Source organism: Ruditapes philippinarum, unplaced genomic scaffold (assembly GCF_026571515.1).
Source record: "Ruditapes philippinarum isolate M1 unplaced genomic scaffold, ASM2657151v2 ctg4618_1_1_1_1, whole genome shotgun sequence".
NCBI classification, from domain to species: domain Eukaryota; kingdom Metazoa; phylum Mollusca; class Bivalvia; order Venerida; family Veneridae; genus Ruditapes; species Ruditapes philippinarum.
The window spans coordinates 1-102,908 of NW_026854290.1; the positions used below are offsets into that span (position 1 = coordinate 1).

The 102,908-nt window shown below is 32.7% G+C and overlaps 1 protein-coding gene across 7 annotated transcripts; it reads left to right on the forward strand.

Annotated features, from left to right (window-relative positions):
- The first annotated feature begins 5,466 nt into the window (after positions 1 to 5,466).
- LOC132739694 (mitogen-activated protein kinase kinase kinase kinase 4-like) lies at positions 5,467 to 102,427 on the forward strand. 7 transcript variants are annotated; one of them, XM_060727455.1, is made up of 34 exons: positions 5,467 to 5,780; positions 7,934 to 7,999; positions 14,382 to 14,483; positions 16,720 to 16,800; positions 17,223 to 17,271; positions 18,193 to 18,254; positions 19,649 to 19,739; positions 20,563 to 20,635; positions 21,316 to 21,373; positions 22,016 to 22,070; positions 22,457 to 22,535; positions 23,189 to 23,358; positions 24,993 to 25,074; positions 25,634 to 25,892; positions 26,222 to 26,285; positions 29,074 to 29,133; positions 31,779 to 31,861; positions 32,766 to 32,935; positions 34,090 to 34,151; positions 34,769 to 34,893; positions 80,062 to 80,206; positions 80,628 to 80,758; positions 84,738 to 84,767; positions 86,953 to 86,979; positions 89,585 to 89,831; positions 91,164 to 91,229; positions 91,757 to 91,902; positions 92,725 to 92,788; positions 93,751 to 93,851; positions 94,525 to 94,674; positions 97,636 to 97,714; positions 98,287 to 98,367; positions 98,918 to 99,057; positions 99,631 to 102,427. In XM_060727455.1, the coding sequence occupies exons 1-34, from the start codon at positions 5,724 to 5,726 to the stop codon at positions 99,712 to 99,714; spliced, it is 3,339 nt and encodes a 1,112-aa protein (XP_060583438.1). In that variant the 5' UTR covers positions 5,467 to 5,723; the 3' UTR covers positions 99,715 to 102,427. The 7 variants fall into 7 exon arrangements, with proteins under 7 accessions (XP_060583438.1, XP_060583439.1, XP_060583440.1 ...); XM_060727456.1 differs by having other exon boundaries at positions 31,788 to 31,861; XM_060727457.1 differs by lacking the exon at positions 86,953 to 86,979.
- The last annotated feature ends 481 nt before the right edge of the window (positions 102,428 to 102,908 follow it).

Genomic DNA, 102,908 nt, shown 5'->3' on the forward strand with positions numbered 1-102,908 from the left:
TTCCATATTAATGTGTTACACAATTAATATTGGACTTACACGTTAATATTGGACACCTACCTGTACTGTATTAAAAATACAGTACGGTCAGAACAAAGGAAATGACGTCATAGAAGTAATTTAAAGTTATATTATTATATAACTATAATTATTGATAGTTAAATAACGATATCAACATACAATTAAGCAAGACGCACACAGCAGAAAGCATAATGTGCATGTAAGAAAGCAAGATGTAAAAGTCAGAATGCAAGATGTACAAGTCAGAATCTGGGACATACGATAAGTAATAGTATGTCCCAGGCAGAATGCAAGATGTACAAGTTAGAAAGCACGATGTAACGTAAGAAAGCAAGATGTAATTTTTGCGTTAATACCCTTCCATACATTCAAATTTTATGTATGTATGAGAAGTTCCTTTAAAACATGTGTGCGTGTGATCCACCCTTTTATAGGAACTGAGAGTGCAGATCCGGACATATCACCATTCATGTGTTATTATATGCCAAAAGGTGATCTATATCAATTCACTTTAATAAAACTAAATAATTATGTACATATAAAAAGGTGTTGCTGCTACAATAAATTATCACACTTTTCGAACTGGCTTGATAACTGATAAGCCGACATGCAAAAGCATTCATTTCAGTTTTTCACAGACGAATTTTGTATGATAGTTTAGCCAAATAATGGTGGTTCCCTTTTTCAAAATGCCAACCTGTTGACAAAGAGTCGGATTTGTTTAAAATTGTACATCAGTGGGCATATTTAAATTAAAAATGGTTGTAAGACATATTTTCAATCATACGTGTACCGATACAGACTTTATTGTCCTTTGAATGTCAAATATATACATTCGTTTTACATTATCTAAGATTACACTCTCTGTTCCTGTTTACATCTGAATTCACGTGGAAGAAACTACTTTCAAGCCATATTATCTCCGAAGTTATTATAGAAAATAGCCGAGGACGTTCCGATTTAGTAGTGTACTATTAGAGAGGTATCATGCCACAGCAACAACTGAGGTGTTTTGACAGCTAGGAGTTATTGGTTTTAAAGCATGTAACGTGCTTATCACCCCGAGTTTAAAATTGTTTGCCCTAAAAGTAACAAAATATAAGTATTACCTTGACTTTCATACAAAACACTTAATGATCGTTAATTTCTATTAATTGTCAAAAAAGCAACATAAGTCAAAGATGACTCAGCCAATTGGCTAATCAGTAACTTTTTGGAAACTGTATCACAGCAGCCCAACGTACACCTTTTGCACATTTGTGTGCGATTTTCGGTTCTGTAATTGTGATCGCATAATTATTTAAATGTGCGATTTCCGGTTCTGTAATAGTGTTCGCAAATTTAAATGAGCGATTTCCGGTTCTGTAATTATGATCGCAAATTCAAATGTGCGATATCTGGTTCTGTAATTGTGATCGCATAATTGGGGGAAATCAAAGTGGGTGGTTCTGTTTTATGGTGATTTCTAAAATTTCTGTAGATCTTTTTTTTCCAAAACCAAATCCGTATTTCCGCATGGCATCTATGTTAGCGTACGTGTATATTTTCTTAGTTCAACATAATGTATCTCGAGATAGTTAAATGCATAACTACAATTTGATAAAAAAATGTTTCATTTTACATATAAAAAACATTATACATATCAAATTAGGTAAGATTAGATTGATTATAATTGATAACTGCTTCAGTCTAACAAGAGCACCGCTAGGCGGAGCATTATATGCCCGAAAGTGATTTTTTTAGTAAAGATGAAGCATTGTAAGACATTGGAATTAAATAAAGTATTACCTCCTTCAAATAACAATCCCCCTATGAAGTTTGAATATTGTGGTCCAAATGGAACTTAAGTAATGCCCCGGAAACTGTTTTCAGTTTTAAGGTAATAGTGACCTTAACTTTTGACCTTGTGATCCCAAAATCAATAGGGGTATTTTACCTAATATGGACAATCATCCTTTGAAGTTTGAACACTGTGGGCCGAATGGAACTTAAGTTATGCTCCGGAAACTGTTTTCAGTTTTAAAAGAAAAGTGACCTTGACCTTTGACCTTGTGACCTCAAAATCACTAGGGGTCTTCTACCCAATATAGACAATCATCCTATGATGATTAAACACTGTGGGCCAAATGGAACTTAAGTTATGATCCAGAAACTGTTTTCAGTTTTAAGGTAATAGTGACATTGACCTTTGACCTTGTGACCCCAAAATCAATAGGGGTCTTTTACCCAATATGGACAATAATCCTATGAAGTTTGAACACTGTGGGCCAAATGGGACTTAAGTTATGCTCCGGAAACTGTTTTCAGTTTTAAGGTCATAGTGACTTTGACCTTCTGATCCTAAAATCAATAGGGGTCTTCTACCCAATATGGACAATCATCCTATGAAGTTTGAACACTGTGGGCCAAATGGGATTAAGTTATGTTTCGGAAACTGTTTTCAGTTTTAAGGTCATAGTGACCTTGACCTTTGACCTTGTGACCCCAAAATCAATAGGGGTCTTCTACCCAATATGGACAATCATCCTATGAACTTTGAATATTTTGGGCCAAATGGAACTTAAGTTATGCTCCGGAAACCAAATTGCTAACTGACGGACAGACGGACGGACGGACGTACTCACAAAATGGTACTTATGTGACTTTTTCTTGGATCTTTTGGCCATTTTTAGTCACACAAGGCTTAAAAAAAGACACACAAGTAAAAACGGAATGAATAGGATCAACGAGAATTTACTGTTACCCATTGTTCTCCAGGTCACACAAGAACTCTGGGTTCGTACGGACAGACGGACGGAAGCCAGGGGGTAAAACATGATATGCCCGAAAATGTTTCGGGCATATAAAAAGTAAATATCCATTATATTTGGCTGATGCTACAGGTGTGAGAATGGTGCATCAGGTGTATGGAGGCTATTCGTTGCCAAAAATCTAGCCTTGTTGATCTGAGTTGAACAGTTTGTTAATAATTATTGTATTTCTTTGTATGTAAACTCCAATGTTGCATTCTTGGATTGAGTTTGCCGATTTAACATTGTAAACATATATTTCAACAAAATACATTTTGTTAAACGACAAAACATTAACTGTTTGTTCATCATATCATGCGGAATACTCATTGTTCGTATATACGCCGACAAAACAGAAGTTATACTTTCTCAGCTTTACATTGTCAAACCATCATGATTCGGATCAGCATAATCCTGCTTTACACGTTTTTCAATAGGAGATAAAATAAGCTCCGCCCATTTTCCCACCCACTACATCATCGTAAAAAAACGTATTTTTCGGTATTTACCGTCAGCGACAAGAAGGAAACAAGAACACGCACCGGCGTAGTTTCCGTTTGCTCATCTCTTATGTGTTTAGTTATTCAACAAACATAATTCACTTGCAAAATTGCCATTATATGCCTTTATTCAATCAACATCAGCGGACTTTAAATGATTATAGGCATATAAGTTTTGAAACGTTGTAGATATCACATTTTCTAGAAAAAATAGAGAAAAATACTCCTTATGTTAATTCACCAACTTTAGTTTTTGAATAATATTATATACATGTATGCTCATTATCAGTATAGTATATATATTAACCAATTTTGCATTACATTAATAACTGTGCTAGAATACGTTTTAACAAAATCAGAGGATATTCAAAGTCAACTGTAATGCAGTTGATGCATGTGAAATTTATAACATTTTTCTATAATTTGTAATGTTTGTGTTACCTCTCTTTATATTCTGCTTTCGTGAAAATTGGCTCCACCTATTAATTTTCGTCTATTTCCGTGATAATTCCATATATGGAAGTTGCAAAATCGTTTACAAATGTTAGCCAAGTTAGAATGTAAAGTGTGGTCTTGTCAGCCTGAGAGTGTTAACTTGTGCAGTTACACTCTTGAAACGTCATGATGCACAGCATTAAACGTGTTTGTTAACATTTCTACATGTCGCAAATTTCTAAATACAGTTTGCAATTTAGCTAAGACAAAGTTGCATATGTAAACAGCTTCCATTTTATCAAATCGAGATAATCAAATGTTTAATACCAGTGCAGTATGTAACTCTCGGATCGAATTAGATATTTACTAATCTGTTTAGTAGAATCGAAGTATGCATTTTACTGTGATTTTTCATTTCTTTAACTTTTAACTTCAAATATATGTTCCTTATCATCACTCACATAATATGGGACTCAAGTAATTTTTCTCACTTAATAGGAAAGGGGCCTTAGATTTAGGTGAAAATTATTGCTAAAATTTCCACTTTGGGTAGAAAATCAGCTGGTGTACATAAGGAAAACTGCATTGTTTCAAGAAAAATTCAATTGGACTCTAGCATCAATATTTCTAGAATTATCTCCCCTAAAGCTTAGAATACATTTTTTTTACTCTAAACATAACTTCTTTCTTCAGGGATATACTTCAAACAGCAAATATAATTATAATCTATGTCCCTTAGCCTTGATGCTACAGAAATGAGTGTTGATTAATGAAAAAATAAATATTTAAGCGGAACCTGATTCAACCTTTGTTGCTTTAATTTAATAAATAAAACTGCTGCATTATCTTACAACTTGGACCAAATTAGGGATAGTGGTTCACAGAATGTGTGTTCCGCCCATTTTTGAAAAAAAAAACATTAACATTTTCTGATAACTTTTAAGTTATCAAGGTAAGCTGTTTCAAACTTTTTTCCTTGACATGTCAAAGTCAAACATTCAGTGCCAGGCATAATTTCAGTTTCAAAGTCAAACATCAAAACATGCACGTAACAATTTGCTGATCACTTATTTATATAACAATCTGGCACATAGTAAATATTTACAAGTTCTCCAAGAAAATCGCCTGGCCTGTTTGTTATGTTTATCGAAATAATATGACGTGAATATCGATGATGTCATTTGCAAAATAAATTCTGACGTCACTTCATTAAATTGGTGCTTAAAACTTAACTATTCGCTACCTGATCTGTTCATAATTAAAAACGAAATAAAAATAATATATAGACTTGTCAGGATATACGATAAAATTGTTGAATTCAAAGGCTAATATAAGCTATTGAAAATGGGGGGAGCTTATTTTTGATATCAGGTTACTAACCTACTATCAAAAATAATTATCAGTCAAGTGTTATCAGACAGTTATCATCGCAGTTGCGAAGGACTTTTGTGGATCAATGTCTTTTGTTGTTTTTTGTTTTGTTTTGTTTTTTTTTAATTTATTTTTTTATAATATCACATATGGATCGCAGTAGCACATATGAAGCTCACGTGGGATTATTCAGTTTGGAGCTAGTGTTCAAGACACAATGAAAATAAAATGCGTGATGAACTATTCAAAATGTTTTTATTTTATTAAAATTAAAATATCTGCTGTACTGTGGGACATTGTGTTTTATGGACACTCCTCTGCGGTTGCTGAGTCAGATAATTTGATTGAGTTACTTCCCTTGAAGGCCCATAATGCACAGGAGTCGCTGTTAATGCATGAGAAATAGGCGAAAGTATCACACATTTCGATGCAATTTTAACGTGTTTTTCAGCATATTTGCACTTATTTAATGAATTATGTTTATAAAGATGTGTCTTCCGCGTAATTCGGACCAAGAATTTTAAATCACCAACGCCGATCTACGGAAGATATCGGAGCTTTCGATACAGGAAGAGTGCAAACTTTCGATGTTTTGATTTGACACAAAATGGCGACCCAGAGTGTGAATGTTAGTTTGGACGATATTGACCTGTCAAGACTGAGAGTAAGTTACGTAAAATGATAATAATATGTTGAATTTCAAGTGGTAAAAAATAAATGGCATTGTCGGTGCGATTTAAAGGTACGATCCTTATGAAGTCTGTGATCTCAAATGGGTCAATTTTTTGAAAGAAATCAGCTGGTAGAAATGCACAACAAAGAAATCAACATGGGATTTAAGTGGGTGGGGTAAAATGTCAGTAGTGAAATATGTTTTGACTATGATAACTAAATGTTTGTGAGTTTTATGCTATTTTTTTTTACTAAAACAAAAGTATCTTGGTCTCTGCCAAATATGTCACTGATTTATTTAGACTGCTAAACAAGCTCAGTCTTAACCCTGAACATGCAGAATATTTTAATTTTTTTATGGACTTGTCCCACTTCCATTTTTGGGACTGTCCATAATCAATTTTAGGGCCTTCAATTTGAATTTTTAACGTTTGTCAGCCAACAGCCATGTAGGCTAGACCAATCCAGCTTCTGTGGCAGTGCCCAGGTTCGAATGATGCACTTGCTGCAAGCTCGAAATGCCCTCCAATTGGTGGTACTAGATTCGGATATCAGAAAGTGATACACTAAATTATTGTTTTTGCGAAAAATCCACTCAAGGACTTACACTGTTATGTCGCACATAATTAGTCTATTATCCAATTCGTGACTTTATAATAGTGGCCTTTGCGCGCCATATATTTCCAGTGCTGGATTTCTGTTTTTCTTCTCAATTTTCAAGACAGGGCAACCAGGGCTTTCTGAAGGGGTAAATAGCACAACTCCAGCGTGTTTAGAAATCGAGGGAAAAAGCTAGGGAAAATTCAAATTTACAAAATCAATTGAGGTAATGAAATTTATAAAATTTTCAACTGAATTCTTTTGTTCAAATTTTACATCATAAGTAGACTTATTAATTTAGTGGATCATTTTTTTCTGTCTTCTAACTGACTACATAGTATTGTCAATTGCTTCTCTATGTGAAAAAATAGATAGCACAGGCAGTTCAGGGAATTTAGGGAAAAAGTTTAGCATTTTTAGTGGGAAAATCCTACTTTTTGGCGTGCCAGGTTGGAGGAACAAGCCTTTAATTCGGCTGTTAAAATTACAAGGGGAAAATAACCATGGCTGGCATTATTAATTAGACAATTATAACACATAATAGACACTTTATGATTTATCTGATTATCCCTTCTGCTTGTTTCTACATTTATCCCAATTGAGCTTGTTTTGAAATCATGATTTTTTTGCTTTTAAAGCAAATTTGGGTCATTTACTGTCTCCTGCTGGACAGGTCTTTGACATCATGCTGTTTTTCACAAAAAATAATTTTACATGAAGTGCCCTCCCTATACCAATTTTCTAGGTTTATGTTTAAAGTTTTCATTGTAAGATTCATTTAACTTCAGAATGCATTTAGTTACTAAACAATAAGTTAAACATTCACATTGTAATTTGTCACAGGAGGGAAACAAAAAACAAAGGCTTGTCTAGTCTGACCTTTCAAGGTCCAATTTATGTCCTATAAAAATATATTGCGGATGAAGACATCTCGCTCATGAATTTGTTTGTTTCTAAAAGTGTGAAATATCCTGTCTGACTAAAGTTCATATCTTCTTATGTTTATGTGTAGATCTGATTGCCAGTTACTCATTTTCTCCTAGCCAACTAGGATTTAAGGTTACTTTTAGCGAACTTTCCACAGAATAATTTTAGGACATCTGTGAGGTCATGAGCATGCAGACAAGTCAACAATTTTGCTTTAAAAAACACACACACTAAGTAGATATTTGGAATATATTCTACGAAACATAAGGTTTTACCATTTTTGGTATCTAAGTTTTGATTCTAGGTAATTTATGTAAAAAGTGTGGGCGTTGCCAGCTTCAACTGTAATATCTGATAATCTTGAAAATTGTTTCTGGTTTCCCAACAGTTAAAGCTGAAAGTGATCCATTTCTATGAAGCGGCCACTGATTGGCAGCGGCCACTGATTGGCTGATTGAAAGTGTCAAATCTACATGTAAACATAGAAGATCTAAGCCTTTACACAGATTGTTTAATATTCATCTAAATCATCTTCAATAATTAAGGACAAAATTACTACCCAACACCTGTTTACTAAATTGCCAAATAAAAAAAAACTTTACATTTTTATTTTTTCAGGATCCTGCAGGCATTTTTGATTTGATAGAAGTGGTAGGAAATGGAACCTATGGACAAGTATACAAGGTTAGATCATTTCCCTGACATAAAATGACATTCAATCTCATTGATATTAAATTGGTATTAAAAAAGTGCTTTCGAACATACATTGTAAGATGATGTAACCCCATTACTTTTAACAAAACGGGCAATCTTGATTATTATATGTATGATTCTTTATTGTTTTAACCCTTTACCTCATATAGACGTGTTTTGACGGCTTTTCACACCCGCCCCCCTTTTTATGCCTCAAACAGTGAAAAAATGCCCTATTTAGGCCCCAAACACTGTTTTTCGGATAAAAGGTGATCCCTATTTCGGTGCCCCCCCCCTTTCAAAAAGGTACATCAGGGGCTTGCCAGAAGGAGGATGTGCCCCATTCTCTTCCGGGGGTTTGAAGGGGGGCGGAAATTTTTAGCTCAGGGTGAGCTTTTAGGATTGTTTAATGTCTGTCGTTCATCCACATTTGTTCGTTAACACTCTAGTGGTCACATTTTTGCCTCAATCATCATTAAACTTTGCCAGGATGCTGGTCTTGGTAATTGCTCGGATGAGTTTGAACATGGGTCATCTCGGATGAAAAACTAGGTCACGGGAGTTAAAAAATAGAAAAATCTTGTTAACACTCTAGTGGCTACTGTTTTGATCCACATATTCTGGAAATTGGTCTGAAAGTTTGTTTTGATGATTTCTAGGTCAAATTTGAATATGGGTCACCTGGGGTCAAAAACTAGGTCACACAGCCCAAATATGGAAAAACCTTGTTAACACTTTATTGGTCACATTTTTGACTCAATTGTCATCAATCTTTGTCAGGATGCTTGTCTCGGTAATTGCTCGGATGAGTTTCCAAATTATTTGCTAATAATCACAAAAACTCCAGGACATTTGAAAAATTGAACATAAAGTTTTATGCCGGGGCTTTATGTTTGCAACTTTGCATTATAATTAGGTAATTATGTATGGCAAGGTTGAAAATCACAAATGAACAGGTCAATATGTGCGAATTAGCAAATAATTGGGAAATTTTACTCAAAACTAACAGATTTTAAACAAGAGGCGCTGAAAAATCGACTATAAATTAGTATTTGACAAATAATACAAGATGTAAGGCAAGCTAAATTTAGCACCTAAAACTCATTTTTAAAGATGAAAATGACATATGACGAGTGTTACTGTAGTATAAACAAAACTTTTCCGAGGAACTCCTTGACAGTTATCACAAGAACTCCTGACAAGTTATCATAAGAACTCCATCCCTCGTGTAACAGTTCATCCCCCGTGTTACTAAAATTGCTCAGATAATTCTTAATGTAGTTTGCTGAACAAGATTGCAGCCAGAACCCTTAAAATTTTAGTGTCATCTCCTCTTCAACCATGCTTCAGATTATATAATGAATATCTACATGAATGATCTTTAGGTGGTTCTTAAAATGGAATCAAGCTGAAATGATGTCTGCTCTACCCCTTTGATGATTTTGATAAAACTGAATTGATAGTAATGCCCATGTAATTAAATCTTGTCCATGTAGGCTATATCCTTTGGTGAGCGATTAAGGTTGTAAAATTGATTTCTAGCGCAACTTTGAAAATGGGTCATCTGGGGTCAAAAATTAGGCTACACAGCCCAAATATGTAAAAACCTTGTTAACACTATAAACATGATATTTTCAGCCCAAATATCTTGGAAATTTGTTAGGAAGGTTGTTTACATGATTTATAGGTCAAGTTCGAAAATAGGTCATCTGGGGTAAAAAACTAGGTGACAGCCCAGATATGGAAAAAGCATGTTTACATTTGCACTTCAGGTGGAGATATGTTAAAATAATATCAGTTTAAGATTACTACATTTTATCTGCTTTTCATTCATTGCTAATGATATTAATTGAATAAGAGCCTAAATAATCAGGTGAGCGATATACGGGCCATCATGGCCCTCTTGTTTATCATTTAGGAAAAGAATATCTCAGCAGTGTATAATATACTTGTTTAACTGCATATATATGATATTATATCTTGAAAAAGTTCATGAACGTCTACTGATCCTCATTTTGTTGTGTTCAGTGGTACAAGGTGATGATTGAAACAGTAGTCAGACAGGGAAAATTTAATGTAAATCTATCGCACTATCAGTAATGGTTTTTGGCAGAAAGTTCTTATAGAAATAATACCTACATAGTTTCTCCAGATGTGAACAGATTTTATAATATCTATGTCAAATATGACACAGATATGCTATCTCTTTGCTGTTGAAGAAAAAAAAAGATTTTTTTTATATCAAATCTGCAAGTCATGCTGTGTGTAGGATTTATAGGTAAATTGTACTTTTTATGATTATGCCAAAAAAGATAACTGTTTAATTTTAAAGGAACTCCTTTGAGGTATAAAAAGCTTAAAAAACAAAATTTTAAGAAAGAAAATTGAAAGAATGACCCTGGGTACAGTCAAACTTTTTCCCCTGTCCTCTTTCTCACCTGGCAATAAATTTACATCCAAATGGTATATGTTAGGGTATAACTTTAATATAATATAGTATAATACCCCAGTGTGTACTGTTAACATTGTTGTTTTTTTTCCCACAGAGATCATTCATATTGTACTGATGTATAGTTACTCTGATGACTCATATATATGTTATAGTTTAACTTTGTTAGCATAAGTTTGCACTTAAAAGTACATAAGAAACAGTTATTTTTTCTCATGAGAGGGGAAGTTTAGTAATAAATAATTGTTTTTTCAGTATTTTACTGTAAAATCAGGTTACTTTGTGTATTTGTGTGTTTTACTTATATCATTGCTGTTAATTTTATATCATTAGTTATAAAGATTTTTGATAGGTTATATGGCCCTAGATAAACAGTGGAATAGCAGTTAGGGTTATATTGCAAACAACCATTTATATACGGTCATATAACCTGTCAAAACATATGACCCCAAAAAAGGAGAGAAAAGTTAACAATTTAATATGTGGTTTATTTTTGGATACATTATAATTATCTTATTCAATGTTTTTATGTACTTCAGAAATTAAGTGAAAGTTGTTAAAGGTTTTTTTCTTAGAAAATTAATATATTGACTTTCATAGTTTTGATTTTGGGTTTAATGGCTTTCAAGAATGAAGTACTGTTACTTTTATAGGGTTTCATTATCATGATATGGTGGTTAAGCAACCTAAAGTGTCACTCGGATCAGACTGGTCTGACTCAATGATGTCATAAGCTAGTTGTTATTAACATGGCTAGTATTTAGAAAATTTATAATGACTTGAAATAGGTCTGTCATGGGTTAAGATTCAGGTTGAATGCACTCATAATTGTGTCTTGAATGTTTTACTTATTGCATATTAAATAAATAATTAATGGTTAACCACAGACAACTACTGAAATAACAGCCTTGTGAAGAGCATTGTTGCTTTTGTTTTCTTGCTTTCTAAGTCTAGAGCACTAATGAGTAATGTTGTAAATGAATGATCTTTGTAACCTACCATATTGTTATATTTTGAATTTTTTTGGAGTGCTCTTTCATTATAATTAATATATCTATATTAAGGTTATATTTTTTCTTTCTACAAAATGTGGTGGGGGAGCCCTAATTAGAAAGGATGGGGGCCTTAATTGGAAACAATACAATATATCAATAGTGTAAAGTCTAGTCAGCCTGTGTTGCTTTGTAGGGGTCCTCTGTGGCCTAGTTGTGAAGGCAATTGACTTCTAATCACTTACACCACTATGGGTTTGAATCTCATTGTAGACTTCAGATCCTTACATGATTATATAACTAAGCTATCCAGCCACCTTACAGAAGATCATTGGTTGTACTCAAGTGTCACTGTGTGCCTGAAATAATGGGTAAAGGTGTACTTACAGTCTTCATTCTTCTGTGCCCATGAATAAATCTTGAAAGTCACTGTATGCATGATCTTGACACTGTTGGTGTGACTTCCTACTAATCTAAACTATGCTGCTATGTTGTCTGATATTACTTGTAGTCTATCATTGCTGTTAGTTTCAAGTATAAGACATAGTTAGTCTATCAAAGTTCTATGTCAGACGTACATCAAAGTACTTACTTTAAACATGATTAACAAACATTACTTGACAAAGAATGAATTTGAAGGGTATATTAAGGCTAATTAAGTTATAGGGAGCTGTATGTACGGTAATCTTTAAAAAAAATAATTCTTTTTAAAAATCATACCAAAGTACCTTTAGTGAAGGAAAGATGTTTAAAACAGGTGGCCAATGGCTGAAATGATGGCTATAAATCTTGAAAAAAAAAAAAACAGTAGTTTACCAGTATTTTGTAAGAGGACGTTTTACTATGTTTTGTTATCTCATCCATGTGCATGAATAACAGAAGACATTTTTTTTTAACTTCCTAGATATAGAAATCAAAGTTTGAACATGACAGTATTTTTTCTAGCTATAGCTTGACACCCTTAAAGCAGCTCATCACCACACAAGTAAAAAAAGTTCTTAAAAAATCAAACTTAATTTTGTTGTTGTTTTTGTTATTGAGTTTAACGTCACACATAGGTCATAAGGCCACTTTACAGTTTTACTGGTAAAGGAAGACCTCAGGTGCTCTTTCGTGCATTATTCCATAAGCTGGCTAAATGGCTTCCTCACATGAAAGAATTCAAAGTCCCTGTCAGGATTTGAACCAACAGGGGTGAGGGGCAAGTGGTTTGGAATCAAGACCTTTACCACTCTTGTCACAGATGCTCCAAATCAAACGATAGAAAGATATTTTTATTAACAAATAATTAAGGTTAGTAGGTACTTAAGTTAAATTTCTAAATAGATCTCTCTTATAATGTAACACTTGTCTTAAAAAAAATGTTTTTACTCATTAAAACTCATTAAAACAATTTTTTTGTTAAATAACACGATTGAGGAGCATGCTGTCTTAACAGACATAGTAAATCATTATATCAATTTATTCAATATCTAATTTACTGCAATACTATATACATAATTATAATCACTGTAAACCCTTAATTTACTTATGGTATTTTATCTACTTACTTTAAATAACTGTGGTTAACAGCAAAAATAAACAACAACAACAGACTGATATTCTTTTAGTGCAAACTGATTGATATTGTAGATACAGGTATGTTTAGGGAAGGAATTTAAATGCATTCAGCTGACAGATAAATCAGTGGTTTGATTATATGACTAAATAAAATGTTAACCTCTTGTAAATAACTGAATATAAAATGGTTAGATTTATCAAAAATAATTCTACTTTTCCCCTCCATGGCAAAATAGGAATTGCATGAAAGATCCGTCACTCCACCCCCAGTTTCCCTGTCACCAGTTAAAATACTATCACTATCACCCCCTCTCCCCCCAAAAAAAACAACAACAAAAAAACAACAACAACAAAAAAACAGTAGAATTGACAGGGGCTAACAAAAACAAATAAAAAGGGGTGGGGGACTTTTATCCACCATGTCATTATTAAACAAGAGTGTATTCATCCCTGGGGGTTGGTGGGGGAGGGAATTGGCTTTGATCCTACAATATGGCAACATTCATGCAAGTAAAAATCATTGACTTGGAGTATTTCCCTTTGAGTCTGTAATAATAGTATATTTTGAATAGAACAATTCTTCTATTTTGAAGGAGTTATCCAGGTCATTTAGAAATGGTTGATGTTCTATTCTGTTACCTTAAACCTACATGTGAAACTATGCATAATGTTTGACTAGATAATACATATCCAAAATAGTAGCCATATTTTATAAATTTTTAAGTGGTAAATTAAATGTACTTGAAATAAGATATTCATTATCGGAAAACAAGTTTTTTCTGTGCATAGTCATTGTTGTAAATAATGTTAAACTGACATTTCAACCGTTAATGCAGTTTAAACATTCAGGATAATGATCCAGTCTGTAGTATTATAGAAAAATCATTTTATGTTTTTGATATATATGTATGTCCACTATTGTAATAAGTGATGTAAAAAAGAGTTTTACAAACATTTTAAATTGGTCAATCTAAGATAAAGATTTTGCATTTGATAAAATCTGGTCATCTTTTGGATTAAAAATTATGACTTACAGTTTTGCACATATTAACACAAAGCTGTTGACCAAGGCAACAAAGACTGATACTCTGATGCCGTTGTCATAATATATATATTTACGGTAGTCATTAATAATTTTACTGAGTTAATTTAATTAGTTAAATTAAGCAAGTTTGAGGGTAGTACGTATAAATATATATTTCTGTGTTTCAGGGTAGTCATTAATGATTTTACTGAGTTAATTAAGCAAGTTTGAGGGTAGTAAGTATAAATGTTTTATTGTTGTGTTTCAGGGTAGTCATTATTGGTTTTACTGAGTTAATTAAGCAAGTTTGAGGGTAGTAATTATAAATGTTTTATTGCTGTGTTTCAGGGTAGTCATACAAAGACAGGTCAGCTGGCAGCCATCAAGGTGATGAACGTCACTGAAGAAGAGGAAGAAGAAATCAAATTAGAAATCAATGTCTTGAAAAAGGTACATCTGAACCTATAAATTAATGTCTTCAAAATGTTCTTTAAATGCTAGTGTAGCTTTATGATCGATTGTTAACCCTTAACCTGCTATATTTCTATAATGGATCTGTCGAGCTTTGAATTTGAGACAGTCCATTCAAAGTTCAAGGGATTTCAATATCAAAATACAAAGATTGAGCTGGCAACAGTATAGAGCCTGGTCAGACTGCACGGATGTGCAGGCTGACCTGGCTCTATACTGGTGGCAGAGGCTGATCACTTTTGGTTACAGCAGGTCAAGAGTTAAGTAAGTTGTTGCATGTTTTGTATAGCATATTTATATTAAAATGTTCAAAGTGAAGTTACCTGATTTGTTTGAATAGTTAGACTTTAAGTTTAAATAACCTCTAACATGTAAAAAAATGTAATAAATTAGTCTTTGGATAAAGTTGGAATTATAGATTATATTAATTTTACCATTGCAAGTACATGTATACCTTTGTACACAAAATACCTGGTAATATGTTATGATTGTGTACATGTTTATCACTCAGTTGTTTGGACATGAATCTTTCCATTACTAAGGTGAAATATAGAAAATATCTCACTTGAAGGAAAGTATTTTCAATATGCAATATAATTCATAAATAACAACATCACATTGTATTGTGTAACTTTATTCTGATTTATAAAAGCAATTCGTTTCCACACTGAGTGGTGTTCAGTGACATACATTCAGTATTTCTGTTATGATATGAAGGGTGGCAGCATGACCAAGTGGTAAACAAGCCAGACAAATAATCCTAGGATCTCCATGCTGCATAGGTTCAAACCCGATCATGGTTAAAGTAAAATAAATGTGTATGAAGTAAATGATGTACATGTATAACTATATTTCACTTGGTCAATGTGTGAAATACGACGACAGATACTGTATGTACAGTGTAATATCTTGGATGTCCAGTCATAAGTTCAGACTTCAAAAACATGGCCAGTCTGTAAGTCAAAAATCCCATGGTTTTGTAAAATGTTACAACTGTATTTCAGTCAAAAAATCCTATGGTTATGTAAAATGTTACAACTGTATTTCAGTCAAAAAATCCCATGGTTTTGTAAAATGTTACAACTGTATTTCAGTCAAAAAATCCTATGGTTATGTAAAATGTTACAACTGTATTTCAGTCAAAAAATCCCATTGTTATGTAAAATGTTACAACTGTATTTCAGTCAAAAAATCCCATTGTTATGTAAAATGTTACAACTGTATTTCATAGGCACACTGTTTAAGTATCAGAAATATGATTTATAGCAGGTGAAGAGCACAATTTCGAAAAAAAATATAATATGTAGGAAAAGTATACAAATGATTGATATTTTCCTGATGAAGATGATCGACAAACAACTTAAAACTACTCTATTGTTCTTGACATTTTGTGCCTCTTCTTTTCCTTGTTTACATATTTAATACAATGTAAATAGGGAACATGCACCCATATCCTGCTGTAATTGTGTAAAGGACTTATCCTGCTTTGAATTTAGAATATCCCAGTTTAGGTATTTCAATATTAAACAAAAAAAAACAAACCAAGAGTAAAGCTACCAACAGTATGCAGCCTTGTCAGTATGCACTGATGGACCAGGCCTGCTAGTCTCTATACTGGTTGCAAAGGGTTCATCACTATTATGGGTAGGGGTGTCACGGTTAGAAAAAATGCTGACCATTTAAACTGGGACGTAATAACCATGTTTAACGTTTCACCGACGGTACTAATAAAATCTTTAGATTTTCAACACTAACTTCATTTCTTTATTACAAGATATGCCATTTTGTTCATATTTTGTTTAACTCAAGATGATTACAATACATATCCGAATATGAAGTAACTATTTTCTGCTAGGGTCGTACCATATTGGATCAGATCGGAAAAAATACATTGTTGAATACAACTAAAATACAAACAATTGTCATATCTTGTCATAAAAAACTAAGGTAATTTTTTAGAATCAATTTAAAACTTTACCGCCCCTTTAAGTCAAATACTAACTTCCGTTACCGGTTATTGAATTTTCTAATCTGTTTTTAGCTAAAATCCGATTGTACCGTTTAAACCGATAAACGTGACACCTCGTAATTATGGGTACAGAATGATTTTGAAAAAATAGGTTTTTATCTTAGTCATTGTATTATATGTATAATTATGAATTCTATAATATGCATGCACTGATATTATACATTACATATATATACTATTTTTCAGTATTCTCACCACCGGAATATCGCCACATATTATGGAGCTTTTATAAAGAAAAGCCCAGCTGGCAAAGATGATCAACTCTGGGTAAATATTGAAAAAAATGACAATCACTTTTTTGACACATATTTTTCTTCTTAAAGCACTTGCAGAAAATCTGTGTTTACTTGTCTTTTATAAATTTGACATAAATAAAATTATGTTTGTATAGCTGATTACATTGGCCAAACCTGAAGTTTTTAATATATTGCAAGTTTTTGACACGATTTTCATTGGATAATTATAATGTTTATATTAACTTATACAAACTTATATAAACTGTAAATTTTGTAAAGTATTTCTTTTTTGTCTAATTAATCTTATCTTCATTGTCTTATTAATCATTATCTTGATAATGCTATCATTTACATATTGAAAATGTTATATTTCAATTCCAAGTTCAACATAGATCAAGAATATTACAAAAAGTAAGCACAATTAATGTTATATAACTATGGTTTATATTTTAGTTGGTGATGGAGTACTGTGGGGCAGGATCTGTGACAGATCTCGTCAAAGGTAGGTTCATTCTATAAATCTATATACATTTACAGGATATAGCCTATGAGTGTGCCCCTTTAGAGTGCTGTATTGTTGAACATAATTGTGTAAAGCTATATTTCCCCAAGCCGTCAGGCCAGGGCGAGTGTAAATAAAACTTCACAATCATGTTAAATAATGCAACCCACCAAAATAGCACGCCCTCATGAAATTTTCATTTTATCACAACCCTTATGTATAGTTTAAAGAAAAATTGTTTAAATTGAAAGAATTAGTTTTCTTTAAGAAAGAAGTATGAAGCGAAAGTGAATACATATTTGAAACATCAAGACTTCATCAAAACAAGGTGTGGGATATGGAAACTTTATTAAGATGCATGTGTTTCTTCAGTTTAAAATGACTGTATGTTTATTGAAAAACTTACAGTTATATAATAATTGTTAATATTGATAGGATTTTATTTTATATCTATGACAAGAGGATTTTGATCCTTTTTCGGCCTTTAATTATTTCATTATCAATCACTAAAAAAATGCAGTGTGCTGCCTTAAAGCTGCATGCCTGATGAGCACAAAATATTTTGAGAAAATCATACTTGAAAAAAATGTAGTAAGAATTTACATGTTGTGTGCAATTAATGACTGATTGTGTAGTATCTATCACTATATTTCTACTGTGTGACGAACGCAGTAAGCAATATTTTTGCATATTTTAACTTATTTCTTGTAAATTATGTTGATTGTAAGTGCCATGCTGCCATATCGGCAAACTAAGAATAAAACAATGATCCGAACATCCGGATGTATCCGGATGTCTGATTCAGATATTCGGATGGCCATTATGGCTCCAGATGACATCCCTAATGTCTACTATTATGTGTCAAAGGATAATGTTTTTCAGCTTTCACATTTACTTAACTCATAATACTTTCTATTTCAGCAACAAAAGGCAATTGCCTCAAAGAGGAATGGATTGCCTATGTGGCCAGAGAAATTTTAAGGGTATTTATTTCATGAAACTTGTAGAATTTAATGTAAATATCTACAGAATATAAAACTCAATTTCTTTAAAATGTCATTTATCAGCTTGTACTTAATTTTTATTAGCTCGACTATTCGATAAGAATAAGTAGAGCTATTGCAGTCACCCGAGTGTCGGCTTCGGCGTAACCACTTATGTTAAAGTTTTTGTAATAGTTCAAATATTTTCAAAGTCCATTGACATATGGCTTTGAAACTTTGCACACTTGTTCACCATCATGACCCCAATCTGTAGACAGGAGGAGGTAACTCTATCAAGCATTTTGACAGAATTATGCCCCTTTTTCGACTTAGAATTTACGTTAAAGTTTTTGTAATAGTTCAAATATTTTCAAAGTCCATTGACATATGGCTTTGAAACTTTGCACACTTGTTCACCATCATGACCCCAACCTGTAGACAGGAGGAGGTAACTCTATCAAGCATTTTGACAGAATTATGCCCCTTTTTTGACTTAGAATTTATGTTAAAGTTTTTGTAATAGTTCAAATATTTTCCAAGTCCATTGACATATGGCTTTGAAACTTTGCACACTTGTTCACCATCATGACCCCAATCTGTAGACAGGAGGAGGTAACTCTATCAAGCATTTTGACAGAATTATGATTCTTTTTTTACTTAGAATTCACGTTAAAGTTTTTGTAATAGTTAAAATATTTTCAAAGTCCATTGACATATGGCTTTGAAACTTTGCACACTTGTTCACCATCATGACCCCAACCTGTAGACAGGAGGAGGTAACTCTATCAAGCATTTTGACAGAATTATGCCCCTTTTTCGACTTAGAATTTATGTTAAAGTTTTTGTAATAGTTCAAATATTTTCCAAACATTGACATATGGCTTTGAAACTTTGCACACTTGTTCACCATCCTGATCCCAACCTGTAGACAGGAGGAGGTAACTCTATCAAGCATTTTGACAGAATTATGCCTCTTTTTTGACTTAGAATTCACGTTAAAGTTTTTGTAATAGTTAAAATATTTTCAAAGTCCATTGACATATGGCTTTGAAACTTTGCACACTTGTTCACCATCATTACCCCAACCTGTAAACAGGAGGAGGTAACTGTATCAAGCATTTTTTTACTATCAAGCACTTAGAATAGTCGAGCGTTGCTGTCCTACCGACAGCTCTTGTTAAATTATCATGTTTGTTACAAATCATAGTTTTTTTTTGCTAGATTTATTTGTCAATTAAATAGCAAACATGAATGATTTTCTGTATACTAGTTGTATACTAAATTTCCAGGGCCTTGACTATTGTTGAATTAGTTTTATTTATTCACATTATATTTTCCAGGGTCTTGACGGTATTGTTGAATAAGTTTTATTTATTCACATGTATATTTTCCAGGGCCTGGCACATTTACATGCTAATCGTGTGATACACAGAGATATAAAGGGACAGAATGTCCTTCTCACAGATAATGCCGAAGTCAAATTAGGTAATTATATCAGTGACTTACCTGTATTAACCCTTAAAGTACTGGAACCGAAAGATTTGAGCCTTTGCCACCAGTATAGAGCCAGGCCAGTCTGCACATCTGTGCAGCTTGACCAGACTCTATACTGTTGGCTGACAAGCTATAAAAATTCAAATTGATGTCCCTAAAATTGATAATGGACAGTCCCAAAAATGGAAGTGGGACAAGTTCAATTAAAATAATCAGCATGTTCAGGCTTAAAACACTTCATATTCGGCGGGAACTGATAGTGATTATAGTGATTAGCCTCCACTACCAGTAAACAGCTAGGCAGCCTTCATATATGTGCAGTCAGACAAGCCTCTATACTGACTGATGTAAGAACTTTGGTTATAATGCTTTGCATGCTCGGAAATTTGTCGTCTGCTACAGTGCTGTATACTTTTATGTTTAACATTTATCCAATTTTGTTAAAAATTCAGAGGAAATACAGCCTGAATATCAACCATCTTGGAAACTTGACTAAATAGCAAAATACTGGGGATATGGTCTGGTACCTAGGTGCTTATGAAAGCTGTAATGAACACATTATGACACACACACTCAGTTATGGTTAATGTCCCCTCATATTAACATTGGGTCTTTTCCAAGTTCAGGTAAGACAAGCCACCATGGAAATTTAGCATGATCAGGATTTCTTTTATAGGATCAACATTCTCCCTCACATTTACAATGGACTGTTTTAAATTTAGGTAGGACAAGTCCATTGTCAAAATTTAGCGTTGTGGAAATTTAGCATGATTATGATTACTTTTAAATGTATATTTATTATTTTCTATTTCAGTTGACTTTGGTGTGAGTGCTCAACTAGATAAAACAATAGGGAGACGTAATACATTTATAGGAACACCTTACTGGTTAGTTAAATTATGTAATACTTTCATACATGGACGGATATTCCGATCCGAACCGCAAACATATGTCAGATATTTTTTTTGCATATTCTGCCATATTATTTCATATTTAAAATGTTTAACCTTTTGTTTATGAAAATTAAAGTCATTTCATCCATAACTATTTTTCTTACAAAAAGGATATGAATTAACAACTTTAATACAATGGCGTAATGACGTCATCCTAAGCACATAGTTCTCTTCTAAAATGACGTCATTTTAACGCAGTTCATTCATAAAATGCGCTAAAATGATGTTGTTGTATGGCACGAGACTCATCTGGCACCTCCTATGTCAGAGTAAATTTTCGGCATGCGTAAAACTCACGGAAACACTAGTCTGCTATGCAAGAATAGTCTTTATATTGAGACCTTGACAAGTTTTCAGTATGATTTAAAAGATATGAAGCTGTACTTGGCTGTGATGATTGATTGTGTCTGGATTCAAATCATACAAAGTATCTAAATGGACACTAACATGTTGGTGAATATTTGATAAAGTGGGTGATGCAGATGCACAAAATCTTCACTAAACTTAATAAAAAATATCACTTGATGAGTTTGTAGAGAACTGTTTAATTCTGTTCTCATATAATTCATGTCTGTAAAAGTAAAAGAGACACATCTTGATACATCATGTTACAGGATGGCACCAGAAGTTATAGCTTGTGATGAGAATCCAGATGCCACATATGATAATAGAGTAAGTTACAGAGTTTTCCTTAAACAGGTTTTCAATGTAAAACAAGTTACTTGATACATAACCATTAAAGGTCTAATTGATTTCAGTAATGATAAAAGTAGCTCCACCAAGCTCCAAAAGCCTGAAAACAAAAAATTCAAAAATCTGATATACATCAACCAGGGCATGTAACACTGAAAAATATGAAAAGGATAATTAATACATTTTACATTAACACATACTAAGAATTCAACTGAAAATCACTCCTGAGGTTCCAGGTTCGATCCTGGGTAACACCCTTCAGAATTTTCAGAGACACTTTCAGTGTTTCCCATTTACCTATGAAACTCAAGTAATCCTCGCATGTATCAGTGCTATACACTGAGCATGTAAAAGAACCAAGAAATCTATTCAATAAGATCTAGGGACTGGTTCCCGGATTCCCTTGTATCTCATAGCTGTCTATGAAGTTTGCTGAGGTATGAACCCTACTGGAAATAAGTTCTTGCAAAAATATTCTGGCAAAATTAAGTGAAGGTAGGATCTCAATTAATTTCACACTTTTAGAAGTCCTAAGGAATCTTTTTAGTAAACAGGTAATTTAATGTAATATAGCTTGTGTTTAGGTACTTGTATATTTAGATATTTATGTTTGTATTTCAGAGTGATCTATGGTCTCTAGGTATAACTTCTATTGAAATGGCTGAAGGCAAACCTCGTAAGTGCTATTTAATTATTGGATCATGACAATATCAATGACTGAAGACAAAGAAAAACTGAGCAGCTCTTTACATAGCAAAAAAAAAAGTTCATTTGTTTAATGGTTTAGATTTACAGCATGGTTGTATGAACCTTATGTTTTGAAATTGGAATTTTGTTTATGTGCCAAAAAATATCAAGCTAGCTTGCAACTATTAAGTGTTGACAGAGCATTATTTAAGGCTACATACACATCAGTAATATTGGAAAGGAATTTTATTTCTTTGACAAGGGAAAACAACATGTGCTTGGCTGTAAAATATAGGGAAAAAATCATGCATGATTCATTTTATGTAGTTCTATAATTCATCAACAAAATGGTTTAATGTGTATTCTATATTTCAGCACTCTGTGATATGCACCCAATGAGGGCCTTATTTCTTATACCCAGGAATCCACCACCTAGACTTAAGTCTTCTAAATGGTATAAAGCTTACTGAATATTTAAAAGAAAAAGATGATCTTGATTAGTTTTATGCTGTAAAACTTGAAATTATATTTTTATTTTAAAAACGGACTTGAAAGCAGTCTGAATAGTTTGATATTAGTTTAAAAATACAGCCCTACCATTGGTCAGTTTGAAATTTTGAATTGATCCGTCATATACCTAGTGTTACTAACTGGTTCCCATTCTCAAGAATGTGTATAATTTTCCAAAAGGCAGTATTATTCAGAGGATCAGTCTACCAGTGATTTGCATGTAGGTAACTGCTGTGATTTTAATACTTAACAATCTGAAGCCACTTTCACCGTCAGATTTTGTGTTTCCATTTTTAGTACATTTACATTCAATTGCGAGGGTATTTTCTGCTGTGTCATCATTATTTGAAAAAATATCAATATAACTGCAAGCATACATGTTAATTAGGGCTTATTAACCTTGATCTGGAACAAAACCTTAAAAAATCAAATAAAATATTAGGATGGATTTGAGTCAGTGCATTTATCTAACCATTTATATTTTGCTGCACCAAATACTAATTATATATCATGAAAAAGAACGATTTGAATGATATTATTGTATCCAGCAAACTTTGATAGCTTTAAATACATTTTCTCCTTTGATTTTCTTCACAGGTCATCTAGGTTTCATAATTTTGTTGAGACATGTTTACTCAAGGACTATACACAGCGACCTAACACAGAACAGCTATTAAAACATCCATTTATACGTGATCAACCGACAGAGAGACAGGTCCGAATACAGCTCAAAGATCACATTGACCGGCATAAGAAAAATAAGAAAAGTAAGCCTTGATACTTTTCATTTTTGAAAATTATATATTTGATCTTGAACACAGCTTGAGAAGTCAAAGATCTCAAATATATTCCTGTATTATTCATTGAAATGTTTACTGATTAATAACTATTTTGTGGCTGAATGGTTCAGGTAGCTGACCTTGAAGCTTTCGCCACTCACTGCTGTGAGTTTGAACCCTGCAAGGGACTTTCCATTCTTTCATGTGAGGTATAGCACATCGATGGTTCTACTAAGGTGACTGTTTGTTCATGAAATACTGCACTCCAGTAATAAAACTTTGAACATGTTATATGACCATAATAGTGTCTGTATGAGTATTTAAATCATTATGTGCTGTAAACTGTATGAATGATGTCAAATTAGGGATACAACGTTACATTATTTTATGTAAATTATAAAAATGGTATCTTATTTGGGACATGTTACATTATATCATGTTAATTATAAAGTATGGTGTCTAATTAGGGACATGTTATGAGTATGGTGTCTAAATAGGGACATGTTATGAGTATGGTGTCTAATTAGGGACACATTTTATCATGTGAATTATAAGTATGGTATCTAATTAGAGACACATTTTATCATGTGAATTATAAGTATGGTATCTAATTAGGGACATGTTACATTATATCATGTAAATGATAAATATGGTGTCTTGTTACGGACACATTATATCGTGAGATTGTTAAATATGGTATCTAATTATTATTAGGGACATGTTATGAGTGTGTTATCTAATTAGGGACATGTTATGAGTGTGTTATCTAATTAGGGACATGTTATAAGTATGTTAACTAATTAGGGACATGTTATGAGTGTGTTATATAATTAGGGACATGTTATGAGTGTGTTATCTAATTAGGGACATGTTATGAGTGTGTTATCTAATTAGGGACATGTTATGAGTGTGTTATCTAATTAGGGACATGTTATGAGTGTGTTATCTAATTAGGGACATGTTATGAGTGTGTTAATCTTTAATTAGGGACATATTATGAGTGTGTTTGTTATCTAATTAGGGACAATGTTTATGAGTAATGTTTATCTAATTAGGGACATGTTATGAGTGTGTTATCTAATTAGGGAACATGTTATGAGTGGTGTTATCTAATTAGGGACATGTTATGAGGGTGTTATCTAATTAGGGACATGTTATGAGTGGTGTTATCTAAATTAAGGGAACATGTTATGAGTGTGTTATCTAATTAGGGCATGTTATGAAAGTTGTGTTATCTAATTAGGGACATGTTATAAGTATGTTAACTAATTAGGGACATGTTATGAGTGTGTTTATATAATTAGGGACATGTTATGAGTGTGTTATCTAATTAGGACATGTTATGAGTGTGTTATCTAATTAGGGACATGTTATGAGTGTGTTATCTAATCTAGGGACATGTTTATGAGTGTGTTATCTAATTAGGGACATGTTTGAGTGTGTTATCTAATTAGGGACATGTTATGAGTATGTTATCTAATTAGGGACATGTTATGAGTATGTTATCTAATTAGGGACATGTTATGAGTGTGTTATCTAATTAGGGACATGTTATGAGTATGTTATCTAATTAGGGACATGTTATGAGTGTGTTATCTAATTAGGGACATGTTATGTTGTAGTTGAGGACCATGACACAGAGTATGAGTACGAAGGCAGTGATAACGAGGAGGAGGAGGATGGAACAAAACCAGGAGAACCTAGGTGAGCTTTCTCAATCTCTCTCTAACTGAATGGGGCCTAGTTAAAATCTCATTGAACTCCAAGCTGTTGATATATGTAACTCATAGAAAGTGGAGGAAAATTTAATCTTTTACAAGTATCAGAAAGTTGTCACTGTGATTTAAGGGATTGTCCTATATATATTTATAGACTCCTTGAGTCTATCTGTAAGACAGGTTGGTTATTGTTTTACTTGTCTTGCAAATAGGCAGGTCGGCAGATATTTTACATTGCTTACTCCATATACCCTATAGCTGCCCAATTTTATATAGGAAAATATGATTGCATTCTATATTAACTAATTTATTGTTTAAGAACAGTCATTAATGATAATTTCCTATATAAAAAAAGAGAAAAAATGTTTATATGTAAATAAAGGAAATCATTAATGTCATCCAGAAATTTTTTTCATGATCATTAACACTAAATCCTGAAGCTAATTATACTACAATTTTAAACTCTTGTTCTTCGATACATAAATACAATATGAACTTGGTGAGAAGATTGCAACTTTGTTTTATAAATGTGTTTTTATCTACAGTTCTATTTTACAAATCGGGCCTGGGGAGTCGACACTGCGCCGCAACTTTCAGCAGATTCAAGAGCGAGAGTCCAAATCACCGTACGCTGTACCAAACATAAATCCACAACCAGTGCCGAATAAACAACAGCCACCACGGCAACCAGAGCGTAACCATGACAGACAACATGGCCATCATCATCATCACCATCAGGGACAACAACAACCAAGACCGTCCTCAGGGGCTCATGGTCAAAGACCGGTCTCTAATCAATTCCAGGTTTTTATTTCTTCATTTTTCATCTCTATCTTTGACTATATATGCTAAAGGTGACGCCAGCTTTAGGTTGAATTTTACATTTGTGAAGATTGTCTTGATTATATAAGCATACTTGATTTATGATGTCTTTAGACCTTTAGTTTGAATTTCTTTATTGACACTTATAGTTATGTACTTGAGTATTCAAACATATGCTTAAGATGAGGCATATTCATGCCAATCTAAGTACTGATTTCTTGTCTTACCTTTAATGTTAATAAACATAGACAAATTGGTATTAACCATAAAAGTTGTCTCTGTTTATAAATGATCACTTGATTTTGTTTCAGCCCCCAACCAAACATGCAGTTCAAGAACAGATATCTAATAAACCAATACAGCCAAGGTTGTTAGGTATGTATACAAAATTACATTTCATTCTTCATTTTAAAATGATTTATAATAAGAAACACTTAAAAGATATGACTTAAGCTTTAGTAAAATTGATATAAACTTGTATAAAATATCAAATTGTTTTTCATTACTCTAAAGAAATCCACAATCTCATAGAAAGTGGGTGTTTTCTGAAGTAAAAAATATCTAAACTTCGGAATTCTTTCATTTCCTATTTCTTTTATGGTTTGTTGTTATACAATGACAACCAGTGTCCGTTTGTTAGCCTATGGTATGTAAGTTTCTGAAATAAAACATCTGGATATGTACTCTGTTGGTTTGAAATATAGAAATAACTTCTTCTTGAATAGATTTATAGCCAGGTATACTGGTTTTATTGTAGAATACAAATGACCTTAATTTAACCGCAAACCTGCTGGTACAGAAAGTAATAATTAGTCTTTGCAGTCAGGATAGAGTCAGACCATCTTGCACATCTTTGTAGTCTGACCAGGCTCTATACTGTTGATATTATTGTATTGAAATCCCTAAACTTTTAATGGACTGTTCAAAATTCAAAGCATGGCAAATCCATAACAGCATTTAAAGGATAAAATATGAATGAAAGACCAGAACAAGGGTTTTTGGGGGAGGGAAAGGCATATAGATTGTACATTTATCTTGCTATCTTTCTGTAGGCTGACAAAACAGTGGAATGTGGGGGTTGGGGCATCCACGTTCTATGGACACATTTCTAGTTCTTATAATGAAATTTGCTCTTTTGAAAATTTATTGAAATATTAAGGTTAATTTCTATAAAACATTCAGGCACTGTTTGTCTTTCCTTCTTATATTTATTCATCTGTGTTTAGACTTTATGTCCTAACAGTGGATGGATATGTGAAGAATTATTATAAACTTGAGTATTTATTGCATTGTAATTTATTGTATTGGATATTGCTGTGTATTAATCTGATTTATATTGATGTAAATGTATTGAATATTGATGTAAATGTTTTGTATATTGATGTATAGTTTGTATATTGATGTAAATGTATTGAATATTGATTTATAGTTTTGTATATTGATGTATGGCTGTTGATTTTGTATCCCTTTGATTCCACATGCTTCTCTTCCTTTGTTTCTGTTGCTAAATTTCCCTATAAAATTTGAATGTTAATTAATATACATATACATTGTATATGTATATATTGTACATGTGTTTCATAACTTTACCTCCCTCTATATCTACTTCTTCAAAATTCAAAAAGTGTAAATTGGGTTATGCTTTCAATAGTAATCTGTTTTCTGTATTTACTGTACAGTCATAATCAAATTGTTTCTAAATCCAAGAAAAATTGGAATGTACTTACTTATTTCTAATAAAAACATGACAGGTTATATATGACAGGTTATATGATCAGGTTATATATGACAGATTATATGATCAGGTTATATATGACAGATTATATGATCAGGTTATATATGACAGATTATATGATCAGGTTATATATGACAGATTATATGATCAGGTTATATATGACAGATTATATGATCAGGTTATATATGTCAGGTTATATGATCAGGTTATATATGTCAGGTTATATGATCAGGTTATATATGACAGGTTATATGATCAGGTTATATATGACAGATTATATGATCAGGTTATATATGTCAGGTTATATATGATCAGGTTATATGATCAGGTTATATATGACAGATTATATGATCAGGTTATATATGACAGGTTATATGATCAGGTTATATATGACAGATTATATGATCAGGTTATATATGACAGATTATATGATCAGGTTATATATGTCAGGTTATATATGATCAGGTTATATGATCAGGTTATATATGACAGATTATATGATCAGGTTATATATGACAGATTATATGATCAGGTTATATATGACAGATTATATGATCAGGTTATATATGACAGGTTATATGATCAGGTTATATATGACAGATTATATGATCAGGTTATATATGACAGATTATATGATCAGGTTATATATGACAGATTATATGATCAGGTTATATATGACAGGTTATATGATCAGGTTATATATGACAGATTATATGATCAGGTTATATATGACAGGTTATATGATCGTACACATATTAAAAACTTGCAAGTCATGTATTAGTAACTTTATAATTTTTAAAAAAAAATTATCAAAATTTCCAAAATGCCTGATAAATTATTGAAATTATTGCCAGGGGCCTTTGCAGAAGTAGCTGAAAAAGGCCCTGCATCTGTGCTGTCTGACCAGGCACTGAAATGGGGGCTACTCTATTGTGATAATCGATAATTAAACCCCTTTAATTATACATGGACTCTTCTTAATTCAAGTCAGGAAAAGTGAATTATACAATTTAGCAGGGTTTTAGTGAATTTTTAGACGAGTTAGATTATTGATTCTTATTTTTCATTTGCAAAAAAAGAAAAGAAATAATGAACTACGTTTTGCCTGTTTTCAGTCTGTACAGTGAAATTTATGATACATAATTAAAGAAAATAAAAATCAGTGTTGGCAGAATTTGTGCTATCAAGTGACAACGGTACAAAAATTTTACTATGTATCTTGTTATTGGTCCAAATGTCTAGAAATCTCAATAGAAGCAACATTTTATTTTCAAAGTGGACCTAGTCAAGGATTTATGTCTTTTTTCCTCTGGAGCCAATTTATAGAAAAATTACATATAATTTTTTCCGGGGTCTTTTTATTCATAACCCAATTTACATATTGTATTATGCTTTTACTGAAAACTTTGCGTACACGTTTTTCTAAAGCTGAAGAGGCAAAAGGAAGTGGGTCGGAAAATGAACGAGATTCTGAATCGGAAGGCGAAGGTTGATATTTTTGTATATAACCCAGCGTATCAGATAAATAGAAGCACAGAAAATAATCACATCTTACTAAAAAATTCATAATAGCTTTAAGCTTAACGGATGTTTTGTATAGTGCAATATCCCTTCATTATTTTCGCTATTTTTCAATACTGTCTTTAAAATTAATAAAGCGGGGAATAATACATAGAATGTTGAGATATTGAATGAAAATACTGTATGCTAACCTTGATGGCAAGGATATTTTCACTCAAGTAATATACTGTATATTCTGTAATAAACAACTCAGGGGCCGTTACATTTTCCAGAATGGGGTCAACCCCTTTGTTGCTGAGGGGTTGCCTTAGGGTTGAGGCATCAGCATTGCAGCCACCGTTTAGCCCTGCATGAATGTCAGAGGTGGCTAAATGGGTTTGAATTACTGGAGTCTATGCATCTCTTAGTTCCAGCAGGGGGGGTGATTTTGATTTAGTTTGTAACAACCAAGGTTAGCTAAAATCGCCTTTCCTTTTTTTGCACCATGTTAAATTAATTGTGTTAGTGAGCCATTAAACAATAAAAAGAAAAAAATGAAGAAAAATTGGGATGGGGGCGATAATTAAAGTATAAAAAATGCTAAATATCAGTAATGTAAAGTGTTTAGAGCTATATCCGGTACATTATTTTAACACTAAACAATTGTTTTGGTTTCATACCTTTAAAAGTCATTTCTTAAAAGTGTTTTAAACAAAGAATAATTTCACACTTACATTATAAGGTGGCGCAATAGCTCAGTTAGTTAGACCACTGACTGTCACTCCTGAGGTTCCAGGTTTGATCCTGGATAACACCCTCGGGATTTTTCAGAGACTATCAGTGTTTCCTTTCTACCCATAGGTATACTGGTAAGAAACCCAGGTAATCCTAGCATGTATCAATGCTATACCCTGGGCATGTAAAAGAACCAAGGGATCTATTCAATGAATACCCTACTGGAAAAAAGTGCTTGCACTTTCGTAGGCTATCCTTGACCACCCAGTCTAAAGAAAATCATCATCATCATTACACTAAATGAAATTATAGGTAAAGAGAATAGAATATTACCTAACAAAATATTCCATTATTATCTATAGCCATGATTTCACACATTTGCTTATATCATAAAACTAGACAAACTAAGGCAAACATCATATTGTCATATTAAAAACAACAAGGATCTAATGCACCATACAAACAAAAGCTATGCTGATTTTCAAACAACCAAAATATAGCTTTACACACTTTATAATACATGTAGCTACAGATTATATTTATTCATTGCTGAAGCTTTTATGCTTGTGTCTTTGTATGGCATTTGTATTGGCTAAAATATGCTGAAGTAATGTCAAAGCAATTATTGCTTTTCATTTGAACATGTGATGAAATTAAACAGATATTTCTTAAATATTGAGTATGACCCTATTTATATCACCTATGAAAAAACTGCATTGTCTCTGACAAATAATTTGAATACTTACAGATAATAGATTGATAGAATCAACACAGTCACAACTCTTTATATACAGTTAACTTTTCATTATTATCATACATAATTATCCTTTCATTAACTGTCTTAATGATTATTAATATGTGTGTGTATTATTATATTGTATAACCACATTGATAAACATGTATAATACATACTTATAAAGGTTTCAACACTTTAAAAATATAATTAGGAATCAGTTTTCAAGATTCTTGCATCTTATTGGTAAAATTTGTGGTCTGAATTCAAAATTAACCAATGGCAAGTGTTCTTGCATCTGATTAGTGGAGAATTCAAATTTGACCAATGCAATTCTTAGACTGGTTTTTTGATGTTAGTTTATTTTGCCTCCTGCTTGAAATTATTAGGGATGTGCTTAAGGAGTGTGAAGTCTTGCTTGCATGTATACTTATAGCAAGAGAATATTTATGAATGTCAAGAATTGAATCTGGCTTGGCATGTGATATGGCTAGAAATGATTGATGGAGTTATGGCTGCAACATGTAATCAAGAAAGCATTGTTTAGGGAGAAATGTATTTGTATATTGTGCTCTTTAAAAAAGAATCAATAAAGATTTACTTGTTAAAATTGCGAAAAAAAATTGTGATGGAGTTGCCCCTAAGGGAGATAATAAGTAATTTTTAAGCCTATTTATGTAAATTTAAATTAGGGGGAGCTTTAGTAAGCCTGTCTGTCTAATCACCAAAAAATAATAAGTAATATGAGTTATCAAATTGTTAACAATTTCCAGTTTTCTTCTTTTGTAAACACAATTATAAATTAACACTTTAAGTCAAGAAAGACATGATAGTTTATAGTTCAGTATTATTAACTCTTATATAATTAGGGAAAGGAAATTTTGGTAGATAATAATGAAAATGAAATTTTAGCATATTTGATTGCAATGCATGCAGTGCTTTGATGAATGTTAAAGAATGATAAAAAAATTTATGCTCATTAACACCTGTTATGACCAAATTCAACCTCTTAATTGACTAAATATTGCAATAATTTAACCTGATTGTATAAATGTATAATTATGTAACCCTTATTTTACCTGTTGTTTGCTTTAACCTGTGTAATGTTGTAGTGTAGCTGCTTTAAGTGTAGTGGATGTTGTTTCTGTTTGTTTTCATGGTCTAGTGATTCCAGATTCCAGGGGTCAGCACCAGGGGTCGCCACATCCAGAGGCTCGTAACTACAGACCGGCTTCCAATAAACCAGAGGTTAGTATTATGAACTTTATCAAAAATGACCTCAGGCATTTGTGGCCAAGTTATTAAGGTCATTGACTACAAACCGCTTACCCCTAATCAGTGTTGGGTTCAAATCCCAAAATGGACTTTGGAGTCTTTCATGTGATGAAGCTTTCCCACTATTTAACAGAATGTCGGTGATTCCACTCATTTTTTCTTAAAAAAATGCATGGAAGTCTGTCCACGCCAGTCAAGCTGGAAAGTCACTATAGGACATTTACAATGTTGGTGCAGTGTGAAACTCAACCAAAAGAAAAATGAATTGAGTTAAATTGTCTTATTTCTCAATTAAATCCTAGTTTCTAATGTTGTGATAAGTGACAGATACTTGCCCACATCTATAGACACTTGCGTCAACTAACTCCTTGTCTTTATTTGACGTCATACATCTTTTGACGTCATATTTTGATCAATAAGCACTAGTTGAGCTCTTTACCCTTTGTACAGTTCAAGGCACAAGTAATTAGTTTTGGAAGAAAATAAATGACAGAAATCATGGCAAAGACATGTCAAACATAAATAAATTGAAGAATATACTTAGTGAGCTGTAAAGAAAAATTTATGACATAAAAAAAAGGATAGCACAAGAGCTTTTAATAATGGTTTTAGAGAATGTAAAATGCTTGTTACCTGAAGAGAGTAGCAATAAATGTGATATGATTTGGCATAATATTAATAAAATGTAAACAAAATAGTATATTGACTTCCATACCAATTTGTACTTAATGCCAAAAAGCAAGGGTCAGGTAATTAGCCAAGTAACTTCTTGGATACTACATAAGTACATCAAAGTTTAAAAGCTTTTGAGAGAAAGCATTTCTAAAGTTTAATTAGCCTTTAATGACCAGCTAATATTTCTGTCTTGTATTATTAGGACCTTGACCTGTTGGCAGCACAGTTGAACGAGCTCGGTGCGGAGATACGACCTCCTGCACGGACCGTTCTTGTACCAGATGATAACAGCGATGATGAGGAGGAGGAAGAAGAGGAAGTTGTCATCAACCGTGATGGTACCCTGCTTGCCTCAGAACCAGCTAGACCACTGTAAGGTTGCTGGTACCCTGCTTGCCTCTGAACCAGCTAGACCACTGCAAGTAAAATTTGTTGCTGGTAACCCTGCTTGCCTCTGAACCAGCTAGACCACTGTAAGTAAAATTTGTCACTGGTTCCCTGCTTGCCTCTGAACCAGCTAGACCACTGTAAGTAAAATTTGTCACTGGTACCTGCTGCTTGCCTCTGAAGACCACTGTCAGTAAAATTTGCCATTGGTACCCTGCTTGCCTCTGAACCGGCTAGACCACTGTAAGTAAAATTTGTCACTGGTTCCCTGCTTGCCTCTGAACCAGCTAGACCACTGTAAGTAAAATTTGTCACTGGTACCCTGCTTGCCTCTGAACCAGCTAGACCACTGTCAGTAAAATTTGCCATTGGTATCCTGCTTGCCTCTGAACCAGCTAGACCACTGTCAGTAAAATTTGCCATTGGTACCCTGCTTTTTCATGTAACAGCTAGCCTACTGTAATGATGGTACCCTGCTTACCTTTGAACCAGCTAGACTACTGTAAGTAACATTTGTTACTGGTACCCTGCTAGCTAGACCAAGTAAATTCTTACATATTGGAAAGAGATCAATTTTAGGTCTTAGTGTGGCAAAAAAGGGGAATAAATTGTTTTAGACTGACTTACAGAAACAAGTTAACTGATGGCAGAAGATGTCTTAATTTGAGATTTACAAGTTATTAGTAAGAAGGAAATGCAGAAGTGAACAAACATGAATTGTAATGCATTTTTAATTCACATTACTTGTGTGGTATTTTGTTTGCTAAAATTTAGTAGTTAGTCATTACATTGTTCTTATGGGTTTTATGTTTGCTATATTTAATGGTATGTCATCATGTATTGAGATCATCAGTTTATAAAGACATAAACAATGTAATATTTTCTTGTCACAGCATTTAATGTGCCCATATTTTACATCATACATATTCAAAGTAAAGTTTTAAAGACCTATTTAAAAAAAAAACAATAAAAAAATGTAAGAAAATCAAGTGTATTCAAGATTGCCTATTTAAAACACAGTAAGCAGTCAACAAATTTTAACAAAATGGGTCTCATTTATTTAAAAGTATGCTTTAAAAAAACACCATCTTTTCATTATAGTAGAGAATTAATTATAATTGACTATTTCAATGTTTCAGGCCACCAGAAGGCTACAATAAAGATACTTTAGAAACATTGTCTTCCATGGTTGTACATGAAGGTAAGTGGTAGAAATCTTTTTTTCGACCTTTCCTCGAGTGTCAGCTTCGAGTATGTTGTACCTGTATATCACACTCTTAAGCACCAAGCCAGCATTTACAGTGGTGCTGTGTGACCTGCCTTATTGCTGTTGGTTAATAACAAAACCACTGATATTGATGCTTGTTGTTTTAAAAGTTTACATCTCATGTCTATGATACAAGCCCACTGATAAAAGGGTTATGGGCCAGTTTTTAGGAAGTAATTGACAAAGTAACTCAAAAGTAATGATTTACTTTTCCAGGGGCACGTCATACTATCTGTGTCTATGGTTCTACTCCAGTACTTGTTTATGATTGAAATAATTTATGAGGAACATCTTAGGTTATCCTCTCTAGCAGTAAATGCTTGAAAGCCACTGTATGACCATCACCATTACAGTGTGGCTGAGACTTAGAAATGGAAACCACAATAATTGAACAAAGGCTAGGCCATGCTTTTAGGATATAGAATCAAATATGTGTCATTTATAATGATGACTATTCTATTCAATAAATGAACAAAGACAAGATATAAAATCAAATACACATGTATGTGTCATTTATGACAATTAAGGTCATGATCATATTCTATTTATAGAAGTTGAAACACCACCTGGACCAAGTCCGGTTTCCCGTCATGAGCAGGAGAGGAACCGAGAGAATCGGAACCGCGACCTTAAAGATCGTGAAGATGATGATGACGGCACTCTGGTTCTACGAAGGGTAAGTTCACAAATTAACGGCTTTCTTTATTTTGATATGGAATTTGTCATTAAAAAAAGCTTGAGAATTAAAGTTTTGGTGAAATTTACCCTTGAAAATGAAGAATTAAAAGGAAATTGATGTTTTGTAAAGAAATTGTATAAGAATATGAGATATTTAACAATGCAAATGATTTTATTTGATATTGTATTTGCTTATGCTTCGCAATTTCCTCATACAATCCAGACACATAAATCTAGAGTTGATGTAATCTTGAGTTTATATAAAAAATTTTTACAACATTTCAAACAAATATTCACATTTCTCAAGAATAATTCCAGTTAAGATAAAGAATGTAAAAAGAGTCTTAGAACTTCAGTCCATATTGAGTCTTATTTCTGTACCCATGTGCATAACATACCAATAACATTTTCAGTTAATGATCTTTACAAGTTTTAGTAATATAAAAGCAAAGCAATGTCATTGTACAATATAATGTTATTGTTAAGGTTTGCTAAATATAGTCAAACTTTTAAATGTGAAACATGTGGGCAGTTATAAGAATTAAGACGGGTATGGGTTTTTTTGGTTTTTTTCACTTCAGTTCTGTTATATTTTTCTGGTCCTTCGGAATCATTGATCTCCAGTGTTGAAACTTGAGTCCTGCCCAAACCAGTGCTAGTGGGCATCAGGGATGTTACACTTGTTTATAATCCCTCATGTACTGACTCAATCAATCAAGTCTGCAATTTTCATGTTATTTTGTTGTGATTAATGCCTCCGAGGGATCACTTTGTTTCCAGATTTTAATAATGTTACCTTTATGTAATTTTTGAAAATTTTATTTAGGAAATAATATTAATTTTGAGTGCATTGTTGTATAATAATGCATGGTTTAAGTTCAAATGCGCATGAATATAATGAATATAATCACAAAGGCTGATAGGCCTTAGTGATTAATTACAAAACATTTGAATGATAAACTGTGCATTATTACACTATAATGCAAGAAAAATTAATATCTATTTCCTTTCTAACATGCTTATAAAAAAGAGAATTGATAGAAATATATTGAGCATAGAAGTAATTTGGTTTATTGACATCATATATGACATCATATGATGTGTTAGCATTGTTTTTCATGCTCTGCATATTTGGTGTAATAATGCACTTGATTGCCCTGTCTCTTTGATAGGGAAATAGTGTAAAGCATGTTAGAATTTGATTTCTATGTTGTGAGATTATAGAATTATTCCAAGCACATCTATTTTTCTATTACATATGAATATATTCAGTATAGTAGATCACAGAATGTTGTTATAAGTTCACAAAAATAATGACTGTTTCCAGAAACAGTGTTATTGTACACTAATTAGATCATGAAAGTATTGTTTGCTTGAATATTTTAGGGAACTTACAGATCAATTGATCAACCCGATAGTTAGTTAAATATAATGTTTTATGTCCTATTCTTAAGTAGAGTTTTCTACAATCATATGTTCATGTAGAATGATCATTTTCAAAGAAGAAGTTCAAACTAATTGTTTCTTGAACTTGAAAAAAAAAAATCCATTCTTTACTTTTAAGTAAAGTGAAGTAGCTTTTTTATGCTTTAGGGATGAATTTAATTTTCTGCATGGCTGCAGGAAACATTCATTTAAAACTTTGATTGTAACAATAAAGAGAAAGTTGTGAGAATTGTTTTGAGTAATGTTGACTCATTAGCAGATGTTATGGTACTGTCAGGCAGATCTCACTACTTTTTAGAAGATATTGAAAAAACAAAATGCTTCTGTGTTTGGGGGAGAGGGGGGGAGTTGAGGGGAATACTTGGTAGGGGGACAAAGGTGCACATAGTGTAGCTAGGAAACAAAATGAAAAATACCAAAAGATTTTTATTGAATTTATTTCAAATGCCAACAAAATATCGGTTTAAGCAAAATAAAAATGCAGGCTAACTTGTTTAAAGATATAGTCCAGGGGCGGCAAAATCAGTTTCTGTATTGCCCAGGTTGTCCCACGGCCTCTACGGACAAGTGGAAATTTTCAAGAATTTTCTTTATAAATATCCTACGGACAAGTTAAATAAGAAATGCTTTAGATTAAAACTCAAAATTTGGCCCTGTATACCATTTGCAACTCATTTCTATGCTAGAGATAAGATTCACAGCCAATGTTTGTGAATTAATCAAATCCAAAAAAAAAATATATAAATTGCTATTGGTAAATGGAAGTGCAGAAAATATGGAGTCTGTATTTTGTGCTCATTTGTAGAGAGTAACTGTGGAATGTGTATATATTTAATGCATTGTGACAAATTGTTTTTTTTGCAAATTTTCCTAAATAGAAATTTGTTAAAGCGTTAGAAAAAAGAGATAAAATGTCTCGTATGCCGTCTGCTTGTCAGAACAATTACTAGCTTCTTTCAAGCACGATCGATCTTCTCATCAATTTGTCCCTGGCTGTTGTAATTTTACCCGATGATTTAATGATACGTAATGTGACGGAGACAGGTGCATTTATCACGTAAACATCAAAATACATTGGCGCATATTTTTTCTTGTCGTTAACTGTTAAAGAAGTCATCTCAGTTTCAAATGAAAAATTACTGTGGTATAGTGACATGAGGAGAAATATTGTGAGATGAACATTTCGGGTCCTCTCGCCTGAAACATCTTTCATTTTTCCCAGTAATCTTGCATGGTTTTAAGTGGTGGGAGGATAGTCGGAGAAGTCACTCTGATAGCGATTATTTAGTTTTTGAAAGGGAAGTAGGGGGATGGGTACTGGCCCCAACTCAGTAAATATTTTTTTTTTTAAATTTCCGTGGCCAAGTGGTTAAGGCCCTTGACTTGAAACCACTTGCCTCCCACTACTGTAGGTTTAAGCAACACCTTAGTCTTCAGATTCTTCATGTAAGAAAGCCATTCAGCTAGCTTACAGAACATTTGTGGGTGCCAGTGCCAGAAATAATTTACAGAGGGGCACCTGAGATCTTCCTCCACCAGTGAAGCTGAAAAGTCGCCATATGACCTATACTGTGGGGGAGGGGGGGGGGAATTTTCCCTAAAAACGAAGGACAGACTTGTTTACACTGAAAGATGCACAAGTCCATTAAAGATATTTAGTGGAGTAAATGTTATAAAACACAAACTCTGTCATTTTTAGTGTGCACAGTGTTCAAATATAATATTTTTCAAGTGTAAATCGCAGCTGATACTTTACTTGGTTGAAATATTACTGTTACTGCAATATTAATTTGCTAGGGCAAAGAAACATAATCATTTAATCAATAAGAAATTTAATTAATTTGAAATATTATCTTGTGTATGGAACTTGAAAAGAGCCTATGAATTTATGATTTTAATTAATTAAAGAAGTGGGAGTTTATTAAGTTTGTTACTATAAATTGATTCATTTATTTGTGATTTATGCCCGTAATTTGTAATTTTTCTTAAAATTTAAGGAGGCTTGGAAAATATTGGAAAAATGACCGAGTGATTTAAATAGACAAACAGGAAAAAGTAACTCTGTATGAATTGTGTTGAATGTTATGATAGAGTTGTCCCTTTTTCTTAAATAGTTGGACCCTTTGAAGTGGTAAACCTTTGTCAGCCAGTATCATGCCAGGCTAGCCTGCAGTTTGGTGCACTAAAACCAAGTTCTATACTGTTTTTGGCTGACTTAATTTTCTTCTTCATATTCTTTATAATATTAATAATAGAAAAAAGGACTGAACTGAAGGAATTCAGCAGGTTAAAAATGAACATGAAAAATAAACCTTTTGCAACTGTCAGCACAGTGTGTTGTGGCTGTGCTGAAATAGTCATGTGTTTGTTGAGGTTTTCTTTGTTGTTTATTATGTTATAAATGAGCCGCGTCATGACAAAACCAACATAATGCATTTGCGCATCCACGCAGTCTGATCAGGATCCATGCTGTTCGCTTACAAACCGTATAACAAGTTGAGAAACTGATAGCGAATAGCATGGATCCTGATCATGGATCCTGATCGCAAACCCATTATGTTGGTTTTGTCGTGACGCGGCTCAAATGTGTTATGTGTCACTGAGGAAAGTTGTTTAAATACAGACATAGTATCTACAATTGAACAAGAAATTGTTAAACAAGTCTGGATATCTGAATATCCCTTTCCCAATCAATCAACATTATTGTAGTTTTTTCATTCCCCCAAAAATATGTTTGTTATATTATAGTTAAAATGTCCTTGGATGTTTGGTTTTTTTTCCACTGCTAGTCATCAGTGAAATTTTGTGAAGGAACAATAATCATCTTTAAAGAGTAGAAAAACTGACTACAGCAGAGAAATGATAGATGAATGAGCTCCTAGTTGCTGGTTGACATGTAATTAGACATAATTAGCTGGAGTATGGGAGGGGGGGGGGGAATGTGGAAGGGGGGGGGGGAGAAAGGACAGTAAATCATGGTTACAATATATTCTTCCAGTTATTTTGAAGGCAGATGTATTACAAAGAGTAAGTGTAAAAATAGTCATGTATCATAAACTACATATGTTTTTCTCTGTTGAAACAAGGATTTTTTTATCTTAGCAATTTATTCTCCATAATAAAGTGTTAAATAACCCCATCTAAATGTTTGGCGTTATTTATATATATACTATTTTTAAAGCCAATTAAAGCCCTTTGAAGTAAATAATCCATAGTCAGTTAACATTATAATTGCTTTCATATTAACAAAAAAATATAAAGTGCCAAAAAAAATTTCCCATTTTAGAAAATACAAACAAAACTGTGTTAGCATACAAACAGTTTAACCCTTAAGGACGAAACCAAAAGCCCCAGCAACATGCATGTCCATGTAGTCTGACCAGGCTCTATATAATGTTGGCAGACCAACTTTGATATCCCCAAAATTGATGATAAAATGACAATTCCAAAAACAGAAGCTGGACAATAGTACAAGTTATAAAAATTCAGCAATGGTTATAGGTTAAAATAAATTCCTAGTGCATCTTAATGTTTGATCTAAACCAGTTATAGACCAAAAGTCTGTGAAAAACTGCTATGAGTTATGGTTAACCAGATTTTTGTGGCTACAAAATAATTTGTAAAGTGCAGCTGTAATTTTGTGTATGTTTGTTTTGTACTAATTAAAGAAATCAGGGTCAAGCAGTTAGTGCTGTAGGGAGGACTGGAATGGTTTACTATTTAAAAGGTTATTTCGGTACTGCTTGTTAAACAGGATGTACTAATTATGATGATACCTTTAAATTTTTATGTTACATACCAGATGTAACATTTTCTTCTGCTGACATAACATCAATGTTATGTTTAAAAAAAAGAGGAAACATTTGTTATAGTGATGAAAACAGTATGCAGTAACAGCACTTATAGAGCCTGTGTTTTTGAAGTTTTCATGAAATAAAAATGACAGGATTGATTAGTGATAGACTAATGTTTGTATATCCTAGTAAATGTCTACCAGCATAGGTCAGTAATGAAGAGCATGGGATCTGTAATCTAGGGGTTGCTAGTTTGATCCTTGGAGAAGGCAAAACTTCTCCCTGACAATAAATCTCAGACATTGAAGCTAATGGTCATTTCTCTCTCATAGATGATTCAGAGATCATATGATATAAGTAGTTGGTCTTTTTTGGAGAAATTGATTATTACTGGTTAGTTATCTATGTGGAATGACAGCTTAAACATGACCCAAAATATGTTCAGCAGAAATCAGCAGAACAAAAATAGACAAACAGTTTGTGATAGTCATTTTATCAGGAGTTATGGCCCTTTTGTATTGACTTTTATTGATTAAATTTTAAACTTTTTGACAGTTCTTGATAAAGATGGTTATATAGAATGAAAAAAAGATTACAGATGGGTTAATGGAAGGAATGAAAAGATTGCAGTTGTACATATTTGGAAAGTTTAAAGAATTACGTTTTAGTGTTATAATGTAAGCCTGGTCCCACAATCCTCCGGACAGTGCAAAGAATCTGTCATCCAACTATTTCAATTGGGCAGTATCTTTAAAAGATGGGTGGGGGAGGGGGGTAAATATCCAAAAAGTCTAAATCGTGGGAAAGCAAGGGAAACAACTGACTGGTACCTTGTTGAATATCAAAATTTTAACATCAGCATGAAATTTAAGATCAGCTGTATTGAAACAATGTGAAGACTAAGGGAAAGCTATGATAAAAAATGATTATTATGTAAATTCCAACCTTTTGCAATTCTGACATGAAGATTTATGTACCTGTAGCAATGAACTGTATCCATGCAGATGTATGCCAGCTGAGATCCTGTAGGAAAAAATATTCCAGGTGTTTGTTAAACATACGGAACTTTATTTTTATCGGATGATATTCATGTTTTTGTTATTTCATAGAATTTAAAAAAAACTAAATGATTGAAGTTAAATTGAATTTTGAACATATGAAAAGGTCAGGATGAGGGTTTGGGCGTGAATTTAGTTATCATTTGTCATGATTAAAACAATAATTTGTCATTTATAATTTATGAGGAAGAAATGTTTAGATTCTTATCATAGTAAGTCATTCCCTGAAAGAATTGGCTCAGATCTGTGAAGAGACACTGGTTATAACTCAGGAATAATTTTAGGATACTTTCTGTTTGGTTTATAAAAAAAAAGCGTAAATTTACAATGCCTGCATGCAAAACTCTGTAACTTTTTAATTTTGAAGCACATTAAGGCAAAATAGTTCCGCTAAATTCTAAACTCCAGTGTGCAGGCAGGCAGGCGGTGAGCGCCAAGATGGTAATTTCTGATTATGGATTAATCAATGATAATTAGACAGGAAAACTAGAGCCACACTTGCCAGCTATATCATATATGTAATCCAATTACAGCAATAATGAACTACCGCTGATACTGTGGGCATGTGTTTGAATAATTAATTACCATATTGTATTTAAATCTAAGGAAATATTCTCCCCTCCCAAAATTCCTAGAGATGAGAATAATCCTTTAATATAGTAGAGGTTTGAGCTGACTAAACTACTAGTTTGCTTGATTGCATTTATTTGCCAAAGAAGATTTTGTGTCTAAATTAAGGGGTCCTGATGGGACACATAGATTTGTCAGTTTCACTGTCCTGCTGTCTGTCATATGGGACAAATTGGTAGAATATGGGGGCATCAATGCCCTTTTCATCATCATGCACCCCTTAATATAATTCTTAGATAGGCAACTGATATTTTCATTGTTTTTCCCTTCATTTGATACCATTTGTTTAAAAAGGGATTTCAAATTAACACATAAATAATGAAAATTTAATAAATGTTATCTTTAGATACAATTATGAAATGATATAAACAAACTGTCAGGGTTGGAATGGTTTATAATCACACAGTGTAAAAAGTCCTAAATAAATAATAATAATAGAATGTCTGAGTGAAGGGTTTTTGTGTCATATTAAGATGTTATGAGATATTCCCATGTGAATTTACCAGCTAACTTAAGTGCCACCACTTTTGCGGAGCAAGCAATTACTGAAAATTTTGGAGTTCCATTGATTATAATATGAGCTTTGCTACTTGACAGTATTGACCTTTTTCACAGTTTTTAACCTCATATGCACCCTGAGGTCTACAATTTCCCCCACAATTATGATGAGATATAAGTACACTGTTGATTGGTCCATCAAATGTTGACATTTTATTAAACCAAGTTTTCTTTTTTGCTCTTCATAGGTCCCAGTGGAAATTGTAAGCAATCAGCCATGTGATTGTGGCTTCATATGGGAAAATATAATGTACCGTACTTCACCAGTTACACGTATATGCTCCTGGAATTTTGTTTAAACATCCACACATCTAAGGATATTGAGCTATTTTTGTGTCGTATTCCATCATGGGCCTAAACTTATTATAATGGGGTATTGTATTTGTCAGTGCATTAACGGGTTAACTCCTATAAAATTATGTAAGGAGTTAAACCAGTGCACTAAGGTGGTGTCTCGTATCAAAACCTATTTTTAATTTGGATAATAATCAAATTTTGCTCCCCACTTTGATTGGAAAAGCCTGAAATATTTACTGTTACTGTTGTCGATACCTCAGGGAGTTTATTTGGGCAAATATAGTACGACGATTTTCACAAAAAATGCTTATTATCGGAAACAAATATAAACACTTATAGAAATGACAAAAAATGGCAAAATGGAGTAATAGAATTGAATGATTTCTTCTTTTTTTCTGATGATACAGGATTTCTAGTTATTGATTTGTCAGCATTTTATTCTATGAAAGTGATGCAAGAAAATTGAAATATTTACAAATTGTTATAACAATACTGCAACTGCTTCGTAATTCAGACAACAAAATATTGTTTTCATAATATAAGAAGAATGGAAGATCATTCCACTGTAACTATGTTGGTTTTGCGATTTTAAAAAGATTTTTTAATTGGAGAACCGGAAAGGAACGGAAAACTTTGCCAAGGCCTAACTTGACATGTTGTGTATGAAAAGTAGAGTTAAGACTGAGCCTTGAATGAGTTATAATTGATTACTGACCGTAATAAATCTTTGACATCATGCATAACTAACTGGCTATAATTCTGTGTGTAATTAAGTTCATGCAAAATAAACTATTTAATTGAATTTTGCTGAAATAAACACACAACACAATAATATTCTTGAAACAAAATGTAGAGGATAAGTTTTTGGCAATTAAGAAATTGTTATGATTATCTATGGTTGAAATTGATTAACCTGAATTGAATTAAATTGATATAATATGAATGCTCACAGTTAAACAAGTGATAGAATATATAAGAATGTAATCAGAAATGAAGTTACATCAAAATAAATATTTCCTATGCAAATCTGTGCATGTGAGCAAATCAAGAATTCATTTGAGATAATTAAGGGCCGTGAGTCAGTGTAGAGGAAGGCTGAGAGTTCCCTAGAAAGAAAATTGATGAATCACGACAATATAGAGTTGACATGATACATCTTAAGTTGACACAATCTCCATAAACACCGTCTTTTTCTGTAATTCCATTGATGCGTACATGATGCACAAAGATCGAATCTCTCAGACTCAATTAGATAGAAGCTGGTCGTGTCGAGAATGTCCTTTGAGGGTGTTTTTTTTTTTTTGGAGTCCAATTGTCAAACATTGAGACAGATTTTTGTTGTGTGAATTCTTGGGATAGAAATGCTGGTGATTCATTCAAGTGTCTTTTACAACATTTGTCATACTCACCAGTGTTTGTTTTAGAGAAAGGAAGTTTTTGGTGCTCTTTTTTTGGCATTTTTTTTATATACATCCTTCTACAAAAATGCAATTGGTCCATAAAAAATGACATGCCACGGAAAAAACAAAAACAAAAAAAGAAATTTGTTTATTTTAGTATAACAAGAAGAAATATTTTTCTTTGCAGATGTTGTAGTTGGAGTAACTATTTTGTATTTGAACACTTTATTGGGTCACATCAAAGACCAAGGTATCATTTTGTAAAGTAACAAGTTTTCTTGGTGGGCATAAAATTATAGTAGTAAGGTTCCATCATGGATCAGCCTAAACTTATTATAATGGGGTATTGTATTTGTCACCTAAGGGCATTTAACGGGTTAACTCCTATAAAATTATGTAAGGAGTTAAACCAGTCACTGCACTGAGGTGATGGTACATTATTATTATGCCATAACAGCAGCTATGACTGTATCCCAGTAAAGCAACGTTATAAAACATGGGCAGCATTTAGCTCACTGCTTTTAAAATAATACATGTTGCCTATAATAACCAGAATAGTTATAGAGGAGGATGCTTTAAATATAGCTCATTCTAAAATCTTAAATTGTTGTAATCTTCTGTTAGAATTTTTTTTTGAGTGATTACTTGTAGAAACTGTATAGTGCCATGTAATTAAAGTAATTGCTGAATGTGTGAAGTGTTAATTAAAATTTGCCATATACAGGTGTAGAAGACTCTTGTAGGTCAAGTGCCATTTCCAAATGTGTAAAGCCAGGGAAACATTAAATAAAGAAAGCCCAAAACAGCAAACTTCTTTGTTCATAATTCATATGCTTATTTTAAAAAGTATATGTGACTTTCAAATTTTTCTCAATGATTGGTAAAGCAGAATTCACACTTCTTGCTATAAATTCAATGGTATGTCCATATTGTCATTGTCTCTCTAACACATTTTAAAAGTCTCTCTTAATATAGTATCAAACCTGGCCAATAACATCTTAGTCTTCCTTTTCTAAGAAATAGATGAACCTGTCTTTGTGGTTTCTCATTGTATGGTATAAAACCCTTTTTATGCTAAAATCTAGGAAATAACTGTTGAGTGTGGCATGGTCTTATATGTAGTCTTATAAATGGAGTAAGCCTGCTGTTGATTGATTGATACTTTAAAAAAAATCATTACAGTTAATTGTGGAAGAGTTATTGTCCCTTGTACATAAGTTGAAGGAACATGAGATGAGTTTTAATTACAGTTAATTGTGGAAGAGTTATTGCCCCTTGTACATAAGTTGAAGGAACATGAAATGAGTTTTAATTACAGTTAATTGTGGAAGAGTTATTGCCCCTTGTACATAAGTTGAAAGAACATTTAATGAGTTTTAATTACAGTAATTTTTTTGAAGAAAATATTGCCCATTTCATATAACTTGAAGGAACATGAAGTGAGATTTAAACAGCTAGGAAATAATTTTAAAAATACACATATATCATGTTGATAATGAGGAGGGAATTACTTCCTTGAAAGATAAAAACTTATGGAAAAAGTTTCAGAAAAAAAGTTCTTGAGCTCATTAAAGAAGAACTGCATGTTTTTAATTACTGTTATGTAAAGATTCAAGGATTTATATTTTAATGAGAGGAAGTTGGTGAAGATATGGGAGATTATTTACAGGCCTAATGTCACTGTCTTCTTGAGCAGGGATGTCTGGGAGCAATTTTATCAAGTACATTTGAAGTAGTTGAAAAATGAAGGGGAAAAAAGATTTATTTTATGTTTCAGTACTTAAATTTCATGATTTTTTTCCCAAAAATTATATTTACTTGACAATGAATGCAACTGCCTTTAGGGATTCAAATTGTCTGCCAGTAAATTTTAGTGTCATAATGATAATTAAACTTTGAGCAGCTGGTAACCATAGTAATTGGTACACTGAGCTTCAGTAAGACTGAAAGACTTCAGAACTTGTGAACTAAATCTTTTCAAATCTTTTGGTATATAACCTTTTGATACTTTCTCCATTTGCACTGAAGAAGATAAAAGAAATTAATGATGACCAACATGTAAGGAGGCAATGAAGAATACTTATATTCTGTTTTGTATCATAATAATTCAGGGCTTCCATGAGTGGATGCTTGGGAGTCATTTACTACTGATTTTGGCTTTTGACTTTCAAAATATAATGCTTTTCCTTATTTACCTATATACATGTAATGTGATTTTCGTAATATCAGATATTTTCAGTCTCTGATCTACAAATTTTGGAACTTAAAAGAAGCATGATAGCAGCAGCAATGAGAAATAGAAACTAAATAGGAAAAAATACACAAGTCATTTGTTTGAGTGAACCTACTCAGCTCCTGGAAATCATATGGAACAAATCATAAAGTTTGAAGAAAAATTGAAGTTAGATGGTCAACAGTTGATTATGATAAATAACAGCTGGTTGTGATTTGTAATTATAGAGAAGGTAAACTGTTAATTTCTGCCACAGGTAATTAAAGATATGCTAGCACTTTTGTTTGATGAGTGTCTACTACAAGGGGCTCTTGTTTCTAACTGCACACCATCATTGGGTATCTTGTATTGATTTATCTTCGTCATGCTTCAGATGTTCCTAATTGCCCAAATTTCATTGGTCAGTTTTATGAGTGTGCAGTATTTTGATTGGCTATTAAGAGTAATTAACACTCTATTTCATTGGCTATTAGTGTGTGATAAAGACATATTTTCATTGGTGATTAGAGGTAATGATGAACTGTTGTTTATTGATGCGGAACAGTGAAATGCTTTTATGTCTTTTTTTGCTGAGTATTTATATCTTTGCTGAATGTTTGACTACAGCAGTTGTCATAAAGTTGAAAACTGTCATAAAATAAAGTTGGTAATGTCCTAGTCATAGGTTTGGAAAAGGTTAGTAAGATTTCAGGGAATATTTTAGAGAACTTCTTGTCCATGGTTGAGGGCTCTTGCCCATAGTGCTTGAAGATTGAGTCTGTAAAACTCAGTAGTAACCCTCCTTATATAGATTGGTGGTGTTGCAATTAAAATGTTTTAGTTAATAAGCCAATTTTATCGAATATTATTTAATCATTTAGATTTGCACAATTTTTCTATTGAGAGTAATAACAGATATTGTGTCAGGCTCATTCACTTTGAATAAGATAATTCCTTACTCTAGGTGCACCAGAGGCCGCAGAAAAAACATAAATTGATATCTTCTGACAGCTCTTCACTGCACTTCAGTCCATTTCAGCTTTCGTATATAAATTGTTGTGGCTTGTTGTTTTTGAAGATTCACTTCAGAGCAACAGAAGCAATGAAAAATAGGATCTGTACTGTTGAATGAAGAGAATTTAATGGGAACATTGTTTTGATATAGTAGCCTGTGTTCTGCATGGAGGAGAAAGTAAACTGTCCAGAACGCTGACAGACTAGGCTCTCTGTCGACAGTTTCCTGTACACTACTCTGCTGGAGTGCTGAAAAAATATGGTGTTTTGTTTGGTCTTTAATTAATTAAGATTGAGTTTTTTAAAGTCTAAAAATCCCAGAAAGCTAGAAAGTTTCATGCTGTAAACAGTTCAATAAAAGATGTCAGTTTAAGACAAACTAAAAAATATTTTATTTATCATCATTATTTGTATAAATCTTTTCTTTTTCTTTAATATACTACTAAGCTTTAGTTATCTCAAATTTAGCTTAATCAATATAGAATTGTAAACTCCCAATAAAACAGTATTTATCTGATATATTAAAATTGACTGATAATCTGAATATTGCTATAAAAACCAACATTTATCTGAAATAATATTATCAATTGACTGATAGTAAACCAGCATTAATCTGAAATAATATTATCAATTAACTAATGATAAACCAGCATTTATATGAAATAATATTATCAATTAAATGATGGTAAACCAGCATTTATCTGAAATAATATTATCAATTAACTGATGGTAAACCAGCATTTATCTGAAATAATATTATCAATTAACTGATGATAAACCAGCATTTATCTAAAATATATCAATTAACTGATGATAAACTTATAAACTGATAATAAGAAACCAACATTTACCAGAAATATTACAATAAACTGATTGAAGTAACCAGCATTTATCAGAAATATATCAATTAACTGATGATAAACTAGCATTTATCTGAAATATTACAATTAACTGATGATAAAATTAGCATTGATCTGAAATATTGCTATAAACTATAACTGTTAATACAAACAAAGGTTTAACTTTTGGTATATATAATACATGTCAGTTAGAGTATATTTTCAGGATATAAATGTTACAGTTTAACTATAATTGGATTGTCTCAGAGTCTGGTAAAAGTCAAAACTCATCCTGTTTCTGTGTCTTGAATTTAATTTATACTGTGGAAACCATAAGTGGGTGTATTAACAATAAAGTAGTGAAAATTCTAAGAAATTCCTTTTGAGGAAGTTTTAAGAATGATTTTTTCCATTTTCTATATATTACATAATTATTTTACAATTTGTTTATAAAATAAGAAAAGTTATATTTAGCTTTAACTTGAACTTGCAATCATATGCTACTTGATAGCATTTAGACCTCAGGTCTGCCTGTGAAATTTCACATCATTCACAATTAATTACTTTTTTAGCTCGACTTTTCTATGAAAAGGGGAGCTATCCTACTCGCCCCGGCGTCGGCGTTAGCGTTAGCGTTGGCGTCACACCTTGGTTAAGTTTTTCGTACCACCCCACTTTATTTCAGAAGTATTACAAGTATGGCTTTGAAACTTACCATACTTGTTCACCATCATAACCTCCATCTACAGACAGGAGTACATAACTCTGTCAAGGTTTTTGACAGAATTATGGCCCTTTTTTGACTTAGAAAGTGTATTGAGCTTGGTTAAGTTTTTTGTACCACCTCACTTTATTTCAAAACCATTGGAGGTATTGCTTTGAAACTGACCATACTTGTTTACCATCACGACCTTCATCAACAGACAAGAGGACATAACTCTGTCAAGGTTTTTGACAGAATTATGCCCCTTTTTGACTTAGAAAATACATTGAATATGGGTAAAATCCACTTATTGCCTTAACCCTTTGAGATATTGCTTTGAAACTTTTAATGCTATTTCACATCATTACCCCCATCTGTACGCAAGAGAAGGTAACTCTGTCAGGATTTGTTTTAAAAAATTAAGGCCTTTTATCGACTTAGAATCTTGGTTAACTTTTTTGTACCAGTCAACTTTTTGACTGAACTGGTTGAGATATTAAATTGAAAGTTGGAATACTTGTTTACCATCATGGTCCCAAAACATGGGCAGGAGAAGGTAATTCTGTTAAGGATTTTATTTGAATTATGGCCCTTTTTGACTTAGAAACTCAGTTAAAATTTTCATTCTTGTCCACTTGTTGACTTAACCATTTGAGATATTACTTTGGAAGTTGGAGTTCTTATGTGCCATCATGAGACCTATCTGTAAGCAAGAGAAGATAACTCTGTGAAAATGTTTCTTGATTTGTACTTAGAAATTCCTAGTTAAAGTCTTGTGTGCCCTTAACTGTCAAAGTTTTGTTTTATAGGCAAGCACTAAAAAAAAGTTGAGCGCGCTGTCCTTCTGACAGCTCTTGTTTATCAAATTAGGTCAACAGCTTCTAAAGTTCCAATTCCAATTATTTATGCAGCCAACAAGTACAATTTGGGTCTTAAACAGTGGACTTAAAAAAATATCTGTAACTAAAACAGTTGCTTGATTGACAATTTATATAATAAATAATGACTTATTTGCATTGATTAAAATAAAAAAAAAAATATTTGATTTTTCAGTAAATCATTTTGAATGCATACAGTGGTCATTGTTTTGACATGCCCTTATTATAAAGTTCACGGTCATCTGCCAGACTGGAAGTTCGGATATTTTAACCCAGTACAATGTGTTGGCAGAAACTTAGCCTTTAATCCATCAAATATACCCCTCTCTATGTATGTAGGTGTCTGTTTTATGTTGACATTTATTAGTACTAATTCAGATATTGGTTTACCAGTGGTATTAGCTTGTATTGGTATCAGCAGGGATGGCAGCTTTTGCAGAAGAATGGGTGATTTTTTGTAACTTCCAGCTGGTATCTAAAGATTCATATTTCGAAGGCTTAAATATCATTACATGTTTTGCAGATTTATAGCCCTTTTGTTATTGTTTTAACTGGGAACTATTGTCAATCTTTTTTTTAATATTTGAATAATTAATGTGATTCCTGGCTTGTATAATTAATAAAGATACATGCTGAGAACCAGTGTCTGGTTCTTTGCCAGTGATAGTTACATGCCCAGGAACCAGTATAAATTGAAATATATTGATGGAGACAGTTTATGGCGGGTGTCGGTGGTTCTTGGTCAGTTTTCTCATAAGCTGGGGCTATATGGTGGGGATTAGGTGACAGAAGTGTCAGCAGTAAATGTTGAAAGATAACTTGTTTACTGATGATTTGTTTATATATCATTTCCTCAAGCATTTGGTGCCTTGATAGTATTCATCTTACAAAATACCATTCAGTAGATATACAAATCTGTGTTTCTTTTTTGATTAATTATCCCCATTGCTTCAAGAATACAACAAATCATAATAAATCTGCTGAAAGTTGTAGCCATTTAGCAAAAAAAGAGACGTTAAAATTCAGTTTAAGGACCAAAACTCTGCTCTCTTGATTAACTGATTAACTCTCGTTTAGAACAAAACTGTCCCATTGCATGCTTCTTTTAATTCAGAGTCTCTGAGAATGAGTAAAGATGAAAAGAATGTAGTATAATGCATGAGTTATTGAATTAGTAAACTGGTGAAATGAATCAGAAAGTTTTGTTTTTTCTGTTTTTCTTTTAAATGCTTTCTTTTATGACTTGCTTGCATGATGACGGCAGATTTTCTTTAGAAATTTAGAATAATTTGGTAAAAAACGGATACAAGAGAAAGAATTGGTAATGGTTCTATACTCTGATTGCTTAAAAAATGTGTACTTAAACAGAGAAGATAACATGCATCAACCAATCATTCAGGTGACATTTATTATAAAATTGTAAGAATATATGTAAAAATGTAAAGTTATTTGGAATTTTATTGAATTTAAATACCAGAACAGACAGCATTTAGTCATGGATGAGCAAAATATGTCACTTTGACATTTCTTGTTTACTTCATTTTAACCCTAGTCCCCTTTTGGTGAAAATGTAACACCCCAGGGTGTTTATTAGAGAATATGCAGCATGTACTTTAATCTTTAAAGTAACTTCAAATTTGTGTTGTTTTTTTGTTTTTTGTTTTCTTTAAATGGTACAGATGAAGAAACAATATTATAAATGACTTATGACATGAGATATAATTATTTTTTTTGATATGTCATGTAATCTTTTATCTGTTTACTTTTCTTAAAATCTTAGTACATTTTCCAATGTTTAATTTTCTTAGAATATTTTAGCTCATCTGGCATGTAGCTTTAAAACAAATATGTGAAAATGTAGTCATTATGAGTATTTTTTTTAAATGATAGAGATGAAGGAACAATATTATAAATGACTCATGACATGAGATAGAATTGAGCCGTGTCACGACAAAACCAACATAATGGGTTCGCGACTAGCATGGATCAAGACAGAATCCATGCTGTTCGCTATCAGTTTCTCTACTTGTTATAGGGTTTGTAAGCGAACAGCATGGATCGTGATCAGACTGCGCGGATGCGCAGGCTGGTCTGGATCCATGCTGGTCGCAAACCCATTATGTTGGTTTTGTCATGACGTGGCTCAATTGTTTTTTGGTATGTCATGTTGATTGTACATGGTGGACTTATAAATCCTGCCAATATGTCAGGAATGATTTACGTTATCCAGGAAGCTGGTTTGAAATGATCTCCTATGACAGAATTCTAACCATGGAGTTATCTTTGTCCTGCATGCATGCATTTTTTCATGTTTCACATACTCACTGTGTTGATGGAAGCTACAGCTCTATAGAGATTAGACTATACTTGGAGAATATTATCATGTGAACAGAGAGAAATATGAAAGTTCTTGGCTGACAAATTCAAATCATTGAAATCTGGACTGCAGTTTTTGGTGAAAATTTTTTTATTTTCTTGGCAGAAAAACAATAGAATTGAAGAGTCTCAGTTAAAGACTGCATGTGTTAATTGATCTATTGTCTCTCAACTTCACCCTGTTCTCCTAATTTCCTTCCTCTTTAAAAAGGTTTACACAGATTGCAGCAGCTGAATTTAACAGTTTCTCAGTATTTTAAAATTGGCATTGAGAATGATTTTAGGAGAAAGTTTAAGCAGTGGTATTTTAACTCCTTTAGGGCTGTAAATTCCTGAAAATAGGAGGTTACAAGATTATAGTGATGAGTTGACCATGTACGGAGTGAGTTGTCTAGTTGAGGAAGAGTTGACCAAAACTAAGGGACTAGTTGATCAAATAGGTGACGAGTTGACCATGGGAAGAGTTGACCACTAGACGAGTGAGTTGACCCGATCACATAGTCGGTGACCCAGTACTTAGTATGTTGGTTCTTAACTTAGGTGCTTGCTTATTTTACTGTAGTAATGGGTTTTGCAAAGTAGAGAACAATGGCCTTAAAATAACTTATCTGAAAAAATAATGGCATATTTTGCTCTTTTTTGTTGCATAGAGATTGTACCTATAAGAAATCTCTAAACTTCTGACAAAACATGTTTCTGACATGTTTGGAGGGAATGTTATTCTACAACAAGTTTTTTTTGTTTGCAGAAAAATCCTTTGTTTAATCATTAGAAATTATCTATAATTAGTTAGAAAATGAAAACCTGTTGCTGTTTACATGGGAACATGAATTTTTGCCTCTCGCTGAAGCTTTGAGCTTCAGCTTTCTTGATGGAAGGTTGCTGACAGGGGCGTTTCTGTAATTAATACTTGCTTTATTTCTTAATTAACTTGTTTTACTTTTCATTAACATGCCATCGGACACACACAGTCAGCATCATCTTCTTGTTCTATAAACACTGACATTTTCTTGAAGAAGTTATCTCACGAAAAAAAGAAAAAGAAAACAAATTTCTAGAATGATGGCAAACATGTTTTTACTGTCACAGGTGTAGTAAGCAATTTCATGGTTCTAAACTCCTACATGGACTGATTTGGTACTGATCCAATAAATACATTACATTATTTCCCTGCCTCTAAAACAATAGTACACATAAGACACATTTACCTGATTTGGTTCTACCAATGCGACCAGTACAGACCAAGCAAGGCTAGTCAGCACTGTAATTTCCATGCCATATCTCAGATTATGATCTACAATATTCACTTTTTAGTTATTAAATATTTTGAAATTTTCTTTAAAGATGGTGAATGGTTTTGCCAATATTGTCAGAAAGGCGGACAAATCCATTTAAGATAATTAAAGCACAGTATTATGGCTTTAAAGAACAAGATGGTATTTATGGTTTAAAGAACTACATAAACATTACCAGTTGTTTATATATTCATTAACAAATCTATTGGCCACAGGTTTTCCACATATGACAAAGATAATCAAGATGGAAAAACAAGACAAACCCATGTCATTTTATGGTTAACACTATAAATGATCAAGTTAAAACATAAAATATTGTATTTTGTATATTTCAATCAAACTTCGATCAATTATGTTGATGTTAACTTACTTGATAATTTTTTTAAGATCAAGTACTCGAGAGTTTTGATGATATTCATGGCTATTTCTTACAGAAAATTGTGCTTTCTGTAGTCGGTCTCCTTGGGTCATTATTCATTTCAGAAAGTGCGCTGTACTGAAATGTATCTTTTCTGCTAGACTCACTGAGAACAGGCAAACTGATGTATTAGCATTTGTCAGGGCGGGTGGTTGACACCATCACTATGGTAACACATTATTCGTTTCAATGTGCTGCATTGATTGACAAGTGTCTTAGCTAACTTCATTTTTCTTAAGCAGCAGGAGGCCTCGTTTTTTCAATAATTGAGACTTGATGAGAAAATGTTCATACGCCGAAAACCATTGTCCATGTAAATTGCTTCGGGGCACGTTTTGCATATTGTTACAAAAAAGCTCATATAATTCAATAACAATACATATAATGAGCTTTTTATGTTTCCAAAATGGCAAAAATCTTGCCTTTTTTTCCCCCCCTATTTTCTCTCTCTTAAAAATCAAATTGTTTCAGCTAAAAATAACTCAGTAAGTTGCAGAGAAAATTTTGTCAATCATTTTATTCAGCTTCTGAGTAGCTTTAAGGCACTAGGAGCTTTTAAGTGCCTATTTATAAAATTTGTATGCCTTTTGATGAGCTATTGATGCTCCAGCGTAGAACTTGATCATCATTTGATGAAAGTTGACAAGCCTTTGTATAAAATTTGATTTCTTCTGAAATCCCATTTATTCCCATTCCATTTAAATTAGTATACATATCAATTTTCATACTGTTCAACTTCAAGGCAAATTCTACACAGTTTCTGAAGAAGGGCTTGCTTGATTGATAATGCCATTTTAAGGAAATGAAGAATATGATCCAAATGGAGGGTTACTTGATTTCTGTTTCAGAAAATTTTAGATTAAGATAGAAATAATTTGTGGCAGACGACAAAATACAAGTGTTTTGCATCACGAGCATTCAAATATGAATAAGTAGGATGAATATTGAGAGATGTTTGCCTTTAATTGGTGCATCAGATGTGTAGATATGTTTGGGTTTTTTTTTTTGTACCATCACTTTACCCAGAATATTAGCCACATGGACTGTGCATGGTGTTTTTTTGTAACATATTGTCAAGATTTTTTGTGTGCTTTATAAATTATACTGAATTTGCTAGTTGAGTGTAATTAAATACTGAGCCAGTTTTTATTTAAATTGAAAGGTGAAGGACAACTGTGACAGTTGGCAGCAGCAGGTGTTTTCAAAGTCTTGACATTTAGTGATAATTGGTACTTTTTTCAGCAGTTCAACACACCTACTGTTGTACTATCATTATAATTTGCACCAGTAGGTCTCTCTACCCATCTTTTAATTATAAGTTTCCATCTTTTTGTTAAATATTTTTTAATGTAAGGGGATATTGTATTTTGCTAAAACTTTTGAACATGACAGATATTTCACTTGAAGTCAATTAAAAGGGGGCAGGTGTCCCTAATCTTTTTTTTATTCAAGGTGGTCTTATTTGTATAACACACGCCTTACAGTGAAATTCTGTCCTGAAATAAGACCTCTAGGTCATCAGCTACCTCCCTGAATGTTACAGGTAGAGAAGTTGAAAGTTACTTGAGGAGAAAACTTAAGATTTCAATATTATGAGGGAAAATTATTAATTTCTTATAAGTAAAAAGAGACTTTGTTAATGGTTAATCATTTACAAGTTTCTAATTACTGTTTTTTATAATCAATTAATTAGCTTTGATTTTGGGGGAAGAAAGTGAATGATGGAATCATTCTTAGGACTATACCAATGAGTGATTGGAATCATGATCTTAGGACTTGTAATTCTGATGAGTTATTTCTTAACCAATGGTATGATCTTCCTAAATTCTAAGTGGTTCTCAAATAATTGACTTAAAAAAGGGCTTCTGTTTGAACATACTAAGATAGATGGCCAACTTAATTCTCTGAAAATAAAGTGAAGAGAGAGAGAGAGGAGGGGGGGGGAGTGATATTGTCAAGTTTTAAGTATTTGAGGGCTAAATTTACATTAAACTACTCATCAAAGAGAAATAATGTTTAAAACATGTGTAACAGATACTTACAGCTGACAAAAGCACTCTTTGATTCTAACTGAAGTGGGGTTAATATGGCTCCAATTAAATTTCAAGGGCTTCTCTAATGGATAAACATGTAAACCAATTCTTCTTACTGTCAAGCCATAAAAATTGTAGACCAATTGAATATGGATTATAAGTTTTATTACGTTTTGTAGATCTTTTACTTTGATTGCTTTTTTAGTGTATGAGAGTATAGATACTTTTAAGTTATTATGTTTGAATGATTGCGTAAGCTTGTGGGACTCACTGTTTCCAAGTTTCAGCTCCAAGTTAATGCTTGTGATATTATAGTTTTATACAGTTACAGAAAAGATAATGTGAATGATGTTAACTTTAATAATTTAGTTTATACAAATGTATTTTAGTTTGGTTGTGTAGGAAGCTATAATATAAGCTTAATATTATAAGGCACATTCTGTTCCTTGAACCCACCAGTACTGCCAGCAATGAGTGTAAAGTTTCTTGCTCAAGGGAACAACAGCTTGTTTCTAATTGGGTTTGAATCCACACGGCTAGAAATCCTTACATTACTTTAATAGTTTGTGCAGTCTACTTCAGAAAATGATTCAAAATATAAGTTCCTTGAGGACTAAACCTCAATCCAGTATGTGCACACAAGAAGAATTTTTCTCGTTTATTTTGCCAAGTCTATTACAAGGATTTATTGCAATACTGTCTTACTTGTGTCTATGAGTTCTCTAAGTTAGGACAATATTGCTTTACCCTGTAGCATTGTTTAGGAGGTTTGAGGGTAATAAAACAATGCAAATTAAGTTAAATTCTTGCCTGAATTTTCATTTTGTGACAAGCTGCTCCCCTGACTTATCTCATCATGTGGAATTCTGATGCAAAACTACTGGATTAAAGGGAATCTCATGATGGTTTAGCTCATTTATATTGTAACATATGTCATTTTAATGATTGTTCTGTGACAGCGTAATTACTGGTAGTATTGCTCAGAAATTTGGGGATATATATGGAAACTTGTTGGGTGTGTAATGTCTGTATGAAGGCAGGGTTTTCATGTAAACCGTTTTGGTTTAGTGCTTTCAGGTTTGATTACATTTCATCAAATTGTTTTTAGCTCACCTGTCACAAAGTGACAGGGTGAGCTTTTGTGATCGCTTTTCGTCCGGCGTCCGTCCGTCGTCCGTCCGTCCGTCCGTAAACTTTTACTTTAAATGACATCTCCTCATAAACCACTAAGCCAATTTCATCCAAACTTCACAGGAATGTTCCTTTGGTGGTCACCTTTAAAAATTGTTCAAAGAATTTAATTCCATGCAGAACTCTGGTTGCCATGGCAACCGAAAGAAAAAACTTTAAATATCTTCTTTTAAAAAACCATAAGAGCTAGAGCTTAGATATTTGGCATGAAACATCTTCTAGTGAGTGTCTACCAAGTTTGTTCAAATAAAAGCCCTGGGGTCAAAATTGGCCCCGCCCCAGGGGGTCATTGATTTTCCCTATATGCATATAGTAAAAACTTAAAAAACTTCTTTTAAAGAACCCAAAGAGCTAGAGCTAAGATATTTAGCATGAAACATGTTCTAATGGGTGTCTACCAAGTTTGTTCAAATAAAATCCCTGGGGTCGAAATTGGCCCCGCCCCGGGGGGTCATTGATTTTCCCTATATGCATATAGTAAAAACTTAAAAAATCTTCTTTAAAAGAACTCAAAGAGCTAGAGCTTAGATATTTGGCATGAAACATCTTCTAGTGAGTGTCTACTAAGTTTGTTCAAATAAAAGCCCTGGGGTCAAAATTGGCCCCGCCCCGGGGGTCATTGATTTTCCCTATATGCATATAGTAAAAACTTAAAAAATCTTCTTTTAAAGAACCCAAAGAGCTAGAGCTAAGATTTTTAGCATGAAACATGTTCTAATGGGTGTCTACCAAGTTTGTTCAAATAAAAGCCCTGGGGTCAAAATTGGCCCCGCCCCGGGAGGTCATTGATTTTCCCTATATGTATATAGTAAAAACTTAAAAAAATCTTCTTTTAACCCTTTCCCCCATGAGCATATTGGGAAAAAGGCCATTTTCACTGAAAAGCCTCCTCTCACAAGTTCAAACTGCTATGAAACTATGAAAAATGCTTCAATACTAATCAAACTTGGCACAAATGTTGACTGGACCATTGCCTTTGTAACGACATGCTCAGTCTTAAATTTACTGTTAACATGGCAACGAGGGGACATCTCAAAATTGCCAAAAATCACTTTTTTGCCTCGATTTTTTCCATCAAAATTTATTTCAAAGTGCTGCAACTTCTCAAGGGATTGAGATAGAGTCAAAGGCTTTTCAGCGTTGGTTACACGTTATCTTATGATCGACCTGGGGTCATTTAAAGCCTCTCACAAGTCCAAAATTTTCTTGGCGATGAGGGGGACTCCGCCCCCCTTCAAACCCCCCAAACAGAAGGGGGCACGTCCCCCTTCTGGCAACCCCCTGATGTAATATTTGGGTGGGGGACGGCGCCGAAAAAATGGTCAATTTTTTTAACAACATTTCTCAAACGAAAAACAGTGTTTGGGGCCTAAATAGGGCATTTTTTCACTGTATGAGGCCTCAAAAAGGGGGGGGGGGGGCAAAAAGCCGTCGAAACATGCTTATATAAGGGAAAAGGTTAAAGAACTCAAAGAGCTAGAGCTTAGATATTTGGCATGAAACATCTTCTAGTGAGTGTCTACCAAGTTTGTTAAAATAAAAGCCCTGGGGTCAAAATTGGCCCCGCCCCGGGGGTCATTTATTTTCCCTATATGCATATAGTAAAAACTTAAAAAATCTTCTTTTAAAGAACCCAAAGAGCTAGAGCTAAGATATTTAGCATGAAACATGTTCTAATGGGTGTCTACCAAGTTTATTCAAATAAAAGCCCTGGGGTCAAAATTGGCCCCGCCCCGGGGGGTCATTGATTTTCCCTATATGCATATAGTAAAAACTTAAAAAATCTTCTTTTAAAGAACTCAAAGAGCTATGGCTAAGATATTGAGCATCAAACATGTTCTAATAGGTGTCTACCAAGTTTGTTCAAATAAAAGCCCTGGGGTCAAAATTGGCACTGCCCCGGGGGTCATTGATTTTCCTTATATGTGTATAGCAAAATCTTAAAAAATCTTCTTTGAAAAAACCCAAATAGCTAGAGTTAAGATATTAAGCATGAAACATCTTTTAGTGAGTGTCTACAAAGTTTGTTCAAATAAAAGACCTGGGATGAAAATTGGCCCCGCCCCGGGGGTCAATGATTTTCTTTATATGTGTTTAGCAAAAACTTTAAATCTTCTTTGAAAAAACCCAAATAGCTAGAGTTTAGATATTAAGCATGAAACATCTTCTAGTAAGTGTCTACAAAGTTTGTTCAAATAAAAGCCCTGGGGTCAAAACTGGCCCGGCCCCAGGGGTGTCATTGTTTTTAACTATATGTGTATAGTAAAAACTGAAAAAAAAACTTCTTTTAAAAAGACCAATGAACTAGAGCTTAGATGTTTAGCATGAAACATCTTCTTATGGGTGTCTACCAAGTTTGTGCAAATAAAAGCCCTTGGGTTAAATTGGCCCTGCATGTTGGGCGGGGGGGGGGGGGTTGGGGGGGGGGGGGGCTATGTACAGGTGAGCGACCTCAGGGCCATCATGGCCCTTTTGTGTTTTTTTAAGGTCATTTGAGCGCAAATTGTATATTGTCAATTATTCTTCATTATCCACAATAAAATGATTATTTGATGATGTCATAAAGGGAGATAACATTACAGTCAAAATGACTGAAAACTATTCGAAATTTAGCATAAACAAATAGAAAGGTTTTTATTTTGCAATATTTCACCAGCTGTACATATGAATATAATATTGTCACTCATGAAAATATTGCACAGTTCTAGTGTTTACTCTGTAAAATATCATTTTGATCTACATACAAAAACAAGCAAACAGATATACTCTAATTATAGAAAAAAAAATGAAAACACATACAGAGAATTAATTCTAAGATTTTAGCAATTTTAGTAGAGATTGTAAAGCTTTAATACATATTATTGAATATTCTCTTTATGGTCTCTAAAGCAATGAGCAGTGTCACCTGATTATGCCAAAATATCAGTTGAAAAATAAGAAAAAAGTGACTATTAATGGCACAACCGCAATGATTTTCAGTTTATAACTGTTAAAGTAGATGATAGGAAACTTTATTTCAAGATGTAGCAAAATGTAAGGTATTAATTAGAATCCTCCTCTTGGAAGGCTTATTGTACCAATTTTTCACACATTTTAACAAATCTCTTGACAAGTTAAATAGTAGCTCTCCACTTGAGGTCAATTATCCTCAATGATGAGGTCATGTGTAGGTCATGTGACTTAAAACAGTGCTACTGTGGTACTTAGATAGCTTTAATTGTGGTACATTATCCAACAGTATCAGTTCTACTTTCACTTCAGTGGAGAGTTAGTTTGGTTATTTTTAATTGTAATTGTTTCGTATGGATTTAAGTTAGAAAAAATAATAAAGTGTCAGCAGTAATTACCATGTGATAATTGTTAATAATTTTGTGGATTTTAATGCAATGTTAGATTATAAGAAATTCTATTAAAAGTGTTTGCAAGCAAGCTTGACTTATAAAAAAATAATAGGGAAAAAAGTGTTGTGGCAAGGTGAGGGTATTTGAATTAAAAAAATTCTGAGGTACAGGCTTAAATGGAAATGAGGGGAAAAGTTTTGATGAGTTTATATGGCAGTGCATTTGAATAAAGGCAACATGCATCTATTTCTGTCTGTTTTGTCTATTTTGCACCAGATAATTATGTTGTTAATTTATAATTTCAATGGCTTGTTCTGATTAAAAAGTGCCTGCTTTTTATTAAAAATTCACACATGGACAATTTTGTTACTCAGCTCATTGCTTCATTAAGGAACATCTGAAAAATTATTTTCTTAACAGATGTTAAGTGTGTTCTGAGAAAGTTTCTGATTTTATACACATTGATGGAAGATGGAAGAATACATTTACGAAGAATTAAAGACAAAAGCAGAATCGTTTACTTTATTAATGGAAATATGAAGAACTATAGTAAAATGAGGCGGAGCTATGTTATCTGTATTGATAACTGAGTACGTCAAGAGTATTGGCACTCAGGTGCATTGTGGTAGTTTGACTCTTCAGTATCGGAGATAGTTTTACTCAATTATTGATTGTGCCCCGATGTAAAGTGTGAGAATTGGTTAACGGGAACTCTTCACAATAACTATCTGAGCAGTTAGTGCTACATGAGAGAGTTATAGTACTGTAATAATAACACCGGAATTAGTGCTCTTTGGTAGTTTTAAAGTTATTTTGTAGAATTATTGTGTTTAATTATATAGAGCTGTATGGAATATTTATAAATTTTTTATAAAGTTTAAGTCTTTATTTGAATTTTGTTGTAAAGTGGCAAAGAGTGTTTAGTGGTGTGAGTTTAATTTTTTAATGTCGTGAATAAAAAATTGAATAAACATGAGATTTTAATTTTAATCAGCAAGATTTAATTTCATTAATTGTGTTTATGGAAAAAAGTATAAAATTTTGTTGTTTTTTTTTATTTTGTTTAGGAATATAAATAAATGAGTGGATATCAGTTTATTAAATGTTTTAACATAAGGTTTCTGGTAAAAATGAAATTTATTAGATTTGTTGTAAATGGAGGAATTATCAGATTGCTGGAATGAATTTGTTTGTTTTTGTTTTCTATCAAAAGGATGATTGATAAATTGTTTTACATGGCATGAATTAAGATTTTGTGATACAGGAAATTATGTTTTGTTAATAAAGTGGTTTGGTGAATTTATATTTAATTCTTTTTCCATGGTTATCTAAGTGTTAATGTAATACCAGAAAAGGGCTAATATAGTGGAGTTATCTATGTATATCATTGACATGTTGTAATCTGATCTGAAATATCAGGTCAGATGATTGATTATTGATTGATAAAGTATTGGTTTATAAATAATTGTTTGCTATGTTGGTTGTTTAGTTGGTTAGATGAATGGATGAGTTTGTTTGAAAGGTTGGATGCATGGGTTGGCTTGAGAGGTTGGTTGGATGGATGGATGGATGGATGGATGGATTGATGGATGGATGGATGGCTGGGTTGGTTGGTTGGTTGGAAAGGATGGTTGAATTGGTTGGTTGGTTGGAAAGGATGGTTGAATTGGTTGGTTGGTTGGATAAGTTTGTTTGTTGGAAAGGTTGGATGAATAGGTTGGTTGGTTAGATGGATGGGTTGGTAGATTTAAAAGGATGATTGGAAAGATTGTTGGTTGGTTGGTTGGTTTAAGTTAGATAAATTATCAGTGTGCAATTTAAAGCTTCAGTGTTTATGGCGAATAATTGATCAGAGTAATTTAAGTTTAAGTGTTGAATCATTGATCATTGATCATTTTAATTGCAGTCTTCTCTTGAATTTGGTGTAGAAATTTAATGTTTAATCGATTTAAGCATACTGATTTTAAAACAGATTTGAATTGTGAAAAAGATTACAGATCAAGGTTATTCACTAGATGAAAATTGTTTGGTTCCTTCAGCAATGGTTAAACATAAAACAGAGAGGAGCAGTACAACTTGAAATTTAGGGGTACGAGGTTTGAGATCAGGACTGTTGTGTCATGATATGGAATGCTTACAAGTAAACTTTAGTAGTACATTTTTTATGTATTTTGACATAAATTTGTCCCTGATTAGGCAAAAATTAATATTGTTAGGTTTTTGTGTGGTTTGTCTTCAAAAGTATACTTAAGGGAAATTATCTGAGATGTGAATAAAAACCTTAATTTTTTATGAAAATTTATTTGTGATTAGCAGAGTTATCGCCCCTGATTAAGCAAAAATTGTCCTATAAAGTGTATATATAGACACATTTCTAATTTTCTACTTTGTTTTGGTTTTATTGGGCTTATTTTTCTTGAGTAAAGTTTCCACATTCCATTATTTGTAGATAAAGTAAATATGCTATTGAATATAAACACTTTATTTCCCTGTGAAATAAAAAGAAAGTGGTGTTATAAAAAATTTATTCCATCATAAAACAGAAAAAAAAGACATCCTTTGTTTCTCAAGCAATTACTGAGGCAGGTTGCTTGTTTCCCAAGTAGTTAGTGAACAATAAATTATGGAAATGGTTGATGGTAACTTACCAAAATAGAAGCCTTCAATGAAATGATATTGATTTGGGATGGTAAAGTGTCTAAAATTTCACATGTCAGATAATGAATCCTCCCACATATAAGTACAAAGTTTTTAGACTTTAAACCATACAGCTTTTATAGGGTACAGTTTCAATTTGTGGAAAATATAATGCTTTTTGGTCAGGTTTAACATCGTACCAACATAGTAAAGGTCATATAGCTAGGGAGACTCTCAAGTGCCCCTCTGTGCATTATTTCAGGCACAATCTGGCACCTGAATAGAACCACTGACGTTTCTTGAGCTAGCTGGATTAAGCTTCCTCACATGAAATTTAAGGTAATAAATTGCAGCATCGGTGTTGAAACTGTTAAATTCCAGACAAACTTACTGACTTTCATCATATATAAAGCTTAATTGGTGAATTTAAAGAATAATTTATTACACTGTTCTACCCTGCACCATTGATGTGGTCTACATTATACTTATGTCCTTCTAACTTACAAGGAGTTCTAAACTCAGATCTTGAATAATTATCCTACCGGTACATGTGTTATTGAAAAATGGTTGTTTTCCTATCGCGTTTCTTTAAATAACCATATTACAATTACAACCTTACGGAACGCTGGTGGTTCTACTCAGGTGCCCGTTCGTGCCTGAAATAATGCATGGAAGGGCACCTGAGGTCTTCCTCCACCAGTAAAGCTGGAACGTCGCCAAATGACCTATACTGTGTCGGTGACGTAAAACCCAAAACAAATTACAACCATTAAAAAGTCTCCTACAAATGAATTTGGACATAAAACTCTGCACATGGCAAATAAATAGAAAATCACACCTCCTTGTTACTAAATCAATGAATTTGTCTTTCATCAATAAATTTCCTATTGTAGGAGTGTGTCCATTCAGTTAATTAAAGCTCTAATGGCCTCTCAAATAGGGATGATTATTAATTTGTAGAAACTCTGATTCCATTGTGTGTCCAAAGGGACTCATTGGTCATTGATATTTGGATGGGTTCTCATTAGAATTAAGAATATTCATTGTTAATATTAAGGATTTGTATGTCAGTTAAGATTAGGGTTTTTAATTGAGCTGAGCAGTACATATTTAGAAATTTGTATGTTAAACTTGGATTGTAACCCCAGCTGAATTTGTGTAAGCAATTTGTGTTAAGGCTTAAAAATGAATTTGTAACATTGTAATACTTAAGGATTCCAATATCAAGTGTTAGATTGATAAGAAAACATTATCAATCTGTTGGTTAGTTAATTTAAGAGGCCTGCTGCAAAGATGCATGTACAGGTCTGTTACTGTTCTTGTCAAGTTGTGCCATGGTTCAAGCTTATAATTGTTGTTCAAAGAATTTATGGTTGTGAGCTTTGGGGACAGCACCATCCTTTTAAAGTCATTAAACAATATTTCAGCTTTATTACAAGTTACACCTCTTTGCATTATTTCAGAAATCAGCTAGCACTTAGTAACATAGAACATCATTGTTTAATATTAACCATTAATCTTTTGAATTTCTTCCTTTGATGGGAAGAATCCATAAATAATTTTGGAGAGAAAAAGATGAAAATTTCAAGTAGGGTAGCTAACTGTGAGTATTAAGCCTGCATGTTCAGACTGTGTGGGTCATGCAAGCTGGCCAGGCTCTATACTCGTCACATTTGGTTCCAGCATTGGATAAGGTCATCATAAAAAAAACTGATTGTCTTAGTTGTCAATTGTCTTTTCCACTTTGTGATATTCCAACTTGGAGTTTGTATGTGATATTCCAACTTGGAGTTTGTATGAAAGACATTGCTCACATAGGGTTTGTTGTTCGTCCCTGTAATTGGCCATATATTATTGCGGACTTGTAATTTATTTCAGGACAGAACATTGATTTGAGATTAAATGTTATTGTGCTAGATGACAAGAGTCTAGCAGCTTAGGGATATTCATTACGCCTGCATTAATAATAGCCCGGTAGATGAGTATTGATAATTTGGTCAATGAGCCGGGGAAAATTACTCGCCACTATTGGAAAAGTGGAGATGAAATATTTCCTATCAATAACTTGGATTCAATGGATTATATAATAAATACGGCACTGTGTACATAAATGATTTTTGAAGTGCAGAGTAAAAATTTGCCGGATTTCAGGATTTCACCGGAAATTACAGATTTTAATCAAGGGTTTATATAATAGCGATTGTTAATCAATCTTGTTTATTGATCATGGAAACAGTTTATTACAGTTAGTTTATAAGCCCAGAAATATGATCATGAGGAAAAATGCTTCTTTTCTTTTTTTCATTATGTCTGGTGGGCTGGTTGAGAGAGAAATTAGATTTTATGATGTAATTATGTAATTATTCCTGTGGGATTATAATGATGTGGAATTATTATAGGTACCATAAAATGAGAGGCACCTGGCTTTTTTGCTGAGCCCATGGGTGTACTTTAACTGTTTTGGGTGCAACTGTGTTTGCGTATGTTTTATTTAGTATGACTTGGTTACAGTAGTACTAGGTGCCGATTTTTCATGTGGGTTGTAAAAAAGGATGGACGGCTACTTTCATCTAAATTAAGTTAACTGAATAACCAATGTTGCACGGAACTGGGCAAATAATTGGGTTTTTTCGCATCAAACAAACTCATTGTTATTATTCTTCACTTGAATATAATTATATGATGTTATAATTTTGTTCACAAGATAAAGTTTAAGTTTCTAACCAGGAATGAGAAACCCCCAAATTTGCTGTTTTCTGTAGTATCTATATTTCCAGTGTTTGTTCTTAAACTGTTGTGTTTTAATGTATCATTTTGTTGCCAATAAATTTTATATCATTATATTGGTCTTGAATAATGAAATACTGTGTTATTGCCACCCAGTTGTGTGAATTTCTCGTTAAGACTAAAGACTTCAATAAAACTCGAAATTGAAAAAAGAAAAGAAAAGAAAATCTATTAGTTGTGTGAATGAAAACTTTAATTTTGTTGTTGAATGAAGATTTTTTAAACTTGCTGCAAAGTTAATGAAGCTGTAAGTATAACAATCCTGATCAGACTGAGCGGATGCGCAGGCTGGTCTGGATCCATGCTGGTCCCCAACGCATTATTTTGGTTTTGTCGTGACGCGGCTCATTTGTTGTTGAATGAAGATTTTTTAAACTTGCTGCAAAGTTAATGAAGCTGTAAGTATAACATGAACTGCACCAATCTATCATGTAGGGTATGGTAGTGCATTCTAATAGAAAATAATTACCATGTTGTGGTTTGAAAAATAAGGCACAGTTGTTAACTAATGAGAAAACAAAACAGACGAGGGACTGTCAGCCTGACTGTAAGGTCAAAAGATAACTAAAAACAAAAAGCTTTTTAACTTGAATTGAATTGAATGGGAACGGTTTACAAGTTTTTGTCTGATTTTTTTTTTTTTTTTTTTTTTTTTTTCTTGCTGAGTGTGTTTAATTAGTGTTTGTAAACATAAGATATTTTTTCTGACAGGTGCAGAGGGTATAGAGATAAAAAAATTTAAATGACCATATGCTTTCAGAGGCAGGTTTTTTTTATGATTCGTAGGGATATGATTTACTTTCTATGTTAAATTTTGTCTTTCGCTGAAGATATAGAATTTATTGGCAACATTTTCATGTGTAAAAGAATTTTCTTTATATTGGTTACTTTGGGTTGCTTTTTCCTTAGCATCAGAATCTAGGTCACTCAGTTCTTGAAGAAGAGTGATGTTAATTTAGAATTGTGAATTTTTTTGTGTATTTTGGAATACAATCCTAACAATAAGGTTCCAAAGGCAGTTGTTAATTTGGGACATATGGGAGCAGACTAATGTAGAATTATTGCCAGTGAACTGGGGATAAAATTTTATAAAATGTTTCTCAGTTTGACACTTTCTTTTAGTCATAACTAAAATTGCTACTTAAGTGGAAAAACGGGAACAATAAAAGGGGTTTTTAGTGTGGTGTTATCATTTGTAATTTAAGAGGTATTAGTTACTGTAAACAACTATTTTGTAACAATATTAAAACTTGACTGCCTCTTTTACAGGCATCAAGGGTGAAATTCAATATATCGCAAATCGCTTTCTCAAGATATTATATGCTGTTTTCTTTTCTGGGTAATATTTGTAACTTTATATTATTTTTGTTAAATTTCTTTATTTATTGATAGACTTGGAAAGAATGAACTTGTTTTGACGAACATGCATGGGAAATGAATCTTGATGTTAATTAAAACTTGAAATTTTAGGATGATCTTTTGACTTGTAAAAAAAAAAACTAGACTGAAAAAAAGGAGACGAAATAAATACATTATTGTGGAATGTTAGAGAAAAAAAACAGTTGTTGAAATTTGTGGAATACAAATTGAAAGAAAATTTAATGAGAGAGAATTTCATGATTAAACAAGTTGTTTCTTTTTTGCCGACAATTGTGTTGTGAGGAACAATGTAAAGTGTGGAAAAAATGACGTATTCTGACTCAGAAAGGAAGTCTTCCTTTCTCAGCACTTTGTTTGTTTGTTTTTTTCCTTGTTGTTAAAACTTTACAAACTATGGAATGAAAATTAAGATGTTAATTAATTTGCAAAATGTGATCTAATTTGTGCTGGACAGTGTGAAAGATATAAAAAAGTTAAATTTACACGGAATTTGGAAAGTGATATTAACAATATTTGTAACAATGGTTGTACGGGTTGAAGATACATTCCAGTATTATAGGATAGTGGATAATTATTATTATCAACTAGTAGAGGTAAGTTATCATAACTTAATCATGCTTTATTGTCTTCTTAAATTTATTATCTGTTGTTTCCTTCTATAGCCTTAATTAACTATAGCAGTAATAGCTATAGCCTTTTATTAGCTAACACCTTTAATAAGCTGTAGCCTTTAATTAGCGATGGCCTTAAGTTAGCTATGGCCTATAATTAGCTATCGCCTGTAATAAGTTAAAGCCTTTAATTAGCTATCGCCAGTATTAAGCTATAGCCTTTAATAAGCTGCAGTCTTTAAATAAGCTATAGCCTTAATTAGCTATAGCCTTAATTAGTTATCACCTTTAATTAGTGATAGCCTTAAATAAGCTGTAGCCTTTAAATTAGCTAAAGCATTTATTAGTTTAAACGAGCAATAGTCTGTAACTTCAATTATACCTTAACCAGTTAAATATGCCTGAATCAGCTATAATTAAATTAACCATGTTGAGCCTGCTGGTGGCAACAAATTTTACCCATATGACCAGTGTTGACCTGAAGATAAGCTGTACCATCCCTGCCATCTGATTCAGTCAGTATATATTTTGATATTTTTCCCTGTTTTGTCTAGATTGAAAGAGGGACAAGTCCATTTAGGATATTAAGCATGGTATGGACTAAAAGCCTTACCTTAGCTGTGAGCATCTGAATTAAGATGTATATAAAAAGCTTGACTAGCTATGTATCCATAAGGAATAGGTATTTTGCAAAGGTGAAATATTTTCAATTGTACAAGACATTTTTGGTCATCCATCATATAAAGCACAAATATAAGATTCATAATGACTAGTTGAACTTTTTAGCTCACCTGTCACAAAGTGACAGGGTGAGCTTTTGTGATCGCTTTTCGTCCGGCGTCCGTCGTCCGTCCGTCCGTAAACTTTTACTTTAAATGACATCTCCTCATAAACCACTAAGCCAATTTCATCCAAACTTCACAGGAATGTTCCTTTGGTGGTCACCTTTAAAAATTGTTCAAAGAATTTAATTCCATGCAAAACTCTGGTTGCCATGGCAACCGAAAGAAAAAACTTTAAATATCTTCTTTTAAAAAACCATAAGAGCTAGAGCTTAGATATTTAGCATGAAACATCTTCTAGTGAGTGTCTACCAAGTTTGTTCAAATAAAAGCCCTGGGGTCAAAATTGGCCCCACCCCGGGGGGGTCATTGATTTTCCCTATATGCATATAGTAAAAACTTAAGAAATCTTCTTTTAAAGAACCCAAAGAGCTAGAGCTAAGATATTTAGCATGAAACATGTTCTAATGGGTGTCTACCAAGTTTGTTCAAATAAAAGCCCTGGGGTCAAAATTGGCCCCGCCCCAGGGGGTCATTGATTTTCCCTATATGCATATAGTAAAAACTTAAAAAATCTTCTTTTAAAGAACTCAAAGAGCTAGAGCTTAGATATTTGGCATGAAACATCTTCTAGTGAGTGTCTACCAAGTTTGTTCAAATAAAAGCCCTGGGGTCAAAATTGGCCCCGCCCCGGGGGTCATTGATTTTCCCTATATGCATATAGTAAAAACTTAAAAAAATCTTCTTTTAAAGAACCCAAAGAGCTAGAGCTAAGATATTTAGCATGAAACATGTTCTAATGGGTGTCTACCAAGTTTGTTCAAATAAAAGCCCTAGGGTGAAAATTGGCCCCGCCCGGGGGTCATTGATTTTCCCTATATGCATATAGTAAAAACTTAAAAATCTTCTTTTAAAGAACTCAAAGAGCTAGAGCTTAGATATTTGGCATGAAACATCTTCTAGTGTGTGTCTACCAAGTTTGTTCAAATAAAAGCCCTGGGGTGAAAATTGGCCCCGCCCCGGGGGGTCATTGATTTTCCCTATATGCATATAGTAAAAACTTAAAAAATCTTCTTTTAAAGAACTCAAAGAGCTATGGCTAAGATATTGAGCATCAAACATGTTCTAATAGGTGTCTACCAAGTTTGTTCAAATACAAGCCCAGGGGTCAAAATTGGCCCCGCCCCGGGGGTCATTGATTTTCTTTATATGTGTTTAGCAAAAACTTTAAATCTTCTTTGAAAAAACCCAAATAGCTAGAGTTTAGATATTAAGCATGAAACATCTTCTAGTAAGTGTCTACAAAGTTTGTTCAAATAAAAGCCCTGGGGTCAAAACTGGCCCTGCCCCAGGGGTGTCATTGTTTTTAACTATATGTGTATAGTAAAAACTTTAAAAAAATCTTCTTTTAAAAAGCCCAATGAGCTAGAGCTTAAATGTTTAGCATGAAACATCTTCTTATGGGTGTCTACCAAGTTTGTGCAAATAAAAGCTCTTGGGTTAAATTGGCTCTGCAACGTTGGGGGGGGGGCCTATATACAGGTGAGCGACCTCAGGGCCATCATGGCCCTCTTGTTTAAATGCTGGGCTTGTATTTCAATAAATGAGCCGCGTCACGACAAAACCAACATAATGGGTCTGCGACCAGCATGGATCCAGACCAGCCTGCACATCCGCGCAGTCTGATCAGGATCCATGCTGTTCGCTATCAGTTTCTCTACTTGTTATAGGGTTTGTAAGCGAACAGCATGGATCCTGATCAGATTGCGCGGATGGGCAGGCTGGTCTGGATCCATGCTGGTTGCAAACCCATTATGTTGGTTTTGTCGTGACGCGGCTCAAATGATGATGATTCTGAAGCTATGATAAATGAAAACTTCAAACATAAGCTCTCTGAAATTGAATACCCTTGAACTTTTTACAAATTGTTTAAATTTTTAAGCTCAGCAAATCTGTTAAACAAATTAGGCAAGGAGAAGGTAAATTAATTTAACCTTGGTTACTTTCCTATCTAATTTTTCAGGGTGTCTGAATTATGTAGACAAGTTTTGTTAAAAAAAATTTATAACCTCCTCCATGGTATTCAAATTGTTAAAAGATGGTAGAAATGTTCCAGATTAAACATTTGGGTATGTTGCTACTTAAAATAATGTATATACTGTATCTTTTAAAGAGGTCCCAGGTAATTAATCTTTAATAGTTTGTTTTTGATGGTTTTAAGTTGTATCCCCTGTTTGACATTAAACCCTGTGAATGTTTACACAAAGGTCATTACTTACTGAAGAAATTCATTCATATACTACTGGTTGTTTACCATTCAAGATAACTCATGTAAACAACTGGGGACATATGAGCTTTTGTTTTACAATATAACACCCATAAATCTGCATAGTATAGTTAACTGGCAATTTTCTGGTCTCTGCATGTTGGCATTAAAATTTGAATTTTCTATTTTCCCCTGCTCTGATTCTGTCTGTTAATATGTATATAAGTTAAAGACCCATAACTGCTTTCATCAATTTTCATTGTTTTGACTATTCCCAGGAATAAAGTTGGACTATCTTAACTTATCTTGGTAAATAATATGCTCACTCAGCTCATGCTGCACATGACTTAGATCATACTGGTCAGGTACTGTCATTGTCAAAGACACATAACTCTTAACATGGACTTTATCTTGAGTTATTCACCTTTACAAAAAAAGAAAATTTCTGAATTCAGTTTTTCATGCAAGATTAATCTGCACAGCTGTGGACGGTATTGACACCAGACTTCATACCATCACCTTAGTGCAGTAATAGGTTAACACCTATTAGATTATATAAGCAGTTAACATGACTTTGGATCATGATTATAAGTCACTGCGACCAAGGTTAATAACTCTAACGTGGAGTTAGATACTGGATTATTCAACATGGCAATTATTCGTGTTTCTGTGTCCTTTTTACTGTAAATAAAGTGTGCATTGGTGTTTTTCCCTTAGCAGCTTCAAATTGATTTTAATATTTCATTATAAACAATAATTTTTGCTTGCCTATTGTATGCCACTCAGGTACAGGTTCAGCCTTCATGTGCATACAGTCTGATAATACTCTATATTACTATACTTTGCTTCATTTTAAATTTAGTCATTTAAATTCTGAACTTCCTTAAACTATCATACTTACAGTCATTGACAAAGAAATTCATGTAAGACAAATACATTAAAATACATTAAAGACATTCAGAGCAGGATAAAACTGGCATTAATTTTGCTTAAACTTTTTTAACAGAACCTCTGTGTTAAGTACCTGTTATGTATTATTACTTACCAGCATCATCTCTAGGTGGGTCTTTAATGATATTTTCAGTGTCTAGTGAGCATGGCACCAGGAAGATGTAAAAAGTAATTGAACTGACTGTACAAAATTCCCATTTGGACACAAGTTGTTAATATTTACTAGGTTGACTAGATCACATGTTCTTGGTTCTGCAGACTTGTTTTTGTTGTTTTTGCTATAGTGTCTTATTGTTAACAGTATATTATAACCTTCATGGATTTTTTTTTTGCTGATATTATATTAAATTACAATGGGGTTACCTTGATTGAGTCTACTCCACATTTGAGACCAACTCTCTATAAAGACCTTTTTTGCTGATATTATTATTATGCCCCCATTTCAAAGAAAAGGGGGTATATTGCTTTGCACTTGTCGGTCCGTCGGTCCGTAGACCAAATGGTTTCCGAGTGATAACTAAAGAACCCTTAGGCCTAGGAACTTCAAACTTGGTATGGTGATTGGTCATGACCAGTAGATGACCCCTATTGATTTTGGGGTCAAGGGGTCAAAGGTCAAGGTCACATTGACCTTGAAAGCAAAAACGGTTTTCGATCAATAACTAAAGAACCTTAAGGCCTAGGAACTTCAAACTTGGTATGGTGATTGGTCATGACCAGTAGATGACCCCTATTGATTTTGGGGTCAAGGGGTCAAAGGTCAAGGTCACATTGACCTTGAAAGCAAAAAACGGTTTCCGATCAATAACTAAAGAACCTTAAGGCCTAGGAACTTCAAACTTGGTATGGTGATTGGTCATGATCAGTAGATGACCCCTATTGATTTTGGGTCAAGGGGGTCAAAGGTCAAGGTCACATTGACCTTTTAAGCAAAAACGGTTTCCGATCAATAACTAAAGAACCTTAAGGCCTAGGAACTTCAAACTTGGTATGGTGATTGGTCATGATCAGTAGATGACCCCTATTGATTTGGGGTCAAGGGGTCAAAGGTCAAGGTCACATTGACCTTGTAGGTAAAAACGGTTTCCGATCAATAACTAAAGAACCTTAAGGCCTAGGAACTTCAAACTTGGTATGGTGATTGGTCATGATCAGTAGATGACCCCTATTGATTTTGGGGTCAAGGGGTCAAAGGTCAAGGTCACATTGACCTTGTAGGTAAAAACGGTTTCCGATCAATAACTAAAGAACCTTAAGGCCTAGGAACTTCAAACTTGGTATGGTGATTGGTCATGATCAGTAGATGACCCCTATTGATTTTGGGGTCAAGGGGTCAAAGGTCAAGGTCACATTGACCTTGTAAGTAAAAACGGTTTCTGATCAATAACAAAAGAACGCTTAGGCCTAGGAACTTCAAACTTGGAATGGTGATTGGTTATGACCAATCAGATAACCCCTATTGATTTTGGCGTTAAGGGGTCAAAGGTCAAGGTCACATTGACCTTGTAAGTAAAAACGGTTTCTGATCAATAACTCAAGAACGCTTAGGCCTAGGAACTTCAAACTTTGTGTGATGTTTGGTCATGACCAGCAGATGACCCCTATTGAGTTTTAGGTAAAGGGGTCAAAGGTCAAGGTCACATTGACCTTGTAAATAAAAAACGGTTTCTGATCAATAACTCAAGAACGCTTAGGCCTAGGAACTTCAAACTTGGTATGGTGATTTGTCATGACCAGCAGATTACTCCTATTGATTTTGGGATCAAGGGGTCAAAGGTCAAGGTCACAATGACCTTGTAAGTAAAATGGTTTCTGATCAATAACTAAAGAACGCTTCGGCCTAGGAACTTCAAACTTGGCATGGTGATTGGACATGACCAGGAGATGACCCCTATTGATTTTGGGGTCAAAGGTCAAGGTCACATTGACCTTGTATGTTAAAACGGTTTCCGATCAATAATAAGAGAACCCTTAGGCCTAGGAACTTCAAACTTGGCATGGTGATTGGTCATGACCAGCAGATGACCCCTATTGATTTTGGGGTCAAGGGGTCAAAGGTCAAGGTCACATTGACCTTGTAGGTAAAAACAGTTTCTGATCAATTTACTAAAAACGCCTAGGCCTAGGAACTTCAAACTTTGTATGATGATTGGTCGTGACCAGCAGATGACCCCTATTGAGTTTTGGGTCAAGGGGTCAAAGGTCAAGGTCATGACCAGTAGATAATTTATAACCCTTATTAATTGTTTGATCACTGGGTCAGAAGTCATGCATAATAACCTTATCACATGACTAATTGGCTGCTGATAGGGGGCATACATGTTTTACAAACATATCTTGTATTTAGTTATAATGGAAACCCTGCTTAAGACCACTCCACATTTAAGACAAACTCTCTATAAAGACCAGTTTTTATTGATTTCGTTTCTTTTATCAGTCACATATGGTATGAGCCACAATTAACAAACCTTAAAGCCTAGCAACAAGAAAAAAAGTGTGCACTGCCAGGGGAGTAAAGATCTGGCATGCTGTTACAGGAATGATAAAGCACCACTGTCTGATATGGTCCTGTCATGTTAACATATTCTAATTACAATGCATTTGGAGAAGCAGCATGATTTGTGAATACATGTGGCAAAACTTTTATAAGATAGCGGGCATGTTGAGTGAAGAGTGAACAAAACCTTTGCAGAATGGAGAAATGCTAAATGACCTACAGAGATTTACCATTAAGAATTTTAGTTATCCGCTCACTATCACTTAAATTGTAATTTAACTTTTTATTTGGTAAAGGCATCAGAATTGCAGCCACTGTTTATCGCTGCATGATTGTAAGATGGTAAGACTGGACTAAATGGGTTCAAATTACTGGAGTCTATGCATATCTTAGCTGCAGCAGGTGCAGTGGTTTTGACCCTTGGTGTTGCTTCAAGTTTGTTGCACCTGAGGTTAACTAAAAACCATCTTTCTTGTTTCGGCGGGGCCATACTGACCTAAATTGGGTTGGTGCTGCTTAAAAAACCAGACAAAACAAAGTTAACTTACATTTGTTTGATTTAATTGACAGTTTTAGTCTTTACCTGAAAATTAGCATACTGAAAAGTAGCATAGTCAGGTTACAACTTGTGCCACTCTTTGCACAGTGTTTAGTATATTTCTACCTTAATGTGGGAGAGATGGATACAAAAATTTAATTACTAAAATTACCATTAAAATGAAAAAACTCTCGGATGCAGACATACTATTGTACAGTTGGATAAAGGACAGACATCAATCTCAAACTTTTTAGCTTACAAAATTAGGAGCACTATAATGCACAGAAGCGAAAGTTTGTAGATGCAGAATCTGTGGGGGATAAATTGTTTTCACTGTTTGCTTGAAAAATTTCCCATTGATGATTAAAGAATTTGAAATTTTAGTACTGGTGCAGCAGGCAGATCTGACTTGTAGAATGTTGAGGGATTTACCTGAACTAATTACAGGTCAGGGCTGTGCATACTAATTATCGTATTATTAATGCATATTTTACAGCAGGTTCAACATCTCTTTGAAATGTAAGGAATCTTGGCAGTGTGACTTCCCATAACTAAATACAATCTTGTGTTTGATTTATGCCCTTTGTGTATGCATGCCTTTTATAGTGGTCTTTTTTTTTTCTAACAAAAATCAAATTGCCGTCAAATTTTACAAGTGGCATGTGGCACAAATGAAACATGAAATCATCTATCTACCCAGGGTATTGCATTAAATCTTTTATTACATGTGTACAAAGTAGTAATTTGCTATTTTAAATTGACAAAATCGGGCTTAATGTTATATGACTAACAGACTTGGGAATTTATCATTTCCGAATATGTAAATATAAATAACCACATTATGATAAGGAAAACTATAATCCTAGCTAATTAATGTATCGTTTTTCTCATTGACTTTAAAAATATCTTAAACAAAAAATGACTCTTTTTTTCTTTTCTTTTTTGTTGCAATGAAAGCATAGTTAAGATAGTATCAATTAAGTGTTACAGATATATCAAAATCAAAGACAAATTAAAAGTTTGACAACAACTCTTAAATCTTGCGCCTTTGAAGTAATTTTGACTTTGTTTTTCTAAGTGTTTTCATTTTTTGTCATCCGTGGTTTTCATTTTTTGTCATCCATGAAAGCTGTTGTGGTGTTTCCTATCTCTTTTTGTCACTTTTTCTTGATGTAAAAGTGACAATTTTAAAGGGTTTTAAACACATGTTATTGTTAAAAAAAGAGAAGATGAAAAGAAAAAAAATAGGAAAAATTTGACGTGATTTTGTCATTTCACAAAAATTTGTCACAAACAATGGTAGAAAATTGCTATCTGAATTGACAGACTAACTTTTACATACATGTATCTAGGTCAGAGCAAAGAAAAAGTAAAAAAGAAAAAATTAAAAAAAAGCAGAAAAAAACAACACTTTTTTTAAATCTGCCTGAATTATAATGCTATACATAAAGATTTTGCGACAGATTGGTTTTTTTGATAATACACCATATTTTATTGGCATTGTGGTAGTTAAGTTGGTATCAAACAAAATAATGCTAATATTGTTTAAATAGAGGTACAGAGATATGGAGCAGAGATAATAATACAAGAGGACCAGAGATCAATCTCACCTTGATATCTGAGGCCAGTGTATGTGACATCTGCTCAAATATTGACCAGTGATGTTCATAATGACTAATTAATGACAAAAAGTCAGTAAATTACCATTTATCTTTCCTTTATTTTAAGTTTTCTGTCACCGACATTTTTGAACAAAATATGTGACTTGGAATCACCCTGTAACTTTCTAAATTTGGAACATTTCAAATAAACGTGTGTTATTTTGTATACATATGTATTAACCCTTTAAAAATAAATGATTAAATGGACATTTCCATCTTTCAATCTAGACAAAACCATCATTATTTGTGGAGAAAATTTTCAAAATTTAATATCAAAGGGGCACTTTAGAAAAAAAATACTTGTAGGCTATTCTTAATGAAATTTTCAGCTTACTATATATCAAGAATTTGCTTACAAACGGTGGTAGGTAGAAATTAGGGAAGCAGTTAGTTATAGAGTCTGGGATATCTGTTAAGAAACAACTAAATTTGTATAAGGTAGACTGGACATCATTGTATGGAAATATAATTGTCTGTAGAGACTGATTGTTTAAGCAGCCCTGGTATTTGATTTGTGTCAAAAGAGCCATGTGAAATTCTATTGTGGGTTAGTTAGGAAGGTCAGAATGACTAGTTCCATTGACAAGGCAGTCAGCTATATATCAGCTGATAGTTCTGCCAAAACTCTTCTGCATGATGGAACCTGATTATTAGTTTATTCACTGTCAATAATTGTGATGATTTATTAATTATACCCATACCTGCACATACTGTGGAGGGGGATAATACTGGAATCACTTGGTCGTTCATTAGAACGATCTGTCTCCATCAGGTCCACTGTAAATCTTTATAATACCCCTTGAAGGATTATCTTCAAACTTGGATTAAATGTAAACATAACTTACAGCAAGGTGGTGTGCTGAACCCATGCCACCATTGTGCCAGCTCAAGGTTAAGGTCACCCATGAAGGTCAAAGGTCAAATATTAGACAACAGTTTCAATGAAGATAGCTTATATTGTTGCCTTAGAAAAAGACTCACAAGGAGTCTGTCTGTTTTAACTCTATACAATTTAATACACAAATCTATACATCTTTTTGGTATTTAATTAAAATTGATGCTGTCTTGAAAATTCTCTTTCTTAAAATCTATGATTTAAATTTTTGTACAAAGATGAAAGAAATGTTGATGATTATATTTTGTATGACAATTAAGTACCAGTAAAGTTGTAAATGACATTCAGACAACCATGTTACCTGGACAGCTGGTCAAGGTGAATCAATATGTCTAAATAAATACACCAGTGTTTGTACAGGTTTTTAACCTTGTGAAGTGGGTCTTAGTGCTTCAGATATGTTCCACATGTCCACATTATAAAGACAGTGTTTCAATAGTAATATTTTGTATAAATCCTTGTACAGCTTCTTGAGTATAATTGACACCATAAGTCTGAAATGCTTAAATCAGACTTTGATGATTTCCTTAATGAATTCCTAAAGTACACAATGTTTAAATTGCACATATGTTCATGTGTACAATACAGAGTAGATTTCAAGATAAAAAGAAATATAAGGCCAAAAAAGTAAATTTTTGAGAAAAATAAGACCAAAAAAAATTCGTTTTTAATAGCTCAGTGTTTAAATCCAAGGAGTTTGCAGTATTTATTAAATGAACGGGTATCAGACCAGACCTGCAGATGTTAATCTTTTGACTGCTCAGTTTTAATCATTTTCATGCTGCAAATCCCTAAAATGACAAAAAATGACAATGAAGCAATCCAAATTTCAGAACATGGTAAGTTCATTTAACAAAGTGAGGGTGCAGATAAAGGTTAAACTTAGCATGATATAAAATCAGCACATCAAGTTGAATATGCTATTTATTTTGAAACATTCAAGTTAATATGCTAATTAAGATCAGATATAAAATCAGATTCTACATCTACTGTATTTTGGGATACACAACTCAAATGAGAGATATGCAAATCATGTAAATTATGCAAACTAACTTGTAATTTAACTTCTTGTTAGAGTTTTCTTTAAATTTGTTGGAATTACAGGGTTTTTTTAAGCCATTAGAAATGAGGGGAAATTGCAAATTTGACTTTTTGTCATTGAATCAATATCAGTTCTGTTATGAAGTCTTTATAAATCAGCCTAAAATTAATGCTGTAAAGGGAAACAAATGTTGTATTCTTATTAATTCAATCTATTTGTGTGAAGTGACTTTTTGTTCTGATTTCTAAGATAGGTCTTTTTAGACAGGTTTTATATATTAAAGTGAAAATACATTGCAATTATGTCTACTTAAATTTATATGATAAATGCTTTAAGTTAGGGTAACCCAGTCTTATTGATAATAATTAAGTGCCTAATAGTTGATCTGACGAAGAATTTTATGTTTTTATGCTTTTGGACATCAGTGGTGCTTGTTAAGCAAGAGTGAATAATTTTGAATGAACATAGGTTGTAATTATATCAATTAAGCAATTTGATTTCTCTATAATTGTAGCCATGTTTATATGCTGACCAGATGCTAGAATGTTCAGCTTTCTACAATACTCTTTCTGTCTTGTGCCTTTCTGGTTCTGTTTAGTTTATAAAGACTTATTGATGTCAAATTATATAGATTTCAAAGCCAAGTGGCTTATTAGCTCTCTTTCCTGCCTGTATAAGTTGTTTATATTAGATGCCAGAGTAATCTCTGGTAGCTGTCAGTTTACAGTACTCATCACCAACAAGAATCAACTGTAGAAACAACAACAGCAACAACAAGGCATTACCTTACTTTGTTGCCTATCGGCATAAACAACACTTATTTATTATCTCAGGCCATGAAACATGTGAGTTATAGTGTCCCGTTACAATTCAAACATTCCCGCCATGTTATCTTAGAAATTGAATATTAATTAAAACCAGAGGAAAAAACACCAATTTTCTGATTATATTAGCAACAGCTATTATTATGGTAAGGAAATGAACATGTTGGTATCTTGAAAGAGTTTTCAGTGTCCAGTTACCTGGGTATGTGTATCCAGAAATTAAGCACCTGGCTTTTGCTGTTAATAGAAATTTATCAGATGTTTGAAATATAAGCAATATGTTGAATACTTCAAGCAAAGTCATGGACTTCTGATTCTTTCATGTGACGAAGTTTTGTTGCCAGTTTATGGAGGGTTGGGGGCTTGTGCCTAAAATAAATTACAGAGGGGCACCTGAGGTCTTCCTGCACTAGTTAAGCTGAACATTAGGCACTGGCCATAATAGTGATCAGAAAAATTAAGGGGACCAAAATTTATACAGCTTTGCTAACTCATACAAAACTGAACTTGTATAAATTCTCTTTGAAGAATGGGTCAGTTTAAATTATAATATAAGGTGACTTAAAAAAATGATTCACTGCAAGTAAATGTGAGTGAAAAAGGGTTAACAATCAGAGCAACATCATCTATTCATTACTGACACTTCGTGAACTTGTAGTACTTGAAGTTTCAGGGAAGAAGGAAATTTTATTTCAAGCAAACAATACTTCATGACCAGTCATTATGTTGTTATTCATATGCACTTTCAGTTAGGCTTATTAAGTAGCCACTACAATATATATATTTATATATGTATACTTTTCTATTTTTAGAACAATAAAGGTCAGGATCAACAGGAGCTTGATCCCAAGCGTCACAGACACTCAGATCGAGAGGTTCAAAGAAATGGTGGTCAACACAAAAATGTGCAGAAAATGGCTTCCAACTCATCCTTTCCAGGTGCATTGGCTGGTGGTGGTGAGTTTTTATATCAGCAGATTTGCCGTTTTGTATTATGAACAGTCCCATTCCAAGGTTAAAGTGATTACAACATCAAAATCAAAGCTAAAGTCAGTAACATCATCAAGCAGATGGTTTTGTTTTAAAAAAAACAAGCTTAGCTAGAACTTGGTGGTCTTTGCTTTCAGATTAAAACTGGTTAAGAAATGTTGAAAGTCAAGAAATTATTAGGAATTGTGAGACTATGTTGAAATCCTCATGAAGTGAACCATTTGCTTATTTTTCTTTTATAATATCACTACAGATTATCCGTAACAAAGAAAAACAGTATCTTTAGAAAAATACAAGATTTTGCATTTAAGGAGTATATTGTTTGTTAAGAATCGCAAGAGCATCATTGAATATCTTACATGTAATGATGTTTTTCTTTCTTCAACAGCAATGCAGTCACCCCGTCACAGTGCCAGTAGTGGAGTCCTTCCAGACTTGTTACCTCCTCACACCCCGCCACAGTCTAGATCTCCACCGGCTCCTGGCCAGAGACCCCAGGACAAAACTACATCTGACGAGGTACGTTTAGTAAACATGTTCATAGTTTTATATGTTTATTATTTTATCTTACAATAATGAATTATAAAGAGCAGTGACCTTGACAAATAAAGAGCTTTATTAATGATAAAAAAGAAACATAGATAAAACAACATAATCTAATGTCTATTATTGAAGAATTAAGGATTATAGCTATGAGGAATGTCTTGTATGTTCCAGTTTCATCATTACTAAACAAATGATTTTTTTTTAAATGTCGCTGGAAATATTGAACATAATACTAAAAATATGATTGTTAGACTTATGGCTGATGAGATATACTATAACTATGACTGTTGGACTCAAGGTTGATGTAACACCAGATTTTTACATCTAGTAAATTAACTAATGTATACAATAACAAATCCTTTACTATAAATTAGACAAAAAATGTAGGCCTACTAAATTCCAAGTAGGATACATGCATTTTTGCACAAAATCAATTCCCAAATTTTGGCTGGACAAGTACTTTAACACGAAAAATGATGCCTTAAGTGAATAGCATCTGACATCTATGGCTCTTACCCTCGGAAATTATCATCAAGCAAGAATATTGTCAAAACTATCTTGTTCTTAATAAAAAAAAAAACAAGCGTCAGTTTCTTTGTTATGTGATAAATTTTGTTTTTTTTGCTTCTTTTAAGGAAATCTTAAGGTTGACACAGTTAAAAAAGAAAAAAATTATAACGATTTCCCACTGTATCTAAGTTAGGAAATGTATGTGCACGAAAATACAATATACAGTATGCATGCTGATGGCTTTTATAAAACGTTTTTCATCTCAAAAGAAGTAGTGTAGGACGCTATGTACACTGTATGTTAACAATTGATTATGAATGACAAAAATATACCGTAGTTAAAAGCAACACTGTAACATGTAAAATATCAAGTCATTTGGGAGCAAAATACTTGCAAAGATCTTCTATCCATAATGCTTTGATCTGATGTTACTCCCATAATGCTTATTTTTCTGGTAAAGGTAATCTCCCTTCGCTTACACCATTTATTTTCAAATCTCATTTTGTTAGAGGGGTTGCCATTTCATACAGGGTAGTGTGTATGCTTTGAAAGGTTGAAATTCCTTTTACAGCTTGAAATTTATCTTAAAAGTTACAAAATCTCAGGAAAAATATTTTCCATTATGTCAAAAAAACAACAACAAAAACACTTGCATGGGTGCAAGTTTTCCGGCATTGCCGGAAGTTCCGGTTTTTCACGTGCCGGAGGGATCATTTTTGCAAATCACGTAAATCCGTTGAGATATTTGGAGGGGTATGGTGCGGGTCTACTCTTTCAAACTGAGAAGTACCACCGATTAGAAGTTCATAATCGAGAACGCTATATAACATACGGATACTCACCGTTGTTCTCGAAGCGTCAATAGTAAACTTTCGCGGAAACTGCCGATAGTTTCCGAAGATATACGAGATGTTTACGAAAAAATGTATTATTAATCCCGGCATGCAATTTTATCCGTGAATTTATTACAACGATTTAGATTGGCGTGCTAATTATAATCATCCAATGAAAAAGCGGCTTCGTTACCGATTCGGCTTCAGAGTAATATGTAAACAGAAAGTAATTGTACAAGGTAGCACTCCACAGTTAATTTCAAGTTCCTGCCGTCAATGTCCTACAAGCAATACGTCTAATAATGCTGATACCAAACTACACAACCTGGAAAAAGAAAACACATTTTGTTGAGAACATATATGACATAAGATTGCAAATCTACAAAGAAATTATCCCATCTGCAATAGGCAGGCAGTCAAAAAATTTGCAATTCATTCCGTTGAAGCCCAAAATCTACAGTGGCCCGAGACCCAAAACAACACATTTCGACCCTCTGGCAAAAAATTTCTGCAAATTTACAGGCTAAAGGAACACCGTCTCTGCTTTAGCAACTCCCTATACATGCAAAATATCACAAAGAAACTAGTCCTCAACCTTGTAGATTTTTTGCTACTGCTAAAAGTTTGTACCCCCCTGTAAAATGACTTCTTTTTACCGTGCATGCTGTATAAAAGCAATGTTTACAAAAAATGGCGGCCTTGACATTCATAATCAACAGCATGTGATTTCTGGCCATGTTTTCGAATTTGCCAGTGATCATATTAGATGTCACAAAAACAAATTTTATGCTGAAAATGCATTTTAAAGACAACCAGTCATTTAAATCCAGAATATTCACTATATCCAAGAAATCCTCCCTGGCCATTCGAAGCTGTGGCTTACATTACTGTGGTGTGCTACCCAATTTGTTAGTCAAAATGAAGTTTCTACACGAAGGATTTAATACAAAAGATTTCGAGAAGACCTCAAAAAATAAATGGAGATGGGAATGGTTGTCTGTATGTGATCGAAACGGGGATAACTACGGAAACTGGCTGGAAAAGCCAGACGTTTCCGGCGTAGCTTTCTGCACTGTATGTAGAAAATCCATCAAGTATGGATCCAGCGGGAAAAAAATAATAAATGCACGCAGACGATCCAAACCATATGAAAAACAAACTTACTGTGAAACATAACCAGGCTTGTTTTAATTATCTTTTTTGAAAAAAAATTATTGTTTGTATGGAATCAGGGTCAGCTCAGCCCTAATTAAAACGTAAACTCGTTACAAATCAACTCAATTTTCAATTTATTTATATATTGGTTTGTTTTATCACTCTTTACTGTTGGAACCACAATATTAAATAGTGGAAACAATATATGAATGCACATTTCTTTTTGTGTTGAAATGTTTTTTGTTTATATTATAATTAAGAAAATGAGAGAGAAAAGAAGAAAATAATTATGTGAGCAATATTCAAGTGAAAATACTATACTACAGTATGTATGTTATCTGGCATGTAATCATTCAAGGGAATTGCATTTTAGGCCTTCAAATGTGCTATAATGCAGGAGCTTCCGGGGGACTCCGGCCCCCTGGACCCCTGGCCGGGCGTTGCCCTGGACCCACCGGGGGCCCTTGCGGCCCCCAGGCCCCCAAACAAATAGTTCAGGTTTTTCAAAATTTTTAACTTGCACCCATGCACTTGGTGGTGTCCCTTTAAAAGTACAGTTTAAAATGACTTACTAAAAACAAGGAGTCAGTGCTGATCAATATTGTTCCAAAATTATATGAGCCGCGTCACGACAAAACCAACATAGTGTGTTTGCGACCAGCATGAATCTAGACCAGCCTGTGCAACCGCGCAGACTGGTCGCAAATGCTGGCTGCCATGCTGGTCGCAAATGCATTATGTTGGTTTTGTCCTGATGCGGCTCATATATTATACATCAAAATGACACTGCCTTGAAATTACAACCTCTTAGTTCAAGAAAGTCGAACCTTTGCTGAAAGACCATCTTGCTTTAAGATACTGTCCTTTAAATATTATTCATTTTATTGGTAGACAAGTACCAGATAAATTGTTCTTGCACTATCAGTTATTACTGTGTAAAGTTATAGCCCCTGAATATCAAGCATATCCACATATAAGAGTTATTTTTTTCCAATAATGTGAAACTGACTTTCTCTTAAGTCATACATTCTCAAAAGTTTGTTTTGAAGTCAGCATAAATACTGGAAAAACAAACAAAGATGATTGTGTTGAAAAAAAATTAATACTAAATAATAATTATTGTATTAAATGCTGTAAAGATTATGTATGTATATCTTTTAATTTATTTATAAAACTTTAACACAAATGGCTTGACTGTTTTTCATTAAAAAAAACAACAACAAAATATCCAAAAGTTAAACATGATTGGGTTTTATTTCATTATAAGCCCAGCCCAACCACATCAGTCCATATTGTCCACCTTTATTTCTTGTAATTATGACATCAGTGGTAAACTATATGACAATTACATGTATTATGCATGATCTAAATGTATTTTCATGTTGTTAATTTTAAATAAAAATGTTTTTGAGATTTTTTTTATACTGAGGTAGGAAGTATATGTGTATTTTCAGCTAAGGAAATTGGCAGCAAACAACCTTCAGGTTCTTACCATTAGCAGATTTACATTTCATAATCATAATGCCATTCATTTATGATGTTTGAATATGACAATTTGTATATTACATAATTATAAATATAATTCATATATTATATAATTATAAATATGAAAAAAAAATAGTTTTGAAATTCATTCTTAGGATATAAATGAAAGTAATAAGTGTTTTGAAATTTTATTTGTAATACAAAAAATGTAGCTATCTTGTATGACATAAAACAAAAATACATAGCATATTATTTATTTCGCCTTTGTTTACTGATGATTTTTCTTCACAATTTATTAAATAGATAGAAATGAAAATTAATATTAAAAAGTAACATTTATGGATGGCAAATCATATATCATCATATCTTGAGTTATTTAATCAAATACTTAACACTCTGTGTAATGGAATCTCATTTTTTAACTGGACACACTGTATGGTACATGCTTTAAAAGGCTTCATGTGAAAACCCACTACCATACCCTTACCAGAAATAACTAAAAAGCTCTGGTTAACAAGATTAACTCTCTCAATCTTACAGAATTTTCTCTCTAAACAATGGCAAAACTGACTTGATTTTTCTTGCTAATTAATGGACAAGTACAAGGAAATAAGATTTCTATCTAATTTATCTAAATTTAATGAAAATTATTTACAAATACAACATGATAACTGATTAGGCTTTGATCGATTTAAAAGAAATGTTATAATTAATAAACTCCTGAACTTAGCATGATAATACATTGTTTAATGTTAAAGTTGAAAAATAAATTATTTACCGCATCTGAAATGGTCATGTTGACCCTTGTCTACCAGACTGTAACAAATTGTTTTGTATACCAGTGACTGAAAAAATTATGGAAAAAAAGAGAAAATTGTAATTATGAATATATCCTTATATCTATCTTTGACTGAAGAAATAATATCAATTCACTTGAATAAACGGTTTTATACTTCTTCATAATTCAGTGAATGTAAACATTACTCTTTGATAATGAAAATAGACCTGTAAAATGTAACTGAAATTTTAATGAAAGCAATTAAACAAAATTCTTTCTTGGTGAAAATTACCTCCCTTGAATATTTAATTTGTAGCAATATTACTTCCCTGTAGAAAATTTGAACCAATTAATTCACAGTTACTTCCCTTGTCAAGACTGAAACTAATTACCTCCCTTGGTAAAGTATTTCCATATTGATGGAAGCTCAAAATTCATAATCAAGTTTTCTACATTTATAATATATATATTTCTCCCTTTTCAATTAATGAATCAACAGTGATTGATATATTCCTGTACCAGTCGGGATATATGATATTATTTCCGTTTCCATAATATTTCATTTCTTTTCATTATCATGTAGATTTTTTCCCCCTTACATAGGCTACATTTAATCAGTGCCTTTCTTTACCAAGATTTATTCTTTACAATAGATAGAGCAAAAATCTATTTCTGCTTACATGTAGAATTATTATTGAGAACATAAGGATAGAAAAAAGTAAGGAAGAAATAAAAATGTATAATTATGTAGATGTCTGTTCTAAAGGAATTTAAAATACAGATTGATTCAAACTGAAAAGAATGATTTGCATTCATCTTTTCATATAATTAAGATATTTTGTTTAATAATTTAGTAGCTAGGGGAAAGGATTTGAATACTGCTATATGATACTTTGCTAGAAAGTCACCAAGGGACCTTTATATTGTATGTGTGGCTAAAATAAACATCCCCTTTAGATGTATAAGCATACTGTGTCCATCAAATGGTTTATATTGTGGTTTCAGAACCAGTGAAAGTTACGGTTTAATATACGGAACTCTGCAGCTCATTCAATTCAAAGAATTATTTTTTTTGATATTTTTACTGATTTATATTTCCAGACAGTATCTTGCTTTACTTTGACCTACTGAATCTCCTTAATGGTCTTGTCTAAAATCCATTTTGAAACTGCCCTTTATTAGGTGTAAGGATATCACTATTCACACTGGAAAGTTTCCACAAGTCATAAGTATCATGAAAACTGCTAGAATATACCTATAAGTCAAGCTGACCGAGCTCCTTAGTTGTGGCTAAAACCAAACAATTTTGGCTTCAATATTTTATTGGTACTGTAGCTGCAAAGTCTATGAATGACAGGGCGATTAAAAATGTATGTTAATAAAAATAATTTGTCTATTATTTAAAGGGCAAATTAACTCCTGGAAGAGTAGAGGTATAGTTGTTTACAAAGTATGGTTGTATATTTTTGATATGTCACGCTCGCTTTGAGATTCAAACATTTTGCACCAGTTACCGCTACAAGGATCCTACTGCTTAACTTTTGTAGAATGTTATTTTGTTAACAAATTTTAAGGGCATTGTAAAATTCATCATGAGTAGGGATTTACTTTTTTGATAGAATAGTGAAAAAATTGTTTTGTAAATAGAGAATGTTACATTGTAAGCTTTTGATTGTATACCTTCTAATAAATGCACCTTGTTTGTTAGCAATTATGGCAGTGCACAGGTTTATAAAAAAAATATGTTACTGAATGCTGATAATTAAAACCAAGAAAAAAATAGGTGAAATATTTTTACATATATTTATATTTTTTTCATGGCATAGTGTTAGTGACAGATATTTTTATGTGGGATCGATATAGATTTTACATCCTTAGATCATAGACTGACGTCATTGGTGTCCTATCGACACATGACTGTCTAGTTCATTTCTAAAATAAAAATCCATGGGAGAGATGGGCAACACTGATATTCTACAAATCTACTTTATTATCTTCATCATTATATTCAAGTAGAGTGCTTATTAGAAGGTATACATATGATCAATGTATAGTGAAAAATGATGTACATTAGCAGACTGATCCTGTAGTACGGAGAAAAAAAAATGCCCCCTCCTCCAAATTTCCATGCATGCTAATGTTCTGCAAATTTTGCTGTCTTACCCTTTCTCAATGGTGTTATAAATTTTTGGCTCTTGTTTCTGATAGTGTACGGTAATTTCTTTGAAATATGTTATTGAAAATGCTGGATCCGTTGTCATAACATATTGGTTTTTCTTGAGAAGCTAGAAAAAAGACTAATATTACGTGACAATAAATTCAATGGGAAGTCTTTTAATGAATAGATATTTATTCATGAATCCATAATTTTCTATGGAACTTGAAATTCTTTGAGAAGGGATAAAATTATATATAGATTTATTTTGGCTAACACAATAATAGGAGAATGTCATTTCTGCTTGATGACAAAATTCATGTTAGAGAAATACATAAGAAAGGTTTTAAATGAATTATTTCTGAGGCATTCCTGCATTTTGATTTAATTTAGACAACTGTTGACAACTTACGGCAAAATTCATTCTTCTTTTATTTTCAGAATTTAGAATCTCCTTTAAATTTAATGGAAACTTTATTCTATAGAAACTTCCAATAAACTTGTCATAAACTGGACTTGCTATATAAATCACAATGGCAGTGAGTGTATGTCCGTCTGTCTGTCTTTCTTTCCATTAAAAAAGCCATAAGATAAAATTCCTAAATAAACTCTACTCTCAGATGATATCTCTGTTACTTATAATAAAATATTAATAATGTTTATATCGGATGCATCCATATTGTTATTCTGCTTTGCATGGCATTGTGCTTATATATTGGTCCCATTTTGTTGAAAATGGAATTGATTTTGTAATTAGACTTGTATATATTCCTTTGTTTTCTTAGTGTCATATATGTTTATTGTATGTATATAGTCAAGGATTATATTATTGTTTAGTAATGTAGCATTTTGTTGGAGGTTTGTACAATGTTTTATGTAGTTTTTCAAAGTTAAGGTAATGAACATATATATTTTCAATCAGTAATTTCATGCAACCATTTCAGTAATTTTATGCAGGCATTCCAATAATTTCATGCAGTAATTTAATCAATTTCATGCAACCAATTAAGTAATTTCATGCATATATTTCAGAACATCCATGCAAATATTTCATGTAGATATTTCAGTACTTTCATGCAATAATTTTGATAATTTAAACCAACTATATCAGTAATTTTATGCAACAATTACAGTAATTTCATGAAGACATAACAGTCATTTCATGCAAACATTTCAGTAATTTTAATAAAAAGAGTTTTCAGTTATTTCAATTAAGAATTTCAGTTTCATGCATCCAACCATTTCAGAAGTAATTTCATGCAATAATTTTAGTAATTCCATGCAGATATTTCAATAATTTTTCGAACAAACATTTCATTAATTGTGATTGACCATGTCTTTATAAACAATCAACTGTAAGCAAAACACACATTGTAACTGCTGATTGGTGTTTATATGTTCATTACCTTTATTGTATAATTTTATTGTTTTATTAAACCAAAGCAATTGTACCTTAATCCATAAACTGTTGTCAGAGGAGTCAACAAATAGGGAGATGGGGGAATCAAAATGTGTCAGGGGCTGGAAAATAGAGAAAAAAAATTAGCGTATTTTGTAACAGGGTCTTAAGGTAATGAAAGGAAACTGGAGACTAAAGTTTAATGACTGATATTTTTATTTTGGACTGGTGCAATAGTTTTGGTGATGATATGTATTGGAAATGTATAGAAGAAAAGATGAAATTTTAGTTTGTATTTATATATACTTTCTATGTTAAATTTTGTATTGAATAAAGCAACTTTGTTTACCAGCTTCTATGTAACTTTTGTTATGAATATCAGATTTTTATTTAAAAACCTATGTATGGCTGTTATACAAAAATTAAATCGGGTCTTAGTTCGTTGTTGCAATGGACTTTATTTTCAAACATTTTTGTATTCCAGTATCGCCAAGCTGTAAGTAAGACACCATCTATGCGCCACCAGAGGTCTTTCTCGGCATTTGGGTTTGGTGCGAGCAGTGGTTCAACAGTTGGTTCTCAGTCAAGTCAGTCGAGTCAGTCACGACGCGGGTCTCAGATCAACGTAAACGTTACTCCGGCGCAGACCCAGGAGGCGACGTCAGATACCCCGGAAATCAGAAAATACAAAAAGAGATTCAATTCCGATATTTTATGTGCTTCATTATGGGGTAGGCTATCTACGTTATTGTTTAAAAACTGATAATCTTGTCTTCAATATTTATCTTTTATCAATATCAGTGTAACACTTGGTTCAAGGTTTACGTGCAACTGAATTATTCATTAACCACTGAGCATGTTCATTTTAAACTTCACTCATGTGTTGGATATTATATCTGAGACTCATAACTCTAGCATAGATCTTTACTGAGTTATTTCCTCTTTAAATTATATTACAAATTGTTGTCTTTTAGACTATTACACTATCAAGCAGTTAAATAATTAGGTACTGTTGAACTTGCAACTCTTGTTAACTGATGGTACAAAAATTCCTGATCTCAAAATAACAAAATACAATTGAGCTTTTCCAGAGATGACAAAGTTCTTTTAAACTCAATCATCCATCATAATCTCACGAAAGCTTGGCATATTTCACAACCTCTAGTGTATTGAATTCATATAAGCGTCTGTCTGACATGGAATAACAAAAAAGTCTTTGTCACCTTGAAGCTTGCCAAATGATCAGATGAAATTGGCAAAATATTTTGTAACTTGTACATGTAGGTGGATTCACTGATGGATGACATATGTGAAATTAAGCAAAACATAACATTTAGAAATTGATGTTATGTGTAAAGTTGTCTTTAGGGACTTCTTTAATTATTTTCAATGTTACAATGACTCCCTTGATATTACTTTCATGCAATAAGGTGATATTTCATTAATTATATTTTTTTACCACATTACAATTACGTCATACTGAATAAGTGTCTGTTAAATAAAAAATGACATATACTGTTTTGGTATTTTGAATGTTTTTATTATGAATGTTTTATGTATCACGTGTTTGTATTATGGCAAAGGTTGTATGTAGGTCATTTGGATGTCAATTGAATAGAAAAAAGTCATTCTCCCTGAAAGAGAAAGTTTGTATAAAGAAGATGATTATGTTTTGGGAGACATATTGTTGTTGCCTTCGCTGTCTGCCTGTCCATACATCTGTCTGTCTGCCTGTCCATCCATCTGCATTCAGCTTTTCCGGCTTCTACAGGTCAAAGTGCTGAACAGATTTCAATGAAACTTCACAGGAGTGATCATGCAGTACCATCCCTAGTTGCGCATATTTTGTTTATTTTGTGTTTGTTATTAATTAAACATTGTATGAATTGTGAATACTGATCCATATTTATTATAAAGAGGTTGGTGAAGCTTACTCTTAGACTGTAAGAGACTGACTCTAAGACAATAATTCTTCAAAACTTTTATAAGCAGGAAGCCTCCTAATTTTGTCAGTAAATATTGTGTAAACATGTGTAAAGTGAGATATATTTGATATTTTTCAGGTGTGAATTTATTGATAGGTACAGATAGTGGTCTCATGTTGTTAGATAGAAGTGGACAAGGCAAAGGTAGGTGTAAATGTTCGCAATTATAAGAATTAGTTACAGAGACACTTTAATTCTTTTTAATTTCCCATGAGCAAGCACAATCAAACTAAGTCTGCAATTTTCACCTTCTTTTTTTGTTTTCATTGCTCTGAAGAAATCTTCTCTTGTCAAAACTTGCAAAAATGAAAAAGTGAAAAAATATTCATTTCCGAGGTTTAGTGTGCCTTGAATACCATACATTGTATAATAAGGTTGGAAAAATTGTATAACGAGGTTGTAATAGTTGTGTAAGGAAGTTGGAATAATTATGTAATGAGGTTGGAAAAATTGAGTAACAAAGTTGGAAAAGATGTATAAAGAGGTGGGAAATTTGTATGAAAAAATTGTATAAAGAGGTGAGAAACTGTATTAGACTGGAAAATAGCATAATATGATATTGAACCAAATATAAAATGAGATTCAGTAGAATTATTGTATAAATAGTAACCTGAGGAAAGTACATTTATATTATATAAGTATATAATTTTGATATATTTTTCCATTGACAGTGTACTCGTTAATCAGTAGACGACGGTTCCAGCAGATGGAGGTACTGGAAAACCAGAATATTCTGGTTACCATCTCCGGCAAGAAGAACAAAATACGAGTCTACTATCTCTCGTGGTTAAAGTCAAAGATCTTCAAGTCAGAAGGGGTAAGGATTATGACCGTATTTATATTTTGCTGTTTGGTAAATTATCAACAAAAAAATACTCTCAGATACTTACTGCAAGGTGCAGGAAAACTGATTTGTTCTTACTTGTCAGTTTTTATCTGGAACATACTTTTACTTGTCTGTATGATATCTATAATGTAAATTGTCTTTATAAGCTGTGGGACAAAGTAACCCGGTGTAATAGGGGCAATGCATAGATTCCTGACTTGTCCATTTCTTATGTTTAAATTAGTGGATACAATAAGAATTTCACCACAACATTTTGTATATCAATGTTTGTGGTTAAATCTATTGTTATTTAAATAAAAGGTCAAAGTATGAATCTACCAATTGGTTTTGCCGTCCCTGCTTAGGGTACTAAAGGTTATTTTCTTAGTAAGAGTATGGTTGAGGACACTTTGAATGATGCTAATTTCTGTCCTGCATTTTTAACATGGGGGATAGGGATTGGGGAGTTGACAGTTGCTTCTGGCAAAATATAGTTTAAAGTGATGCAGAATTTTGGATTATTTATCAGATTTAAATAAAGTCCAGAAGTCAACAAAATAAACAAATTCAAATATCCATTTAATTGAGTAAATAAATGTAAAAATGTGTGTAAACGGTTACCTATGTTATATTTTATAAAAATCCAGCTTTGATTAATATCTTACAAAAGGAAGGGAAGAAAGTACAGTGTAATTAACCATTTCAAAGAATATTTTCAGACATGAGCCTGCCATTCCTTAACCAATCTAAAAGTAAGATATTTTATGGGCCATTTTCCTATATTATACATTTATTATTTTCTATTGTCTACAGAATGACAAGAGAAATGGTTGGGTGAACGTGGGAGAATTGGAGGGATGTGTTCATTTTAAAATTGGTAAGTTGGTTGCTATGGTAATATGTTACTGAGTTTTGTCTATTGAGACTTAAAATATATAAAAGTTTGTTTTATGTGTTTTATGGTGGATTCAAGGGACATGACGGATGATAAAATAAGTTTGTTTTTGATAGAAATGATAGAGTTCTTTACTCTTGAGTTTTAATTAAATAATGGATGTTGTTGACAGTTTCAGATAGATGGCAAAGTGATATTATTAATTTGTATTAATTAAGTGATAATATTGTTTCTAAAATATTTTAAATTTTGCAATTATGTTTTTTTCTAAATTTTAGAATAAATATGTGATCACAATGTTCAGAGACATATAATGGTATATAGTGTCTCTGCCATGTTGTAATTATGTAACACTCATTAAGAAACTCTCCAATAAAAGTTTAAAAGGGTTTTCAAAATTAACATTGGTTTATATTATACAGTGTCCAATTTATATATAAGCTAGATTTTAGAAGCTGAAGGTATACATGGTGAGATTGCATAGAGAAGCTTGTAAAGCTAGAATTGGGTAGCCCATGATATAAAGACAGGTGAGACTGCATAGGAAATCATGTAAGCCATGTATGCTGGAGGTATACATGTAGGTCTTACTCCTGCCAGAGAACAGTGGATTAAATCTTTAATTGAAAATTTGAACCCTTTACCCCCTAAATTCTACAATGGACATGCCTAGCTTTGAATTTGGTACAGTCCATTCAAAGTTTAAAAGGTTATGAAAATGCAGAAATACCAATTACCAAAATTATGGAGCTTTATTGGACTGCAGGATAGTCATACTATACAGGTGACAAAAGCTGAACATTTTGGGTTTCAGCAGGTGGGTTAGGTAGATGACAAACTGACTGCAGCAATGTACAGACTAGTTCTTTACTGATGTCATGAACAAAACGTTTAACATGAGCAATATATGTTTTTTATAAGATTTTTTTCTTCCTTTTCTTCAGTAAAATATGAGAAGATAAAATTCCTTGTGATAGCCCTAAGGGACAGTATAGAAATTTACGCCTGGGCCCCGAAACCTTACCACAAATTCATGGCTTTTAAGGTAAGAATTATTTTACACTATTATTATTATTTCTATACATAGGAAAAAAGGTTAATACAAAACTTTCTGTAAAAATTATGGATATCAAAACAAATACTAGAACATATGTTACCAGTGATATCCATATAATTATTTATGCATTTTATTTGTGATGTTTATCAATATTCATGTATTTAATGCGTTCAATGAACCACTTTATATAAATCAAATGCTTTAAAAATACCGTGGTGCATAGCCGTATGGTTAGCTCAATAGGTTAAGCGTGAGACTGTGGATCAGGTGACCCTGGTTTGATTCCCGGGCGATGCAAGTCACATTGTGATTGATCATGAAATCCTTTCTATGGTGATTAGCACTTTACCTTTGCTCTGGTTTGTACAGAAGTTATCAGTTCCTTGAAAGTGAAGGCAACTAGTACTGGTAAAGTGCTTGACAGCCAGCCCAGGAATGATGCGGTTGCTGAACTGAACTCTTGATAAATTTTATTTTGCTCACTGTAGAGATCCAGAGTGAAAACTACCAACACCACTACCACTTTCTATGGTGTACTGGTGCATATTTCTAAATAGTTAACACAATTTGATGAAATATTTTAAGGTATTGTTGTTGTGTGTCAATCATTTGAAAATTCTAAGCTGTTTATATTTATGTTTGCTCTTTATTTTAATTTCAGTCATTTGGTGACCTTGCTCAGCGACCTTTGGTAGTTGACCTAACAGTAGAAGAGGGTCAAAGGTTAAAGGTTTTATACGGGTCTAAGACTGGTTTCCATGCTGTTGATGTTGACACGGCAACATTGTATGACCTGTACATTCCCCAGCATGTAAGTTCATCTTTACACACAGTCAAATATCTGCATCTTTACACACAGTCAAATATCTGCATCTTTACACACAGTCAAATATCTGCATCTTTACACACAGTCAAATATCTGCATCTTTACACACAGTCAAATATCTGCATCTTTACACACAGTCAAATATCTGCTTTCAAAATGTGACACATTTCTTCACTAGCCTGTTTCCAAAGAAAATGTCAAGCCATTTTGATTGCTGCGAAGCCATTGGCATTTCAGTGTCTTGCAAAAACTCTCATGTAGCCTATAAATCAAACATTTGTAAAGATACTGACACAAAACTGATATTGTTGAAGTTGGAAGACGAGGGGATAATTCTTAAAGCTATATTTTAGGAGTTATGCCCCTTTTTTTGTCAAAATTGCTTTTTAAGTGGAATGAAAAAATTTAAAACTATTAAAACAATCAAAGCTATCAATATGAAACTCAAGTAATAAATTATCGTTGTAAACAAGGGTCATTGTACTAAAGGCAATGTTTTAAGGAGTAATGCCCCTTTATAACTTTGGCAATTTACAAAAAAATTTAAGAGAATTTCAAGAAAAAATATAGTTAAGATTACATGTAAGTGGGTTTTATACATGTTTGCTTTAAACGTGTTTTCAAATGATTTATTTACATTACACATGATCACTGATGATTTATATTAGACACAATTGCTGATGATTGATTATAACAGGATCACTGATGATTTATTATCCCCCGCCGAAAAGGCGTCGGGGGATATAGAAATAGTCTCCGTCCTTCCGTCCGTCCGTCCATCCGTCCGACATTTTTGTCCGGAGCATATCTCTAAAAGTATTTGAGTTATCAACTTGAAACTTCATAGGTGGATAGACCTAATTAAGGAGGAGTGCAGTGCACAAGAATGAAAACTCTACCCTGCATAATTTTTGAGTTATTGCCCTTTGTTATTTTTCAAAATTATTTTTGTCCAGAGCATAACTCAAAAAGCCTTTGAAATATCAACATAAAACTTCATAAGTGCATATATCTCACTCAGGAGGTGTGCAGTGCACAAGAATGATAACTCTACCTTTCATAATTTTAGGTTATTGCCCTTTGTTATTTTTTCATACTTAATTTTTCACCTGAGTGGAGCATAACTCAAAGTGTTTGAGATGTCAACATTAATGTCATAGATGGATAGATCTTATTGAGGAGGAATGCTGCACACAAGAATAATAACTCTTCCCTATAAAATATTTGATTTATAACCCTTTGTTCTTTTTCATGCTATTTTGTCCAGAGCTTATCTCAAAAAGTATTTGCGGTATCAATTTGAAACTTCATAGGTGGATGGATGTCATTGAGGAGGAGTGCATTGCACATGAATGATAACTCTACCCTGCATTATTTTTGAGTAATAGCCCTTTGTTATTTTTCAAAATTAATTTTTATCCAGAGCATAACTCAAAAAGCCTTTGAGATATCAAAATGAAACTTCATAGGTGCATAGATCTCACTCAGGAGGTGTGCAGTGCACAAGAATGATAACTCTACCTTTCATAATTTTTGAGTTATTGCCCTTTGTTATTTTTCATACCTAATTTTTCACCCGAGTGGAGCATAACTCAAAAGTGTTTGAGATGTCAACATGAAATGTCATAGGTGGATAGATTTTATTGAGGAGGAATGCTGTGCACAAGAATGATAACTCTTCCCTGTAAAATTTTTGAGTTATTGCCCTTTGTTCTTTTTCATACTATTTTGTCCGGAGCTTATCTCAAAAAGTATTTGAGGTATCATCTTGAAACTTCATAGGTGGATGGATCTCATTAAGGAGGAGTGCAGTGCACAAGAATGATAACTCTACCCTGCATTATTTTTGAGTTATTGCCCTTTGTTATTTTTCAAAATTTATTTTTGTCCAGAGCATAACTCAAAAGGCCTTTGAGATATCAACATGAAACTTCATAGGTGCATAGATCACACTCAGGAGGTGTGCAGTGCACAAGAATGATAACTCTACCTTTCATAATTTTTGAGTTATTGCCCTTTGTTATTTTTCATACTTAATTTTTCACCTGAGTGGAGCATAACTCAAAAGTGTTTGAGATGTCAACATGAAATGTCATAGGTGGATAGATTTTATTGAGGAGGAATGCTGTGCACAAGAATGATAACTCTTCCCTGTACAATTTTTGAGTTATTGCCCTTTGTTCTTTTTCATACTATTTTGTCCGGAGCTTATCTCAAAAAGTATTTGAGGTATCAACTTGAAACTTCATAGGTGGATGAATCTCATTGAGGAAGAGTGCAGTGCACAAGAACGATAACTCTACCCTGCATAATTGTTTAGTTATTGCCCTTTTTTTATTTTTCAAAATTAATTTTTGTCCAGAGCATAACTCAAAAGGCCTTTGAGATATCATTATGAAACTTCATAGGTGCATAGATCTCACTCAGGAGGTGTGCAGTGCACAAGAATGATAACTCTACCTTTTATAATTTTTGAGTTATTGCCCTTTGTTATTTTTCATACTTAATTTTTCAATTCAATTTTTTTCTCAAAAAGTATTTGAGGTATCAACTTGAAACTTCATAGGTTGATAGATTTTACTGAGGAGGGATGCAGCACACAAGAATGATAACCTACCCTGCATTATTTTTCAGTTATTACCCTTTGTTATTTTCAGCCATCAGTATTCACATAGGTTTCAAATCTGTAATCACTATAGCCATCAGTTTTCATTACCAAAAGACCTCTTAAAATGGAATTATTCTGCTCTACTACATATACATTCTTCCAATGAGCAAACACATTCGGCGGGGGATGGCCATGTTGACATGGCTCTTGTTATAACACAATTGCTGATGATTTATATTAGACACAATTGCTGATGATTTATGATCACACATGATAGCAGCTTAAGATTTTTATATATTCTATTTATCATGACTGATATTGTATCTCTGTATTTACAGACACATGGCCCTATATGTCCACATACTATCGTTATTCTCCCAAACACAAATGGAATGCAACTTCTTCTTTGCTATGACAGTAAGTTCTACTTGAATTTTCACAAATTTATGAAATCATACATCTGCTAATTTAAATATTTATGAATACAACTTTTGTATGTTAGAACTATATGAAATAATACTTCTGCTATGTTAAAACTTTTGAATTAGAAATGTTGCTAAGTTGATACTCTTCCATGCCTTTTGTATACCAAATATTTTTATTTCACTCCGTTACATATTAGATCAAGGTATCAAAAAGTTGTATAATAAGTTTTCTTAAATCTTATATTCTGATATATAGATTGATATGCCTGAAAAATGACTTTATTAAATTTCAATCAAGGAAGAGTGAACCCTACTTATGAATTCTCACCTTTCAAAATAAAATGATTATTTTTCTTACCTTTATTAAGTGAAGGATAAAGGTAGCCTGCTGGTTAAATTGTCTGCCTCTCAACCTAGAGGTCATGGGTTCAAGGTCAACAGGTTTTACAGCTATGTTTTTCACATGGCACCATTACTGATTTAGTGAAAAAAATGGATTTTAGGGTTTTTACCATTGAACTAATATAAAATAAATTTAGCTAATTGAAAACTTTATGTTTTTAGATGAAGGTGTATATGTAGATTCTACTGGAAAAGTTACAAAGAATGTAGTGTTACAATGGGGAGAACTGCCCACGTCTGTTGGTAAGTCTGCAATTTCACTCTTATTCTTTAAATTATCATCTACATTTAGACAAATTGATTGTACAACAGAAATGGCCATATTTCTTTACCAATGTTAGTTTATATGTCCCTAGATTATATATTACACAAAATAAAGATTCAAAAATGATTTATACTTGTTTACAATTACAAATATATTTCACATATTTGCATATAGAACTAGGATATATTGCGAGTTAGTTTTAGAAGTTTAGATAAATGTATCATTATAATATATTTGAGCAACCAATAGTGTTGAGCAAGTGGCTAGGAAATTCAAGCTTCAGGGTCTGAGGTTATAAACAAATGTTCTAAGCTCAAACTCAGATCTCCGGTATTCGATTTGTCAGAAACAAGCTTAGAATGTACACTGACCAATGAAAATGCTGAGATTTGTGACTGATCTAAAAAAAAATATTTTTATCCTCAAGTTTTTATACAGGTGACATAGGAAGGTCATAATTGCAGCAAAGTTTAATAAATTAAACATAGAGAATAAGGGATAAAATTTCTTTACTGTATTATGTTTCAGCATACATTGGTACAGGACAGATAATGGGTTGGGGAAACAAGGCAATAGAAATCCGAGCAGCTGAGACTGGTCATCTTGATGGTGTATTCATGCACAAGAAAGCTCAAAAACTGAAATTCTTGTGTGAACGAAATGACAAGGTTTGAAGTTCTTTTTGTTTATGACTGAGGAAAATATGAAAATAAACCTATGCGTTATCAGATATTAAGATACAGGCGAAATTTAGACGGAGAAAAAAAAGATGTGTTAAATTCATGAGTTATTGTCTCTTTTTTTATCTTCATCTTAATATTAGCCCACATAATGATGATAATAGTTGTTTGAATTGTGAAATAAGGGAGAAAAATGTAGTTCTAGCTAAAAACTTTTACATTATTGATAATTTAGAGTATATCATGCCTTTAAGCCAATCATCTGTAAAGGAAATTACTGTGTAAATTAACTGGGGAGTAAATTATAACAGCTATGTTTTACGTAAGGATAATGTAGCTTAACATGATAGTCATACAAGAAAAACAACATTTTTTCCACATATTATAATGTTTTTAACTCCTTACATCATTATGTATGGGATAATTTCCTTTTTACAGTGCTAAGGAGCTGTATTAAATATATTTTGTAATCAAATTTGATTTGATTTCCTGTACCATTTGATTTCAACAAAATATTTTTATATATTCTCTTATATTAAATTATAAAACATATTTTTTCAGGTTTTCTTTTCTTCAATGAGATCAGGGTCATCATGTCAGATATATTTCATGACCTTGAGTAGGCCTGGTTTGGCCAATTGGTGAACAGGGCACATAATTTAGGAACTTAAATTCAAAATTGACCAATCAGAGAGAGTGTAGCATTGTACTGCTGGAAATTGACCAATCAGCAGCAGGAATACAGTTTCCAACTCTGAAAATGACCAATGGGATCAGTATTAAAAGACTTGCCAGTACTGCTTGTTGATGTGTTTGTAACTAGTGCTACGTAAAGTTATATCCCAAAGTTTTTGCACATTTTTAAGTTCTTTGAAAGAGCTTTTTTTTTACAAATATCCTTTTTATAGTATTTAAAAATGTGTAAACAAATGTGAAGTCAGTTGCAAAGAATTTCTTAACATTTAAGTTAAACTTTCATCTTCATTTCACATTTTTTTTTTTTTTCAGAAAAAAAAATAGTACAGGGTTTTGTATTAAAATAATTATGCATTGTGATCTTTTGTAAGTTATTCTAATTTTTCTACTCTGTAATTATTCATTTTGTGTTTGGCTCATTCACTGTCATTTTTTTGTTCTCTCATAATTTTGCTTAAGTGCTCAACTATATACTCTTTTTGTGTTTTGTTTTTTTAAAAAGGAACTCTGTTGCCTTGTGTTGGAGATAGAAATACTGTTAATTTATCAGGGGCATTTTGAATCACAGAATTATGAAATTGACTACTGGCATGATGCCAGAAATCAATTCTGACCAATCAAACTCTGTGTTCCATAAATGTGATACCATATGAGATTGACCAATCAGGACAGAGGATGGATGTTAGTAATAGTCTGTTCTGTTGGGGCACATATAGTCTGTACCTGGAAACTGCATTCAAATTTAAGGACAGTATATGTGAAAGAAAATACATGTACAAGTAAAATTTATGGACAGTATATGTGGCAGAAAATACATGTAATTGTATGAACTGGAGGACAAAGCATAATGTTTGAAAATGCTTTAAAGAAAGGGAGAGCTTTCTAATTGAAGTACATCCTAGAGGTTGTATGCAATATATGTATACTCTGTAAATTTTGTGAGGATGTAAATTTTGCATTTATGAAATGCATTTATTGTAACGAAGATCTGAAGTGACTGGGGACTAAAAGTAATCAGACTACAAAATTATCAATTTATCATCTACTAATATCATTCTTTTAAAAAATGTGATTAATAATTTTTGTTGGGATGTAGTATAATCAATAAGCAATATTAATACTCTAATGTGTCTGCTTATTTTGTGTACCAATTATATCATCATTCTGATACATTTTAAAAATTGTTGACAATAAAGCTTAACTGTCAATCATAGAAAACCAGCAATTTGAAATTGACCACTCAGACTTTATTTTTAGACTGGTGTTCAATATTTGTCCCTGTGACTCCTAAGTTTAAGGGTTATAAAGAAATTATTCAGGAACCAGTCTAAAAAAGTAAAGTTTTTTATTGGTTGATTTAAAACTGTCAATGTTTGAAATCAACCAATGGTTGCTCCTTAATTTTGGACTGGTTACGTGATTTAACAAAGAACGTGGAAACTATTGGTGATAGTGCATTTTAGTGTGAAATTGTACATTGTTAGCAAGGTTTATATGTAACTATTCTTGTTGTATATAGCAAGTAATCATGTGCAATATAACAGTGTTGATGTTTAGGAAATTGTACATTTGTGTCATATAGTGGTATACATTCTTTAATTTAAGGAAAATTTGTGTCATATTGTGGTATACAATCTGTAATTTAAGGAAAATTTGTATCAAATAGTGGTATACAGTCTGTAATTTAAGAAAATGAAAGTGATAATACTGATTACAATGTATTGTTGACAATGTTTTATTTTTGTAACCCAGAGTTTTATGATTTTAATTTCATAATTCATGGATGGTTCCTTGTTTTTATTTTATACAAACAAAATATAGATACCTTATCCTCCTTCAGTTGAAATTGATTTTTCTTGAGAGATTTAATAATTTTTTGATATGTATTAGAAAAGTAATTTATAGAAATTTCGATTCAGTTAATGGGCAGTGATACAATATTAGACAATATTTTAAAAGATATGTTAATGCACTCTCTGACATACATGTACAATTTCACTGTAGGTAATTTTGTTTATGAAATCATATATACTAGTGTATGTTTCCAAAATGTTTATGTTTCGTTTCGTTATGTTTCTCCGCAATGGTGGAGTTGTCTCCCCTTCATACATTATACACATTATCTCTACACATTTAACCCCGATCATTTGCCAAATTTAGTCAAATTTAATGTCATTTTTATACATTTTAAATGTACATTAGTGTAGATAGATGTTTTTGAGATTTGCTTTTTTTGTGATCTTTAAGAGTGTAAAGCAGACCTGCCTGCCAGACTAACTGATAACTGTGAAATTTTAATATACGACTAAAAACATAATATTGTCATATATGCAGAATTACAAAAGCTGTAAATACTCATGTATATCTCAGACATGTGTAGTATACACATTCCCAAATCTCAGTTGATAATACAATCTTACGATAGTGAAATAAAATATTGTTTTTTTTTTAAGATTTATTGATTTTTCTGTAAATACTGATAATCTTTTTGTTTTGCATAGATTATAAAGCCTTCATATCTAGTCATAAATTCATGCTAAATTTAGAACATTTCAAGGTATACTATGCACATTTATCATATCAGAAGTTTAATATCAGACTGATTTTTGCTTAAAATGTACACAGTTTCTCCTAAAGTATTAAAGAAGACAAGATTTGGGGGGGGGGAGAGAAATACCACTTCTTTCCTTGAGTGGGAAACTTACATTTATGTTTTGTCACATTTATCTTAATCTAAAATATCTTATTAAGTGGAATAATTCTGAGTAAACTATATCAAATATCAACAAAACTGTTGGACATTTTTTAGCATGAGGGAAAATTTCAAAAAATTTACAGAATATAAAGTGAACCATGCAGACGACGATAAGACAGTACAAATGTGCCAGTTGATCTTTGTATCCACTGGTTTGCTTTGGCACTTTCACTTTATTACACCAGCAATAAAAGAAATTAGTAAATATTGTTGTACTATGTGTACCCCCCCCCCCCAGATTATTTAAATGTTAAGTACATTGTTTATTGAACTACCCAAGTTGTGTACATGCTTTGTTTAAAACAGCATCCCTCCAGATTCATATAGATTTAAAAATTTATGAAATGTTTTACCTTGGAAAACTTTCAAAATGTGCTTTAATAAAGTG

What these genes read in the sequence shown, in the direction of transcription:
- LOC132739694 (XM_060727455.1), top strand. Translation starts at nt 5,724, where the DNA reads ATGGCGACCCAGAGTGTGAATGTTAGTTTGGACGATATTGACCTGTCA. An exon ending in AATACAGCCAAGGTTGTTAG is followed by an intron (nt 26,286 to 29,073) that starts GTATGTATACAA and finishes GTTTTTCTAAAG; the next exon opens with CTGAAGAGGCAAAAGGAAGT. An exon ending in AGATCTTCAAGTCAGAAGGG is followed by an intron (nt 91,903 to 92,724) that starts GTAAGGATTATG and finishes TATTGTCTACAG; the next exon opens with AATGACAAGAGAAATGGTTG.